This window comes from Poeciliopsis prolifica, unplaced genomic scaffold, assembly GCF_027474105.1.
Source record: "Poeciliopsis prolifica strain line A6 unplaced genomic scaffold, Auburn_PproV2 SCAFFOLD033, whole genome shotgun sequence".
Taxonomy (NCBI): Eukaryota; Metazoa; Chordata; class Actinopteri; order Cyprinodontiformes; family Poeciliidae; genus Poeciliopsis; species Poeciliopsis prolifica.
In genome coordinates this window covers 3,641,630-3,755,920 of record NW_026562408.1, presented here as the reverse complement: position 1 = coordinate 3,755,920, position 114,291 = coordinate 3,641,630, and the positions used below count along the sequence as shown (strand labels likewise).

The 114,291-nt window shown below is 38.5% G+C and overlaps 9 protein-coding genes and 1 non-coding gene across 20 annotated transcripts; 4 read left to right on the top strand and 6 right to left on the bottom strand.

Moving 5' to 3' along the window:
* Positions 1-7,293: 7,293 nt before the first annotated feature.
* cd248b (CD248 molecule, endosialin b) lies at positions 7,294-12,007 on the top strand. The gene is made up of 2 exons (XM_055051702.1): positions 7,294-8,113; positions 9,528-12,007. Exons 1-2 carry the CDS (start codon positions 7,693-7,695, stop codon positions 11,228-11,230), a joined length of 2,124 nt encoding a protein of 707 aa, XP_054907677.1. The 5' UTR covers positions 7,294-7,692; the 3' UTR covers positions 11,231-12,007.
* Positions 12,008-19,170: 7,163 nt separating this feature from the next.
* trnas-gcu (transfer RNA serine (anticodon GCU)) lies at positions 19,171-19,252 on the bottom strand. The gene has a single exon. It is a non-coding gene; the product is annotated as a tRNA-Ser (tRNA).
* A 253-nt stretch (positions 19,253-19,505) lies between these two features.
* Positions 19,506-28,748, top strand: dpp3 (dipeptidyl-peptidase 3). Its single transcript, XM_055051611.1, has 19 exons — positions 19,506-19,566; positions 21,101-21,261; positions 21,422-21,566; positions 21,658-21,747; positions 21,870-22,007; positions 22,333-22,407; positions 22,976-23,066; positions 23,231-23,361; positions 23,700-23,830; positions 23,949-24,007; positions 25,123-25,317; positions 25,406-25,518; positions 25,610-25,702; positions 25,802-25,864; positions 25,948-26,072; positions 26,720-26,840; positions 27,058-27,237; positions 27,348-27,555; positions 27,717-28,748. The coding sequence occupies exons 2-19, from the start codon at positions 21,137-21,139 to the stop codon at positions 27,857-27,859; spliced, it is 2,226 nt and encodes a 741-aa protein (XP_054907586.1). The 5' UTR covers positions 19,506-19,566; positions 21,101-21,136; the 3' UTR covers positions 27,860-28,748.
* A 4-nt stretch (positions 28,749-28,752) lies between these two features.
* LOC129373600 (ras and Rab interactor 1-like) lies at positions 28,753-32,828 on the bottom strand. Of its 4 annotated transcripts, none has more exons than XM_055051615.1 (7): positions 32,606-32,828; positions 32,265-32,325; positions 31,920-32,123; positions 31,157-31,271; positions 30,940-31,012; positions 30,710-30,801; positions 28,753-30,360 (listed from the first exon to the last, which is right to left on the bottom strand). In XM_055051615.1, the coding sequence occupies exons 3-7, from the start codon at positions 32,121-32,123 to the stop codon at positions 29,168-29,170; spliced, it is 1,677 nt and encodes a 558-aa protein (XP_054907590.1). In that variant the 5' UTR covers positions 32,265-32,325; positions 32,606-32,828; the 3' UTR covers positions 28,753-29,167. The 4 variants fall into 4 exon arrangements, with proteins under 4 accessions (XP_054907590.1, XP_054907591.1, XP_054907589.1 ...); XM_055051616.1 differs by having other exon boundaries at positions 32,611-32,828; XM_055051614.1 differs by lacking the exon at positions 32,265-32,325.
* Positions 32,829-33,889: 1,061 nt separating this feature from the next.
* On the top strand, positions 33,890-41,690 carry LOC129373402 (RNA-binding protein 4-like). Of its 4 annotated transcripts, XM_055051290.1 has the most exons (9): positions 33,937-34,002; positions 34,532-34,711; positions 35,295-35,485; positions 35,584-35,766; positions 35,871-35,980; positions 36,130-36,399; positions 36,504-36,739; positions 37,475-37,891; positions 40,863-41,690. In XM_055051290.1, the coding sequence occupies exons 2-9, from the start codon at positions 34,551-34,553 to the stop codon at positions 40,864-40,866; spliced, it is 1,572 nt and encodes a 523-aa protein (XP_054907265.1). In that variant the 5' UTR covers positions 33,937-34,002; positions 34,532-34,550; the 3' UTR covers positions 40,867-41,690. The 4 variants fall into 4 exon arrangements, with proteins under 4 accessions (XP_054907263.1, XP_054907265.1, XP_054907264.1 ...); XM_055051288.1 differs by lacking the exon at positions 33,937-34,002 and adding an exon at positions 33,890-33,924 and having other exon boundaries at positions 37,475-41,690; XM_055051289.1 differs by having other exon boundaries at positions 35,295-35,479; positions 37,475-41,690.
* A 1,914-nt stretch (positions 41,691-43,604) lies between these two features.
* LOC129373401 (phosphatidylinositol-binding clathrin assembly protein-like) lies at positions 43,605-74,201 on the bottom strand. Of its 4 annotated transcripts, none has more exons than XM_055051285.1 (20): positions 73,431-74,201; positions 63,917-64,059; positions 60,160-60,235; positions 59,687-59,789; positions 59,505-59,598; positions 59,242-59,353; positions 58,486-58,592; positions 57,094-57,135; positions 56,748-56,765; positions 54,329-54,414; positions 52,662-52,725; positions 52,054-52,187; positions 51,847-51,944; positions 50,930-51,043; positions 50,817-50,847; positions 49,929-50,070; positions 48,296-48,319; positions 47,940-47,996; positions 47,719-47,838; positions 43,605-46,634 (listed from the first exon to the last, which is right to left on the bottom strand). In XM_055051285.1, the coding sequence occupies exons 1-20, from the start codon at positions 73,558-73,560 to the stop codon at positions 46,620-46,622; spliced, it is 1,710 nt and encodes a 569-aa protein (XP_054907260.1). In that variant the 5' UTR covers positions 73,561-74,201; the 3' UTR covers positions 43,605-46,619. The 4 variants fall into 4 exon arrangements, with proteins under 4 accessions (XP_054907260.1, XP_054907257.1, XP_054907258.1 ...); XM_055051282.1 differs by having other exon boundaries at positions 52,662-52,764; positions 73,431-74,200; XM_055051283.1 differs by lacking the exon at positions 56,748-56,765 and having other exon boundaries at positions 52,662-52,764; positions 73,431-74,200.
* A 2,754-nt stretch (positions 74,202-76,955) lies between these two features.
* Positions 76,956-81,330, bottom strand: LOC129373406 (ras-related protein Rab-38-like). The gene is made up of 5 exons (XM_055051299.1): positions 81,171-81,330; positions 79,704-79,898; positions 79,180-79,310; positions 78,136-78,273; positions 76,956-77,406 (listed from the first exon to the last, which is right to left on the bottom strand). Exons 1-5 carry the CDS (start codon positions 81,328-81,330, stop codon positions 77,248-77,250), a joined length of 783 nt encoding a protein of 260 aa, XP_054907274.1. The 3' UTR covers positions 76,956-77,247.
* On the top strand, positions 81,290-85,385 carry LOC129373407 (ras-related protein Rab-39B-like). The gene is given in 5 exon segments (XM_055051300.1): positions 81,290-81,584; positions 83,075-83,190; positions 83,192-83,308; positions 83,979-84,249; positions 84,497-85,385. Coding segments are annotated over 4 exon segments (642 nt in total). The 5' UTR covers positions 81,290-81,584; positions 83,075-83,092; the 3' UTR covers positions 84,653-85,385.
* Positions 85,386-88,088: 2,703 nt separating this feature from the next.
* On the bottom strand, positions 88,089-103,839 carry slc7a3a (solute carrier family 7 member 3a). Of its 2 annotated transcripts, none has more exons than XM_055051297.1 (12): positions 103,750-103,839; positions 96,301-96,941; positions 95,596-95,757; positions 95,131-95,311; positions 94,935-95,050; positions 94,001-94,223; positions 93,785-93,924; positions 93,434-93,536; positions 92,339-92,568; positions 92,086-92,252; positions 91,892-92,000; positions 88,089-91,794 (listed from the first exon to the last, which is right to left on the bottom strand). In XM_055051297.1, exons 2-12 carry the CDS (start codon positions 96,665-96,667, stop codon positions 91,640-91,642), a joined length of 1,953 nt encoding a protein of 650 aa, XP_054907272.1. In that variant the 5' UTR covers positions 96,668-96,941; positions 103,750-103,839; the 3' UTR covers positions 88,089-91,639. The 2 variants fall into 2 exon arrangements, with proteins under 2 accessions (XP_054907272.1, XP_054907273.1); XM_055051298.1 differs by lacking the exon at positions 103,750-103,839 and adding an exon at positions 102,883-103,027.
* Positions 103,840-106,891: 3,052 nt separating this feature from the next.
* On the bottom strand, positions 106,892-113,780 carry snx12 (sorting nexin 12). The gene is made up of 5 exons (XM_055051619.1): positions 113,430-113,780; positions 111,761-111,856; positions 110,557-110,681; positions 110,123-110,213; positions 106,892-107,695 (listed from the first exon to the last, which is right to left on the bottom strand). Exons 1-5 carry the CDS (start codon positions 113,592-113,594, stop codon positions 107,642-107,644), a joined length of 531 nt encoding a protein of 176 aa, XP_054907594.1. The 5' UTR covers positions 113,595-113,780; the 3' UTR covers positions 106,892-107,641.
* Positions 113,781-114,291: the final 511 nt, after the last annotated feature.

Below are 114,291 nucleotides of genomic sequence, written 5' to 3'. Positions count from 1 at the left end.
GGTGCAAAACTTAAAATTCAAGAGAAACGACGGAGAAAGAAAGGCAGGAAACGGTTCAGAAAAAAGCCAGACAGAAACACATCGGATGCGTCTCTGTCTCTTTGTTTCTATGTGAACCTTTTGTGCCCTGATCCTTTCTTGTCACTGTTAATGCATTTACCATTGCAGACGCACACACACACACACACACACACACACACACACACACACACACACACACACACACACACACACACACACACACACACACACACAAAATAGTCTGAAAAGTTGTATGATGATAGAAGTGTCATGTGTCTGTGCAGACCTACAGTATGTGCGCACGGCTGAGTTTATGGAAAAGTTGAGCCGATCATCTGGTAAAGGAATAATCTGTCAGGAGTCAGCCTGTCCGTGCGTTCAGTCCTTCATCCTTCGGTCTGTTTGTTTGTGGTTTGTCCGTACATGTGGAGGCAGCTGAGAGCACTTTATCTTTAGAAAGAGCATTTATGCTTTTTTTTCTGTTTCTTTCAGTTTTAGATGGTCTTATGTTATGGTCGAGTAAGAAAATGAAAGACAATAATAGATTTTCCAAACTATCTCTAAATTTAAAAACCTAAGTTTTTCCATGGGAGCTGTGCTTGCATTGGCATTTCCCAGTGCTAACATGAGTCAGACAAAGCACATAGAGAGAGAGAGACATGATCATTTTCACTTAAAATCTTTCCTTTAATATGGATTTACTTCTGCATGATGACATACAGAAATGTCCTGATATTTTCAGCTGACTGATCCAGTAGTTTTTAATTAATCACTTCACACTCAGAGGGTCGTTGCAGTCATTTCAGATGCTTGTAGTAAAGATTTGTTGATAGTCTGGGTGTGGATTGGGAGCATTCGCGTCTGCAGCAAGAGATGAAGCATATGGACTTTGTAGAATAAAGGTTTGATCTCTTTAGCCTCAAAGAATCACGCAGTAAGCAGCGGCTCATATTTAACCATAATGGAGGCTGCTAATTGCTTCAGTGTGTTCGTGTGTGTTTGTCTGTGTGAGAGTAGGCAAATACTGATGGGTTCTGCTGAATTTAATACAGCACAGACACTTCCATATGCACAAACAGTGTGAGTCTGTGATCATCTAACCCAAGACTGCAACGTAATAACAGACCTTGACATTAGTGGGAAGTTAAGAGACATGCGGGACACAGTTCTCCTTTTCATTACCAAAGCAAAGACACTTTGTGAAGGTCGATTCCTGCAAATGGTGCCGTTTCGTTTTCTTTTTTTTTTTTTTTCAAACAAACCCTTGAACAATATGGCATGATTTTGCTCTGCTTTTTCACTTTGAAAGCATTCAATAAAATCCAGTGCAAACAATTACCTTCCCGATTCCAACTGGTAAATAATCATCCTGTGTGATTTAATCTCCATATAACTACAACCGTTCAGACAAAATAACACCATGAAGAACAAGGAACACAGCAGACTGGTCAGGCAGAAAGTTGTAACATAGTTTACAGTAAATATTCTTGAATGTACAATCAACTTGGTAGTGGTAGCATCATCCTTTACAACTGAACTAAAGTTTTTGTACAACTACAGCATCATGCTTTAGCTGTACAGAAGTTTAATTTTTTGATGAGAATGGAAAGAGCACGGCAGAGGTTAAAGTTAAATATAATGACTTCACCCTAAATATAATATGGATTTAATTCCTGCATATTTACTCAAAATATTTATTTTTCTAAAACTTAAATCCAACTGTACCACAGATCTCCACGTACCCAGGAAAATATCTTGGCATCTATTGGATGGGTTATGGATTGATGCACAATTTGTAGAGACAGTTATGATGTGCATTAAAACTACAAATCACTCTAACTTTTGCTATTGGCATGTTTTTTCTTTACAGGAACATTTTGCTCCCAGACATGAGTGTTTAATTTGGAGTAGGGATCAATATCCCATTTCATTTTCTATTTTTATAAATTCTGTAATATTGTAAAGTATGAAGAATCATCTGGTTTTCATTTATCTGTGTTACCAAATACAAACCTAAACAATGCAAAACATATGGGATGGCACAGTGCAACAGCTGGAGTTTATTTATATTGGATGAAATAGTGAGAGTCAGCATGCTTGGACAAATATTACGCCTGTTTTGCATTATTAGAGAGATTCTATGCTTGAATCCAACCGAACACACAAGCATAAAAATCACGTTTCCGCATTAAACTTATTCAGTTTGACAATATAGAATAAAAAGATTAAAAAAAAGAGGGCTGACTCATCAAAACAAGAGTTCCTCTGATTTCTATATTTTTCAAAAGTATATTTTCCAAACTCTCAATTCTTGAGGTATAAATACTTAACAGGTCTTTTAAAATGCACTTTCTATAAAATATCAAACCCTTTTGGAATTAAATAAAGCAGAAATGAAGGAACAACACTTCTCTGCTGCTTTCCAAACAGGTTTCAGGCTTGTCACCTGAGTAATGTCTATTCATAAAGCACCTATAGCTGCATTCATACACTCACAGATTCCAAAATAATATGCAAAACTCAGGCCTCATGGTGGACGAAGCATTGGACAATGTGGTGGAAGCAAATGACAGACAGCTGGGTTGAGAGAACGCCGACTGGACCAAATTATTTAGAAAATTCAGAAATTTGACTTAAAATATGACAAGACACTCTTATTTTTTGTATATTCTCTACCTGTGTAAACTAATTCCAGCTTTTTCAGTTAAAATGAATGTACACTAATTGATCTAAAATTGATGTCTTTAATAAATCGTTGAATATATTTCATGGCCACAATGACATTTGAAGTGAGATTGTGGGTTTTTGTTGTTGAATTTTATTCACTGTTTGTTTATGAGCGTAAACTTACAGCCAGACAGTCATTAATGAGTCCACAATAGCCACTTCAAAGCTAAATATCAGAAGCAGGACAAATGAGACCATAAAGCCACAACAATAAAAATATCAAATCTTATTATAATAAACAGAATATTAGAAAATAAAGAATTCACAGTGCCTTGCAAAAGTTTTCATGCCTCTTGAAGTTTTCCATATTTTGTCACATTACAACTGCAAATATAGAAATATTTCATTGGTATTTTTTTTGTGAAAGACCAACACAAATTGTGAAAGGAGAAAGAAAATTCCGCATGATTCAAAATTTTGCATGATTTTTTGCAAATTAAAAAAACCAAAAAGTGTGAAAGTACTCAATCCCCCTCTGAGTCAATACTTTATAAAATTACATTTTGCTGTGATTACAGCTGCAAGTTTTTTAGGGTTTGTCTCTTCCAGCTTTGCAAATCTAGTGACTGAAATTGTTGCCCATTCTTCTTTGCCAAACAGCTCGAGCTCAGTCAGGTCAGACGGAGAATGTTTGTAAATAGCAGTTTTCAGATCTTATCGCATAATCTCGTTTGGGTTTAGGTCTGGACTTGGACTGGGCCATTTTAACACATGAATATGTTTTGTTTTAAACCATTTCATTGTAGCTCTGGCTTTGTGTTCAGGGTCAACGTCCTGCTGGAAGGTCAACCTCCATCCCAGTCTCAAGCCTTTTGCAGACTCCAACAGGTTTTCTTCACACATTGTATTTGGCTCCATCCAACTCTGACCATCTTCCCTGACCCTGCTGAAGAGAAGCACCCCCAGAGCATGATGCTGCCACCACCATATTTGACAGTGGGGATGGTGTGTTCAGACTGATGGGCAGTGATAGTTTTACTGGCCCAGTGTCACCACGGGCCTCTTGGCTGCATCTCTGATCAGTGCTCTCCTTTTTCAACCTGTAAGTTGCCTTGCCTTAGTAGCCACAAGGCAAGGCAAGGCCATTTCTGGATAATGGATTGAGCAGTGCTCAGTGACATGTTGAAAGCTGGGAAATCTTTTTATAGCCTAAACTTGCTTTAAACTTCTCCATGGCTTTCTCCCAAACCTGTCTGGTGTATTTTTTGGACTTCATTACGTTTTTGCTCCCCAATATTCTCTTAGCAAACCTCGGAGGCATCGCAGGGCAGCTGGATTTGAACTGAGATTAGAGTAAACACACAATGTTCTACAGTTAGTCATCATTAGACAACTTCTGAAGGCAATTGGTTGATCTCAGACAAAAGGGGGATGAACACTTCTGCACACCACCGTTTTCAGTTTTTGTATTTGTAAAAACACATTTTGAATGATGTATAAGATTTTCAGAATAACATTCAATCCCACGATGATTGGATGCAGAAAGATAACTTTCTGGTCAAACATTTACTGTACTATTTACTCAACTTGGTGCTAAGTGTTCAGAGAAGAATACTCAATAAAGAATCGTTATGTCACTGTGAAATTAATGAAATATAAAGGAATAATAGCTTCTGGTGTGCAGCTCAGCTGTAGAGAAGCTAGAAGGTGTGAAATAATCAGAGCAAGTGGCAAAAGATAAACAGCCAAGGGCTGATTTAAAAGGCAGCAGATATAAAATAAAGAGGTCTGTATGATCCATTAGATATCTTTAGGTTGGCGGATAGAGACTTGGACGCACTGTGTCTAGATTAATAGGAACAAAGGGATTTGGGAGAATATGGCTATGGAAAGAAGAGGTTTTGTCTGGTCTATCAATTATGCTTCTGGTATGTTTCTGGGGGTGTTTCTGTCTGAGAAAGAGGAGGGGCAAAAAACAGGCTGACTTATGAATTCAGCAGGCAAAGAGTGAAGGTTTGGGGGTAAAACACTGATATTCTAGAGGAGGACAATTGCAGCCTGATTAAGAATACCAGAGTACATCTGTGGAGAAAGAGCTGGAAGGAGAAAAGGGACACATTGGATTAAAAAAGTTGAAAAAAGGTGGTGATGATAAGGTGTGATGATAGTCCAAGAGAAACAGAGACAAGTTAAAAGACGTGGGCAAGAAGACCAAAAGGCTCTTTAGGTTCTCCAGGATCCAGAGGTTTTATGTTCTCCCTCTAGCTACAGTCGTTGGTACATAACGGGAAAAGACTGCCGAATAATAACACTGAGTATTTTGTGTCTGCCAGAACCAACACACCACATCCAGCCAGCTCATCTGCACAGAGAGAACACAGGCATCCAAGTTCGGCTGTGGTTAATAACTGCTCCGGCTGCACTTACTGCATCATTTTTCCACCCCATCGTCTTTTGTTACAAGGCTGAGCGAGTGACTTTGTGCTGTCAGTTTGTAATTTGCATGACACATCTGTTGCTATCAGAACTACTGTGTCAAACCGACATTAAGTCACTCCAATTATTGTTGTGGCTGAGTCACATTTTCCAAAAAAGAGAAAATAAGGATCTTTTATGGAGTCTTTCTTTTTTTCATTAAGTTTGCATGCTAATTTTACAATCTCTTTAACCTTTTCACGTTTTGTAACATTGCAAGACCTCATTTATATGTTAGCGGGATTTTATGATAGACCAAAACAATGCAGTCACTGACTGAAAAATAATAAAGGATCATCTGACATTTTAAAATTAATGATAAAAATAAAAATCTGAAAATGTGGCATGTGTTATACTCATCGCCAGAAAGAAGTGGAGTGGTGCAGAGGATGGGAATGTTCTAAAACAATAGCCTAGACTTTGGAAATGCAAAGAGTATAGCACAACTGCCAAAATGTACTGGGCCACCTAAATCTGACAGGCTGGTCAGCAAGGCAGCACACTCTGAGCAGGTTAGTGAGAAAAAGCACACTTTTTCTGTTAATCGAGTCCTGAAGGAGCCTATTTTAATATGGCAGATTTTTTTAAGAGTGCTGTTTGTGTTTGTATTAACATGCAGTCACAGTTGCCTACTGGAAAGAAGTTGTAAATATTTTATTATCATTAGGACCACAAAGAGCTGATTCAAAGATGGATAAAGCTAAATACAAGACAAAGGAGGCAGCAAAAGACTTGAGTCTGGGTGGAGGTTCATCTTCCAACAGGCCAAAACTGTAATGGAATGACTAAAATCGAAGCTCTCCATCTAATCTCTATGTGTTTGAGCAGTTTTTCAAATAATTTGTATTATTTTTAGCCTCTGTACGTGCAAAGCTAATGGATAAATACCATTAACAAGGCTTTTAAAACTGCAACTGTGGCAAGTTGTGGTTCTACCAAGTACTGACTCATACTGGGTAAATAAAATGATTGGCACCCTTTTCAGAATTTTGTTTGTAAAAAAAAAAAAGAAAAACTAAATTTGCACGATATTTTGTTGATCAAGAACACTGAATCCTAATAAAAGACATATCTGTTGCTGGTTGGACCAAGTTTGCTTTTGCTGGGCACTGCTGACTTTAACATGCAGCTTTTAGTTTCTTTAAAGGCTCAGGTCACAGCTATTGGTTTCATTTAATATTTTCCAGCTTTACTCTTCACTCAAGCAGAAGAAAAAATAAAGAGATTTGAGTTTTCTTTGGAAAAATGCAAATCCACTGTTTGACTTCCCACAATGTTGTTGATGGTGTTGAATAGTGTGGCGTCAGCGGAGGTGCACCCCACAGGTCACTCCTGCTCCCTAGTCATGGAGAGGTCAAGCTGATGCACATCTGGCATTTCCTGTTTCCTCTTTTCCATTTGCCCCCAAGTTATACACACACACATGCACACACATGTGCAAGCACACTGAGGAGCGTACATTAACATCTGTGCGTCCGTGAAGTTAATTTTTACCAGCAAGAGAATGAAGTCACCCACACAGTGTGCACATTTCAACAGGTATTCCTGCTCCATAATGTTTCCATTGAGCAGTAAAAACTTCCAGCTGTCATGGACCAAAAGAGAGAGAGAGACAGAGAGTGAAAAAGAAAGAAGAGAAAAAGTTTATGAAGGGAATGTAAAGAAATTAAGGCAAAATCAGTGAAGAAAAACTAAGAGGGGAAGACATTAGGGATGACCAAAGTCTGGATAACAAGGAAGAAGAGCAACAGAATTTCATGATCTACCAAATCTGACCAACACTTTTTAACATGCTCTGATGTTTTGCAGCAAAAACTCTTGATGTTTGTGTTTATGTGTGTGCATTTAGGACAAAGCATCATCATATGGTTTTCATAGCTTCCCGAGGGCTTTCAATTCTCCAGCTACCCCATTCACCCCCAGCTTCCCAACACACACACACATACATCATCCTCTCCAGTGTTCTTTTAGATACTCACACATTTTACCAGCCCCCTCTTCCAAAAGCACACAATTGCCCTCAATAATTTTCCTCTACGTAGCCTTCCACCCCCACCTCAATCCTCCCCAAGTCTGTCTCTCTGTCTGATGCTCAGTCTGAAAGTCAGCCTTGCAGAGGCAGGAGCCGGGATCAGATGTAGCACAGGGTTTCTGCTCCGGATATTTACTGAGTTCATTTATGGAACAATTCATCCTTCCTTCTGGGACCTGGATAACTAGACTGTATTTAAAATTTTGCAGGATTTAATTGGAGTTTATGCAGGGCTTTGTTCATGTTTTTTTTTATTATTATTTAAATTGTCAGCAGTACTGACAGCTTGAATGAAAGTTTGTTTGGTTTACACTGGAGGGGTCTTTCTCCGGTTAAGATCATTTACAGATGCCTATTCTGATTTGAGAAAAAAATCTAGTATTTGGCTCAGTTTTAGAGGTTGATAAACATTTTTTTTTTCAGTTGTTAGGATATTTATGTTAAAGTGTTGCTAAAATATACATGTTAGGTTATATCCCACCATTGCATTATTGACAATGCTAAATATCAAAAGGAGTAGTGGAAGCTGCAGCAGCATGACTCTCCTGTATATCGTCTGGCTGCTGACAGTTTGTGTGGCTCCTGGGAGCCAGGGCCAGAGAATGAAGGAGCCTGATGGGGAGCAACAAGTAGCTGAAGCCCAGCTGGGCGAGAAGGACGCCATCTGCAACCAGGAGGGATGCTATGCCGTCTTCTTACAAAAGAAGAACTTCAGGGAAGCTAGGCAGGCCTGCATGAATCAAGGTGGGACCCTGGTGACAATGTACACTCGTGCAGCGGCGGGTGTGGTCCACAACATGCTGTCAGCAACGGCTGTCCATGGATCAAGAGCCAGGCTTCGTCTCTGGATCGGGCTGCACCGACCTCCACGCCAGTGTTCATCCACAAAACCACTGAGAGGATTCATCTGGGTCACAGGCAAAGTCTCACCTTTTTTTGACTTTTTCAAATCACGAATTTTGTTTCTTTTTTCATCAGTCATTCTGTTTGATGGAAAGCTACAGACAAGCACTGATTGGCACATAAAATATTCAAGTTTTTCGAGAAGTCTAACCTGCTGAATCCAAATTTAACCAATTCCAGTTTACTCTTTCTGGAGACAGTGAAGCATAAAGGAGGATACTGCATTGCAAGTTTTTTGCTAGAGGCAGTAGTTTTGATTCCAATAAGAACTAAGAACTATCCCAATTTATGCAAATAAGAATGCATCTCTAACCTTTTGTTGGTTTTAATCAAAAAGCTGACCAGAACCAGTTGTTTTAGTCTCTTGCAGTTTTACCTTGGTAATAGCCATGGGTGGCATCGTATTCTATGCTCCCCACAATACAGGCAGTGATAACATGTTTGGCATATCATTAAAAGGACTTTAAACACTTTGAAAACTTTTGCATTCCTTGCTACTGGTAAGCAGCCTTGTGGTAATGAACCAATTTGCCACACCCCATCCTGTCAGAAATTGACACTCAAGCCAGTTGGTTGAGCTATGGGCTCCTCATATGGTTAATCCATTACCTTCTTTTATTTCTCAGACAGACTGGGTGCAACTTGGAGATTTTTATTCATTTTGACCCCATTGTCTCTCACCCAGTCTGATTTAGTCATTATACACACTGACAGAAAACAGATGTGTCTCTCCCGGTAGAGAAGGGCATCCAGTTTATAAGAGTTGTGCAATCTGTTTACTTCTGTGATGTTATCATGAGTAAATAACTCTAACTTACTCATGTCAGCGCCTCGCCATGCACTTTTTTGATTTTATTTATGCAAAATAACACATGATGACTGAGAATGACTGACTCAAAAGAGAGTATTTATTTAAATCTATATTTTAAATACACCACTGGAAACAGATGCATACTTTAAATCCTGCTCAGATCATCAATTTCTCCCAATTTGTTACAAGAAACTGATTCTATCTCCATAAATGGAAATGACAAGGGGACAAAAAAGCCCTGTTCCCACATAAATAATTGCATTTTAAACTCCACATTAAACATATTTTTTATTTGGGTGACATCTAGTGGTAGAAAATATATGACTCTCACTTTTGCAGAATATGGCCCACATCAATAACTCCAATGGGCCCGCAGAGTGCAGTAATATTCTTTTAAAAATGTAATTGGATTAATTTGTTAGAAAATTTAAAGCCAGGCAAAGATTATGTTGGCAATTTTCTCAATGTTTTGCTGCTATGTCAACCCAAAATCTGTCATTGAGCTTGAAAAGAAAGAAAAGAGTGACAAAAAAACCCAACTTTAAATTACAACTCCAGCATGTTAGATCCAAAGTAAGACTGAAAACTAACTAGAGGTTTGTCCTTCTCTTCGAACAGGAAATCAGGAAGCTCAGTTCGTCAACTGGATCCGTAAAGAAATGCCCAACACTTGTCTAGCACCTCGCTGTGTAGCAATGACTGTGCATACGTCTGACGGTGCAGGAGAGAGCGGCGAGAATTTCCGTTGGGCTGAAGGTCCCTGTGTCATGAAACTGGATGGATTTATTTGCCAGTACACCTACAGCATGATGTGTTCACCCCTGAAGGATGAGGGTGGAGGTCCCGCTGTCTATGAAACCCCATTTCATTTTAAAAGTACCGACTTGACCCATGTGCCTTATGGGTCTGTAGCTGACATGCCATGTCCTACATACAGCTCAAATCCAGATGCACCTTCCAGGGAATCAGCACTGTGTATCGAAAGAGATGATGGCACAGTGGGTTGGTCTACAGATGCCCCTCTTTGCTCTTCTGGTGCACCCAGACAAACCCAGGACTGGTGTAGCGGTGAGCATGAATGTGAGCAGCACTGCCAGAACAGGGATGAGGATTACTACTGTTACTGTTCTGAGGGCTACATATTAGATGAAGATGGCTACAGCTGCAAGTTGGACCCTCTGAGCCAAACTGACCCTCCAGAGCTATCAGATTCTGCTTTTGCCACAGAAAAGACCCCAGTCAATCGGATCTGTGTGGAAATCGGTTGCGAATATGACTGCTCAATAACATCTCGGACCATTCGCTGCACCTGCCCCCCAGGCTACCAAATAGGTCCAGATGGACACAAGTGTTTGGATGTGGATGAATGCCAACAGCAGCCGTGTCCGCAACTCTGTGTCAACACTCCAGGCACATTTCACTGCACCTGTTACCCAGGGTACCAGCCAGACAATACAGATGAATGTGTGGACATAGATGAGTGCCTGGATGAAGGCACTTGTGATGGGACTTGTCAGAACACTGAGGGTTCCTTCAACTGTCTGTGTAACCCTGGCTTCATATCGAACAGTGAAGGAGTATGTATAGATTTGGATGAGTGCACAGAGTATTCACCTTGCGACCAGGAGTGCATTAACTTTGTTGGAGGGTACCAGTGTAACTGTAAACATGGATTTGAACTGAAGGAAGATGGACTTACCTGCCAACCTTCAACTTATGATGGAGAATATTCCACTCTGAACCCTGACCCCAGTATTTACGATGATCAGGATAGTCCCTGGTCCACTCTGGATCCCTTTGTAAAAGTCGATGTCAACTGGGGGACAGATTCCCCTCAGGGACTCACCCCTGACATGGCTCATCAGTCAGATAACCACCTAAACCAATGGGATCACTTGTCACCACGGCAATACCAGACGGCCCCATCCCCAACCCAAAAGATGAGAACAGGGAACAACATTGAAGATGATGCTCACACAGAAGGTGGCAACTCCAATGATCAGAAAGTAATTGAAACTCCAAAGAAATCCAATCGTGGGACTGAGGAGGCTGAGACCCCTAAGATAGACAGTGCAGGTGAAACCAACAGAACAGCAGCAGTTAAAGACGGATCTGATGATGTGAAACGCAAGCATGACAAGAGCTGGCTACTAGTGGCTCTTCTCGTCCCTCTTTGCGTGTTCCTGGTGGTGATGTTGGCTTTGGGAATTGTCTACTGTACTAGCTGTGCAGTAGACAAGAGCCTCAGCTTTGCAGACTGCTATCGCTGGGTGCTCCCTGCAACACCCCCAGAGAGGAGGGGAAGTAAAACCCATGCTTGAACTCTCACGAACAAAAGAGCAAAAACAACTTCTTTACATGTTTGTTGACATTATTCTGGTTTCTGTTGACAAATTTGCTCACTAAATGTACAATGTGGATTTCATACCAAGGACTGATTTCATACTTAATGCTGCACAGCCTTTGTAAATAGGTGACTATCATTTTCACAAATTCAATAAAAAAAACACACAAAAAAACTGATTCAACACAGTGTGGTCTTTAAAATTAAAATGATAATGTCCTCCACTTGGCATTACTTTCTTGTTAAATTTATTGACTGTAAAGGGTGGCGTCAAATTTAAAAATGGCCTAAAAATAGTGGACTTCTATCATAGTAAATCAAGTGGTTCTGCAATGAATATTTGAATCATTATTATTGTGGTGAACAAGTAGGGTTACTGCTGCTGTGAGGAGCTGATGAGCAGTAATTGGATTCACCTGTGAGGGAGGGAATAAAAGGGAACAGGAGTGGAGACAAGAGAGACTCATTGTGCGGTTTGGCTGGGTACCAGGTTGTAGGGTGTTGTTTGCAACGATTAGGGCTGTCAGTGGTAAGGATGGCTAAGCAGGGGAGCTGTTCCTGTGTCAGGAGGAGAGGCCTGGACTGGCCTTGGTTGTCAGCTCTCAGTTGTTGCCATTTTGAGTCCCTCTTAAAACATTTTAGATCCTCCAACATAAATTAAGCTTTACCTTTTTGATTAAAGTAAACAACTCTTATAATTCTCTTCCACAAAAGACATTACGTTTGCAATGGACAGTTATTGACAGGAGGTGTAATGGAACAAATAAAACTCTTTATTGAAAGTCAAATAAATGGTATTGACTGTAATATTCTTGCTTTTCACATCACTTCACCTACCATCTGTTGGAAGTTCACCCACTGCCTCCTTCCTTTAATTAACGTTATAAGTAAACATCTGATTCTGTGTAAATAACCAGCCAATACTAATGCAACTGCTTTAAGAATCATAATCAGTTTCACAATCTGCTTTATAATTTGAAACTATTTTCTAAGGTATTATTAGTCTGCTTTAGTCTTGCAGACTGAAGTCAAAGAGCTAGTAACCGAACAGGAATCCGAATATCTTGATCGAAACTGTGAATTTCGTGTGGTCCTTAAATGCAGCGTGATTTAAAAGAACCTTCATCACATCGATGCACTTTATGAAAAGCGGTTAATAAATCCGTGAGTATATATTTATGCATTTTTACTTTGAATTGAACGGTTTAGCGTTCAGTTGAGAAAACAAAAGTCAATTTGCAGGTTTAACAGAATCTTTTTGTTTTGCGTTGTGGGTCATTAAACTAGCTAGCTAGCAAACGGCTGCATGTAGCAGGCACGTGGCCCGGATGACACCTGCAGGGATAAACCACAACTTGGAGCAGAAAGATCCACAAAGAGGAAGATGCTGTGTGATGAGACCAGTTGTGGTCAAGCCTCACTTCCATGGTCAAAACCATGCAAGCACCAGAGGCACACCTGTTTAAATAAATAAAACACAAAAGAATAAATTCTACACCATTTAATTTTTCTGATGACCTCCAGACGCATTGATTAGTATTAATATTGTCACATTAAATTGCTACACAGATCATAATACCTTGATAAAAATATATATTTTTAGATTGGGTTTTCAATAATTAAAGTCATTTTATTGTTTTAAACTGTGAACAAGTGCTATAATTCGTAAAGTTGAAGGGTAACAAAACAAGAATAAAGTTAATAATTACTGTTACATAAATAAGGAAATTTTCCATCAAGTTCATCCATTTGTTGTCAATCCGATAACATTTGACCCAAATTCAAACACCATGTCAGGTGGACAAACCCACATAAACCACTACAATTGTTTACTGCAAAGATATAATGCGCTCATTCACTGCAGAATTATTACATACAACCCAAACTCAAGATCACACAGCAAACAGGATTGGCTCTCAGATATTTAGGATTAACAGCAACATGGAATGTGTGCATTTCAAGAAGGTGACCCAAAGGCGACTACACGCACAAAACAAATGGAAAATTCAACACCCTCACAAAGACTAAGCGAAGACAAACGATCCAAAGCTGGGTGGACTAACAAAAATAAAGAAAATCAAACTCTAAAGGACAGCAGGAAGCAGTAATTGAACTGTAAAAAAAATAATAATAATAAAAAATAATAAGATGCTTATGAAATCACTTTAATTACATCATTCTAAAACAAATTAAAAACACTTTACACTTGCATTGCATAAACCAACACACTAAATAAAAATTAACAATATAAAAAACATACAATTCAATCTAATTAAACAGACAAATGTATAAAGCCTACATGTGTCGAACAACCACACGCCCCACCAACGCTGTCACCAAAACGTCATGTAGCCTGAAAGATCATACAACATAAATTGTTTACTTTCAAAGTCAAGTCATCTGTAAAGTGCAATATCTGTTGAAAATAAAGGACATCATTCCAAGCACACACAGTGGTATTGTTGATGGTGACCAACAGTAAGTTGGTCTGGTCCTGTATGGGCCTGGAGTCCTCAAGCAGTTGTTTCATATGATGGTATGTTTGATCAATAGACTGTGGGATGGGTAAAACCTTCCCCTTCCTGTCTTTTGGCCAGTTTCTTGCTTGCTGATATTCTTTTAACAGCTTGAGGCAAATGCACTCAGACACTCTGGTGGAGTCTGGTCTCTGGGCAGCCTGGCCATTGGTCATGAAGAGTCTGTGTGACAAATCGGTCATTCAAATAGCAGAAAAACACAAGCTAATTAACACTGATTTGATTGGAGCAGTAATGAAATGCAGTAGAAAAGTCCTTCTCATTTTGAAGAGCTCAGCAAAGTCATATTAATCTGCCTAAGCTTAAAACTTTACAAGAAGAAAATATTGTATTTGCAACACATGACTTGTATTCCATAAGAGAGTATGCAAGCAAGTTATCCATTGTCTCAAATATTAGACAGGTTACCTTTCAGCTGCTTGCTGACCAGGTGCAGAGCCGCTTCGTTTCCGGGAAGCTCTCCATGGTCTTGATAATGTGGTCTTGTTTTTTTAAGGTGTATTTGTGGGGCTGCTGTCCATAGCATGCAGGTTAGAATACACCTGCAAGACATTTTCTACCTCTGTTGTTGACAAAGCAGTTATTGTTCTGTTGAGGCTCAAAAGGTACTCTGCCAAGCTATCAACTGCCTCCCATCCAGGAAAACCTCTGTAGTCACATCGGGTCTCCTTAAAGAAAAAAATAATTGATACATAAATACAGACATAACACAGTCATTTTTTTATGTTTTCTGAAACAATTTCCTGACACTGCTTGTTGATCAGACTGGATAATCCATATTTGTGCCAAATAAAAAGGCCAAAATGCCACAGAAGAAAAAGAGGAAAAAACTTAACCAATGGTTAAGTGCTGCAGAAGCCTTTTAAATCATTTAAGTAAGCTGTCTGCAACCAAGACACCAAAAACATGCAGAGGAGGTACACATGAGGACCAGGTTAGGGAACCACTGGTTTGAATGAAGTAGATTAAAGCAAAAAATCAAGTACTGTTCAGAGTTATTAATAAAAAAATTGTAGATGCTGAGAAAGATGGAAAAGGGCCAGTAAATCAAGCTAAGCCAAAGTCATATTTGGAAATATAATTTGATAATAACTACATCCCAAAATTGTCAATAGAACATCATCCAGCAACCAAAGAAAGTGCAGCATGCTGTAATGAAACAAAATAAATCATCTACCTGGGATGAACAGCTACTTGGTCCACTAAAGGAGTGGTCATCAGTAAGCTGACCTCTGACTGGAGCAGCATCATGAGTGGGAGAGGCAGGGCTTGAGTCGAAACTGGTTTCCTATAAACACACAGAAATGTACAAATGTTCATTCAAACAAATGTTTTGTTTATCTTTGGATTGCCAAAAAATCAACAACAACCTTTTTCTCTGCACTCATGATGGCAAGATATTTATAGCATAAAAGTTTGAAATGTATTTTTTTTGCTCTTGTTCATCTCATTTAAATGATCATCACCAAACTGGTCAATAACAATTATATGCAGTGGCTGATGATAATCTGGAAGTAATTGGCTCTGTTTATAAGACAAATTACTCACAAGTGTGATGTAATTAAAACATTACCTGAAATGACACGGGAGAAGACTCTTCCTGGAGAAAAAGGATGTTAGGGGATGGCATTTCCAACTGACTTTCGCACTGAAGCATGTCGTGGGTGCTCTCTGCGAGAATCTCAGTGACATCACTGATGGAGACATCAGGACTGTCGTCCTCCTGAACATTAACTTGCATCTCTGGCAGAATAACTCCCAGTTCACTGTCCTGGCGGGGACCTAAGAGGTCTCCTTAGTCTGACTGAGCAAGAAGATACTCCACAGCAATTCGCTCACCTTCAAGGATCAAAAATGACATTTGTATTTGAAAGTGACAAATTTGCTGTACAAAAATTTGCATTAATGTGGAATTTGTTAGGTAAATGTCCAATACCTGTGGGACAGCCTGGGGGAACAAACTCTGGCAAGAGGGGATGACCCAGCACTTTGTTGCTCATAGTGTTGAGGTTGGACATCAGACGAACATCGTAGAGTTTAGTGTGTGATCTGCGATTCATATCTAAAGTTTCTTGGGCTCTTTTCATGTTCCATCTGGATCCACCCTCAAGCATATACATTTGAGTGTGCATGGCATTGCTTCTCCATCCTTAAAAACAGAGTTGCAAAGATTGGCAGCATTTATGAAAATAACTTTTTTGCATTTATTTTTGGAAATGACGCTAATTAACACTTTTAGATGTACGGTTAAAATTCTGGCAGGTGTTACAAAAATTAATGACATTAAGTATAGCAATTCACAGTTTACCTGGTATGAAGGAGCACTGGTGTCGATGAAAGCTTTCAACTGAAGACGAGCCCCTGCAACATCTGAAGGTTTGAACTTCTTTGTCTCCCTTTTGTGCTGGGTGAAGCTTGGTTTACAGTTCTACACCAGGATGCATGGCAGGTGCTTCTGCTGCACTTCCCACACATGAGTCATGCTCTCAGGGTTGATTAGGCGGAGACCTGAGGTGTCAGTCAGTTCCCACATGGAGTTTAATAATTCCTGAATGAGTGTCCGTGTTTCTTCTACCCCTCTTGTCGTTCTTCTGCAATGTTTAGCAAGCTTACTGGAATTAATGCTGGCCAAAACTTGGGCGTCTGTGGGGGGATGACCAGCATATTTTTTCTTCAGCTCTGACCTCTATGCTTCCTTAAGGCAGCTGACATCATCTTGATTCCATTCAAAAATGTAGAGGACAACTTGGAGCAGAAAGTTTCATAAAGAGGGTGATGTTCTGTGGTGAGACCAGGTGTAAATCGTCTCATGAAATGAAAGATGTCCAGCCTCACTTCAGTTTTCCATGGCCGAAACCACTCAAGCACTGGAGGGACACCTGTTTAAGCAAGAATAAATATATAAATAAAACACAAATGAATAAATAATACAGCATTTACTTTACCTGATGACTCACAGCTGACTGTATTAATGTATCCACATAAAAAATAACTGCTACATAGACCACAATACCTTGTTCAAAATACATTTCTTTTACATTGGGTTTTCAATAATTAAAGTCATCATAAAATATTGTTAACTTTGAACTATATGCAAATGTTACAATGAATTGCAATAAAGTCTGAAAATTACAAACCTGAATCACTGCAGCAGTCTCTGTCAACATAGAGGATTAGTGGCTCTGGTTCACCAGCATTCCTGTAGCGCATTACAATGCCTTGGCACAGTTCTTCCAACCCTGCTCCTTCACCTGTGGTCAGCACACAGTTCAGGACCTGGCCGTACTCATTTGTAATGTTAGTCATCCAAGTTGCAGTTTCTGAAATTCCACTGGCCAGTTTCTTGGTGATCTGTTTGTTGTTTAAAAAAAAAAAAATAGGAAAAAAAGGCAATTATGTTCTGATTAGAATTTGTATTACAAATTTGTATTACAAATTCTAATCAGAATAGAAAAATATTTTAGAAGTGTTTTACTATACCTTTTTGGTTGAGTCGAGTTTTAATATCCTTCCATATGTTGACGTAATGACACCCTTCATCTCAGACAAGTGGCAGAGTATTTCATTCCCAGGCACAGTCTCGAACCACTGTGCAAGAGGAAGAGTGACATATTCGGGTGGATTCTGGTAGGCAACTTCTTGGCTCCTAGTTATGACGCTCTTCTTCTTGTGAAGCTCACAGTCAGATGGTCAATGGTTCAATGGTTTGTTTTGCCCAATGGTTTGTTTTGCCCATTGCTCACTGTGGAGCTCGTCTAAGGCCTGCTGAACATAGCTGGAGCTATTGCCAACAGTTTGTGGTTTCACTCTACCTGGATTGAACAGCTACTTGGTCCACTAAAGGAGTGGTCATCTGTAAGCTGTACGTCACAAGTAAAATAAGGATGTTCCTGTTCCCCCTGACGCCTGTGGGGGCGCTGCACATGTAGTTGATCTCTAAGAATATGGTATGTGCATGTACGAATTCTTCTATCCTTAGCCCATCAAGTTACCCACCTGGTACCAACATCTCATCAAGAATGCAGCCATTCTGTTTTACATAGCACACAATACGTCACTCACTGCATTACTTTACCACTAAAATCAATTTGTCACTTACATTACAAACCTGTCACAGACAAATTTGAACACTAACTTTTTGCAATTTCATATCGAATGCTCCAAGTTACAAATAAAATTACAGCAATGCAATAAATAATAAATGTTTATAGGAGTGGGTAGAAGTACAAAACTTATTAAAATCCACTTCTTCTCCAGCAACATTACAAAATGATCTCATCCTATTCATAAGTTGTAAGTGGGCATTTACATAAGTATTATATAAGTATATCATTAAACTTCACTAAAGAGCAAAGACTGGAAGCTACTGTATTCCAGGTAGCTTGGATACAACGGAACAGTGGAAATGGCAATGTATAAAAATGAAAGAATATTTACAAATAGCACTGAGAAAAGCTGCTAATTTTAGCTTCTGGAATGCAGCAAGGCTCCCACTAGGTTTCCTTTCTCTTTCTGCTCTTCCAGTCACTCTCAATTTCCCAATCTCTCCCTTTGTCTTCCTCGACCGTCCGAATCTGCATGTTTTTCTGAAGAATAGGCGCCTTCTCTTAGAATAAACTTAAGCAGGCCCAGCTGGCTTCACTCTGCCGCTTGATTAGCAGAGTAAGGCTAGCTGGGAAACTGCTAGCCTTTACTTGCAAAAATTTTGTTAAAAATGACTATTTTTCCTGCAAAATGAACAATTTATTATGGTGCTAGTGGAAACGTGACACCACAATTTGGACACAGACTTGGACTTCCTCAGAAAACGTTGAAACATAATTTATAATGGTCATGAAAGTTTTCTCATCGTGTAGTTTCAAACATTTGTGAAGTGGACCATACAAAGTCTTTATGTCTGACCGTATCAATCAAAATTAATGGGAAAATAAAAAAAATTCATAAACAAGTAAGATATGTTGAGGTTAAGAAATTTTCTTAAGATGTCGGTCAGTTTAATTTCACGAGGTAATTATACGTGACGGTTAGGTTTCCTGACTTCTGCAGCAAATTACCTTCTTTTTTTTACAAAACCCATTTCAAAGGAGAAGCAGCTCAATATTGGTGGGCGTGCCTAAATTCTATATGATAGTGTGATCTCCGTTTTTCACGAGAAGTGTTGATTGTTTAGCAACGTTCTCTATAAACATCGCTTTATTACGTAAACATTGCTTTTTAGTGCATGAGTTTCTTGATGGGAAGTTAATGATATTGGTGGGCGTATCTAATCTCACGTCATAAACTTGAGATTGACCAAAAAATGCTGGCGTGATTGGTTTCTCCATATCAGAGTGGAAGAAAATATGGATATAAATTTCGTGACATCACAAAATATGTATTTCGACGAGGATGGGATTCGAACCCACGCGTGCAGAGCACAATGGATTAGCAGTCCATCGCCTTAACCACTCGGCCACCTCGTCATGCAGACAGGTGTGATTTCTTTCATTAATAACCGTGTATGTCAAAAATCGTACATCTATGTGTGTTTTGTTGTGTGTACATGAGTGTCTAATGAGAAGCTACATGCTGATGATTTTCTGATCGGTTTTGTAGCACTACGTTAGGATTCTTACCATTTTAAACGTCCCTACTTTCTAATTGGTTAAGATGAAAATCAGCTACAAAATACGACCCTTTTATTGGTTGAGAGGCGGGACTAACGCTGAATGAGCACAGGAAGTGAACAGCGTGAGACTGCACTTTGACGTTCGAGGGAGACGTTAACAGTTTTGAGGTAATGAATTTTTCCATTTTATGTGGACCTTTTTAATTAAGTATTCATTAGAAGACAAACGAGTATGGGATTATTTTCATACATGATTAAAAGCCATGATGTAGGGTGCTCTAGTTGGAGTTGTATCAGTGTGTACTTTATAGACTCTGTAGGTTTTAGCCGCTAGGAGCTAATGTTCACATTGTTAACTCTCGCCTTTACTCAACCTGTACTTTAAAAAGACTTGCAAGATCTGCTGGTGGTTAAAAGAGTGGGTAAACGCTGTGATTATCGAAACTGAAAACAATTTTTCCAGACTGGTTCCTCTTAAACCTGTCTCATGTCTCAACAGCTGGCTCAACAACCCTTATGTGCTTGATGCAATGAGTCTGTTAGCCTTTGTGTGCTTCTCAATCCTTCTAAAGTGTCCTAAAAACGTCTAATGTAGGAAAAAAGCTGTAGAAACTTTTAATTCTGAATTACTACAAAATTAATTTTGCAGCAATTGAAGATCCTAGATGAGTATTGACTTAGATGAAATCTCACATCTTATTGCATAAATAACATCCTACACATTAAGGAAATCAGCCCCCAGTTTTATGAGTTAATTTATGGAAACAAAATATATTTTGCTCCTTTCTCAAGTAAAACTGTATGAAATTAAACACTGAAAATATCCATGTGGCAAGCGCTTTCACTTTTCATTTTCAGTCAGATTGGTTTCAGAGCTAAATATGAGTGCAGTGTAAGACACTTTATTATGATACATTTGTGAAAGGGGAAAAACACAAGTAAAATTAAACTTACTTAATGGTAGATACAGAATTGTTGTGATCCAACTAAATCTGACTATATTTTTAGATTTTGTCTTATCAAGCTAGGTTTCAAAATAAAAAGCATCAGCTGTAGTGTGTCAAAAGAAACCTTTTTAAAGTTATGTCAATGAAGTTTGCACGTTCGACTATTTTTTACCAAGACTATTAAATCAGTCTTTGTCTTATTCCCGATTCTTTTCTTTCATTTCAAGGCTACACTCCTTCTGTTGACCTTTCTTGTATAATTGCACAGTGATATGACTTGCTGATGGCTCGGCTTGTAAAATGTCTTGCTTGCACTTCGAGTTCATCTCGTTATCCCACTATATTTACAAGCTGTTTTTTTTATGGACTCAACATTCCAAAAGCAAAGATTTGTGCTTGCAGAACTTTGAGACAGGGAGAAAAATTGCAGATATATTTGTTAGAAGTAAGTGACAATAGTTTTTAAAGGAGACATAGCCGAGTCAGATTCACAGTTCATTCCCCTGTTGAGGTGTCATTTGGTTGGACTTACCTAACATATTCTTGAGTTGTGATTAGAGAGGATATTAAAAAAACGCATGCATAAGGATGCACATGCAAAGAAATGCATTGTGAGAGACAATGTAGGACCTAGATAATCTTTAAATCTTCTACAAAGTGTGGGTTATTTAATACAGACCATGTCAGTTTTTATGTCATTTATTTCCTCTGTTTATTGTCTTACTTCAGTCTTTGGTCCAATTTTTTTTTTGCAGTACCTTTTCAGCATTATTGACCTATTCAGAACAAAGATGGTGGACTCTCAGTACTACCTCCCCAATGACATTGGGATTTCAGCGCTTGACTGCCGCGAGGCCTTTCGTCTGCTGTCACCTCAGGAGAAGATGTACGCCCACTACCTGTCACGGGCCGCTTGGTAAGTTCCACACCTCCAGTCAGGAAAGATTTACAAAATATTAATCTGTCAAAGGGGACTGCTTCTGAAACGCAATGTTTGGGAATTGAAATTGACTGCAGTCAGGCGAACTGAAAGTTCTAACCTCGATGATTCAGTTTCTTTTTCTTTTTTGTCGTAGGTACGGTGGTCTGGTGGTGCTGCTGCAGACCTCTCCAGAGTCTGCAAATATCTTCGTCCTGCTGCAGAGGATTTTTAGGAAGCAGACTCCAGAGCAGTTGGAGCAGGTTGCTAAAGCAGCTGGTCTCAGCTCTGAGGATTACCAGGTACATAATGATGTATTTCATAGTTGTTTCCAGTGCAGCCAATACAAAACTTGTTCTTTTTATGAAGCAGTTTTCTGCTTTCCATCTGTAGGCCTTCTTGGTGTATGCTGCTGGTGTATATGCAAACATGGGCAACTACAAGTCTTTCGGAGACACCAAATTCATTCCAAATCTACCAAAGGTAAACAAGAGATAAAATGAGATGTTAGTTGTAAATGTTGTTAATCTGCTTCATATCACCTTAAAAGAAGCTTGTGACCTTAGTGCATACCTGAGCTGTGCACGTGTTGAACGTTTAACCAGGACAAGCTGGAGGCTCTGGTGAGGGCCAGCCAAGCGTTTCAGGAGAATCCCGCTGAGATGGAGGCTCTGTGGGGCAGCAGCTCAGGCCTCATTTACTCCCTGGAAAACAGACAGAAACAACTTGGGCTGGGTGATAAGGTGGGATTAGATATAATACATATTCATACCAATATCTGAGGTGATATTATTTTATATGATATAAGCTAAGCAGATTGCATAACTGTTAGTATGTTTTAAGCTGCACTCTATTGATTAACTGCCTTTGTTAGTATGTTTGAAATGTATTTAACTTACAATAAGTGACATATTTAAGTCACATATAAAATGTACTTTATTTTGTAAAGATTATTGTTGCTCTGCTTTCTGCAAAAGACAGCTGGGGAACTGTGATGTTCTATTAAAGGATGACCCTAAAGTATATAAATTTCTTTCCTTCGATTTTTTTTTGTTTGTTTGTTTTTAGGGAATTACCACTTATTTCTCAGGAAACTGCTGTCTGGAGGATGCCAAGCTGGCTCAAAGATTTCTGGACTCAAGAGTGAGTAAATCTGTTTCTAGATAATTCTTTTTTTCTGAAATTGTGTTCTAGAAACTGATTTTTTTTTTGTCTTGGACTTTTCACATCTACACCAGAGATTCACCTGTCAAATTGTGTAAAAATCTGATCTAAAGATACAAATTTGTATAGATTGTGAAAAATATAAATGTTTCTACTTTGTTAAATAAAAACTAAAATGTGTTATAATCAACAAGTAAAGTAAAATTACATGAAATCTGGGACAGAGGTAAATAAAGTGATGTTAAAAATATTTTTGTACATCTCATTCAGCCCTTTACAAGACAGATTGTTACATTTTTCTAATTTATTTACACACTGATAATGTAATGGTCACTGTATTGGAACATAGGGACAATTTTTTTCAACAAGATAAAATATCTCTTGCTCAAAAAAGATCAATTTTCAGTAGTAACTGAATCATGTACAGTCACTACAAGCTGCAGATATCTCTAATCTGTCTTTTCTTGTGATATCAGTCATGTAGATTAATTGATGTTGATAATATTCACTTCTTTATAATATTGTTTTTTTTCTTGCTTGTTTCCAGAAACTCTCTGCTTACAACACACGTCTGTTCAAGAGGGAAAATGGAGGAAAGCTCTGCTATGAGGTTCGCTTGGCTTCAGCTGTTCAAAAAGGTCAGAACTGGTGAAAAACAACCATTCTAATAAATATTACCATCAATAAGACTGTCGACCTGCGATGTGAAATTGTACTTAGTAATGCAAATTGGATGAAATATAGTGACTGACATAAGTGAAATGAAGAGGTTGAACATTAAATGCCCGTCATTATTTGACAGACTGTGCAGTGGATGAGGAGGCTGGGTCGTCCTGCGGTAGCTTCACCTTTGAGGACAAAGAGTTCATTGTTAGGAGGGGAGACTACAGTCCTCTCATGGAAAAAGTTTGCCATTATCTCCAAGAAGCCCAGGTGAAATGAGAAGAAACAGTTGGACACAATTTGACAGCTTTTCTTTTCTTTTTTTGAGTCTTTGGCAGCAACAAAAACAAAATTATTTTAGATGTCGAAATTAAGATTTGATAGATTTAGTTCTTAAATACAGTTCAAATTTTACTCAAACATATTGATGGTGAAGGGTTATAAAAGTCAAATCATAAGCGGCCTAAGCACTAATGTTGATTCAGGATTTGAAGAACTGATGTATTAGAGTCCAAGTCAGTGAATGTTTCCAATTTAAAGATGCAGAGAAGTTGTGTTTTTCCTTTCAACTTTTCTTCATTCAGCTTTTATGTATTAATGTTAAACAGGCGTATGCTGCTAATGAGAACCAGAAGAAGATGCTGGAAGAGTACCGGCGCAGTTTTGAATTTGGTTCTATCGAAGCCCACAAAGAAGGGTCACGGTTTTGGATCAAGGACAAAGGGCCGATTGTTGAGAGGTGAAAGTCCAGCTATTCAAAACATTGACCTTTGCTCTTGCTACGGTCAGTGCTACTTTATTGATCTCCTAAACTTTTATCCCTCTCCTTTGCTGCTTTTTTTCTTTCACTTTCTCAGTTACATCGGTTTCATAGAGAGCTACAGAGATCCTTTTGGCTCCAGAGGAGAGTTTGAAGGTAACAAAAGATGACAGAGATACTGCAGAATAAATATACAATCAAAAAGCAAATCATCTCAATGGTGAAACATCTTGATGGCTGTTTTCTGTTGCTTTAAACATCATTACTGATTCAGCTGTTCTATCTTACAGCAAGTAAAAGTGCCACACGCCATGAAGAGCTTATTCTGATTGGTGGGGTAATTTTACAGTAGCAGGAAGCCTGTTATCATCCTAAAAAAACAACCAATAAACATCCGACTGCAGAGGAAGTTCAGTCACCCTCTGAGTGCCTTAAATCCACTGATCATTGCAATCTCAGTTTGTGACTGTCTTGTTTTCAGAGTTTATTAAACTATTAATTAAGACTAGACAACATGGCTGAAAATTTTTCATAATATAAGCATTTCAAATTAATCGATTATTGATAATTTAAGTATCTTAAATACTGCAAAACTGGTAGCGTGACCATTCCTGTTTGATCCACAGTTTTTCACTCCACAACGTTGCTTTTTTATTTTTAAGCAGTGATAAAGCATGTGGCAAAACTTTAAACTGCTGCTACATGTTACTCAGCAAGCTGTTGCTCAGTAACCACGTTAATCAATAGGTTTTTGATAGGTAACCAAAAAGTGAGTGAGTAAATTCAAGCCTTTCCTCTGCCTAAATTTCCAAGAATGCTGTGCAGTTCTGGATCAGAGAGCAGTGAAATTATTGAATATCAGTCCTATCATCTATTGTTGTTGATCAGGTGTCCATTGATTTATTGTCTAGCCTATTAACCTAAAAAAGGTTTATGTTTTAAATATTTCCCCATGTCATCAGACAACTGTTTTGTCACTTTATATTCTCTAGCAGGTTATTGTCAAAACTGTGTAGGTTGTATTTGCCAATTACTGGCTGTCAATTGAGAATAAAACTATTAGAAATTAGAAAATGTTGAAACAATAAGTTAGTCAGACCTTAATAGGACCAACTTTTTAACTCCCATAAATCTTCCCTGGCCTCGGATTGATTTATTTGTTGGTCTCATGCTTTGTGGACCCAACAGAAATCGAAAAAGGCTCTAGATGTGTGTGAAATATTTATAGTTCAAACAAATGTGTGTTTTTCTAACTTTGACCTGGCTTGTAGGATTTGTGGCTGTTGTGAACAAGGCGATGAGCGAGCGTTTTGCCAAGCTGGTGAGCTCAGCAGAAGTCCTGCTTCCTGAGCTGCCATGGCCCCAGCAGTTTGAGAAGGACACCTTCCTTAAACCCGACTTCACTTCCCTTGATGTCCTCACGTTTGCCGGCAGTGGAATTCCAGCCGGGATTAACATCCCAAACTGTATGTGCACAGCCCAACTTAATCTGGGTTCTGTTTGCCATATTTTTTAAAAACATTAAACCTATCTGTTTGTTTTTTCTGCTTAAAGATGATGACATCAGGCAATCAGAAGGCTTTAAAAACGTGTCTCTTGGGAATGTGCTGGCGGTGGCCTACGCCACACAGAAGGAAAAACTCACATTCCTTGAAGAGAAGGACAAGGTAGCAGCCTCCTCATGCTCTCTCATACAGTGTCTCCTTATAGATGACCATATGTGTCTGATTGCATGCTATATGTTGTTTTCTACCGCAGGATTTGTTCATCAAATGGAAGGGTCCATCCTTTGAGGTGCAGGTTGGTCTCCATGAGCTCCTGGGTCATGGAAGTGGCAAGCTGTTTGTCCAGGTCAGTCAACTTGTTCGGTCTACCTTCAGATCATTCCTTACTCATTAATGAGAGAAATTTATGTGCAAGGGATGAAAATTTGTTGGCCTGTTTTCTAAGGATGACCGTGGCAAGTTCAACTTCGATCAGAGCAGCGTAGTTAACCCAGAGACAGGGGAAAAGGTGAGTTTTGAAAGCATGGTTGACATTCATTACTAACTCTGTGATCTGGGCTTTATAACTAAAGATACCCCACTACCTTGCAGGTGTCCAGTTGGTATCAGGGCAGCGAGACATGGGACAGTAAATTCTCCACGATTGCTTCTTCCTATGAAGAATGCAGAGCTGAATGTGTTGGCCTATATCTGTGCCTGAACAAGCAAGTGCTGAGGTATGCTTTGTGCTGTTATATAACAAATTCATTATAATATATCTTATATGTATTTATTGAAAATATTGAACTGTGAAATTTTTCAGTGTTTCGAGCCTCTGTTACACCACAGATCCAGCTGTAGTTGGGAACGTTTGCCGTCAGAACTTATTTCAATCTCCCCTTTAGTACATTCAGACTCTTTCAGAAAAAACAATAACTATCTCAAGCCAGCATAGCCCATTTAAATGAAATTGAGGAAGTTATTTAGAATTTTAAATTCCTCCACAAAAGTTTAATAAATTTATATTTTAAAAAAAAAGATTTTTCTAGAAGTTGTTGAATCATGGGCGGTGCTTAATTTTTCACATAGAGCCATTTCCAGTTTGGTAAACAATGTTGTGAAACCTGTTGAATGTTTTGTACAGCTTAGGTTTCATTTCAGTAGGTTTAGAACTTATTATAACTTGAACATATTATATTCTGATATGGTAAAAAAAAAAAAACTTAGGGTCTGAAAAGATCTATCATTATTTTCATGTTTTGCTTTAACCAAGAAATTACTGCAAAACATTTTTTTCTGTACCCTTAAGATCAGCTTTATTTTGGTTCATCTCCATCTATGGCTTAAAGAACCCAGTATGTTAATAATTACGTGTGTGTGCCAGTATTTTTGGCCATGAGGCTCAGGAGGCTGAGGATGTGGTGTACATCAACTGGCTGAGCATGGTCAGAGCTGGGCTGTTGGGTCTGGAGTTCTACACGCCTGAGACCAAGAGCTGGAGACAGGTAATCCATCTACCTGACGCATAGCTGGCCTTTCAGTCACAGAGATATCTGGTGTTTACATGAAAAGCCATTTTACACACTATTTACCACAGCTGTCTCATCATTAGTTTGCGGTGGCTGTGATGCTTTACACTTTGTTTATGTGAGGTTTGACTGTGTGCTTACATCATTGTCAGCAGAAGTCTTCAGTCGGTTACTTTGTGTCTGTATGCGTCAGGCTCACATGCAGGCCCGCTTCGTGATCCTGCGTGTGCTGCTGGAGGCGGGGGAAGGTCTGGTGGGGTTGGAGGAGGTGGAGGGGGAGGACGGCAAACCCGACGCACGGATCACTCTGGACCAGAGCAAAATCAGCACTGTGGGCAAGGACGCTATCCACAGGTTCCTCTGTAAACTGCAGGTACATCCAGTTCATGGGACATGCACAGCAGCTTTATTATGCACTGTTTATTAGCCATGTTTTATAAGTTTATAGGAAATTGACGAGCACTTGACGCCACTTATTTTCAGGTGTTTAAGTCAACTGCTGATGTGGAAGGAGGCAGAGCTCTCTACGAGGGTTACTCCACTGTCAGCGACACCGGCACGCACAACTTCCTGCGTCTGCGTGAGACCGTGCTGCTTCGCAAAGAAGCTCGCAAAATGTTTGTCCAGGCCAACACCAGAATCGGCGACAATAAGCTGGAGTTTGGTGACAGACACATGAATCAGATTGGAGGTAAATCAAATGACCAGAGGCTAAAAATTGATTATTTCAGCCAGTGTTAAAAAGACAAACATAAAATTTAAGTTGTGAATAAATGATGGTTGTAATGCTGCCAAATCCTGGTAATTATTATTTTCTGCTGTTCATCTTGCGTCGCTCTGTGCTGCTTCCAGGGGAGAACGTAGAGCTCGTGGAATATGAAAGCAGTGCTGCAGGTTTGATTGCTTCCTTCACCGAGCGCTTCCAAGATGACGCGGAGCAGCTGGAAGCCATCCTTTTGGATCTGAACAAAGCTGACGCCTGTTACTGGTGTTGATGAACCAGTGGCTCCACAGGTTTAAAAAATAACTATGGAAGTTTCTTTTTATGTCCTGAAAAGGTTGAAATGAGGTGGTGAAAAGAAAATTCTTAAAATCAATAAGCCATAAGATGTGCACAACAGCTGTAAGTTGCTGTTTTGTTCGCATCATGTTGGATTGTTGAAATGTGCTTGTTCAAATTCAGGCGAGTAAAAGTGAACAGATTTGTAAGGCAACAGATCTCTTTGTAAAAGCCACTTGGAACACATTTTGTAATAAGAAGTATTAGAAGCAATGGAACCTGGAAATGAAATGGATTCTTTCATAAAGTTTTTTTCTGCCATGACATTTGTCATTCTAAGCTGATTTTGACGGTTGATTTGTGGCTAAAAATAAAATAAATCTGTCTGACTTTTTAGTTTATTTTTACAAGTTGTAGAAAAGTTCAAAGTTAGGTAAACATAGTCTGAAAGTTTCACAATAATAAAAAAATGTTTATTCCAGTCATAATGTTAATTATGAGGAAGAAACAAATGACTAAACACAAAAATGTCCATTTGGGTTTTTCATGTCTTTTGTGTTCATATTTTAAAATGTTTGTGTACCACACAAAAACTCAAACAACATATTAAGTGAAAACTATAAAACTATATTACTTTGCTACGTATTTTACAACTTGCTAATATTGTTCAATGCATTGAGGAAAATGTTTCTTGTTTCTGACTGCTTATGCCTCTTGGGAAATGGGTTTGCTTATAGCACATGAACTACTTCATAAATGATCATTTATCATATTTTTACACTCCATTAACAAAATATGTTCAGCTGTTACTGTGGTGGAAGTTTTTCAGTACAATATCACATTACTTGTCAAAATTTAAGATAAATAAATACCCGGTGAAGCATGATGTCTTTTTTCATTCATAGTTTATTAATTCCCATTTGCTCCCATAATAAAATAAATTCTGTATTTTAACAATCATGTTAGTTTATATTAGTTATCTCCTATCATTTCTTTAATTTTACAAAACCCACAATGTATATTTAACTGAGTGATTTATTTACAACTTGGAAGAACAAGAATCTATATTTGCAGACTGAAAACTTGATTGGTATGGAGGGGGTTATTTTGCAAACATTTCAACTGTTGTCACTAATTTTAGCTGAGTTAAATTAAAAAATTACTTGCTCCCTAATTGAAAAGTAAGACCACATGAAACACGTTTTAAGAAACGTGTCACTCAAATATTAATTATTCCTATAAGGTATCTGCTCATTCCTGAAAAATGTTTAAAACAATAACTACTTTTAAATGCATCAACAGTCTAAAGTGCTTGCTCATCACTTTGTTTCTGGGGTAACTGAGGTGGAGTCTCTGTTGCTTCTTCAAGATTATTTCCAGAATTGAAGATTTCTGCTTCAGCGCTCTTTACATCCATGTTGTTCTCCTCGTTCTCCGTCTTTTCATTCGAATCCTTTGCCTCTCCATTATCGTCTTTATCCCTACCTGTGTATGTTGCTTCAGTCTCCTGCGCTGGTCTCTGTTCATCTGATCCTGAAGGAGCAGCCTCTTCACAGCAGACTTGTTCTGACAGCGAAGAGGAGTTCATTGAGGTTACAGGGGAGAGAGATGGAGAAGTGCTGGGCGAGTCGTATGGGGAGAGGGAGAGAGGCACTTTGGGGGATATAGATGGGGACTGATAAGGTGAGAAGGATGGGGAAGAGCTGGGAGAGTAGCGAGGAGAGCGGGAATGACACGCTTTGGGGAAAAGAGGGGGGGCTCTTGGAGAAACTGATGGCGACTGGTAAGGAGAAAGCGAGGGAGTGTGGGTACTGACCGCAGAACAAGGCTGCATGTAATCATCCAAAAGATGCTCCATTATGGCTGGTAGCTGAGCTAAAGCCATTTCCTGTTTGATGTCGGCTTCAGTGTGGCCCATCTCGCTCTCTGCTTGGCCCTCTTCCTGTATCTCTGGCCAGACATAAAGATCTACTGATGGAGGCTGCTCAACCTGAAGTGTTCCTCCTTTGGATTTGATTCCTCCTCCTTTTAAATCTTTACATCTCGCTTTGGTTTTAGGCATGAGGGGTGGAGGAGGTGGCGGAGCAAGAGGAGGGGAGAGCGAGCTTGACGTCTCTGTGGAAACTCGAATCTTTAAGCTGCGTTTGAACATGCGCCTTCTGGAGAAAGCATTCTGTGACTGCAAGAAAAGAGGGTTGATGAAGCAAAGGACACCCTGACCGGAGCCGCAGTTCAGTTCTCTGGGGCTCCGTGTTGTGATTGGACAAAACTCCTGGAACAGAGTTGGATTTGAATCAGATTTAGTGCCGTTTGAGTGGGGTTCAGCTGCACTGAGCCGGTTCCCTACATCCAGTTGGAGAACACAGTCTGGCTCAGCTGCACAGCTAGTCTGTAGAAGAACAGGTGGTCCCGATGTTGCAACATCTGGATTCTCCTCTTTTCTGAGCTTTGGAGGATCCCGTGGCCCACGGACATTCAGATGGGAACGCCAGAATTCTGGAAAAGAATTGGGATTTTAAAGTGCACATTTCAGTTAATATCATTTAATACGTATTTGAATACAGTAGCTCTCAAAAGTGTTCACACCGCACACCATTTGATATGTACTTCTTTTTTTCCTTTAATATATCTTAATGTTTAGCTATTAACTATGTACTAACTTTTAAACTTTTTTTATTGTAAGTTTTTTCCCATTGCAACAGTTTAGCACTTTAATAGGGGTGTGTACAATTTCAAAATCCACCGTCTGTGGATGAGTTATGTAATTAAATCCCTTCTTCAAAGCTTCAGACAGTTAAAGAGTAGGTTGCAAAATCTGCTGTGAGGAAACGGGTAATTCCCTCACCAATTCCCATGTGGGAGATGGACTCGAGCTCCTTGTGTGATGACGCCTTTGCGATGGCTTCAGGAAGCTCCAGAGGAAACGGCAGCACATCCCTGAAATGCAAATGCAACATCCGATCACACAAGATGCTCCGGCACCTAAATACTTAATGATTAAAGATGCAATATAGTTTGGAAGAAGAAATTGATTGACACAAAACTAGAAAGGAACTTTGAGTTTCCCTTTTTTACCTGCTGACACAATAAAAGGAAATTAGTCGAGGGAGATCTGGAAAGCTGATGGCTGAACTCTCCAGGGACAAAGCTGTTGATAAGAAAAGTACAAAAACGTGTGACAGTGGTTAAAAATAGTTTACATATAACTAGCATTTAACAATTTCTGAAATAGTTATTTTTGTGAGACAAGACTGACAAAAACATGGGGTTAGAGATGGAATGATGTTCTTACTGGACTGCTCTTCCCTAATGCCGAACTCCTGAACAAACGACGGCACACTGTCATCTGCCAAACGAACACAGAGCACGTTCTTTTGGGATGTGCGGGACTTTCTTACCAGGAACGTCTGTAAGATGAAACTTGTTACTGAATCTCAGAGTCAGGTTGGTGAAATTACATGAATTAAATGTGTATAGTACAGTCAGTGAAAAAGTATTTTTCCCTTACAGGTTTATTCCTATTCAAGACAAACTCATTGACATCTATCAGTCAGGAAGACGTTTCAAATTTTTATTCTAATCTAGGTCATTGATCATAATTCAGCAACAAGACACAAACTGGGCAAAAAGCCAGTGTCTGTGGTTCAAGACAAAAACCACCAGAAAATATTTTAATGATCTCCAGGACATCTGGAAAAATGGTCTTTGGAGTGGCAATACAAAAGTAAAATTAAATTCAGGAAAAAGGATTCTACTGGGAGTAAACATTGTGGTAGGTTGATGTTCTCGGTCTGCTTTCTGTTTTAGGACCTAGAAAGCTGGAGCTCTGAATTCTGCTCACAGTCAGAAAATCCTTGAGAATATTATCTGGCCATTAATTTACCTTGAACTCAAACACACTTGGGTCATGAACAGTTTAAACAAGCCATACATGATTAAAAAAAATTGAAGTGACAAAAAAGCAAAATTGTGAGTGATCCGTGAATTGCCAAATTCTTATTTACAGTGCTCTGTGTGCATAACAAGAAAGTGTGCAGCATAGATTTGTGTCAGACCCCAGGAGGTTCCCTCTGCAGAATGTGCAGCGCGTTTGCTGGGTTGATGGACAGCTGCAGCCAGACAGGAACGGTAAGCAGGAGACGGTCCAACACGCTGATGCTTCTCAGGGAGCCCCTTCCTCTTTGAACCCCTAGGAGTTTATGCTTTGAATGCTGGGTGGGCTCCGGGAAATCATACAGAGGCTCCTCCTGCTGTGCCATCTGAAAACACACACTCACACATCAGTAACTGCACTGTTATTAGCTGTACCAGTAATGATCAGGCGGTCCCATTATATTATCAGAGTTGATTATGCCTTAGTCAATAAGATGGGTGAGACTGCTTCACAATGAGACACACACCTGCAAAGAAAATCTGTCTGGATTTGAACTGCAAGTTCAGACTTGGTCAACTGGAGCAGCTCTGTGAGAGAGAGAGCTTAATAAAATAGCAATTCAAGTCAAAGCCTAAACAGACAGAAAACTCTGACATCACATCATATTTCATAGTAAAACTTCGTGTTTTACTATCAGCATCTTTATTTCTATTCTGTTGAAACTCTACCGACAGCATGAAGGCCAACATCATTCTGACTGCGCAGCATGCGTTCCTAAAACTTCCACTCTGAAGAGTGGAAACGCTATCTTTTCCTCAAGCTCTAATCTTGCCATTTAAATCTGAACAACTCAAATATTAAGATTACCAGACTTTTTTCTGCTCAGATCCTGTTTTCTATCCTCTCGGGTTCCAGTTTATCGTGGCGTGCTCCATGTTCTTCCGTCTCCAAGTTTACAACCAAGAAAAGTCACTGCTCCTTCCACTCCGGCCTGTCATGACGTGCGCCTGCAGATCCACAAGAGTATGTGGCTCCTCCTTCCACCTGGAAGGAGGATGTCACCTGGAAACAAATCTCCTCTTACGGTCGTGTAAAAAATGAATAAAATAAATAAATAAAATAACAGAAAATAAGCCCTCGCACTACTGGTGGGATAGGCTATGGGTCTCACAACAGTCATTGATTGTGATTGACTTCGCCTGGATTCATTTGGTAAAATAGCGCCTCCTGCTGGTAACTCGACCTGAACAAGCAGGTTAGCGAGGGGGGCGGAGAAAAGGGGTAGGATAAATGAACGACAATTCAATAAAAATAATACTGCTGATACTTTTTATTTTACTTTATTTATTCATAATTTTTTTGTAATCTATTTTCTTTCCATAAGTGTTTGGAATATCTGAGAAAGAATATGCAAAATAACGTGTAAATTAGCTTAATGTATTCTTGCTTTCTGTTTTTTATATTCTTTTTATGACTTAAAACATGCGAAACAAACATGATTTGCTGTTCACGTGATCAAAACTAGATTTTTGCAACTATTTTTAATTTAATTCCTAAATACCCTCCTGTTTTTTTGTATTATGTATTGAGTGATGTGGCTTAATGGGTATTATGTATTGAGTGATGTGGCTTAATGAGTATTATTAAAGAAGGCTGGAAAGAGCATAATATGTTGGTTTGTTTCTGTCAATGCAATGGTGTAAATAACTGATTTATATGCAAAAATATTTGCTTTTATTGTATCTTCTTAGTTTTGGGGTATTGTTACTTTCCTGCAATACAATGGCAAGTCAGTGTGACCAGATCTCATTGGCTGTTAAACGAATGTTTACTTGAAAATATGAAGAACAAAATTTATACCCGAAAGAGTAAAAAAGAACTGTTATTAACTATTGTTGATGTTTTAAAATATCTCTACTGTTTTAGCTGTGGAAAAACTCAAAATAAAATCATTTTAAAACCTAACGTAGTTTAATTTTAATGTAGGTTACAGCTGGGCACGTTGTTGTGACGTTTTGTTTGTAACCCTTGACAAGTTTTTCTTCCAATAAACAAATAATCTTATTATTAGTTATTAAAACTACCCAACATCTGCGTTTTATGAAAGTGCTACGTCTTTTCTTTTTTTCCTCGAATAGCGTAACCGGATGTGACGTCTGAATCACGTCAGCTTACGACCGCGTTGGGTAAGCTATCTGCTCCATTTAGGCTTAAATGTTTGTCTGGTCTTTGATTTAAATACAGAAAAAACGAATATTTGTTCGGTATGTTTGTCTGTATGTGTTTTAAGCAAAATGTATTTAGTTTAAGCATACCGTTGCAAATTTATTCATATAACAGCACTGTTAGCTTTAGCTTGTACGGCTAACGCTGCATCATTAACGCTAGCGTTAAACAAAATGGCCAAGAGTTTTAGCTAACTGATGGTTGCATTTTTTGCCATGAACACGTCGTTTTGATTTCATCAATTTTAATTTTGGTCTCCTTTTATCTAGTTTATTTGTTTAATGGTATCCTTAGTACTTTCCTAAATCAATTTCCACTGCTAAAGTTAACGGTGATATTAGCTTAGCTTATTACACGCCTGCCAGAAAGCTACATCTTTGTAAATATTCGGACTCTTTTGGTACCACAAGTCTCTTTGAAGCGTTAAAAACCCCCAGAATGATACAATTGTGCCATTACATTATATTTCTGGAGAGTCGTGGGAAGTTAGCAAATGGGTAGCTAACGTTCGGCGGGGAATATCGAACCTAACGTCTTGTTCCAATAAATGCTGTTGTTCTTTTCCAGATGTCTGGTTGATACAGAGATGAGCGGTGAGAACGTGAAGCTGTTTGTGGGGAACCTTCCTTTAGATGCTACTCAAGATGAACTAAATAAGCTTTTCGCTCCTTATGGAGAAATCGACACATGTTCTTTGCTCAGACAGTATGCGTTCGTGACCCTGAAAGGGGAGGGCGCAGCAGACAGGTATGTAACTGTCCGTGATATTTGTAGTCAGAAATGGATTGGTGTTTTTGACGTGTCGAGATTTCAATAGACTGTTAACGTGTGGAAAGGCCATGAAGTTTTTTCCACCTTGGTTTAAATGAAACTTTGAAAAAATATTTTAATTACAGGTCAAATAATTTTAGGTAGCAATCTGTTAATAATCTCAGTTTTAGTTCGTGAAAACTCTTTTCTGGTATTGATCTATATTTGATTCGTAAATGTATGATTTAATTCAGTTTTGTTGTGTTATGCTGTGTCTATCCTACAAACCCATTGACTCAGGGAAACAACAAACTGAGTAAAAATTAATTTGCCCCCAGTCAACCAACCCTCCATTTACCATTGACTCATTTAGCATGAAAATGTTTGTATAAAAAGAGGTTTGGCTTAAAAATAGAAATTTCCATAGTTTAACAAAACCAGTTATCTGTTATGAAGCAAATTCTAAAGATTGTAGAATAATGTTGAAGCTCAGTAACCAGTAGGTGTAAAGGCACTGAAGTTATATGTCTGATCTTTGCTGAGTTTGTCCAAACTTCTGATGTTGGTTTCATTCCTTCAGGGCCATACGGCATCTGGATGGCAAAGAGTACCGAGGCAGGCCACTAGTTGTTGAAGAGTCGCGTGCCCGCCCGCCTAATTCCATTAAAGTGTTTGTAGGAAACATCAGCGCGACATGTTCAGCAGATGACCTCCATGGGCTTTTCTCAACCTTTGGAAGAGTTTTAGACTGTGATAAAGTCAAAGGTAAAGGTATATAAACCAGAATGGCCAATAATACTCAAAAGAAATACAAAAATAGTCAAACATTTGTGTCTTGTAAGCTGATGGCCACGAAATTTGTTTTGCAGCAAGATTATGCTCAAATGTTGGGTATGCATTCGTGCATATGGAGAGGAAGGAGGAGGCCCTGGCAGCTATCGAAGCTCTCAACGGGACCATGTTCAAGGGCCGTCAGCTGGCTGTGGAGCTTTCCAAAGCGCAACCTTTGATCAATCAGATTCCAGGGGGCGGAGATTCATCTGCAGGCGGAGGTGTTGCAACTGAAGATGAAGAATCCAGCTTTCTTTCTGTATTTAATAAAAATAATAATAAAATACAACCTTTCACACTTGTGATCTTTGCTTCTCGCTTCCAGGTGGCAGAGAGGGTCTTCTTCCACGTCCTCCTCCGTCACTTGAACATCACCAGAGTCAAGCAGCTGTGCTAGCTGCTGCCGCCGCTGCAGCCGCTGGCCTGCCCATACAAGTAACTAAAATAATAAAATAGAATTTTTAGTAGCGAATGAAATCTAATAGTTAAATAACTGTACACTTTCCATTTTATTTCAATACCATTTAGTCAAGTCAGATTGGAGTTTCATGTCTTTTTAATAATGTCCATAATTTTTCTTTCAGGTTCAACAAAGTGTCCATAACTCATTTTACAACACAACAACCTTTGACCCCACCTACGCTGCTCTCAAAGGCCTTACCAGTTCTAAGGGGGCAGATGGGGTGATATACGGTGCTCTTGCCAGCCAGGTGTATGGATCTGTTGCTGACCAGGTCTACCAAGAACTGGCCCATCACAATCCTGTGGCTGAAGAGGCAGAGCAACCTGCTGTTCCAGATCCCACAACGCTCTTCGAAGCAGCAAGAGCCAAGTTCTTTCAGGAAGGACAGAAGGCTAGCAAACTTTTGTATTAAAGCATGTTTTGTTAATACAGATTCTTAAAAAAACCCCAAACAGTTAGCCTAATTAATATTTCTTCATTACATTTGAATTCTAGGTTCTGGCAGAGCAGCAGGCAGGAAGAAAAGCAGCAGCAGCAGCTGCTACATCAGAAAACGAACGAGATCGCAGTCCAATCAGAGGAAACCGGGCCCCTCTTCTTCCTGACCCGGTTCCTGGTTCCTTTGCTCAGATACGCCCCAAACGACGCACGCTTCTGCCAACACCACCTGGAGTCTCTGAAGATGCAGCACCTGCCACCACTACGTCTGAAGGGGCGGATCCTGTTGCTAGGTAACGCATTCATTTACAGTGGAGCCTAAAGAAAATCAAATTTCTATCATATTGGAAGTCATCATTTACTGTTCCCACATACACTAGATCTTACCAAATAGTTTTGATTTAGTTTCTTGTGCAAATATTTTAGTACACTTGAAATAAGACAAATCAAACTTACTAGTAACTTGTCAGCAAAAATAGTTTCTTTTAAGTCAATAATTTATTAATATTGATGAAAAATGACTAATTATGTGTTAAATAATCTGCCAGTGGAACAAGACATCTATTATTTAACAGGATTTTCCCTCCAGGGTTGCAAGAAGCGCTGGTGATTTCCTCCATCAGTCATCGAGAGAAACATTTGGTCAAACAATAAATGTTTTCACAGTATAAGGAAAAATGTAATCCGCTAGCAGATTATTTCACTTATAAGTAGTTCTTTTCCATCAATATTAAAGAGTTATTAACTGAAAACAAGCTCCTGTTTGTTGCTGAAGTTTGTTTTGTTGTATTTCAATTGTACTAAGATATTTGTACTAGGAACTAGACAAAAATACTTGGCAAGAATTTGAGTTTTTGAAGTGTAAACTCGGAAGAAATAATCTTAAATTATCTAGGTCAAGCCAGAAGTTTTTTCAAGGGTTCTGAAATTCATTAAATATTTTCAGTATTTCGTAAGAGATGAGCTTTTTGTTGTTCTTTCTTTCCCTGCTCTTTTGACTTAGTACTCAACTTAAACTTGCTCTCCAGGTCATACTCAGAATACTACCAGCAAATGCATCAGTACCAACAGTATCAGCAGTATCAGCAACAGTACCAGTACCTCCAATACGCTTACACCAATCCTCCGCCACCACCGCCTCCTCCACCGGGCAGCGCTCAGACACAAGCCCCTCCCACCACCACCCCTGCACCGCCAGGGACTTACACAGCACCGCCAACTTATGCTTCAACAGACGCCTATGGAGCCCCAGGAGCATATGCCGCTTCAGGAGGTTACGATGCGTCGTCGGGGACCTACGACACTTCATCTGGGAATTACAATGCTTCTTCAGGAAGCTACGACGCCTCAGCAGGATATGACACGTCTGGAGGCTACGGTGCATCGGGAGCATATGATTCATCTGGAGCTTACCCAGCAACGGCAAACTACTCCACATCCACACCGTATGAGCAGACACCCGCACACGGGCAACCCACGCCCCAGCGTCACGATTACCCTTACCACACGCCAGAACCCCCTTACCGATAGTCCCACCCCTCCCCAACACACTCCATACACACTGCCAATGTGTGTGCTTACGTATATGTATTTACATGAGGGACAGTTTAAAAGAAAACTTGAACAGGAAGCCAGGTTGTATTCGAATGTGCTTTGCATTTTAAGCATCGTTTCTTTCTTGGCTAAATGTTTTTCCCATGATCGACCAGTTAGCAAGAAGATCTTTAAACACGTGGAGATAATTTGGCAATATTGGTCAGCTTTCAAAGTTTCTTTTAGATGTTGTGGCAGAACTGGTTCCTAGTTGACTGTTGCCGGGGACAAGGTTAGGTTGGAGGACGAATTTAGCATTTTTACTTTGTTGCTGGATCAAGGCCCCTTTTATACTTTTCATAGTTTCTTTTCCACAGATTTGTTTTGCTTAAATGTTACTCTGTGGTTTCCTTAGGGGATCCAGAATGTTGCATTTTTCCTCAATTACTTTGCCCAACAATTTATTAAATTGCCAGGGGAAGCTAAAATTAAAAAAAAATTAGTTGGTCAACAACAATCAACAAAATGTCAAATATTCTCTGAATACCAGTCCAAAACTGTACAAAAAATGGTTTCTAACAGTCTCTAAAGATTTATTGTCAGGGTTTATTCCAGAAAACTGTTGTAGTGTTGTGAGATTGGTGGGTGACCTGAGCTCAAACCTTTGTTTTGCAATCCTTGGATTAACTGAGTTTTAAGGTGTTCTTTTTCTGTTTATTCAGATAAGAGAAATACTTCTGAGTAGTATTTCCAAATCAAAGTCAGTCAGGGGGTTTGTCCTGTGACTTAAAGGTCACAGGACAAAAGCTAACATTTTTTCACCCAAAGTTATTAAATACATTAAAACTTATAATCCCCATTTGCAGTCCATAAATCAACCAATGGCATCTACTTTAATGCCCTAGGTCAGCTGAATAAAAATAAAATGATTAGGGATTGTGCTTTAGTGTTTTTAATGAGTACATTTTTTGTATCTTCATAACTACTACCTCTGTCAGATCCCTGGAGCACAAATTTTCTCCTTTGTGTTGTACATCTTAGAATAAAAAATGTGAATCGGCAGGTCAGAACGTATATAATAAAATTGGTGTTGAATATGAAAAGCTTGATGTTTTTCTAGCTGCAAATAATAGGAATTAAATGGTTTGAGAGGTAAATCTGACTTTTTGTTTTTGTTATTTTACAGAGAGAAATCAAGGTGATAGAGCTCACCATGAAGCTTTATGAAGAAAAGGTTTTGGCTGATGACAATTAGCTTCTGAGTTTTGCTTAATGAGCATTCATTTAAAAAGTGCTGATATATTTTGGCTTAGCCCGCTGTTAGTTTGATGTTGCACAGAAGGACTTGTTTGGACTGAAGTGGTTGCGTATCAATCAGATCCCATCAGCTGTCCCAGTATCAAAAAGGGATTTGTGAAAATTAAAAATTGAGTGAAACTTTGAATAGGTTGGTTAATTTGAACTTGTTTTCCTAAGGTGTTTACTTATTTTCCTTATATAAGACTGATGTTTGGTAGTAATAAAAACAAGAGATTGAATTTCATTGCGAGTTAGATAACACTTTAGAAATGGGAAGCTGCTTATTTTTGCTCCTTGGCTGACCTTGTAACTTCACAGTTTTGATCATTTGAGTGTTTTGGGCAGAAAATGGTGCCATCTGCCAGACGATGCTTCACTTTGTCCCTCATTTTGTGTCCACCAAAAGAGGGCACTTGCACCCACTTTGACAATTTTTTTTTAATGTAAATTTCAAAATTCTGCTAAGGAAATGTGTTTATTACATGACTTCATTAAAAATAATCTACCAGAAGCCACTTAATTATTTTGGTTTCATCAAGGGTCATTTAAATAATGAATTGGTCAAACTGCAGACCAGAACCAAAAATAAATAGCTATGTGTTGTAACACACAGTTTTTAGATATTAACATGCAGTTTAATTCAAGCATATTTTGACTATCACAATGTACTTGAAAAGTGGGGAATGAATTGATCTTTTGATTGGTTAATTATTTTTCTTCACCAGACCATTTACTTGTACAATAGGGGTCTGGTATTTTAGCTATTAAAGCATCAAATCAGAATCTTTGGATTCCATTAATTCATTTTCATTCTTTGGTAAAAATAAATTAAATACATTTACATCATTGCATAATTTTAGACTGTTGTTTGATAAACTTTTTTGTTGTGTACATATTTGAATTTGCAAAAGCCAGGAGTAACATCATTGAGCAAACATAGTGATTTAAAATTTCTATTAGTAGCTGTTTTTTCCTTTTTTCTCTCCTGTTGTCAGGTTCCCCTCCATTATAGAAAACATCAGAGCTATAAGGGAAATGTAAACTTTGGTACGTATGTATTGTACTGGTTTGAAGTTGAGATTGCAAAAATAGTTTACTACAGTCATCTTTTGAGAGAGATGTAGGATTATTTCTTCCGTTATATCTTGTGGTTTTATTTGGATGTTGACCAGATGGAAATGGAAATGAGGTGATGGAGAAGTTGTTTGCTCCAGCGGCAGTGTGAAGGGCAGATAATGTTTTTTTTCTCGGCTGTTTTCACCAGAGCACACCTTTTTATTTGAAGTCAAAACAAGGATTTGTTTTATTCTGGAATCCCTATCACAGTTAAATAACAGCTTAACTCAAAATGGAATTTTTTTTTCTTTGACGCATCAAAAACAGACCAAACATGCTAATTTACTGTCGTTTCACAGCATCCATCTCGTTTTTCATGGGACACCTGAACTGACAGTTTTAGGTTCAAATGACACATAGCAACTCAACATTTCCACATTATTCCACCTTCTCCATGTGAACTGTTAGTTGCATGCATTGTTGTTGCTGCTGCTCCAGCCACCTTCTTCCTCTTGCTGATTATTGCAGCTAGAGTGGGAGGGAGCCAAACTGAGCCCTTGCCCTGGACGTACGCCGCACGCAGCTGTAGAGTGGGATGGGGGAAACAGCAGCGTTAGGCCTGAAACTGCTGTGGACGATGGGGGTGTCCCCCCACTAAAGGTAAACACTCAGACCACACACTCCTGCCCCGGCCCGAAACACGTGAACACACTCACAAGCACATATTTCTTGACTTAACAGCATCAGCTATGTCCATGCTCACTATTCCTTTTTTCCTGTTTTTGGGATTTTAATTTGTCAGGATACCTGGAAAAATTTCCCCTGTCTTTTTTTTTTTTTTTTCTTGATTTTTTTTTTTTTTTAATGGGAGAGAATCTTTTTTTTTTCTCCTCTGGTTTTCCGGCTTAGATTTCTTCAAGCATACTGAGCGATACATTCCTGTTTCTGACTTGAAAAGTCACATAATTCTTTGAGGACATTTATACCACCTTTATATTTAATCTGACCGTTTTGAGCTGCCATTTTGTTTTTACTGCTACCTGCCACTTAAAGAATACCAAAACCAGATTTGGGACATTTCAGTGGGATGGAATGTTTTAGGTTTTATAAATGTGACCCGGCGGCCACTTTGGGGTTAAGTGCCTTGATGAAGAGCCCTCCATTTCAGAGTTGAATAACCTGGCTCAGGATCGGTTGCTGGTTCGACGCTAGACTCCCCGTCTCCTAAAAACAGTTTTTTTGATGCCACTTTCAACTTGTAAGAATGACAATGAACACGAATTCTACCATGTTGTTTTAAATTACATTTTGTCCTTTTTGTTCTTTGAAATGTTTCATTATCAATAAATGAATTCCAACCAAGCTGTATTATTTTTTGTGTGTATATTTGTAAAGCTTGTGCTTTGACAGGAATAACTCGGAGATGAACATCAGGTGATGTTTTTATTCAATTTTCTTCCAAAAAAACATTTATTTATCTCTTTATAGATAAAAAAACAAACAATCCAAACCTGATGGTAATCTGATCACTTTAATACTAAAAAAAAAAATTGCTGGAAGAAATTTAAATGAGAACCTACTCCCTGCAAGGAAGAGTTTGTCATAGACACTGCTGAGTTCCAAGCACTCAACAACAATGAACAGCTAATGGACACAAGGGGGCTGAATGAGTATTGAATGCAGTATAAACAAATGGTATGCTGAGGTAATAAGATGAAAAAAGGTAAGATGAAAAACTATACAGAATGGGGCATTGACTCAGCAACATGAAAATGCAGCAGTTTCCAATAAAAGCAAGTCAGGCATCCAGCAGCCAGACAAACAGGAAAGTCTGAAGTTATTTCCCTTTCAAACAAACAATGTTCCTATGGGACTTTTTTTGAAATACTCTCAACTAGGTTTGTATAGTCATCTGTTGCATACTTATAAAATTACATTTTATAATTTTTCACAAAGCAAAATAATGGAATTGCTTAAAAAACATGTAACGGAGTATTTTTATTGAATTGGTATTTCATTATGCTCACCTTTAGTTGAGCTCATTTAACAGGAAATATTAATTATTTTGAGAGACCCAGCCAAAATCCTGACTTGTGCTGGTTGAACCGATCTGTAGAAGGACTCTACGATGAGTTTATCCAACATTACTAGAACTTAAACACGCAATGGCCACTTTATTAGGCACATTGTACAATGAAATGTGGCAAACAAGCAAGTTAATTGCAGGGCAGCAACTCAATGTATTTATGCATCTAGACATCTGAAGCGATTTGTTGAAGGGGTTAAAGTTGACTTTGAATTTGGCATAATAGTTGGTGTCAGGTTGGGTTCCTGAGTATTTCAGGAAGCGCTGATCCTGGAATTTCCATGCACAACCCTCTCTTTGGTTAAAAGCAAAAATATCCATCATGAGTTGTGGTTGGACACAAAAAAGCATTTGTGATGAATGGCTTGACCGGTTTAAGGTGTTAGAAAGGCAAAAATAATTAAAATAGCTGCCTGTTGGAACACCGGCAAACAAAATCTCTGAACCTCAATGTAAAGAGTCACAGTAGCAGAAGACCACTTCTGTCAGCTGAGAACAGAAAAGCTGATGCTACAATGAGGCCCATTTTCTCCAAAAACTTAAATTGATAGTTCTGAATGTTTATGGGGTGTACAACATTATACTAGTTAGTTGTACCTAATAAAGTGGCTGATGTGTGGTTTTCATTAGTTAGTATGGTATTTGATTTTGTTCATCTAGTTTTCCCCAAGATTACCTAACCCCTAGCAGATTTTAAAGTAATCTTAATTTTGCCAAAATGTCTCCTGACTGAAAATACTAATAATTTTGAGTGACCTAGTCAAAGTCCTGACTCCAAACTATCTGAAGAGTAAAAGAGGGTAAAGATGCACTTCAAGAAAAAACCCTGAATTGTCCAAAAAGTTGGCTATCAATCTTTTAAGATGTTATTTTCTATAACTAAAATAATGTTTTTGCTGAACGAAAGTGATGCCAAACTCAGTAGTTAATGCAATTTTCCTGATTTGCTTTGTCTTCATTGTTAAAGCAAACTGAAAGCTTCCAGTGAATGATTTCTGGAAACCACTGCATTGTGGAAGATGGCTGGGATTTTGGTTTTTTATGGTAGACAGGACGACACCCAAACACTTTGAAACACCACACAACGTGAACCAGACCAAACACGTGTTACAGTACTTTGAACCACAAACCTCCCAAGATACTGCTGGCTTGATATGAAAAAGGAGCGAGCATTCAAACACACGTATTGAAAATAGCAACGCTTTAATAAAGAGCCATTTTTACAAGACTGCAATGTCTAGCTAGTTAGGTGGTAACCGGCATTGACATCCATGGCGTTTTAGAGATGCAGTTGTGGTAACTGGGTTTGAAGTTTGATGGGTTACTTGCAAGTTGCATTGATCCATGCGAGGCAACCTTCAAACAGTTACAGACTCTACATCGTAAAACAGCTGATGATGAATGTCAAGAGGTAAGTTTAAAAAAAAGAAGTCTCAATGAGGAAGTTCATTTTCCAAACACACCGGTAAGAATGAGTTCACACTATGGTCATGCTTTTACCGGGCACACAAGCCAATAAAAAGACGACACATAATCATGCAAAAGAGACAGTTTTGTTTGTCTTTAGAAAATAAAAGAACCAAACCAAAAAAAAAAATCCTTGGAGTTCTGATATCATCCATCCTTAGTGACCTTGGATAAGAAGCTGCGCTTTGATGATGACTTTGGTGCAAAAAATGTTCCTGTTTCAAAGAGGACAGACCCCGTCCTGTCCTCTTTTTTTCAATGAAGACACTCTTGGTATTGACCAGTTGTGATAGTTTACCCCTGACCCCTCCCACCCACCCTCTTCCACCTTGAGATGGACACAAAGAGCACAAACATCGACCCAAGCCCATCCCTGGATGATGACACCTTCAAAAATACAACCATTCAAACACAGATACAGCAATAAATTGTCCAACATACAGTAAGTCATCCAATGGGGGCTTTGATCACGTTCACAGAGAGCACGGCTAAAAACACATGAACAGCATTACCTATATACAGTGGGGACACAGTAACAGTCACATCCCAGGGTGGCTTGAGTTGTGGAGCTGAATAACTCATTGAATAAAGTTTTCAGCTGAAGAAGAAGGACAAACCACTGGAACAAGAATGATGGTGGAGTGTAACAACAGCTGAACTTGTCAAATAGGTGAAACCTCACAACATATGCCTGCTTGGTGATGATTTCTAACACAAGTCTCTGCTGGTAATAGAGTCTTAGGTGCAGGGAGCCTGGTATGGGCTGATTTTTAACCTTCAATCACAGTACACTAACGTACGTTTGGTCTTCTCTGAAGATTTGGTTAGAAATAACCCGCCGTCTGAAGAGTTCAGTTTGACTGTACTCAGCAGGCGAACAATCCACCTACAGCTGATGTGTTGTACAGACTCAGACACTGTCACAAGAACACTCAATGCTAAGTTAGTACACACTACCATCTCGCTTAGAGACCCTCCATCTCTAACCGAGGAACATGACCCTGTTAATCTCTATGCGAAGGCATGTGCACACAAACACACAAAGTACATGTACATGGAACAGACACAATCAATAGAAAACGACTTCACCCCCAATCAATTATTGCCCCTTTTCACTGTACATCCCAGCAATGATTTTAAGGTTTTTGTGCAGCAGAGCATTGTTCCTTCTTCGAAGGTTTGTGCTATAAATATATGTATATATATATCATCAGACTGTGTCTGTCTTGACCTTGGATCTGCCAGAAAATCCACATTAGCATTTAATGCCTCATTAAGGCTCCTCGTCCCGGCTGTCTGGATTGATCTGTGCGCCATCACTGCAGGCGTTAGCAGGGTTGTGATCAGAAGACATTACCCTCGGCCGCTTTCGGATGGTTGGGTGTTCACTGGACTTCTCGCAATGACCTTAAGCTGTCCTGTTTGTATACGATAAGACTTCAAGAACCCAAGTCTTCTCGGTAAAGGTTACACAAAGACCGAAGTGCTTGCCCCAAATCCAGTTTTTCTGAGGTGAACAAGACTTAAAATTTAACTAATTTAGGAGAGAGAAAATTAAACAATTTTTGACTGATTAGACTGAAAATCCCCTTCTATGTTTCACTATTAGAGCAGTACAGGTATACAAGAGAAGGTTAAAAAACAAGCAGGAAAAATAAAAAATAATTCTATACAGAGAAAACATGGACAAACAAATTACAGTGTTGAAAAAAGCTTCTAAACAGACTGAAGATGTGAAAAAAGACAGTTAATGAGGTTTCACAATATCACACAGTTGCAGAAGGGGAAACAAAGAAGGAAACATTGTGTACAGTAAGTCCCCAAGTAGCAAAGTTAGTATGAGAGGTCTGTTTACATCCAAATGCAATAGCTGGGTCTGGCTCAGTGCTTTCATCGGTTAGTTCCAGTGCAGTAACACATTGGCACCCGGCAACATAGTCATGACATCAGGTACCAAAAGATAATTTACACACACACACAAAGTTCAAACTCTAAAGAGATATGTCCATAGACAACCACACAGGCATACCCCCCCAAAAAATCATTGTTTTACGCATTTAAGAACAAATGATCAAAGATGCCGCTCACTGAAATGTAGAAAAAAAAGCTAACACCCGCAAGCATTCAAATCACTTGTGACTTCAAATGATGGTGACAAGCAATCAGGAACCAATCTTAACAAGATGCTAGAATCATCTACACAGAAACACACCCTTGGCAAAAGTTCACATTGAGTAAAGTGCCAGCAAATGATCGAATCAGAGAAAGAGATGCTTGCCCTCCAAGTTTGACTCAGATGTTGGATAGGGAGAGATGTGGGTAAGTTTTCATACTGGTTATTAACAGGAGGGGTGGCTCAGGAGAAGGTGAAGAACCTCCGTATAGCTGTCAGTCTCTGCTATGTCAGCATAGGCTGTGATTGCCATTAGAAAAGGCCAAACAAAGATAAGCTGGGCTGAACTGATGAGGAGGCTCCGATGCTCCAGGGTTGTACTGGGTTAAGGACAGACAAATCAGTAGCCACATGGAGAATAGAGGGTGAAGTGACAATAAATTGACATCAGCATTTCATCTTCTATTAATCCTCCGCTCCGGTCCTCCAATCCCCTCGTCGTTCTTTCTTCCTCCTGCACTGGATTTGGTTCTGTATTTGTTTGCCATCAGCTCTTTCTTTTCCATCTTTCTCTTGCCTCTTCTCTTTCAGCTTTGCTGCTATGGTTACAACATCATCTCTACATGAAATGCATCTGCAGAAGGCAAAGAGGAGAAATGAGAGTAATTCAGTCCAACAAAACACCTCATCAGGCTTTCAGGCAACTATTGATATCGATGAACACATTCCTTGCTGCAGTGCCAGGAAAACGTGCGACATAACGCATTTCTAAACATTTAAAAATGTTACTTCTCACATTGTAGCAGTTTTGCAATTTAGTCATTAATCCCCATAAGCACTGCACCCGTTATTGCATCACTATAATGATGTATCACTGGTTTTTCAAACACTTGAATAAATATAAAATTTTGTCAGACAAGCAAGGAGTACATCAAATATATTCGTAATCTGATTCCTTTTATTTAACGTGTAAATTAATTTAATAAATGTTCATATTGTTATTTAGTGAACCCCTAGTGTTTACATGCATTAGGATGCTTCCTGATAGTGAAAAATTTTTTTTTGATTGATATTTGATAGATTTGTGACAGTATATTTCATGAGATTGAAATTTTATATATATATATATATATATATATATATATATATATATATATATATATATATATATATATATATATATATATATATATATATATATATATATATATATATATATATATATATATATATATATATATATGTGTGTGTGTGTGTGTGTGTGTGTGTGTGTGTGCGTGTGTGTGTGTGTGTGTGTGTGTGTAGCCTCAAACTGTAAAAACAGCATATTTTCTCCATCTTTGAAACCTTAACTTTGTAAAATCATGACAGAAAATGCCACACCTGCAAATAACATTATTGCAACATTATACTTGAACTCAATGCCCTTTGTAAAACTAAAAGATGTTTTGAAAATTGTTCTTTTTTAATGAGAGGCAGGGTTTAAATTTTTGTGTCTGTCAGAGGAAAATTCTAGATATGCTATGGATGATATTAAATTGCCTACAAAGATATATTTCAGGGACTCTTAAGTAGCTAAGCATGTGCAGAGCTTTATCTAGACAAGTCTTCTCCCTACATTGCTTTTTTCTCTGCAGTCTCAGCCTCTTTGTGTCTCAGTAGTTGGTAGATTATGTTGCATTTACATCATTGCATTGGTGTTTCTGTGTCTGTATTACCTGTGTACCCGGGATGGGTCCAAAGGGATTGGTGGGTCTCAGGACAGGCTGGTTGTACATGACAGGCTGTGGGGGCATCATGGGAACGCCCCCCATTTGATGACTCATCTGAGGAGGGAGCTGGTTAAAGCACAGGAGAAAACAAGTGGGTTGACAAGTGTTTTAGTATTATTTTTTTTTATAAACATGTTATTTCAGCAAGGTTCACATGTATACTTTACCATTCCATACACAGGCACTTGGGGTGTCGTCATAGGAAAAGCCACTGGTGCTGGAGCCTGCAGGGGAAAATTGAAAAAAATCAATGTTACTGTTAGTTCTATAACTCTACATTCATATAAAGAATAGAATATGCTTTCTGATGAATCTCTTTAGTCAGATTAAAAGCAGCTTTTGAAAATAGTCTTTAGCAGGTATTGACTTTTTTTATATATTAAAAAAATGCTTCATTAGTCTGTAATACTCTCATCTTAAATGTCATGTTTTCACAAGAAGAAATTCATCATAAATGTCAGGAATAAAGGAAAACAACAGTAAGATGGGGTTGATGTTGCATTGAAGTATTGATTAAACTTACATATCCTGTATAGATCATCCCATTCTGTGGAGAGTTAGAGAGAAAAAAAGAGAAAATGTTGAATTATGACTCAAAGCTAAACTTGTGTCCAAAAGTGCAGAAACCAGACCGTTGTCCATTACTCATGATAAAATCACTTCCACTTTGTATTCAGGTCTTACCTCAGACTTTCTGAACCATTTCCTTACAAAACGAGCAGTTTGAGTAAAGAGCCTATCCGTCCAAAAATTATGACGAGGAAACCAGATTGAATGCAAAAGACAGGGAGATAATAACCTGACGCACAAAGTGCAAAGATGGATAAGTGATGGTGTCCTTGATGGATCAAGGCTTTGTTAAGAAGTCATTTCTGCTATTTATATCATATTAAGAGAAAGTGGTTATTGTTACTGAAGTATGCAGATGGTTGGGACTGTTCAGTGTGTATCATTACATGAAATATAGGTAATGCAATCAAATGTATTTTTAAGACTTACTGTGTTTATTTAATGCTTATTTTCCGATTTAACAATCTTTAAAAAACAAAACTTAAGCAGAACTATTAGCCGTGTGGAAACTTTTTTACCCATTCAGATTAAAGTTTTATTATGGCAAATTCTACATGTTTTTGAAAAAATAAAATAAAATAGAGTGGATAATCTAAAGCATTTTTGATTGAGTAAATTTTCTGGCATCACAGTCTCAGTTTAAACTCCTCTGCAGCTGCTTTTTTCTGTTGGAGGACTGTGGAGGTGGCGGAGCAAAAGCCTTCTTTGCAAAGTAATATTTTGGGGATAAGGATCTTTGGTGACAGATTGATTTAAGAATTTCAGATGGATGCTTTATTGGTCTGATTTTACTGTTGCTGTATTTTGGAGCTGCCTCCTCCAATGCAGCGGTACAGATGTCTAAAGATAAAACTACCTTTAATTAAGTAGAAGCTATAACTTATGTTGCAGCGTTAAAACTGAGTTATATTAGGTGCAGCTAATTATTTTTTTTTTGTTAATTTTCGGTCCAAAGCAGTAACACTGATAAAGTAAGAGCACAGTTTTCTTTTGCAGTGGAAATGCAAAAAAACAAAAGACCCAGTGGGAATTTAAAGCTCTTGATAAAGAAGCCTAACAATTTGGGGAACCTTATTGAAAACCTGCAAAGCTATCATAATGCCAAAGTAGACACTCTGGATTTGGGCTCTCTAACCTTTACAAGCAAAAAACCTACTTTTGCCCTCAGTCCAATCAAAATTAGTTAGAACTGCTAACCTTTTAAAAAAGCTACTTATAATTTTCAATAAATATTTACAATAGGAAATGTGTGGTCATTTAAGAATATCACAATTTTGTATCTGTTTTTACAAATGGAGAATAACAAAACTTATGCTGCAGATGTTGCTATAAATTCTGTTTTATTGACATTTAAAGTTTTTTCAAAGCTTGGAATGTATAGATATGCTAATCTAGATATGTTCATACACCCTCCCTAAATTCATGCTGATAGATTTTGCAGAAATTTAGAGTTGGAAGAGAAAATTACCAATGAAACAAACACATTATTATTGCCTGACTAGTTGTGTGCCGCTGAGCATTTTTAGATAAAATGAGCAAAGTGAAATTTGAGAACAATGACCAAACATGAACGAAGCTCTGGTTACCATCTGAGGGACGGGCATGGGTGCAGGTGCCAGGGGATGGGTTGCGTGCGTCCAGTTGGTGTTGGTGCACATCGTCTTTGACTGCCAGCCACTCCCTCCTGTGGGTTTCTTCTCCACCAGCTGGCTCCACTGGAACTCTGGCCTGATGCAGAAACACACACAGAATAGCAATTCACATACAAAAAAAATGAATGTCAAAATGTCACAACATCATTGAAAAGTTAATCAATTGAAAAAGTCAAACTCAGATAACATGTAGATTCATTAGGTACGTAGTAATATGTTTCAAATATTTATTCAAGTTGATTTTGATGACTAGGGGTTACAGTTACATCCAGTAATAGACTTCTAATGCAGAGATGTTATATTATGTCCTCCATCAGCAATGAGCCAACAATGCAGAAGAGCTCAAGGATTTTATTCGAAACACTGGTCTTTCTTAACATTTCAGCTGAGCCACAGGCTGATTCTCTCCATGTTACACCGCACTGATGCAGTAATTCATGCAAAAGGAGAAAATAAGTGCTGGTACTTATACTGTGCACTGCATGGACTCAAAAATCTGTAGGCCCAAATTGTAGTATTAAAAAAAATATATTTTTTTTTCTGTAAAATTCAAACTTTTCTGAGTAACTAAATATTAGGTTAATAACTAAATATTATGTTTTCACTATTGCTTTTAATGATTAAGCAATGGTTATTCAGTAATAACCATTGCCAGAGGTCATCAAAATTAAAAGAAATAAACTTGAAATATGATTCTCTACAAATTAATTAAATTTAAATTTTACTTTGAGAAGTTAGTTACAGAAATAAACATTTATATAATGATTCTCTAATTGATTGAGATGCACTGAAAACTCTTTGGTTACGGGTTAGCTCACTCACTTTTTAGCCGGTGTGCCCCCAAACTGTAGGTCTAAGAGAAGAAACACAAATTACATCTCTGAAGTGGAGGAACTAGAGAAGAAAACATGGCAGCAATGACTCATTCCACTTACTTCCAACCAAGTTTGCTAATGAAGCGTCCAAATCATTGGGCAACATTTTACCAGAGTGCAATGGAGCGCCAGGACTGTGAATCTGAGTTGGTGGGGACGGCTTTAGGAGATCTCCTGACATCCAAAATAAAAGAAAAGGAGAGAAGAGAGCAAAACAGTACAAGACATGAGGCTATCTGGTTATTGTTTATCTTTAAGCAAATGGGAAACTAAAAGGCACATTTTTACAATGCCGCCTGTTCATTTGTGTGCAGGCTTGTAGCTCATAAAATTCCTACATGTAAACTACTAAAAAACAAAATCAAGACATATGTCTTAAAATAATCTGAAAGTTCAAAAACAAGAGCAGAGCAGGTGAAAACACAGCCAAACAAATGAGACATAACACAATGTCTGTCTAAAAGAAAAGTAAGGAAAGCAAAGCATTGAGCTTGAATTTGGTTAATAAAGTAAACATTGTTATATGATTCATCAAGTGAGGAGAAGGGTAGAAATGTCTGGGAGCAGCAGCGTGGAGACCTAACGAACCGGCATCCAATGAAGGGATTTAAAAGTGCTTTGATGGGACCAGTCTGACCACATTAGTGAGAAATTACCACTTATGACAAGACTGTAGTTTGGAACACTAAAATTCTGGCAATATATCAAATTCTTGCCAAGAGACATTTAACAGTGATTTATTGCACATTGCAAATCCAGAAGTCACATCATCATCCATAAATGCTACTCAAATCTGATTTTAAGAGAGGCAAGGCTAAAACGATTTTCATTTGTCCAAAAGTGTATTTTAAAATAGTTGATCTGCTATGTAGAACAACAGAAAGTGTTTCTTATTTTCAATACTTATAGGTCTTATGTTCTTTAAGAGCATTCTCTGCTAAATGTTTGTAAATGTTTGGCTGTTTGTGCGGTCCTACCTCCCCAGGCATTGTTGTTGTTGGGCACAGTGTGTGTGGTCTGGATGGGGGTGAAGCTGGGCTGCAGGGTGAACAGCTCACTGCTCAGGTTTGGCACACTAAAAACAAAGAAAAGGGAAGATTTACATCTCAGGCTTTTACTGTAATTTACAATGGAGGCTGGGCACTCTGAATTATGTTAAGAGAATAAGATGAAGTTGGACTCACTGGTTATTGATGGGTACACTGGGAGAGTTTGAGAAGAGATCCGTGGCCCCTCCGCTGCTGTTGGCACTGCCCACCGACTGGGTGCTGGGTGAAACAGTGGGCGTCTGAATGTCGATCACTTTGTGACCGTCGTCCTGCATGGACAGCAACAGAAAGTTATGCATGTTTTTTATTTAAAATATTAAAATTTATCACTTGGGGGAAAAAAAATATGACCTTATTTTTTCATTTAAAGAAAGAATGTGATGCAAAACTGCCTTATTTACTCTCTTTCTTTCTTTCTTTCTTTCTTTCTATTCACTGTGCACTTCTTTATGTCATGGGCTGGCGGCCAGACAGGCAGTTTATTTCATTGCACTGCAGAATTAATGCACAAGCCTATTCAACTCTAACAACACAGTGGAGCACAAAGAGACATGACGTATGGATTTCTTCACAGTTCACTCACATTTTAGGAGGATTTTTTTCCTAAGACACCAATAAAATCTAACTCTTTGTTTTTTTGCACACAATCTCATTGTGCTGTAACCATGCATAATTTTCTCTAATTTTAGCTGCAGAAAGGTGTCATCAAAATGTGCATTTAAGGTGGACTGTCAAGGTCTCACCTTGTGCTGCTGCAGCCGGTTGTCCTCTGTCTTGTCATCCATGCGGCTGAGAGAGATACCGGCGCTGGAGAGAGACGACACTGTGCTGGACAAGGTGCTGGATCTGGTAGTGAGATACATGATTTACCCCCTTATTTAAAAAGAAGTCATGCTTAATCTCTTCATGGTTCCTTGATCTTTTACCAAGACTCACATAAAACTAATTTTGTAACTTTCTGCTATCTGCTAAAGACCACAAAATTTTGCAGCCAAGTGCAATTATGTTAACAATAAATGCAATTAAAGTACAAATGAATGCGTCAGCCAGTTGATGAGGCCAATAAATTTGCACCAGTGTGAAAAGCGGCATCAGCAGTTATTTCACTGCATCAGCTGCTGATTATCTCAAATGGCTCAAAAACCATTGATGAGTGTAATATATTGCCATCAGACATTAGTGGTATCAGCCATTATCAATCACTAATACAGACAAATTTTTCCACAGGGTGTGCAATCCAGAGCTTTTCATACAGTATGGATTGGATTCAGTACGATTAGGTGGAAGTGCTGCTGAGGCATGTGGCTCAACACTTCATGTTTTGCAGAGAGAATTAAGTCTGATGATACATATTTGAAATGTAAATAATTAACATATTTCCTGCTGGCTAAATGAACAACAGTGATGATGTCTCATTGGTCAATGTCATTTTAATGGATTGCGTTAGACTTTCTTTAAAAAGCATTTTTTCAAACATGACTAAATCCTACATTGAAGGAGTGGAGCACAAACATAATAAAATGTAATGAAATGAAAATATTTCAAAATACATAAATATTACCACATAATAAAAACTAGATCTGTACAGAAAAGAAATGAAAAGAAGAGCTAATATTTTCATATCCCTACATTAATACATTAATACCATATAAATCAGTAACTGTAAATCTGGTTAATTAGAAAACTGAATTGTGGATGTTTTAAAGTTTAATTTAAGCTAACTGTGCTCAATTTCTGTCTGTCATTATTAGATTGTTTTGTGCTCTAAACAGTTAAGATAAAAAATATTCAGCTTCTTGACAGATTGTAAGAAGTATTTTAGTCAGGCCAATATATTCTTATGACTGGTAGTAATATTAGAATTTTGTAGTCTATGAATAGAACCTGATTGAATATTTGTAGCAGAATAATTGTAATATCTTTATTCTAAAAATTAAGGAAGTTATGAAATCTGGGCATCTCCAGTCTCATTGATCTCATTTCTACAGAATGTGGTGAATCTCAATAAATTTCCAACTTAACCTGAAGGCATTGATACTTTTTCTCATGTAGAGCCAGGTTGGTTGTGAAAGCTCATTTTCCAATAATAAAACCAGGAAATCTTTAATAAATTCCATCTTGAAACACCTAAATTTTCCTTTTATAAATGAATAAAACATTAAAGCTGATTATGTCTGGATATAAATTTCCAACTAGATCAGTTTGCTCTTGTTCAGTTGTTGATTTTGAAACAAGTACAGTCATTGTACTTGTTTGAAATCCTGTTGATTGCAGCATTTCTAGTTGCAGACCATCAGTACATGGAAATAGTGGTGGTAGTAGGTTTAGCAGAGCAGTAGTAGTGATTTAAAGTAAGACAAAGTGGCTGGTGTTGGAGACCTGACTTGTTTTACTCCCCATTTGATCATACCTGCTGGCAGTAGACAGGTCTTTGAGCTTCCTGCCCTCCAGGGAAGCAAGATGCTGCTCCAAAGCCTCCAGGAGAGAGCTGGGAGCCTAGGAAGGGCGAGGGAGGGAGGGATATGTGCAGTTAAAGAGAAAACATTAGAATCACAGCCAGCAAGACAAAGTGGGGTAAAAAGCTCTCTTTCACCACCCCATCCCTTCAATTGTATCTCTCATACACATAAAAAGCAGCAGCGAAATTAAACACCAACCTCAGATTCATGTACTACTCTACGACAGCATGTTTGTTCTGCTTTTGCATTTGTTTTCATCAGGTTTGGTTGACCGGCATGCACACATTAGCTGTTGGAACATGCAAGCAAGTCTGCAGCAGGACTGACAAAATCGGGACAGAGCAGAGCGTCGTCGCTGAACGACTTCAGAAACTCAACGGACTCGTCTCTGAACCATCTAATGAGCCCATGCAGAGGCCAGCGGTCCATATACGCCCTCGAAAGCACACACACACTTACACCCGCGTGGAAAATCACCACCCAAAAGAGTTAACTCATGGAATCCATTTCTAGGGTCAAAGCCCTGTCAATGCATGATTCATTTGTTTTGGACACTTTAGTCAATTCATCAAATAATCAGAAGAAAGCATATTTTTGGAAACCAAGAAAGTTAACTCCATCAAATGTAAAGCTTCGATGAAAAACCAGGTATGCACATTGAGCAGCTGGCCAGCAGTCTTAACTGGAAAGCAAATAAAATGATGAATGAGTTTATTTGGGCCACATGTGATACCATAGTTCTCACCCAGAGCTTTACATTTCAGCATCACAGAAACACAGCGCAGACACAATAGGCAAAGAAAAGTCTTCTCATATACTTATTTCAAAGGGGGAAAGAGAGTAAAATGCCATTTCTGCATATCCTTTTGTCAGAGAAATCTAGAATATGCTAAAAGTTTAAAAACAAAACAGACATAACTACAGCTCAGTAAAAGGCACGGTCCACTATGTTGTTGGATAAGGGCATATAAGGTCTTCATAAGCACTACAAGTTTCTTTTTTCTTTTTTAAATAAACTCTTCAGTTTTTTTAAACTTGATTTTGTCAAAATGTAAAAAACCAAATATACGCCCACTGAAAAGAAGAAGCTGTGTTGAAGTCCTTCAGGATGTTATGCAGTACTTATGATGGCATTATGTACACCTATCCAAGTCACATTTGCAAAAACCTAATTAATTAAAAACCATTCGCTGCTCTCCCCACAGCTAAGAAAAAGGGACAGAAATATTTTTGTGAACAAAATGTTCTGAGTTGTGCTCTTATTGGGCAAAGCTGGTGTTTACAGTTCAGTTACCATGTTTGCATAATAAGCCTTTAATAAATAGAGAGGCCTTGAATTTTACATTGAAAAGACTAATGAAAAAAAAATGACAAACTCTACAATGCCTTGCAAAGTATTCCTGCTGCTTGCACTTTTTTATGTTTCATGGTGTTGAAACTACAAACTCTAACCTCTTTTCTTTGGTATTTTATGTGACAGACAAATGCAGGATTCGTAGTTTGCGATGAGTTTTCTACAAATAAAAATCTGGAAAATGTAACTTTTCAAAGAGTATGTCTATGAGCATCAAATTTAAAGTCTTGCTACACATTCTTGCCTGAATGTGAATCTGTTGACTGGACAAAAAATGAACAGAATTAATTACACTGTAGCTCTGTCTGTATGTTTTGCCATCCTCCTCTAATTTCAATTCTTTTCGAACCTCAAACAGGATTTTACTGCATAGAACTTCATCAATTTTCCCAGAAACCCTGAACAACTTCCAGGTCCCTTCTGAAGAAATGCATGTTTTATGTTTTATGCTTTATGTTTTATGCTTTATGGTTAAGCTTGTTTGTTCAGGTCGATGTGCACACATTTCCTCCACATGGGTTGTGGAAACCTGCACAACTTCTTTCACTGCTGTAAGAGCTCAGAATATTGACTTTAAAATATACTATCTGCAATCAACTTCTCTCCAGCCTTCTGTCTGACCTGATTCTGATTTTTACTAAAAGTTACCTAACAAACCTCTGAGGCTTTCACAAAATGTTTGATTTTTTTAGTTAAACTGCAGCTGCACTAGATGTTTTTTGTAGTATCAGTGGAAGAGAGGCTACATAGAAATGTATGGCACAGTTTTCAGATGTTTCCTTTTCCTGTCACTTCACAATTCTGTGCTTTGTGTTGGTCTGTCACATAAAATCAAGATAAAATGGACAAAAGTTTGTTGTTATAACGTGACAAGATGTAAAACAGTTAAAGTATTAATGCTTCTGCAAGGCACTGTATGATCCTGTCATAACCATCTAAACTAAATCTTCACACAGTGTTAAAAAATGTCATTACACCGCTACTTAAATTCTTAAATTCTTTTACAAAAATCTTACCTCTGAGCAAAATTTGTTCTGAAATGATTCAGATAAGAAAAAAAAAAAAACATGAAATCTCTCAGGTAACAATTGCAGAAATAAAATATTGCTTCAAAGCTACTGCAGGTTTATGTTTATTGTCTCCTCTCTATTCTAGACTCAAACTGAAAGAGAGGCAAAGCAAAGGATTCAAGGAGAGTGAAGAAGAGAGGAAGAAGACGGGGCAGCTGCAGTGTGGGGAGGTCTGTAGGGTGAGTAGGGAACGGGAGCGTAAAGAATGAAGCATTATGAGACTCACTGGATGGATTTATAAACTAGTTGACTGGCTGGTTGATTGACTGATTGAGATGAGATGTAGACTGACCTGTGTGAGATCGGGGCTGTCGCCCTGATCTATCCCAACTCGCTGTGTCACAAAAAAGGGAAGGGGAGGGGAGGGAGGAGGGAGGCAAAATGAAAATAAACCAAATGTCGTACTGAAACAAGAAATAAACCAAAAACAAAACCCAACAGACCATAGAGTTGGAAAAAGAAAAGGGAAGAGGCACGTGAAGGAGGAAGAGGAGGAGGAGGGAGAAAGAAGAATCAAACCCAAGCATTCATTACTTCATGCAGTGGCTGGAAAAGAAACCAAACAAAAGACAACAGAGGAGGAGAGGAGGAGGGCACGTGCACACACATACAAACACCTATATATACATAAACTGTACATATACAGAGTACATGAGCACGCACACACACTGAAATCTGGAGACTGGCTGGAAATGAATGCGGAGCACATCGACTGACTGAACAGGCGGGGCGGAGAGAGAGGGAGGACAACAGGTCAAAACATCCAAAAAGGAAGACACTCAACTAATGTTGACTTTGAACAGAAGGAAAGGGGGAGGGACACGGATGACACACAAAACAGACAAACACATTTTGTTAGACAGATAAAATGAATGGGTCCTTAAAGTCAACGTTAGTTTGCTTTTTTTAATGTTCTTTCTTTCTTTCTCTCTCTCTTTTTTCTTTGGATCAAGCGGCTGCACCCCAAACCTTCTTCCAAATGGGAACGAAATCAAGCAGTGAGAAAGCCTTTGAAGATGACGCATGGCGAAGTGCTACGCAGTCTGCAGAGGATAAAACTATTTATATTCACTGTGAAGTCTGGCACAAGCTGCTCACTGGATAACAACCATCAAATACAAATAATATTTCCTTCTTTTTTTTTACTAGGAGGAGGAATAAGGGACAGAGATAGTGATAGAAAAGAGCTTGCTTGGGCATGCAGTGCAGGCATGTGAGCAGGCAGCACACAAGGGGTCCCTCAGTTGGAAAGCTGTACATGAGTGGCCCTCTGAGAGACTAAGACTCAACCATTAATGTCTGTCTTGGTGACACCCAATCCCCAGTTCAGGGCAAGGGAGACTGTGAGAAACAGGAGAATATCTAGATGCAGAAAGAGATTTGAGAATTGAGTAAGAGAGAATCCCCTCAGACGCTGATCTGCTGGTCCGTTCGGGTAAATATTGACCGCAGATCAGACTCTTGGGGTGACAGAAGTCTGGAACAAATCTCAACAGTTTTATGCTGTGTTTTGTGGACAATTAGATTTTTTGTTTTTTTGTCATGGGAGAAGACGTAAAAGAACAAAACAAAAAAAAAACAACACATTTATAGAAATCCAGATGAAAGGGGCTGCTGAGGTTTGCTCCAGACCTACGTTCCCATCGTCTCCAGGTGAGCACAGAGCAGGAGAAACAAACGATACCTCAGCCACTTTGAGAAACTCGGACAGTTTTGTCATCCTGTTCAGGAAGTTTTTGTAGATCTCCAATGCTTCTTTGCACTGATTCTTCTTCATGTCAAAGTATTTCTCTGTCAGACAAAAGAATAATACACAAGAAAAAAGAAGAACGCAGCCGTCATCTCCCGGTTATAGACACAGTACAGAACTTTTCATGTTTTATCGAGCACTTCATATTTTATTGGGTTTATGTGGCAGACAGTGGGTATTTAATTGTGACGTGAATTGAAAATGGTTCATGGTTTTCAACTTTTAGCACAAATAAAGATCTGAAAAGAAGTGTTGTGCTCTGAGTCTTTACTGACTCTACAAAGTAAGAGTCATTACTTCTACAATCAAACCCTCTTTTTTAAACATCTAGAAATCAAGTTTTGTTGCTCATCTAAAACATCAATGATAATAATTATTATAATTGAAAAAGGCACAATCTCCTTTTTTGAAATAAAGAAAGAAGCTCAAATGGGGTGTAAATTACAGGGTTGGCATCAGTTATAAATATGATTACTTTTAATGTCACAAACAAGTAATAGCTATTTTTGGGGGAAAAAAGTGGGAAGGAAGTTGGAATTGCTTACAATGTATGTGCACAATGTTGCATAATAACATTCTTAATCAAAAGTTTGAGTTGAATTTTAAATGAAAGTTGCAAATGAAGCAATTGGCTAAGAAGACTCTAGTCAACCTAAATGAATTGTGTGTTTCATTGTGTTGTTGACTTACCTAACATGTTGATGACTCCCTCATTGTAAGCAGCAAACAACCGTATGGAGTCCTTGAACAGCAGCATGAAAGCTGTGTTGATCACGCCATTGGTCAGTTCGTTGGAGTTTGGCTGCAGAACAGGAGGAAGGAAAATTAAAGTGTTCAGACTCAAAGAGGTTGAACACAAATCCAAATTACACTTCAGGCTTATGATTTTAATGTGACAAGATGTGAAAAAGATGAAGGGCTGGGGATGTTTTCACAAGCCACTGGTCACAGACCTGAAAATCTAGCAGTGCGTCCAGCTGGTTCTGAATGATGGGCAAAGTCTTGATCAGCTTCTCTGTGTTCATGGTGCGCATCACACCCTCAGCCCTGAAACACACACACAGAAACGGTGAACAAAAGAGGAACGCATACATGCGCTGCATGCACCATCAGTTTGTTTGTGCAGGAGGCCTACCCTCTTTTCATCTTGGTGAAGTCCACTGCGGCTAGTCTATAAGACATGGATTTTTCATTCAGGTATCGGCTGTAACGTCTGATGAAGGTTGACATGTTGTATCCTGGAGAGGAACCGTTAGAGACCGATTACATCTTATTGACGTCCCATAATACCTTCTTATTTTTATTTTTACATCATCTTCTACTTCACGTGTAAAACCAGCTCTTGCTTTTCACTGCTTTAGACTTATTCACTTTCTTTTTAGCTTCTGACTATGCACACACATTCAGCATTGTTTCAGCTTTCAGTAAAATTCAGCACCTTCCTGTATCAAACAAAGAGCTCCTTTTTCAGCCCCAGATCTTTTGAAATCGTCTCTGAATACTGGCGTATTGACGGTGAAACAGAGCCAGGGAGAGTCCGACAGAAAGCTGTTTTGTCAGACATACAGCACTGCTGAGTCTACAAACAGTCAAATGGCGTTAAATCACCTTGTAGTGCAGCCTTATCTAGAAAGTTGTTGAGGTTGAAGAGCGTGTTTCTGGAGGCAAGATACTGCATCAATCTCTGATGGAGGAAAAACAGACAAAACAAAGAGGACAAAGTTAGTGACTGGTGTCGTCCCGCTGCCTGGCAGTTCAGAGGTATGTCCACCGAGACGCACGTGGGGACGTGGTTGTCATGAAAGAAGCATCTCTGTGCAAGTCTTAGTTTAGTTGGGTTTAATTCAAACAACGTTAATATGTTTCTAATATATTACCGAAGGATAAATTCATACAACACATATCTTTCATATCGATTTTCAAAAAAGACAAAAAAACTTTAGCAATATTAAAAAAAAATAGACAAACAATTCTGGTGAGGAATAAGTCAGGGCATTCCCACAATTAAAATGTCACACATGTAGCACATATGAAGAGAATATTTGATGCAGAAAATCATCTGCAAGCCCTAGAATTGGCCATGAACTACCAATATGCCCAGTTCTGGCCAAACGAGAAAGTTTACCATGAAAGCAGGCTGCAAGATGCTACACAAAGTTATCAAAACCCCAAAAATGCATCCAGGAAGCCAACAGCAGGCACTGTACAGTTACATAAAGCTCATGTTTCCAGACCAAAACAACTCAGAGAGAGATAAAGACCAGCAGATCAGAAGTTATGTTCTTTGGAAAGATGAATCTACAATCGAACTATCTGAACACAAGAACAGTGGAGATGTTTAACATGAACCTAATAAATTACTGCAGGAATACAAGAAGCGCACAGGTAGAAGAGTCATGTTTTGGGATGTCTGGCTGCAGAAAGGCCAGGTCGGCTCGCTATCATGAAAGACATCATGAATTCAGCAGACAGCTTTGAAAATGTTTAAGTTAAACCGGAACTGGGCCCTGGAACAGAACAATGACCAAAAACATTCCAGTAAAACCACCAAGAACTGGTTGAAAACTAATAAATGAAAATCCATTGAGATGCTTTCAGGAGTTGGAGCAGAATCTGCAAACATCTAAAACATCAATAAAACATCTCATTAATAAGACAAACATTTTTATCAGGTATCCAGATTTCTCTCCCAACTGCACATGTTGCTCTGGTTGGATATTCTGGTGTGTCGTGTCAACTACTATATAAGCTTACCTTATTTGAAGCCAAAACATAACATCAATTTGTTAAAAAAATTGTGTTCACTGTGGGAGTGGCATATATGTAAAACTCATTATTAAAAAATCTCTCTGACCAGCGAGCTGCATGTTGCTTGATTTTGACTCTTGAAGAAGATCAGCTGACGTCCATCGGTACACAAAAGGTAATTCTATGTGTCACAGGAAAAATGACCCTCCAAGCCTTTTTAGCCTGAACAAAAACACAACTTACCGTGTATTAACATGCGCTAGGCTTGCTGTGTCAAATGACTAATATGCTAATATCATAAATTATGGAGACAATGAAGTCTCACTGCCTCCACTGGTTATCTTTGCAACTTCGTTTTATCTCAGCAACATTTAAATAATTCATAAAAGGCATGCAAATCATCCAGTGTGGGTTTAGTTTAAAAAACAGGAAATTAGAGGTTTAAAAATAGGCACTCTATGAAATCTGGTAAAGCTGGAAAGGAAAAACTAATCCAGTATTATTATATATAAATATAATAATGTATCAGTGGAGTATGTTGTTGTTTTAACTCTGCATTTGGGGAAATCTGCAGGGTGACCCAGGATTTTTTTTAAATGAACATCTTCTGTGTTGAAAAAATAAACACCCTGTGGGATTTCAAAGTGAAACAACAAGCCTGCAGTAATCAGGCCAGCTGCTGTGTTACAACACAAGCACTGCATAGTTAAGATAATAGCAACTAATTACACGTCACACAAAGGTGTAGAGATTTAAAATGTTGAATCAGCTAATGCACTATTTGGTCAGAGATGTGAGGGTTTTTTTTTATTTGTTTTCTATGCCTATGATGTTTTTGTCAGTGGGTTTGGTTTGAATTTCTGATAAAAAAAAATAATTTTGCATCAGAATTTTGCAGGGAAGTTACAGATTACCATGGCCATGTCTGTGCATGTACAAAAGAGGAGTGGTGCCTGTAATTTTTTTTTCAAATTTTTAAAAAATGTTCTCAATCTGAAGGTCACATTTTCACCAAAATGTTCTGCTTAAGATAATGCTGCTGCTTGCAGTAAAAGAGGAATTCATTCTCTGAAGTTTTCCACAAATTTTACCAGGAGTAACAATTTTTCTTTTTGCCATCTTTAAAATAAAGGTCCAGAAACAAAACCTTATTACATAAGCACTGCTTAAAACTGTCCAAATGAATTACAGTTTTAACTTATTAAATCCTGTTCAAGCAACTTTGATAGTGTGTCTTTAATATTAAAATTAAATTCAGTGGGCAAGAAATGTTTATTAGCTGCAAAAAATTTATTTTGGTTTATTTTATTTGAGTTTTTCAATATGGGTTGAAGACATGATCTTCCTGCTTTCTTTTCATCTGAGGTTTTGTGGCTAACAGCAATATTTTACTATCAAAACTGATTTATTTAACATTCTTTCTTTCTTACAGAAGATCCTCCAACTTACCAGCAGTTTTAGCCACTCACACCATTCATCTTCCACTCCTCAGTGTAATACAATTAATCTTACTTTCCTAAATTACATCTCTTTTCTACAAAGCAATTTTATTGTAAGAAAGAAGAAAAGCTGTCTGATTTTTAGTCTGTAATCTTTAGTGATTTCTGTTTCGGCAAAACCAGTCAAAGAAGCCACACTCAGACAGTTTAAGCAGCCCTTAAAATGTCTGTCAGGTCACTAAAAGCTTTGCATGCTTTTAGAGAGTCACCACCCTGCCGCATGCTTTCTGTCTCATCTGATCTCAGCCGCTCATCATTCAACGTGTTTGATGTTTTCCTCTTGTTCATCGTGTAGAACGAGCAGCAAAGCGGGGCGACTTATCATGCCGGCCAGCAAAATGTCAGCGGGATGCTTCATCGGTCCGCGTCGGACACGAGGAAGACGTCCCTCTAAGAGACAGAGAGAGAGCTGGAGAGATGCTGCAGGTACCTGCAGAGCAGCAAGTCAGGCTTTTTGAAGGAAGGTCAATAAGATACGATCTCATCCAAGAGCCTGAGCTAACACACACAATAAATTAATGCAATGTTGCCTGATGAAAGGATGTTTTCACTACTATGTAATTGCATCAACAAAATTTCACAACTTATGCAAACAGGTTATTGCTTTATGTTTTCTTTTTGTCTTCTGACATTTTTGTTTGCTTTGTAGGGGAATTGAACGGGATATGCGTCACATTTAAGGGGTAAAAAGTTTGGAAGCTATTTATCAAAGCCTAATGTTACACATTATAAAAGCTTTGCAAGCAAAGACACGTGTTCACCCTTTTGAGAGAGACTGAATTTTAAAGAAAAAATGACTTCTACAGAATTTCCCCCAGAAAACATGTTGTTTTTTATGTTCAAATAATTTTAGAAGTTACAAAAATTGAAAGGTGTATAATAATTTGGAAATGATAGCTTGTGAAATAGAGTTCATTTTAAACCTTATTTAAAAGGAACTTATAACCATTAGTATAATAAGCCTGGTGGCCCGCCAGGCTTATTATACACTGGGGGAAACCCTGTTTTATTATTTGCACTTACAAAAGAATAGATTTTTGTTTAATATCGGAAGCTATTTTTTAACTTTGAGAAGATAAGCTGCTGTTCTGGGCTCTCGATTGATATGTTTAGCTCACCTCGCTGCCGTACATCATGAGGTGGTGTGTGGCGATGAGCGCTTTGAAAACCACAATCCAGCTGTTGCTCGTCGTGCGCTCCAGCAGCGTGTCTGCCAGATGGGGGATGCTAACGTTCAGCTCATTGGTGCAGTGGATCAGGTCTGAGGGTCACAGAAATAAAAACAAGACAATCTACCGTAAAACAATCTGAGTATAAAAAAGAAATGGAGGTTGAGACTAAGAGTTGGCTGATTTAGACACTCTTCCATCAATATTAGACACTTTTTCTCACTAATTATACATCACTCAACAGACTTATTGGGAAAATTTGCAAAAATATTGGTAATTTTTCTAGTGCAAAATTTAAAAATCCAATCTTTAATTGTCTATTGACTAAATGGAAAGAATTCTTTGATAAAAGCATAAAATGAATGTTGTCCAATTCTAGATGAATATATGCAATTATGTTCATAATTCAGTTAATCTGTAATGATCAGTGTCTAAATGATGTTGAGTATTACTCCATGCCTTGTTCCTTTAGATATGTAAAAGTGCATATAGAGCCATTTCTTTTGTCAGTCCTTTTTGAAGAGGAGAAATGTATTTTTTGCTCTTCAAAAGGAGAAAAGAAATTAAGAGAGTACACCATTCAAATAAGGCAAAACCATGTTGATGTTTGGGTCACCAAATCTACATATATAGATCGTTATGCTAAGTCTGATAAATGCCTTCTCTGTCCTACCATCACAAACATAATCACAAGAAGTTTTGCTTACTCTACAGGTTATGTGTGCTTTGATCAGGCACAACTTCATATTGAGCTTTTCAGCAACAAACATCTGAGGTGTTTCTGCTACTAAACAAAAGATTCGTTCATAGAAAAGCTCATAAAGTGCAACATTAAGTTCTGCTTCAAAGTTCCTGGGAATATTGTTTGTGTCCATAGCCTCATAAAATCTTTGAAGCACAAGGACACTAGAGAACAGAGCGCATAAGAATGGGACTGGGATTCTGCAGGATCTCGAGATGTTGTCCAAAATGGTCAAAGATCCCTTTCTGCATCCTCCAACCTCGTGAACTCACTTTTTTTTCAGGGTAGGATTATCCTATAGTCATAAAATATGAATTAATTTGAATGGTGTTTTACCAGAAGTGCCAATAAATGTGGAGAATACTTTAAATTACTGTGAGTAAAAGCAGCAGCTATGAAAAAAACATAAATTTATATCTTTGGGGAGCCATGAATCAATGGAATAAGGAGAGCCACTGAGATTCAGATCGACTGCTGCATTCATTTTTTCCGACTCAATAACTGCACACAAATCTAATAACAAAGAAGAGTTTTAATAAGAGTAACTGTGGAGGCAGATGAATCAGAACAAAAAACACATTTTTCACAACCCCATTATGTAGCTGCACAGCTTTCCACCTATTCAACTGAAATGTTTATAGAGCAAGATCTAATTTGTTCCATTGCCAGACACATGTTTTAACAGATAGTGAGTAATGAATGAGAAATTTTCTCTGGGGGTCCTTGTTAGTTTGGCTGAGATAAAATTCATCTGTCTGGCGTATAAATTTTTCACTTTAAGGATATGTGAAGGACATATCAATGGGGAAGAGTGTCATGTTGTGCCAGTTTTCTACATTCAAAGGTTTAATAAACATCAGGAAATGTAGGAAGAAAACTGGCTGAAGAGTGCATTTGGAAAGTATTCACACCACTTGGACTATTTCAGGTTTTGTCACATGACAACAAAGAAAGTCAATGTGTTTTATGTAGTTTTTATAGTAGTAATTGTTGGAGAACATTAGAGAACAAACATCTTGAAGACAACAGAAAGGCCAGGAAGAAAGTGGTGGGGAAGTTCAGAGAAGGGTTAGGTTATAAAACTGTGTCAATTACTGAAAGTCTCACAGAGCAGAGTTGGTGTGAAAAAAAAATGGTTCATCTGGAAACAGTCGGAGAATCAGCCGAGAGGCCCATGGTAACTCTGGAGGAGAGGCACAAATCCACATTTCAAAAACGATCAAACCTGGCCTTTAAAGAAAGGTAACAAAAAGAAAGTCATAACCGAAAGAAACCGATCAGAAGTCCCATTTACAGGTTTGCATTAGAAAGAAAGAAAGGTTCTGGTCACATGAGACCAAAACTGCAATTTTTGGCCTTGATGCAAAATTCTTTGTGTAGCAGAAAACTAACACTGCACATCTCTCTCCATGTAGTAAGACTGAATTAAACTATTTTGCAAAGAATTGGCAGAGTTCAGTCTCTATGTAAAACTGGTGGAGACATACTCAAAAAGATTTCCATCTGTAAATATGATGATTATATAAACTATTAACTCAGGTAGGATGAATATAAATCATGCCTCATTCAGGTTTTTTATTTGTAAATAAAATGTTGAAAACCATGTTCCCCTTTCTTCTCATCTCACACTTACAGACTCCTTTGAGTTGGTTTGTCATGAAATTTCAGTAAAATCCTGCAAGGTAGCGCATGAAAAACTTCAAGTGGTGCAAATACCTTTGCCAGGCGCTGTACAGATCATTTAAATTTTACTAGTCAACATAAAACTGGGTCAGGCTGCAGGAACTGTGGCCCAGATTCCTTATGGATTCTAGCAAAAGAAGAATGTGTGGCATCTGTTAAAACCCAGAGATTTACCGACTCTTTATGAAATGGCACAGGAGCATTTTGTGGTCTTACACATACAGAGTGAGCTGCATGCCTATAAGTCAGCCAAGTCATGTTCTGATTTTCTAATATACAGCAATAAAAAGGCTCTGGATTTCATTGACTGAGCAGCTTATATTTCTGTGCATTTATACACTAAATGATGATAAAAGGATTGTAATTTGATGAGACTGTTGATTCTGTGTAAAGACATTTACCTTCACATTTTACATCTAGTCTTGGATCAAATCTGAAAAGCTTTGAAACTGAGAAAGATGAAAATAAGCAGACGGACAGGAATCAGTTTGACACTGACAGCTGTCTTAGAGTCTTTTCAATGCCAGGATGCAAAACGTTCTCTGAGGGAACACACAGATGATAACCCACCTCAGGAGATGAGACGCCTGTTTAGCTTTTTACCCCAGTTACTGGTGTGAAATCCTCCACACGAGTCACACACTCAATAATAAATAATAAAAAAAACATACATTTTGTTTTGCTGACAAATTTGTGTTTGACTGCTGTAAAAAAATGAAGTCAGTGTCTCTGTATGACACTCACTGTGCTGCATACATGGCATGACATTTGTCCGTGCAAAGGGCAAATATTAGTCAAAGGTCTGCACGCCTTCAGCGTCTGGAAGAATTTATAGAAAAAAATATGTCTTTAATACACAGCTCTGGTAAAAAGTAAGGGACCACTTAAAGAGAACAGTTTCTCTGATTTTATGTTTCATAGGTATATGATTCAATAAAATGAACATTGCTCTTTTATTCTATGAACTACTGGCAACATGTCAAGCAAGAATTCCAAGCAAATTTTTTTTTTATTTGCAAAAACTGAGAAATAGTCAAAATAATTAAAAAGATGCTGTGCTTTCAGACATTAAATAACGCAAAGACAAGTTCATATTCATTTTGAAACAGTACTAATGTTTTAATGTTCAGGAAGAGTTCAGAAATCAATATTTGGTGGAATAACCAATGTTGTTCAGTGCAGTGGTCTCTTTATTGATTCCAGAGCTGTATATTCATAGATTTAGATCAAATTCCCCAGTTTGATGCCTGCATATTTTTATTCACAGTGCTGTGAAAGCATCTTACAGATTTTTTGCTGTCTTTGTGTTTAGTTATGATTCTATGTTCACAATAATAAAGCTGGAAAGCTTCGCCACACCCACTCCTGATTACTGCTTGACTTGTAGAATCATAAAATTCCCGAAACAACCTGTTTGACAACAGGTTGTCAAACAGCAATGCATCTCAAAAAGCAATGCATCATACCCTGATCTAAAGAAACTCAACAGAAGAAAATAAATAAAATCAAGGCATCAGTCTGGAAGAGGTAATAGAATCATTTTAAGGATTTGGGAGTCAAACGGTGAGAGTCTTTACCCACCGTCTGGGAGGGTCTGTGGCTGCTTTGCTTCTTTATCACCTGAACAACTTTCAGAGATGAATAGATCATAAATCCTTCTCTCTACTATAAAACGCTGCAGGAAAATCTGACCATCCATTAGAGATGACCTTCAGTTCAAGCATATGATGTGATGCACCAAGACGCAACAGCAAGTCCCCCTCTTTTTAGTTCTGAACAATCTGAAATCAGTACAACTTGTAATTAGATAAAAGGAGAAAATATTTATTTCTGCTCAAAGCTAAGTTGGTTTGAAAATGTCCTACATCTTAAAAATTGTTTTCATATTTAGGTAGAAATGGTTTTGTGTGCATGGAAACATCTGGTCTCTGTTTTCGCTCATATCATATTTTTCATGCTAAAGCAGACAGCTGTTTTCTGCTCTGAAGCTCTGATGCACAACCTGACCAGTCTCACAGAGACAAAGTTGACAACGAGCCGCTGAAGCGAGTAGATAGATGCTGACACACCACTTATTTCCCCAGGGGGGTGATCCAGACTGAAATCAGAGTAAGGAGCGTGAAATCTCCAGGTATCCAGAAAGGCAATTTACTTTCAGGGTTTATTTAGCAACTTTTCTGCAGAAACGTTCAAACTGAAATGTTTATTTGAAAGCTTGTTATGATTCCATTCTGCCTATACTGATCAGTGATCCTTCTGGCAGATATTTTCATATATGATAATAAAAAAAATCAGAAGGGATTTAACCACTGATATGTGGCAGAATCTGCAAACAGCCAGAGGGAAGCAGTATTGATTCTATGGTGGCCAACTGGTACTACTGATAACCCACAACGCTCACTGGAAATCATATAAATCGAAAACTTGATTAAAAATGGCTTTGATGTTATCAGAGTCAGACAGTTATGTCTTTTCAAAATTCAGAACATGTTTAATGCTCTTTAACATAAAATAGAAGGCCTTGGTCTGTGAAAGATTTCTGCTCATAAAGAGACTTACTGTAAAAAGCCATAAAACTTTATTCAGTCTGCTTTAAGACCTTGGCTTTAGAAAGAATGAAGAAATATCGAGGGCATGAAATCTACTGAAAAGATGAGGTCATTAAAATGACACACAGATGTGGGAGTAAGTGGAGCCAATTTAGGCACCCTTGGCTGCCTGTGAGGCGAAGTGGCGTCATCCACGGCACTTTTGTTCTTCTTGGTGATTTTTTTAGCAATTGGGTTCAAAGAATGGAAAAAAAGAAAAGGGAGTGCTCACCTTTTCATATCCATGCAATGGATGTCCGAAACGTATTAAAACAGTAGCATAATCTCAACTGAAAATTGTTAAAAAAAATACAAATTATAGTTTGAGTATTTATATTTATTATGGAAAAATGTCCTACATTAAATCAGAATTCTCTCTTCCTCCAAGGTTGTTACCTCTGCTGTTAATGCTTTATAACCTGTTATTACACATCAGACATCATTTATTCTTCTTCTGAAACACTTTGCAGCCGTCTGGGGACTGGAGGAAGGTTGAGTCGTCTGCCTGGTAAACGCAGCAGTCCAGTTTTCAGGCTGTTTTGGATCATTATTCTGCTCAAATACCCAATTTCAAATTTCTAGTGGATTTTTATGAAAAACATCCTGATGTCATGCTCTCTAAAAAGGAGCATAGGATCTTTGGCCCACAGCATTATAGGTTCTCTGCCGTACCTGACAGTAAGCAAGGGCTACTTTCTATTACAGAAGAAAATCCAACATTAGGATTATTTTTAAAATTACAAATTGATTAACTATTAACACTCAACAATACATATAAAATAAATTTTTATATTTTTTAAAGTTTTGTCAAAAAGTTCTAAAAATATTTTAATTTATTTATACTTTGTTGTTTTAGTCACTCTTCAAAATGGCAAACACAAGAGAACATGCCACTCAAGCACATCTGTACCTGCAGCTGTGGCCATGAAAGAAAATCTCATTCTTTACTTTCACACTTTGTATGATCATGTGCCAAACTGTACTGTACAGATTTAGAAGGATCTATTAGACAAATGTTCAAATGTGACCCGGAATGTTTATTTTTATAAATCTTCTATCTTTCCAGCTCTAAGGTCTATTCCACACATTCGTTTTGTCTCACTTTCTGTTCTCATTCCTGCCAAGAGCTTTTCCGATCTGTTCCATTATGAAGGTTTTGTGTTTTAGCACCTTGTTTACCAGGTAGTTCAGAGAAAAAGGGAAAAAAAAAACAAGAAGTCAGTGATGGCTGCACAAAAAGAGCGTGAATATGGTTTAAGTGAAAATGAAGAGCTGACATTGCTCTCATATGACTCATCAGACTCTCCTCCAGAGAAGTTTTGTTGGGTCTTTATTCACTCAGTCACCAAGGTCCCCTGAGCCAGCCGCAGGTTCAGTACTACAGACGAATACGTTTCCCGATGCCTTGAACATTTCACGCTCTGCATGCTACACCATGCCTTATACAAGAGAGGCCCTCCAGTTCAAAGAGAAAGCATCTCACTGAACAAAACAGCTAAACAAGTAAGCCAGGGCAGATTAATGGAACAAGTAGACTTTCCTTTCATTACAATAAAGTCTCGCGTATGCTTTCTTTATGGGCCGTTCTAGGTGAAACTATTTTGCCCTTGAAAGGAGTTACATAAAATCCATTGTTGAAACTGTACAAGCTTTGCTTTAATTTTCTGAATACTCCCACTCATGACATGCACTGAAGTGGGCAGCCTTCTACAAATTAATATCGGCACAGCTTCAGAGTGCTTGAAGATTTGCCAGAAATAAATCTAATTACTTGAGGCACTTCGTCTGATATTTTTCAGAGTTTATATCAATGTTTTATTTGAAGTCATCTGTTGAATTAAATTCATGTAATCAAAGCACAAAGCAGAAATCTTCAGCTTCTACCCACAAAACAACCACCTTCCAAAAAACACAGTCCACTTAAAACCTTCATAATTAGTTTGTGCAAGGCAGTGATTAAATCAAACAATCAGTAATTACTTATTGTTGCGCCAGTGCTTTTGGATGATTTTCTAATGAGTTTTTGTTTTTCTTTGTTTGTTTTTGTATTTAAATAGGGGCAAAGTAATGCAGATGTCAGAAAGCCTGGTGGCAAACTCCCCTAAAGGGACCTGATATTCCCAGTGTCTCTGCTGTGGACATGACTGAGTAATGCACTGCCAGAGTTGCCGGCTGACTGGCTGGGCATGCAGCTGGATGACTGACTCGCAGGCTGTTTGGCTACTTGCCTCTTGGTGTCTCTCCGGCTGATTTATCCACATTTTCTTCCAGATTAGCCATCTCACTCTTTTTGTTCACTTTCTCTCTTTTTTGTAGTCTGTCCGACCCTCAACTGCATTGATTGGATGTGCTCTCTATCGATTATGTCAAGTGATTGTAAAAAAAAAAAAACTTGAAAAGGCCACCTAACCTAATTACAATCACTGGTAAAACGTACATGCAGGGAAAGCCCTGTGCAGGTATAGTCAATCAGGCAATCTATGCGCAGTGAGTGATATGGCTTTCTGCCCAGGGTGCCATGGCTTGCAGGGTACCAAAACAAACAAAAAAGCCAAAGAAAAAGAAGTACAATTTGTATGATTTATTCATTGCCAACTCAATCAAAACAGGCCCCCCTGCTGTGTAAAGAAGGCAGGACACAAAGAGTGGCTGATGATGCTCAAGTTTCTATCTGATTGCATCTTTTGTTTCAGTGCTAAATCAAAAGATTATTCTGGTTTTTTTAGGCGCTTTGGTTGTTTTTGATCCTCTCTGGTTCAACATCATATACAGACTGGTTAAACCTGAGAGACGTTTAGATTGACAGGGTTGTGAAAACCACTGTATGTGGAGTATTCAGGATTGATATACAGTAAAGTTCTTGGAAAATACTAAGATATCACGGTATTTACACAGAAACATTTAATAAGAAAAGAAAACGAGGTCTAACTACTTTTATTTATAAAAAAACAGAAAAGCTGCTAAAATTGTTTTTATTGTTTTATTTTATTATCTATCTATCTATCTATCTATCTATCTATCTATCTATCTATCTATCTATCTATCTATCTATCTATCTATCTATCTATCTATCTATCTATCTATCTATCTATCTATCTATCTATCTATCTATCTATCTGGTTCATTTACTATTTATTAACCATTTTTAAGTGGTAAGTATGTTAACTATGCTGTTGACACTAAAAACCGGTATTGGACACTGGTCACTTTTAACTTCACTCTCACCCTTTAAATAATGTACATCAAGTGTATAATATCAATTATGACACATTTAAAACTTATTGGATAACTGGTTAACTATTTATTAGTCATGTATAAACATAATCTTTTTAAGTTCTAAATGTTACTGATTAATAGTGTTTTATAGCTCAGTATTAATGGTTTATGATTAAAAGCCTCAAATTATTTATGAACAATTTCCAAGCCATTTATAAAAGCAGTCATATTGTCAAATTATAAGATTATCCCAATAAAGGGCTCGTAAAACCATGAACTGATATATATATATATATATATATATATATATATATATATATATATATATATATATATATATATATATATATATATATATATATATATATATATATATATATATATATATATAATATTCAGGTTTTGTGAAGCATTATTGAGCAGTTTTTAAAAAAACTACAGATTTTTAGCATTGATAAAATATTAGTCATTGACTGTCCTCTATTCCACAATATTAACAGTTTATAAAGTATTCACAGATTCATTAAAAACATATTTATTATATGTTACACATTTTATAAGTCTTACTATGCTTTAGCCAAGTTTCATAATAAAAATCTCATGTTTTTATTTTAAGATAATAAACAATATTTCTGTTTTCAAACGCCTTTCTTTTAAAAAACCTACAGACAGAAGTGAAGCTATTGTGCGTTCAGGACTGACAGCAGGACATTCATTAATGATGAAACGCCTGAGGACGCGACAGAGAACTTGAATGCGTGGTTGTGGAAATGAAGAGGAAGATGTTTGGTGATGCTGCACGATAATGCACATTATGTACTGAAGTGTCTCCAGGGGAATGTAGCCTAGTGCTGCATGCACGCTGCTGCTGCTGATAGTGGCGTTAATAATGGATAGGCCCACAATATAAAGCGGCTGGTTGCAATGTGATTAGCCCATTCCAGAGTGGCCTATTTCCCCAGAATGACATGCCCAGATAGTGCCCTGCTCCCTCGCCCCTTTATTTAAATCTTGCGCTGATGATGCTCAGGCTCATTGTTGCGTGCGCGCTTTTGCCCCCCGCACATCCCAGACGCAAATACTTATTTCTAATAAAAACAGGTTGCAAACATAACCCGGCCGGATGCTGTTTGTACAGACTGTCCTTTGTGAGAGAGCGAGAGAGAAAAGGTGCATGCAGGCTATTCTATGAGCTACAGCAGCTAGGAGCAGTGATGGCATGCTTTCAACCTACAGTCAAGGTGTTTCTTCTTGGGTCCGCTGACTTCATGCGTCGTGGCCTTGCAGACGGCTTTGCTGATGGCAGAGCCGGTCATGCTGTGCTGCGCGGCGGCGATCCGGTCCGTCAAAGACTGTCCCGACATGTTACAGTGGAGGAGGAGGAGGAGAGGAGGAAGAGGAGGTGGAGGAGGTGGTGGTGGTGGTGGTGGTGGTGATGGTCGTGTCCGGGTGGGGGGAGCTGGGGAGGACGATCAAAATGTCTTTAGTGGTAGGGAGGAGGGTAGTGCCCTCTGTGAGAGTCAGGAGGAAGAGGAGGAGGAGGAAGAGGAGGAGAGAAGCAGCAGAGTACACCGACGAGGATCCGGTGGGAGAATTCATGCGGCGGCCAAAAAAATCATGTAAAAAATGACAGAGGACATTCACATTCAGGCAAAACGACGAGTGTAGGTAGAAATCTGCATAAAGTGCAGCCAGTGCACAGTGAGCGATCCCTGAAATAGATGTTGCCCAAAGGCTGGGATGCCGGCGGCAGGGTGCGTCCGTGCCAACCGCGAATCCGAAATGTCCCTGATCTAAACACGGACGGTGATTAGAAGTACAATCTGCGCGGCATCCACCGTGAGTGACGAACCGACACGAAACAGCATTGTCCTTTCCTTCCCAGCAGTCTCCCTGTTCCTGACCCGGTTTCTCCTCCAGAATCAAAGCGATCCGAGCGCAAACACCTCTCTGATCCCCACAGCACCCCGCGCTGGCTGCACCAACCTCAGCCTCTTTCAGTCTGCGCACTGAGAAAAGGGGAGTATTTCTCTCTGAAAGGTTACCGATAGGCCAGTTCTTATCCCCCCCTCAATTATTATTATGTGTGTAAAATGGCAGCACGTGAATCTGGTGGAGGGAGGGGGGAAAGGGGGGGGCGATGGGGCAACTTCTCGGGTCTGGGCAGGGCGTCAGACCCAGTTGATGAGGCAATTATCTGCTGTGATCACCTTGCTGAGCACTGAAGCCTCAAAACAAATCAGTAATAGTAACAAATCACTTATCAGAACAAAACCCACCTTTATTGTGAAGAGACATGTCTGTTGCTTTAAGCTGTGATATATTTATGCCAACATATCCCCTGTTATCATTTAGTCAGTTGTTTTAACATCTTTTCCAATGTGTTTATTAACTTGATTTCATCCCTTTTTTCTCCCATAGAAAGTACTCCTGGCTTGGTAGTTGGTAGTTCTGTGTTTTGCTTTGTCTCTTTTCTGGATGGGTTAGAAGGAGCAGTTGTTCACATAAACTATTACAGTCCTTGTTTTTTTTTCTGTAGAAAGGAACCATGTCTCTGAGCTTCTGTATCGAGTTGAGTCCCTTTCTTCAACGATGCAATTAATCAAGGTATTGCTAAGTTTAACTAGGGGTAGTTCTGTGTTTACTATATTGTTTTCCTGGAGGAAACATTGACAGAAATATTGCTTCAAATAAATTTGTGTATTTTTTCTTCTTTCTCATAGAAAGTTCTCCTAGCTCAGTGCTTCTGTCTCCTTTCTGTCCACTCAACCTTTCTTTGTTGATAGCTCTAGTGAGCCACACTCCTTTGGTGGTTTATTCCTGTGAAAATTAAGCCTTCCCATTTTTGACACATGCATGATGACAGGAGAGGTGATGGCTGGAAAGTCAACACAGTGCAGTCACTGGACTTTGTTAGATAAATAACTTGCAAAGTTAAAGTAATGTCTAAAGATGTATAATAGAAAATCAAGTGGATTAACTCAACGCAAAACAAGTATGTCATCAAAAAGTAACATGAATTTGTAAATTGTGATATAAGTTTTTGTAGGTTTTGCTCAGCTCAGCTCTTTTGTATGTTATATTAAATCAAAGGACCAGAGCTGATGCTGGTATATGAGAGAAGTTAGATGTTCACATCCTGTCCTTCATGAACATCTGGTTGGGTAAAACATATGTGTGTTTTTAATAAAAGAGAAGCTCTGACTCTTCTTTTTATTTGGCATGAAATTGGTTTGGGTGAGTCTCAGACCCAGACTGAGTTGGAATCCCTTCAGCATAATTATATTTTCTCAGTTCAGCCTTTTTGTCGCTGAGGCTCATAGGCCCTTAATATCTTCTTACCACAGGGATGAGGCCCCGTTAAGACCATGCAATAAAACAATATTTTTCATCTTTTTTTATCATAAAATTTTAATTTAGCATACACGCCCTCCATTGTCTCTTTGGGTTTTCTTCATAGCATTCAGTATAAAAGTGAATTGTTTTTTTTCAGGTGTTTAGCTGCCTATTGATATTGGAGGTGTTTTTTATGTCTAGGATTGACAATAATTAAAAAATATATGGTTGCAGACAATCTTTAAGCTCTCAAACTTTATCCTGTTTTGTGAAATTTTATTGAAGCATCTTGTGATTTATGAAGAGCTCCTAAAAACACAAAAGGCACAAAAACGAGAATTGTTTTTCTTTGGCACGTCCACAAAGAATAGAGACACACATTTGTTATTTTACAAATTGATCCAGGAGCTCATTATTGGGTATGAAGTAAAAGCCAAAGCAACATGTAATAGAAAACACTGAATTTTAAATAACAGTCAGAGCACGCTGGCACAAAAGCAGACAGGTTCTCTTTGCTGATTTTAAAGAAAGAAAGAAAAGACTCAGATTTGGGAAGATATTGATTTTGTGGTTGTAAACAACAAGTTACCACAACAATGGTGCAACAATCTGACAGCAAGTCAGCTCTGGCATTGTTTGTTGTTATGTCTGCAACAAAAACTCACCTCCCCAAGGATATTTGTATTTTCTTTGGACTGGAGATGTCACTAATGAGACACGGAAACCACAATTACCTCTATTTTTATTTTGACCTTAGGGGATTGTTGTAATTTTTTCTCTGCTGAATAGAAGAACACAAGGACCATTCAAGCAGCTGATAACTGTTTCTAATGTTGCACACAGGATTGCAGCTTCTTAGAGAAAAAAGGCTGTCCTGCAGAAGGTCCTGCTCGGACAAGATATCTGTCTTTGTCGAGATCAACAGAGACTGCAGTATTGAGATAATTGGGACACAGTCAAATATCAAAAGCTCACACACAAAAAAAATCTGACTGAGAAATTCTAATTGTTTTTCTTTTCCGACGCAGATTAGACATTTTACCTCAACAGAACAAAGGTAGCTTTTAAAATACCTTCCTCTTTAGCCTTAGGTCTGCTGCAGGGTGTGGTGAACCTGCTGCAGCCGTTACACCTGGCTGCAGTCATCTAACCACGTGTGATCTGACGTTTCTGGGTTGAATCAAGCCACACCTGTCCTCCATCCACCACGGAAGTCTGGACTTTTTTCTCCAAAGAATGTTGCAGAAATGCTTTGCTGTAAAATGTTCAGTGAAGGTAATGATTTGAAATAATCACTTTTTTCATCTTTCTAGCTAGTTAAACACATATATGTTTTAAAAATGCATATTTGTGTATTAGGCTTCTTTTTATTTTAAATCTAAAACACAAAATAGAATGACTCTGCTTCATGACCAGGCTGACATTTATTGTGTTAATTGCAGAAACCAACGAAAATATTCAAACCATAAACTCACATTGCACACAAACTAAATATAAGGTCAATATTTCTGAGAGTGTTCACATTTTATGTGTTTATATTTTTCTAGTTGGTTAAATAACAAAAAATATAACCATAAAAAACAAAACTCTCTTTACTCTCTCTTTACTCCTCTATATTGGAGTGTGAGCACAGATTTAAATAATGTTCTTACTTACTACGTGTAGCTTATAAAAGGACATTTTCTTTCAGATCTTTTGTCACTGATGTAATGTGATTATTTTAAACAAGAAGAGCAGTTTAAAGGACTCCTTGCGGTGCTTGCGTATCCCGACAAAAGGATGGAGGTGGGCTCTCGCTCTGTCACTGAGATCTCCTCGTTGTTCATGATGTGCTCCACCAAACAACGCGCTGCCTCCTCGATGTTTGTGTTTTCCTGATAGTCAGAACACATAAGCATTTCTAAAGAAATGTTTTTACAACTTATTTTGCATCATGAATGAGCAGAATGCTGAAAAAAAAAAGTTGGATTATAGAGGTTCAGAGAAAGGTATCTGGTGAATTTGCAGTAAGGTTTCTGAATCAGAATAAAATGTGCAGATTTTGAAAACCTGGATGTGTTACATTTTCATCTTGTGCTACTGATAAGTCAAAAATGTTTTTTCCAGCTGTCCGAGAGCATACACAGCCCAAAATTATTTATTTGTCAGCGGCATTATTGTGTTTTAAAAGTGAACTGTCTTAACAATGACCATCAGCCTTCAGTTAGGTTTGCATGCTCACCTCTGGATCCTGCTGTGAACCTGCAGTGGATGTTTCTGTCCGGATCTCACTGAGCTGTCTGCAGAGCTTATGGATTCTTCAACTGAAATGTTTTCTCTGACTTCTACTCTGATGTGATGTAATTTTTTAGACACATTGAGTCAGAAAGGGAAAAAAACAGAAGTCTGGACGTCACGCTACACTTTTCTTCAGTTTCTCTCTTATAACTGAGAAAATAATTTGTGTTTCAAGCAAATCTTTTGATTTTACAGTCAGCTGTTGTTGCCTTTTACTATTTATCCTAATTATTTTTCCTTTGGTAATCTGCTTTCAAAGGTCTTCAGTAGCACTACTGCACTTCTGCAGTAAAAATCAGGAGTATGGGTCTGGATGCTGCTTTTACCTTTGCAGACGTCTCAAACCAGCCAACAAATCCGTTCTCCCTGCAGAAGAAGTCCAGTTTGGGCAGCTGACACGCCATTTGGTCTGACTTGTTGGCAAGCAGAACAGCAGGAACTGGTCTCCCATGGTTCAGCGTCACCTGAGGAGAGATAATAAGAACCTCACATTACAGCTGCAGAAGCCGCTATTTCGTATCCAATATTTTAACAATAACATGCAAAAACACTGTGATTGTTTATTTTAAAGTCAAGCCCAAAAATACTCATTCACCTGTATGAGTATCTTTTAAACGTCTGGATTTTTACAACCATCCAAAATAACTTTGTTTAAATTGGTTATTGTAAATCTATGCAGACAAAGATGACATGCAGAGTTTCACAAGGCTCCACCTTCAGGTCACTTTTAGACAAGGCTTGCCAGCGCCCTCTAGCTTAGATTATGAGATATTACAACATTTATTATCTTATGTTTATGTATTTTGTCATCTCTTGACCAAAGGCTATTACAAATCTACAACCTTTTAATTGAAAAATGCTTTCCGATCAGAGGATTTTACCAGCATTGCTACTGCACTGGTAAAGGTTTTAAATGCCATTCAGATTTAAAACAATGCATCTAAAACTTCTGTGCTGCTGTTACTGAATCGTAAGAGTGGCATAGTTGGCTATAACATACGAATTGGTTGACTGGAAAAGTGTGTGAATGTCTTGTTCAGGAGAAAAATAGTTCACATCTTAATCACCAGATCAGCTTTACTTTATATCAGTTGGCAATGATATATCTGATTCCTCAAGGCTCCATTTTCAATCCATTTTATTCAACATCTGGCACAGAAAGTTACTTCTATGCTGATGACACACAGCTACAGATTTCTGTGTCACTGATCACATTCTGCATGATCACATTCAATTACATTCACAGAGTTAGTGTTTCTATAGCATCTGAATTACCGGGGCAGGTCACTGTTTTTGTAAGGTTACAGATTGAGAAAGACACAGAGTGATCAGAAAAGGACACAAAATCCCTAAAACTGAGTTTGTCTCACCTTAGAGTCCAAGTCATCCTTCCACTTCAGCACAGCCTCAAATGTGGAGGCCCTGGTCACATCAAACACCACCAGTGCTCCCACTGCCTCCCTGTAGTAGACCCGGGTCATGTTCCCATAGCGCTCCTGTCCTGGGACAAAAGAACAGCAAACCAACTCAACTCCACAAATATCTGAGATTGTGTGTCCGTGTACGTGTGAGTGAGTCCATTTATTTTATGGTAGCTATCATCATGTGATTGATATTATTGATCATGAGAACACTTCAGTCACAGTCAGACACAAGATCTACATTCCACAAGGAAGCATCAAGTACAGGGAGGCTCTGTGGCATGCAGAGGGCAGACTGACTCACTGGGGAAGTATTTTTATTGTTCCAATTTCTGACACAGTCACAAACACAACAGCCATGTTAAAGTACTTTCAAGTTTGTAAGTTCTTGCTCTTAAATTATCATTAAAATATCAGCTCAAAAAAAATATTATTTTTTTTGTTGTTTTTTGGTGTGTAAAACTGAGGCAGACCTGCTATGTCCCACAGCTGCAGCCGGATCACAGTGTCACTGTCCCACTGCAGAACTTTCAGCGCGAAGTCAACCCCGATGGTGGCTCTGTAGTGCTGGGAGAAGATCTGATGAACGTACCGCTTGATGATGGAAGTTTTCCCGACACCAAGATCCCCGACAACCAGGACTTTGAAGAGAAGCTCCTGCTGCATGTCTGCAGCTCGGAGAAAACGACTAAAAGGGAAATCAATAAGTACACAATCAGATGTTGAAATACTTGATGTTGGTGACAACAAAGTCATGGAAAGTTTTTTTTTCTTCTTCTGTCAAATTACGAACAAAACATCACATCAGATCGATCTGCAGGAAAAACAGCGCTGACGGTCTGAGCTGATCATTTTAAGGCCAACCTATTATAACAGTTTGAACGCGTGTCTAACAGCCGACTGAGACAAGTTGATGGTGCATTTAAGAGCTGCTCGTAAATCTAGGCATCAATCACTTCTATACCCCCCCCCCCCTCACACACACACACACACACACACACACACACACAAAATATAACAATTATTAGGGGGAATAATTATACATATAATCATCATATAATTAGGGGGCGATATATATATATATATATATATATCACATATATATATATATATATATATATATATATATATATATATATATATATATATATATATATATATATATATATATATATATATATATATATATATATATATTATTTATGTAGGCTATGTAGGTTATGTAGGCTATATATGTGCATTTGCCAACCATGAATTTTGTGTCCCTGTTTGTGCATTATGACATTCTTTCCCTACAGTACCTGAATGCATCGTCTGCTTTATTGTCAAAATAGGAAGGTTACATCAGTCCACGCTGCAGGGACTTGAAGCGCTGCAGTCTGCGGCAGACAGCGCCGTCACAACATTATATTTTAAATCCGTGTCTAACGTCTGTCTTTGTGAAAGTAAATGGTTACTTCAAGTACTGCTTGGAAATATCACTTTCCTGAAAGTGTCGCGATGAACTTACCTGAGTACCGAAGTAAATGTAAACCGTTTTAAGTGGAGTTAGCCAGTAGTTGTGTAAATATCATTTCATCATGTCATGAAAACGGAAGCTATTTAATTGTAGAAATTGAGTGATTTTCTGGTGACATTCCACTTCATTCTCTGTTAAAACTCAATCCGTTACCAATAATACCAAAACAGTGAAACCCTGCAGATGCGACACCAACACTCTGTGCAAACCGTTCAAGTTGGAATAAACAGGAAATATTCACTCTTTAAAGTAGGAATGTGTGCTATTTTATTTTTGTGCAAAAACCTTAGAATGAATTATCCGGTTCTGTTTGTGCTAACATTGGGCTCCAATATGTAGAACAAAGTTGCAAACGTCGGTGGTTGTCTAAACATCATTCTTTGCACGCAGTGATGAAGTTAAATAAAACTGTGGACCTCACGCCATTCTGTTCCTCCAGTGCATGAATGCAGCATCTTGATAGTTTGTCGCTGCGCTGTTATCGGTGTAGTTACGGTACTGGTGCTGATGAGGGCGAGGAAGAGGTGTTTGTGCGTGATGCTGCCGCTGCTGTTGGTGGTGGTGCTGTGTCCTGCTGCCATTTCGGATGATCACACGGAAATATCAGCAGCTCCCATCACTAGCTTCACTAGCTGCACTGGCTGCTCTGCGCGCTCAGCAGCTCCATTCTGCACCTTTGAAACCGTCAACTGGACGGGTTCATGTGTTGCGTCTTTTGGAGGTTATTCCTGTAAGAAGCTGCATCATAGCTACCGAAAGCCTCAGGGGTCATTTTCAGAAGACACAGTCATCAACATGGAGCTTGTTTTTTACTGCTGCTGAGCTCAGAACCAAGGTAGGCCACCATCTCCTGGTATTTATGTCTCATCTTAAATATGTAGAATAAAAATACTCCTGGGATAATTTAGGGAAAGACTAATGGATAAAACAGCTTTGTTTACCTGTTAGGGATCTGGGCAACAACATGTTATGTTGTGCATGTATTTCTTCACTGAAAGCATACATGGCTTGCTCCAACGTCTCATTGAGTGTTATTGCTCCCTCCCAGCTACTCTATAATCCACATGGGGGTTGACTACACCACTGTTTATTGAGTTGGCCCTCCCCCTCCCTATTATCTCCTCAAATTAGATCACCCCACTGTGAATCACTTGCACAGGACTGAGATGATTTGAGCTTATTATAATATTGTTATGAACCAAGAATTATTATATAATCGTCACATTCGAGGGCTTAAACTGATTTATGTCATGCTTTTTAAACAGATGCACTGTTTAAAAGAAGAAATTGAAGAAGACCTTCCTGTTTTCAATAGAATTTAGACTTTGAATTTGATGGATGTGCTCTAGCACATAAATATGCTCTGATCTACACCATTCCTCTTTAACTCTGGCAGGAATGTCATTATCCTTTGGGAAGGTGAACATCCTCTCTGGTTTGCAGCAGGATTTCTTCCAGGATTGTATTACATTTAGCTCCTTCCATCTTTCTCTGTTCCTGCTGAAGAAGCATATCCTCAGAATGATATTGCCTCCAACATACCTGACTGTAGGGACGGTGCTTTAAACCACAAATAAAGTTTTGCATGTATGTCTGAAAGTGAAATTTTGGTTTTCTCTCAATATATGATGTATGACAAACTATAAACTGGACTTCTTAAGGCTTTCTTTTTTCCACTTTCCCATTAAGGTAACATTTGTGGAGTTCAACATTTGTGATATTCACCTGAGTTATGCAGCTCCTCCAGCGTCACCAGGGGTATCTCGGTTGTTTCACTGATTATCTCTCAGTACAAACCACTGTGTCTTGATGTTTTCAGTTGTGCCACGCTTTTTTCATGTTCAGATGTTTTATTCAACAGTATTCGGTGAGCTGTTTGGACTGCTGCTGTTTTATCATGTTGTTCTGCAATGTTTTCTAATAAACCTCTGAGGCTTTCAAAGAAAATAAATGTAAAAATGAACATTAATAAAACACAGTTGATTTACAGTAATGAGGTGACAGTGAAAGGCAGGTGGATGCATACAAAAGCACAACGGGGTTTTTAAGATTTTTATTTTTAAATTATTTCAACGGTCATGTTTCCATTTTTCTTCTGCTTCTAAAATAAAACATTAAAGTGTCGATAGTGGAACAAAAAGTTCTATAAGTGCAATGAATATGAGAAATGTGCAAAGGAGTGTGTATGGAAATGTACAAACTTAACCCATGAACTGATCAGGAAAAAATAAACAATTTAAAGTTAATCTCATTAGTGTGAGATTTAGCTTCTGTCTTCTGTTTAACGCTCAGTGAAAAACCTTCTGACATCTTTCTCTGCGACAGACTAAACTCACATGAGTCATGGAGACAATATGGCTTTACCAGTTCCGTCTGATCGTCATCGGAGACTCCACAGTGGGCAAGTCATGTCTGATCCGGAGGTTCACAGAGGGCCGCTTCGCCCAAGGTGTCAGACCCCACTGTGGGCGTAGACTTCTTCTCTCGCCTGGTGGAGATCGAGCCAGGAAAAAGGATCAAACTTCAGATCTGGGACACTGCAGGACAAGAGAGGTTCAGGTAGAGACAATATTGTACTTACCGCTTCAAGTTTCTATTTTTGTCGGCCTCATGACGTATAAACAAGATTGCACAAATTTTAATCCCTGCTAATTTGTCCCATTTGTTGGTTGATGTTTTTATTGCTCCTTGCAGGCCCAGTGTTCAGATCCTGTCTTGTTTGCTACATTCATTTTGCTCTTGTAAAGCTCCTTTATTATATTCCCTTAATTCCAAAATGTATTTTCTATGTAAGTTTGCAGAGCCTGATCTTTTTCTAATTCTGATCGGTTTATCTCTTTGTTTCATGTTTACTGTAATGTGAAACAAGTTAGAAAACACAAATTCGCTTTCTGAAGAAGAAAGACTGTTCTTACTGTTTCACATTTCTGACTCGGCCCACAACTTTCCACATCTTAATTCTCATCCGGTTCTTGATGGATTTGAAGATTCCAGTTCAGATTATTTCACCATATGCAGTAGAATTAATTTTATCCCCATATTTTCTATTTGCCAGAATTTGTTTGTGTTGCTCTATTTCAGATAATATCAATAAAATCCAACTCGATATTTGGTTGTAGTGTGATAAAATGTGGAAACAATTAAAAGCCTTTTGCAAGACATAACAAGTTCTGTATGTAACAACAAATTAATTGCAAACTGATTAATCCCATGTTTTTGTTCTGTCCAGGTCCATTACCAGAGCCTACTACCGTAACTCAGTGGGTGGCCTTTTGCTCTTTGACATCACAAACCGCCGCTCCTTCCAGAACGTCCATAACTGGCTGGAGGAGGCGCGAAGTCACGTCCAGCCGCATAGCATCGTCTTCCTGCTCGTTGGCCACAAGTGTGACCTGGAGGCCCAGCGTCAGGTGACCCTGCATGAGGCGGAGAAGCTGGCAGGGGCCTATGGGATGCGTTATGTGGAGACTTCGGCACGGGATGCTATTAATGTGGAGAAGGTCTGAACATACAGTGATGTTTAAAAGTATCTGCACCTTCAGAAATGTCTCCTATTTTGGCTTTATTATCATATGGAAATATTTCAGAGAATCAAGTTAATTGCAAATACAAAATGCAATTTTTAAACTGTAATTTAATTTATGAAGGAACTTGGTCCTATGTGAGATGTAATTCCCATTAACAAATTGTGTTGGAAGTTAAGCTAAATTTGATTTAATTCTCACTGAAGATTTCTTTTTTCTTCAGGCGTTTGTAGATTTGACGAGGGAAATCTTTGAGCTGGTCCGAAGTGGGGACATCCAGATCCAAGATGGCTGGGAAGGAGTAAAAAGTGGATTTGTTCCCAACATGGTCCATTCCTCCGAAGAAGTCACCAAAGGGAGCCGGCAGTGTTTCTGCTGATGGCTGCAGCACCTGAGCTGGAAGGTGGTATAAATAAAACCTCACCAGACCGAAGTTTTCTGCTGCTGCTGCTTTCAGGCCAGATTTTTGGGACTGTTACTCACTTTACTCCTACATGTACGGCACTGTTTAACCATCCGTTTTAAGCTACGCTCAGATTCCCAACAGGTGTAGAAGCACAAGAAGCATCCTGACCCCTCACCTTTCCGTCTGCATGCATCCGTGTGTCTGTAGCTTTTAGCAACACTGCAGCCACTTTTGGCCTTTTTCTCAAGTGATAACTCCTGTGGCTGGTTATGTCGAAGCCAGAGACTCATACTGCCAGTCTGGTGTCCATCTGTTCATGTATCCACAAGAAATTAGTCTGGATGGAAGACTGAGGCTCACCGCTAACCATTAGAAGAAAACGTTGTTGCTGTCCAATTGGACAGCTGTGCCATGGATATGACTTGCTGTGTACATGGAGACAACAGAAGCAATGAATCAAGCCAGTAGTTGGGATTTTTCTATTGGTTTGCCTCTAACTGCTGAAGGGAATAGTTGGTCAGAAGGAAAATCTTCTGTAGCTGCTCACTGACTGCCTTTAAGAACAGACCATAGGAAGGTTATTAACCGGACAATTTTCTTACTTGTGTTTCAGATTGGTCTAACGATAAGAGTGTATGCATTTGTGTGGTAGTTTCATGTTGTGCATCTGTTCAGTTTATAAAATATACCCTGCAAACCCCATGGATCCTTTCAATGTGCTGTGATTTTTTTTAAAACTTTGATTTTTTTTTTCTCTGTTGAGAAAAAATATTGAAAATGTTTTTTTGTTTGTTTTATTTTTAACCAAATTTAGCCTGAACAAAGACATTGAAAGTCAGACTTGGTTGATCCCATTTGATCAACCCCAAACACCTTTCAGTCCACAGACCTCAATCTGTCTGCTTCATGAAACATGTTTAATGCTTAGCCATCAATTAGGCCGTCAAGAAGCAAATTAATTAATTGAGTTTCAAACAAAAATAAGATTAACCTCTATTACAGGGACAAATGTTGGTCAGAGGTGAGTTCAAATTGTAAAATGTTGATGATATGTTACATTAATACATAAAGTTTGTGATTATAAAATTGAAAAAAACAAAAAAATCTGCTTTCCGTAGCAAGTAAAAGTGACCTACACTTTTACTTGCTAGTGTACAAAAAGGAAAAAAGGTTTTTCAATTTTCCTGCTTTTAGTAGGTAAAAGTGACCTACTAAATACTTTATTCTTTTTATAAAAATACTTTATATTTGGATCTCGATTCGAGGATTTGACCAAATATTTCTTGTAGTTATATAAAGTCACAACTGTGTGGAAACCAACAATTAGGGAATATTTGGAGAACCTTCAATGTAACAAAGGGTTTGGCATGTGGCCACTGATCAGACTGAGCCTTTTCCTCTCCTGTCAACCAGCTAATTGAAATGTCAGAAATAATCTAAGACTGGAAAGTGGAACACTTTGCAATGCTATCCTGTAAAAAGCACAAAGTTTTGCCTAAATATTCAGTAACAAGTGAAGGACAACTCAACACATGGGGGAGCCATTTCCCCATTGACTGCACATGCAAAAAGAATTAGAAAACCTTTTGAGGGAACAACTAACAAATTAGTTACATTTCAATATTATGTGCTCAATTCCTCCCAGGGCAACTACCCTTATCAACTGACTACTTAACACAATTAGGTAACGCTCCCTTTAGGTCCTCTTACATTACGTTGTAAATGTTTCCTATAATTGTCTGGGAGTCTTGAGCGAATTTTTCCTGAAGGTCATATGGTGTGCAGATTTTAGAAGATGTTTTGGGGACATTTGGAGAGCATTATCAATGTTTTTAAACTAACATTGATAACACCATTGTTTCAAATTAGCATTTTAAACACTGTTAAACGATCCGTTGAAAGCTGTGCTCAGATTCCCAACAGGTGTAGATGCACAAGAAGCATCCTTTTTTCATTTTTATTCCTTTTCCAATCTTTTAAACGATTCTCCTTTTACCATAGTTGCATATGTTGCACACAGCTTTCTCCTTTGGCCTTAATTTGTGCATTTAAAATAATTTTGACAATAAGGTGTTAAGAAGCCAATTAACATGTATTGTATCTAGAAGACGACAGTTAAAGAGTTATTGTCTTAACTAACATGAATAGTAAAAAGAAATGTTGCTTAAATACAAAGGATATTCATCAATTAAACCCAATTGTAAAAACAATATTATATTATTTTTATAATATTATAAAAACAATGTTATATTGTTATTGTATTTGAAGGATATAATTGAGTTAATTAGTATATCCTCTGGACTTTTTCACACTTTATTTTGATTTTTGTCATCCCATCTAGCACTCTTTATGCATATTTATAAAAGCAAATCTTTGTTCATAAATATTATTGAAATAAACATCCCCCCTTCAGGGTACAATCTCTTTGTACATTAAAGGCAACAATCTATGAATTGGTTATTCAATTGGTCTGTATCTAAATCTTCCTCATAAAATACCAATAAGTATGAACTATTGGGATAAAACATGTTAAATAAACAATGGATGAGTCCATTTACGCCATCTGAATGGAGGTAGAATCTCTTCTGAGTGACTTTGGATGTAATAAGTGGAAACCCACTGAATGTTTAGAAAGTCAATGTAAGACAGAAAGTTTGAGAATTCAATTAAAGCCAGACCAGTGAGTTATCATGTTTCACCAGCAGAGGGCAGCCTGATTAAATGGAGAAGTAATAAAACTATGATCACTTCCTCACAAAATACAAAGGTAGGCAAGAAAAATGACCAGATAACGTCAACTTTTAAACTAATAAATTCAGTCCAAGCCTCTGTAACATGACAGATGTCACAGGGCAACACAGAGACAAACCACCATGCACACTCACACTTAGGGAGAATTTGGAGAGACTAATTAACCTGACAGTCATGTTTTTGGACTGTGGGATGAAGCCGGAGTACCCGGAGAGAACCCATGCATACACAGAGAGAACATGCAAACTCCGTGCAGAAATAACCTGGGTGGGGAATCGAACCCAGGACCTTCTTGCTGCAAGGCAACAGTCCTACCAACTGTGACTATTTAATCTACTTTTTAACTTCTTAGTAATATCCTCTAAACCTCCGAATTTGCTCTAAAATGAACAATAATTGTTGAAATGTTATAACAGAGGAAATTACCCTGTTGTAAATAACTTTTACAGAAGGACAAAAATGTGATCGGGAAGTGAATTTGTTAGTTCTGCTTTTTTTCAGAACCTAATCTGCCTACCCAAAGGGTAGGGCTTCTGCAGCTAACAGAATGTGTGCTAACTGCGCAGTGAGGTGAGTAATCAGTGAATCATTGGAAAAAAAACTGGAGCGTCTGGCATTAAACTCGTTTGCTGAGAAAAAGAACAGGGAGAGGACGGGATCCAAGAGGATAAATCACTTTTATTAAAAAAAAAAAAGAAAAGAGAAAATTAAAACGCAGCTCATTTTACACAATGAAGCATATGTACAGAATACAAAACTCAATTGTTGCTCTCACTGATACAGCACTACGGGGGAATTATTGGATTCATTTTTCAAAAAGGCACCAGGGCGGGTTGTGACGAGTTGAGTGAGTCAACACACCGTCACAGAACATTTTGGGCACGAGTAAGCGTGGAGAACATAAAGTTCAGACCAAAAAGTTGAAGAGCAAATTTTACATTCGACTTCACAAATGGTTCTTATGCGCCATCTGCAAAAAAAAAAGACAATTAAATCTACCTTGTACTGATAAACGCTTTAAAGATATGTTTCAAAGTATAATCCAGCTTCCATGGGAGCATTTTGTATCTCACATAGTTTAATAATTTGGGCTTCAGCAGCATCAGTTCCTTCAAGTGTAATCTACAAAAACTGTCATCAGGTTTACATGTTTTTTCATGTCAAAGAAAGTATATTTGCATAATTTACAGCAATATACAAAGATATTTAAACAAATACTGTACACTCTACAGTAAAGCACTTTTACTATGACAACAAACACACACAAAAAAAAAACAACTTAAAAATAAGTTATCAATCAGACTGAAAAAGGCTTGGGGCAAAAACAGTTAGAATAATTTAAATACCAGCTCATTGGTAGTTTTTGGGAAGCGGAGTAAAAAAATATTCAGTTTGGTCGGAAAACATCAGAAATGAAACATATAACATGACAAAAGATCAACATTAAGTTGTACGTCTAAAAAGCAAGTTAAAATGAATACATACAGGCAGAAAAACAGTGAAGCTTTCCCAAACAATCAATAAACACATAAATATTAACATTTTCTAACAAAATTAGAAGTAAATAAGATTATAAAACTAAAATACAAGTGATGATAATTCATCTGAAAAAGGTTTAAAATTTGAAGTTATATAGCTGAAACTAATCAAGAGTCTTAGTGGAGAATAGATGTTTTTTTTACAAAGAAGTAAAAAACAAAGAGAGATTACATTTTAGTGGTAAAACTTGACATGAACCCTGGCTTATTTTGGACGTGCATCACAGTTCATTACATTTCTTCTGAAAATGCCGACCCTCAAAATCCCATCAACCTCGTCCGGTCTGTACAAATGTGTGAACAAGACAACAATACAAAAGGCAGATAAACTGGTATGTTAGCAAAATTGTAAGTTGGTAAATCCACTGAATAATTTTAAGATCCATACAGCAGGATGACGCGAACGTTCAACCACACAGATTTATGTGTTTTATGTACATTTTAGAGCCACTGAAGTTGAAATCAAAGGCCACAAAGTTGAATGGTGACGTGATAATACTGTGATAAAACAACTGTTAGATTATATCATATGTATGCATGGGCTGGCTGTAGATATAAAGGTTGTAAAAATTTGTGGTTTGAAAAGTGCAAAAAATTTTTTGTGATACTTCTACTTTCGATATGACCATGTGGGTGGTTGCCCAGGGCGGCGTTAGAAAAAGGGGGTGGCACCAGACGAAAAAACATTAAATGAGCAATTTTTCATTTCTTCTTTGTATGCACATAGATGTCTGGAGAGGTTTTCACATGCCCCAGGTTTTAGATGGTTATGTTTTAGAGCAGTTTGTGACTGTAGACGGCGACAGACTGAGGACTTTGGAAATAGGCCAGTCGCAATGAGCAATAAATCAATTAATTGTAAAATAAATTAAAACAAGCTCCATGTTTTATCATTTCTCTATCAAAAACTGGATGATAAAATTCTTCAGTCTGGAGTTTCGGTCTAAACTAGACGTCATAATTTTATTTGTAGTTTCTGTTGTTTTGTTCATCTATTTATTTTGTATCTATAAATGTCTTCCAGTTCCAAATTCTGGATGTTTCTTAGAATTTAAGGCGTATTCATCTTCCATTATCATAACTATACTTGAAAATAGACTCAAAACAACAATATTGTCATTTATCGCAATAGCTTCTGGGACAACTTATCATCCAGCAAAATTTGTAATTGTGACAGGTTGGAAATACTTTCTTATCGCAATAAATACTAAAAGAAATATTGTGATGATAAATCGTAAAATGAAATGTACTGTTATATTTAGTGTATGTTTGTTCTATTGCGTTACTTCTTTTTTTTATACCAACATAAGAATGTAATAATGCTATAGAAAATATTATTTTAAGTAATATTCATGAATTTATGTTTTACATTCTTGATTTAAATTTTGGAGTTGATAGCAACAAACCATGGTATTTTTGCTCAGCTCATGCCTAGTTACTCCAGATAAATATTGAGTCTACAGCAGTTTTCAGAGAGATTTAGGATGAAGTGGATATAGTGTTCCTAGTTAGGTCTTCAGCTGCACAATATTGAACATAAACATCACTGACCAGATGCTACTGACCTACCAGTAAAAACTGACACTGTAAACCTCACAGCCTCTCACACACGACGTGTAAACACACAGGTAGCGTCCTCCACTGCACCACATTCATGAGAGGGATTACTGTCCTCTGCCACTTTGTTGCTAGACTCACTGAATGGTTTTATGATGGTGAACTTAATGGCTCAAATGGTCATTGACTGGGATTTACACTGGGACTCACATTAGTCCACTTCAGGACATTAATAACACACAAAAAGTAAAAAACAAAAAGTAACATTTTTCCAGTTTGCAGCTTCATGTAACGGAATAAAACACGATCTGACCCCTTTGTTGGTCAGATTCATTGAAAGCATGCGATTCAGGCAGGTAAATGCTTGCTGTGGGCTAAGGCTAAATAAAACCGGGTTAAAAGTCAGACGAGCTGGAGATCAGCTTCGTCACAGAGTCTAGTTGTCAAGTAGTTGATCAGCCTCCAAGTCAGAGGTAAGATGTGTGTTGTGTGTTTCTTGCCTTTGCCCTCCCTTTGAACCCGGAGCAGCGTTCTGAGTAGGCATGGGCCGGTTGCCGGTTTCAACGTATACCGTGATATGGTTTGAAAACCACGCAAATTTAGCGCCATACTGTGCTTGCAGTGTAAGCATTTATTTTTGTAATGTCTGGTCAGCAAAAAGGTGGAGCTCAAATCCCACTGGTCCTCTGCTGCTGCATAGTTACTAGCTCTGCATGTTTACGCAGCTTCCAAAGACAAATAACTTTGACTATGAACACAGAGATTACGATGATAGACTAATTTGAAATTGCAGTTAAATTCTCATCTGTCTGAATTGTTTTTTTTTAGAAAAAGCAGAGCTTCCTGCAGCAACAGGTCATGTCACAGGGTGAAGATCAGCCCACAATTGAGCAAATATTTAAGAAGCAAATCGCGTATGCATTTACGTCACAGCATGATAAAGAAAATGCAAAATAACACAGTTTCAAGCTGTCGCCATAATACCGTGATTCCGCGAAACCAAAGGTCATAATTTCATACCGGCCCATGCCTAGTTCCGACCCGCCTGCACTGTAAATGATGAGGAATGGGTGCAGGTGCCCGGAAACGAGCCTCGGGTCTGCATCAGTCCGTATCAGGGGCTGCTGCTGGCCTCCACGTCGCTCTCATCAGGACTGCCCTTGTAAATCGGGCTTTTGTTCTGCAGCGCCGGCTCGTATTTTCCTGAGGGCGACTTGTTGTTAGCTTCACTGCTGTTTTTAATACCGTAAAAGAAGTAGATGGCAAAGCCTGGAGGAAAAAGGGCAGATAAAAGAAATGACATGAGCACGCTGCCCCAGTTAGATGGAACAGAAGGGAACAAGGGTTTGGAAACGTTTAAACGCACCGATAACCATCCAGACTGAGAAGCGGCACCATGTACCAATGTCCAGCTGCATCATGAGGTAGATGTTGACAAAAACGCTGAACAGAGGCAACCATGGAAGCAGTGGGACCTTGAGAAAACAAAGATTACATTTAGGAACTGCTCAGTGAAACACTACAAGTGCCAAAACACACAAAAAAAATCAGTCATCTGACCTTGAAGGTCAGAGCCTCTTTGCTCTGTGGCTGCCTCCATATGATGATAATGCAGACGACGCAGAGCAGAGCCAAGATGATGCAGGGCACTATCACAGCTGGATGTGCAACAAGCAGCTGGTCCAAACCGTTTGCCAGGATGATGCACAGAATGGTGATGAGAACAGCTGTGAAAACAGGAGAAAGAAAACAAACTCAGATCCTGCTGGACATGACTCTAACAAGTAGACTGAGCACTTGGTAGCAGACTTACAAATAACAGCTGTGGTAACGTAGACTATCATCCCAGAGGTCTTAGTTGGGATTTTCCCACTTGGGCAGAAGAGCAGCTTGGCAGTGAATGTCTCATGGAGGGGTCTGTCTTCCATCTCCATGCCATACTCGTCCCCGCTGTCCCCGCCGCTCACAGCCACCTTCTCGCCTTCCACCAGCTCCACCAGCTTCTCCGTCTGACTGGACGAATTCAGATTGCCTGGCTGATACCTGTTGAGTGAGGGCAGAGAGGCTGTTTTAAACTGAAACATCAAGGAAAACGTCTTCTGTACTGTTGAAAATATCACCAAGTTATCATGACAGGCTTACACATAATAAATTGCCCCAGAAGTTACTGCAATACACAATAATGTTGTTTTGAGACCATTTTCAAATAATACATTTATAATGCAGTCATGATAATGACTGCATTATAAATGCAGTCAAGAAGAATGACTGCATTATAAATGCAGTCAAATAATGACCAATTTCTATCAGAAAACTCTTCCCTTTGCTTGATTTGTGTTTTATTGGGTTTTTAGTCCACGACTCACTGTTATCTGTTATATTAGTGTCTATTATTAAAGATAAAGCTGTCAGGATAAATAAGAAAAATTATCGGCCTGTGTGCTATCCAAGGTCCTGCGCCTTTAGACCGAGTAAGATAGAACATTTTCTCCTTACTTCAGATAACCAGTTTAATTTTAAATCAAACTATGGCACAGATATGTGTATATTCACTTTGAAAGAATTTAGATTTGTATATTGGGAATAATTCTACAATTTTTATGTGTTTAATTAATTTTTCAAAGCTCTATGATGAGATGGACACTGAGATGGACTAGTGCAAGTCTGTTATTTGTTGGTGCCTCTACTTTTCACGCTGCATTACGTACACAATGTGTGTAGATTACAGTACATGTTTCTTTATGTCGTCATCTTGATGCTAACGGATATCGCACAAAGTTTAGTCTTTTTGTAAAACTGTGACATATCTATGATTACCATCGTCCTCAGACTATTTATTTGAATTAAAATTTTAATATATGAACCTATTTGGGTCTTTAATAAAGTTGATGATGATAAAAGTGCTTACCTGAGAATTAAGACACAAATAGCCACTAATGAGTATGCCAGCAGCGTTCCTATGGACATGAGGTCAACCAGGGCCGCCAGATCGAACAGGAATGCCATCAGCGCTGCGAGGAGAAAACAAGAATTAAGAAAAACTCATTCTGTGGACGCAAACGCTTACAGCCACTTCAACCCCATCGGAACTGCTGCATTTTTTTCCTGTCGCATTCAGGAAGCTTTATCGATCCTGAACTGACATCCTGACAGACACGCTGAGACAAGACAGAGAAGAGCTGGAAATCTAATTAAAAACTGTGCTGACTCACTGCGATGGGAGAACAACACAGCTGAATCCTACCAACAGATATGTTACCTGCAACGATTCCAGAAACAATGGTAGCCAGGATGGGGGTCTTTGTGCGAGTGTTCATCCTGGACAGAACCCGGAACAGCAGCCCGTCCTCGGCCATAGCGTAAATAACCCGAGGCATGGGGAACATGGAACCCAGTAAACTGAGAGGAGAGCAAAAGCGAGACTTCAAATAGCTGCTTACAGCAAGTTACGGGTGTTAGGGTTTCCCTTCCTCACCTGGTGGACAGCGCACAGAGAGAACCCACGGCCACGATGTATCTGGCTGGCGCCCAGCCGACGTAGCTGAAGGCCTCGGGTAGAGGGCTGTCAGTGTTCAGCTGGTAATACGGCATCATCATGGTCAGGGCAGCTGACACGCCAAAGTAGGCGAAAAAACAGATGAGCAGCGAGGCCACGATGCCAATGGGGATGGACCGCATGGGGTTCTTAGCTTCTTCGCCTGGAGGAAGAAAACGACGGAAAAAGGATGAGCTGCAAGTTAAATGTCACTGAGAACCGAATAAATAAATTAAAACCAGCTTGCACTGAGTTGCAAAAGTACACCTTAAGCACATTTCATCACAACCACAAACCAGAACATACTGATACAGCGTTTTATGTAACTGACAAACACAAAGTAGTGCATAATAATTAGCTAATATATCTGCAAAACTCTAAAGAGTGTGTGTACATCTGTACCCCTCTAACCATCTTAACTGATTTAGCCGACATGTAAAACAGTATGCATTGTGCAACGCTAATAGTATGCATCGTAAATCTGAAAAGTATGGCATGAATTACAGCTGCAAATGTTTGGAGATATTTCTTTACCAGCTGTGCACATCCAAAGAAAATCTTCACACATTCTGCTTTGCAAGAATGTGTGAAGCTGAAACTTAGTCAGATTTGACTTTTTCCTTCTACTAAACTTTCCAACAATATCTTTGGATGCAGCACTCTGAAATGTCGTCTTTAATATTTATACAAACAGCTGAGCTTCACTTTTTAAACCGAATCAAAGTATTCGTGTAAGTATCAGCTGTAATATATTAATATGATCACATTTCCTACTGAATATGAACGGCAGACATTTTCTATCAGGCTAGAGTCAGTGGCCATATAGGCAGTCATGTTACTCTATTTGCACTTTGGAAATATAAAACATCCTTACTTGTTGTGGCAATACAGTCAAAGCCCACAAAGGCGTAGAAGCAGGTGGCAGCGCCAGACAAAATCCCAGAGAGGCCAAACGGGGCAAAACCACCGTCACCAAACTTCTCTGTCAGACTGGGGAAAAACAGAAAAAGCAACATTTAGAACTCCAGAACAAAACAGAACTTATGTTGGCAATAGAGACCAATACTCACTCCTTTTGGGTGACATTAGTGTCATTCTTGAAGTTAAGGTAGTCGTCTTTCTCGAGGTTCCAGTTGTTAACGTCTCCCTTGACGAAGCCGGATATGATGACGAAGCCCAGGACCACCAGATTGACTCCCGTGAAGATTTTGTTCACCAGCGCCGACTCGCTCACGCCGAAGGCCAAGAGACCTGAGGGGAGCAGACGCCGCAGGAAGCGAGGGGAAGAAATTCATATTCAGGATCAGTAACTGCATGTCCTGTTGCGTGGGCAGATATGTTCCGACAAACCATCACTCTGCAGCAGCAATCCTCTGATTAGCTCTTCCTAACACTGCTGCTGGCATGTGACATTAGCTGAAAGATTGGTGTGACAACTGTTCTGGTCGACTAATAAGATCTCTTTAGCTGCATAAACAGGAGTTTGTTTTTCCCTTCCCCTTCTACTAAAACTTTTAAGCTCTCAGCAAACTCACCGGTTAGCAGCAGGACCAGGATTAGGGCGAACAGATCTGGATACTCCGCTAGCACATTTCCAGGCACTTTCATTTCCATGGATGCTTTAAAGAAGCCGGATATTTTTCGTTCGACCAGGTTGTCAAAGGTCGAGCTCCAAGCCCTGGCCACACTGGCCGTACCTAAAAGAAAACAGAAGAGAAATCAAAAATCTGTTCATCACTGGAAACTTCATTCATTTCACTCGTCTGTAATCAAGCCCGTCATGATAAATTTTTCTGGACGATAAATTGTTCCAGAAATTATTACGGTAAACAATAATATTGTTGTTTCAAGACAATTTTCAAGTGATACAATGCTAATGGAATAATAATGCAAGAACAAATTCTTAAAGATTAATAAACTTTAAGCTCTAATGAATATTTAACAATGGAAACATTGTTATATGTTATAATGGAAACATTCAAATATCCAAAATGAATGAACAAAACAACAGAAACAACAAACAAATAAAATTGTCCTAAAAAAAGGTTAGTTGAGATCAAAGCACCAGACTTTTTTAGAAAAAGAGAAAATCAAACAATAATAAAAGAAAATCCTTCGTCTCGTTTTAATTCATAATTGATCTATTGCGACAGACCTCTTTATAAGCAATCTATTCTATGCTATTCAAATTTACTGCAATGAGCTTGTTTAACACTTTATCTTCCTAAACTGGAACTCACCAATGACATAAGAGAGGATGAGGTTCCATCCCGTTATGAAGGCCCATATTTCTCCCACCGTCACGTAGCTGTAGAGGTATGCGGAGCCCGTTTTGGGGACACGGGCGCCAAACTCGGCATAGCACAGGCCAGCCATCATGGAGGACAGGGCGGCGATGAGGAAACATAAGACAATGGCCGGTCCCGCCTTCTCTCTAGCGACCTCACCTGCGAGGACGTAGACGCCAGCGCCCAGCGTGGAGCCCACCCCCAAGGCGATGAGGTCCAGGGTGGATAAGCAGCGGGCAAACTGCGTCTCTTCATTGGAGAAGTCCAGTGCCCGGCGGCGCAGCAGGATTTTGCCAAAGTTGGACAGCATGCTGGCCATGATGGCTGTGATTATGCGTGGGTGCAGGAAAAGGCTATGCTTTTTAAATAATGCTAGCGTAGGTGGATGAGTGTGTGTGAGATGGGCACCGCTTATACAGAACACCTGTTCTCCGGTTTGGATCAGGACAGCAGGAAAGCTTGGGACAAACGAGGTAAACAACAAGTACTTGAATACTACTGGTCCTCTGATGTGTGTGTTTACTTAGGCAGGAGTTACTGGAGTACACAAAGCAGGAAGTGGCAGGTGTGTTGTCGAAGCAGCAGATTAGGACCTATGAGGAAACACAACAAGGAAAAATCTTTAACAGGGTTCTCATTCAGTACCTGCCAAAGCTTACACTTCTTACAGCTCAGATATCGTAATTAAACAGAGCTTACAGCATTGTTCCCGTTTCTACGAAAGAAAAATTAGGGCAGACTTAAATCATAAAAACAATAACAGGATGTGTGAACTCTGGAAAAGATGTTCCTTATAGGACATAAAATCTCCATGCATCTTTTGTCTAATAATTCAGGTATTTATTAAATAAAACTGTTCTTTAATGCTTTATTGCACTATCAGATAAACTCAGTATTTTGCAGAAATATTCACATCTCTAAAAAAGCTTCTAGAAACAAGGCAGAGGACGGCACAAAAACAAATAAGGAAAAACAACTTTGATCACACTAGTTCTACTGTGAAAAACTGTGGCGGCAGCATCATTCTGTTGGGAAAAAAACAAAACAAAGATTGTCAGAGTAGTTTACACCAAAAATATTACATAATGTGCAGACGTTACCTGTCAGTCGAAGACGACTGAGTTATGATGTGCAGAAGAATGAGGAAAAAATGAGAATGTATCAGGTAGAGACAGCCTCCAAAAAACATTGCAACTGAATATGTAACTAAATTGTTTTGAATGAATATATTTTATGAATGGAAATACATGTTTTATTTAATACTGAAGTTGAAATTCAGTATTTTCTTCAAATTAGTTATGAATATCCCTCTTATTGGCCAGCAGTCCTTCAGTAAGAAGGTAAAAAAGTATTCTACCTCCTGACATGAGAACCAGGTTACACAACTTCCAGGAATTCAAACCAGTTTAGTATACGATCATGAGATCTCGGTGGGGCACACGGTGACCTCGTGAAGACAAAAGGAGATCGAGTACTATCCTGCCAGGCCTAATTCTTCATTTCTTTTTTTTTTTTTGCTTTAACAAATAAACCTGCCATGTGACACATCTTAGTACAAACACAGGAACACCTTGCTCAAACCCTCACCACTTCCTTGCAGCGAGAAAGTGCAGACTACTGCTGGTTCAGTGTTGTTCTAAAAGCTTGGGAAAGGCTGTGAGGAGATGATGGGGTTGAATCAAACTAACATCAACAAGAGAGAGGTGGGGAGGACAGCATGAGCCAGTAATGTGATAAGGTGAACCTGCTGCTCTGGGAAAACACCGATGGAGTTCAAAACACTCAGAAACTGAACCTGATCTACAGAAAGGTTTAAATTAACCCAAAACCAGCTTTTGATGACGTAAACACCTGCTGCGTCACATCGGCAAATAATAAATGTTAATAATTAGAAGAGTTTCTGCAAACAAGACTTCAGCGCATCACAGTCCAAGGACATTTAGAGGAGTCAATTCAAGTGAAGAAACTTGCTGTTTTTTCTCAGAGCTTATCCAGCTATCAGATGGACGAGAATAAATACACAAATGAATTTAGGACTGACGTAAACCCCAAAGGTTAACAACCTGAGGAAGTGAAAACGGATTACTAAAGTACAAAGAGGCCTCTTTATACTAAGAAATGCTCAACTGACACTTACGGTATCACAAAGAAACTGGTTCCACAACATTTCGACTCCGAGTTTGCATAACATCTGTTTAACTTTCCGAGCAGTCAGTCCGCCGATCTGGGTTTGGCTAAAACAACATTGCCTGTGCAAACCTGCTCAGATTAACAGATAAAAGTTAACTTAAAAACTTGTGGAAATTCAGAACAGAAATTTGCACATTATAAACTGAGCGTGTGAATGACAGGAAGCTCAGTGCATTGTGTTAATCTGCTATCTGAGATCACACAAAAGCAAAGCATGCATGAGCCGAGATAATAATGTGATGAATGTGCAAAAATCATCCTCAAATTTACAGCAATGCTCTTGCAGACACATGGAACTCCTGCTTGTGATATCAAGGACAGTGAAAGTTTATCTGTTCTGCAAGTGCAACATTATTCAGACATTACGAAGAAGCTAAATAATCAAGAAAACTGTAACTTATAACAGCTTCATGTGACAGTGTCGTTATCAAAACAACAGACCTTTGTTCTGTTAATCGGGTGCGTTTGAGATTAGAGTGGCAATCTGAAGAACTAAAAGCTGATATTTCAATTATTTAAAAGATAACCACACATTCTAACTGGTTTAAAGGTTTATCACAAGATAGACAGTACACATGTTAGTTTATTGTTCTTTAACAAACTGGCCATTGTACTTTGCACAATATTTCACATTTCACTTCTTTTACCTGTCACAAATGAAAACTTGAATGCAAAACACTACGCCGCATGATGGGAAAAAGTCCAAGGGGTCTGAATTCTGTGAAAGTCCTGTTCTTCAGGGACTTTGAGAAAGTATAAAAAGCAATGCTGTGTCTTGTCTGAGGCCGTTTAAGCTGTGACACCTGATTCCTTGACATTTCAGGCCAGTCGGTCACTTCACTGCTCAGCCGGTGAAGAGAAGTGAAACTCTACCCCGGACCGTCTCAGTGTCACAGCGTCTACAAAAGACAAAAGACGAACTTTTTGCCTTAAGAAGGATCTGTTGTCTGACCAGTTTTGTTTAAACAAAACAAAAGTCTTGTTTGTTTTTTGTTTGTTTTTTTGTCTTGCAAAGCAAAAATCTTGGTTTAAACGTTTTAAAACACAAGAATCTAATTCTGGCTCCTTTCAGTGAACAGGACATAAACTCACAGTGCTTCAGTACAGACAATATCCTATTAATACCACAAAAGCAACACGACCAATTAATCAAAGCATGTCTCGTTCTACCGGATCAAAAGAATGCCTCGGTTCGTACAGCTTAGGATTGGAAGAAATAAAAGACAAACACGGTGAAACAATGAAATCTAAATAACAGTGCACCCGGGGCGCCGCCACAATAAACACTCGCCCCTCTGAAGACGATGGGAAACGGGTGCTGGGTGGAAATGCTCTAACCTCCTGCTTGGTGTGACATTCCAGCAGCATTTTTCCACTTGCACACCAGGAACTGAGATCTGAGGGGCGTCAGCGTTGTGCTAATAAACACCTATTAACAAAGTGCCATGGCTGGCTGAATGTGACCCTCACAGGGGTTCACCCAGCACCTCACAGAGTTGTTTGAGTGCAACCAGGAGAGCACTTTTTCTTTTTAGAATGCCAAATATCTGGAGGGTTTACGATGGCCTCATTAAAACGAGCCATCGCTGCGGCTTCGCTCATGTCAGCGCGCCGCTAATCTTTTCCTTGTGGTTTCCATGAGGGCTACAAACTCCACACACTCTTAAAAAGACCATCCAAGACACGACTTAACATATAACTAAATATTCAGTGAGATAAAGAACCCTGCTGTTCACAACAGCAGGGTTCTTGTCATAGTTTGTCCCTTAAAGGTTCTTCGTGCCGGCAGGACTGGTAACCCACCATTTCGGTCCAACTGCGCTCCGGTTATAACAGGCTTCAGGGATAATGGTTCTGTTGCTTGAGCTTCACTGCAGCTGCTGCCACGTACTGCACGGTAAGAGGATTATTTTGGAAGGTAACAAACATGCTAACCTCATTATAAGTTGTTTCTGGGTCATGTTCTAACTTGAACAACACATGGGTTTGTTTTGACTGCAGTCACTAGTGTTGATGCTGTGGAGGTTACAGAACGGCGCCGGAAGGAAGAGGCATCACAAATCTGTTCCATCCATTCAACCCACTAGACACCCTGGTCTCTAGTGGGGTCGGGCTGGGTGCTGATGCCCATCTCCAGATAATGTTCAAAGTGACTGAGTAATTATTGTTCAATTTACTACAACACCATCCATAGAGTATGACTCAGGCCAAAAATACTTTAGTGAAGCCTTTGTCTAAGCAGCACAAACCAGCCTGATTAGCCACATTTCTTTGACTCAGTTTTTTAACAAGCTTGCTTTGTTCTAAGACATTAAAGCAAAAAAAGAAAAAAAAACTCTGGGTGTGGCATTAATCTAAATCCCTTGAAATAGTGGGAATATAAAATGGATCAATATCAGTTGGATCATGTTATATAGATTTAGATTGTAATTTTTTTTTAAAAAAGAAAGAAAGAAAAACTGTGAAACTTCACTCAAACTCATGGGAATCTGTGTTATCTGTAGGACCAAATGGAACAAGACAAAGATTGCACTGCAAGAGTAAGAACCTGACCACATAAATACTATTATAAGCTCTTTATTATTCCAAAAATGATGCTGCAGTATTCTTCAGCAATCCTCCAACATTGTCTGAATTTATGTGTAGCCCCATTGAGTGAAAAATATATGTTGTATTAATGAAAATCTGCACAAAAGCCCCCAACAAAGCCCGTTCTGGGACCTTTGTTCACGTATCTGTGGAAAAGACCAACCGCTGAGACTGAACTGACCGACCTCTCAATTCACCTGGCAGGACACAGCAACCCGTGCCAAGAGCTGCTCTCCCCAGTCAAACAGAATGTGACGGACAACCTGCTCGCTTTCCCATGACCAACTCCAGCTCTGACTTGCTTTAACAGGACCTGGGAGCGGCAGCATTAAGCTCACGTAGAGCGAAAGAGAATAAAGCAGCTTGGCCGTGTGGTACCTAGTAGCCAGATCTTGAATCTCAAGGTGTGGCCGCTGAGCTGCGGCACAGCATGAGAAGATCGCTCGAGACGATTTGACAAAACAGAGAAACGCTTTGAATATATTTAACTTTAAGGGTCTTAAACTCAAGAGCCGCAACTCACCAGAAAAAAAAAAAATGGTACTAATTATTGTACCAGGAGGAACGCAGATCAAAGCCTTTAAAATGTTATAAAACCAAATAAAACTTATATCACAAGGTCTCTTCAGGTCAAAGTCTTCTTAATGAGAAGTGTCAACTTGTGCTATTTAGAGTAACTAACGACTCTCACCTTCTACCTGTTGCTTTTAACAAATGCATATGACTGTTTACAAACATTTATATTTTCTGATATGGGTGATATGGCTCTGCCCAGAGCAGCATAGTCTATGGGTGGGGATGACAAACAACTAAAAAAAAAACATAAAGTAGTTTTCTTTCAGCTGTATAACCTACTTTTCCACATTAAATGTGTTACTTTTGTCCATTTGACTATTCTAGTCAAATGGACAAAAGTAATAACCAAAAGTAATAACCAAGGATGATGATTTGATTATCAAATCATCATCAAATCATGATTTCATCAAATCATAAAATCATCTTGGATGATTTCACATGAAACAGATTATTTAAAAAATTATGAAGTCTCCATTTCGCTAAAATTAATTTAGAGTTAATTCTTATGGAAACACAAACATTAACACTGACAGTGGAGTTTGAATTGTTGTTATAATTATAATTAGATTATGTTAAATTATTTTTTTACTTTTGTGTTCACAATGAAATTCAGTTATTATACCTGCATAATCCACAGTATCATAGTAGATGAAGGTGAGGCAAACATCTATTGTTTATTTGCCTCACCTTGGGTAAACTAATAAAGCAAATATTTAGAAGTAAATCTCGTCACAAATATTTAATGAAACCATTGTAATGTGACTGAGGGCGTTTAAAAAATAGCGAACATAGACATCAAACGTATTAAATAGTAAAAGGACCATTAATATCTTTACTAGAAACTGTTAAACTTTAAATAGGTCAATAAAAAAAACGTGACATTTCACCGTAGCCGCAGAACTGGAGTTGCAGCATGGCTAGCAGTTTTACGGTACATCGACACCTTTACAACTCCACCTCACACCACCTGACCTTGAAGCTCAGTGGGTTTAGTAAACCGCTGAGCTTCAAGGCGTTTTACTGCAGGTTGCTTCCAGCCGGCTGATGCAACGCAGACATGGGAACACCCTGCAGCCTGGCGGCGGCTGCCGGGGACGGATGCTCGCCTCGATGACACTTTGTGGTTTATGCGCAAGAGAAACCCTCAAATAAAACAGCAGTTAAAATGTCTTCACTTACAAGCATCGCCAAACATCTTGAGTGATGTACAGCTGTTAGCATGTGAAGCATCTGCTTCGCTACGTGGCTTCCAAGCGCCCATCGCCTTGTGTTGATATTGTTGCATTCAAGGTATAAGCGACACTCAGTGACTGTCGGCTTTAAGGATCATAAATACAACGCGGCAAAGCGCCAAGCAGTGGTTTAACAGCTTCCTTTCCTAGTATATTGGTGAGAAAATCTGGACATTAAAAGCAACCATTTAATCAACCAACAACACTTTTTTGAGTTCACCTCAGGGCATTTCGACGCACATGTTGGATTTTTCGGTGCTTGGCGGCGGTCTTTGAAAGCAGCATTCCAGGCATCAACACGCCTTGATAAAAAGCGGAAAATCAGCCTCACGATGTTTGAACCGCGTAAAGCGAAGCAATGAATGAAAATATTGTGTGATGAAACTACGGGTGTCAGGTGTATTCTTTAAAAAGAGAGGACTGTTTAAACAGTTTTTCCACAATGGTAACCCCCGGATTAAGTTTCCCTTTTCTGCTCTGTTCTCATTGGTTTTTCCATTACACGCGAGGACTGAGCATCAGCTGATTCCCCGGTCAAATGACAAATTAAGCCGATTTGCTTCATGTTAACTACAGCTAATTAACTCATTATGACTATATCGTTTGGCGAATTGCAAGTCTTTTTCAAACGCGCACACATAAACCGGGTAATGAAGGTGAAGAACGTTTTGTTCTTTAGCGCCAATACAACACGAGGATTGCATCAGTCTTACTACGAGATAAATAAACATTACTAAAGAATGAAAAAAAGCGTCATTGAACACCGCTTGGATCTTTAAATGTCTACATATTTAAAAAATAGTTATGTTTGTACCTTTTGCTGTCTTCTGGAGTGCAATAGTGGGCAGACAGAGACGGAAGAGAAGCAGCGAAGTCTGTAGTTTCTGATGAAATATCCCGCCTGGTTGAGCGTTTTCATCAGTCGTAAAAAAGAGGGCGGGGCATATAAACAAACTGACGCAATACGAAGGCGGAGCTTTTTCACCATGAATGGATCATAACACAGCAGGAAATGTACAGCAGGAAATACTACAACCTTCAATGCAGAGAAGAGCTCCGTGAAGATCGCAAAGTTTGTATTTTAAAGGATCTCAAAGCAGGAAAGCAATGGACTTGCTTAACGTGTGATTTGCTGAGCAAGCAGAAACCAGAGCATTGCACTGGACTTTATTCGCCCATCATTATGGAAAACATGCGTCATCCTCTCGCTTTGTTTCAAAGATTCAGGATAAAAACGCAATGCATTACTAAACATTTATCTCATGTTTACATGTAGATTTGACTTGACTGTGGTTGTGATGTCAGATCGATGCTATTCTTAACATTTGGTATCTCATTTGGTGTGACTGACAGTCACACTGAATCCCACCCTAATATGGTCATATCATATCATATTCAATGCAGTTCATTTAAAAATACATTAATCGCAAAGGGAAAATGCATTTTGTTGTCACTCGTAGTTTTCTTCAAGGAGTTATACCTGCTGATGTTGGGCAGGAAGGATATCCTGCAGCAGCTCGTACTGCAGTGAATCTGAAGAAACCTCTGACTGATTTTGTTTTTGTATAACAGTCTCATGAAGAAGATGCTTAAGGCCGCCTCTAATGATCTTGATTTTATTAAGAATCCTTCTTTGTATAATCATTAGATGTTCCAGAGTTGTCCCAAAACAGACTAAGCTATGTTGTGACAAAGTTCTGTAAACCTTGAAGACTTTTTGGTTTTATTCAGCTCCATCTAATGAATCTTCCTGAGGAAAACAAAACTTGTCATAATTATCTGGGTCAGTTGTCTTCAGAAAACCAAACTGTTTTTTGTTGTTGTTTTTAGGGTTTTACAGCAAATAAGCATGTGAACAGAGTTCAAACTGGGTTAGGATGTCCAACAAGACCTGGCAACCAGTGGGCAACTGGATAAGGGTTGCCTTGTCTCTGATGTGGTAATGTGATCTGACTTGAAACTCCTCCTGCAAACTCGATCTTTATTTTCATAGACTTTAATAGTCTTATACACAATTCTAAAATAAATTAACTTGGACCATTGTCTCTTAACAGGAGGCCATCTTGCCAAATCTTCCACCCAGCTACACTAATCCTTTTAAGTTGCAGTAGTGTGCTTTTAGGTTTTACTAACCCCTGAAAATGTTGCTTTTAAAAAAAATTTCAAATCATACTTGGGATATACCCAGAGGTTGTGTTTAATCATTGGAAATATAAATTGCTCAAGCTCTCATTTTCTCTGTCTCCAACCATCTGTTCCTGTCCAGTGGTACTATAGTAACTACTCTTCTCACCCTTTGTGCATGCTCAGTCACGCTGCTTTGGGTTGCTCTTTCAATATACTTCCACTTTATCAAGCAAACTCGACCGGGTGTCTCAGCAAACGCAGCCAGCCTCATGGTTGCACACCAGGCTCCGGAGTTAGAATGCCTAACACAACACAGCCTAATCTCTGCTTTGGCCCCCTGTACTCATTCTGTCTGCCCACCGTCATCACTCAGGACAAGGCCGATACATCAAAGCTGGTTGGTTTTATAGGTCACGTACTCACACATGGAGAAAAGTTTGGATGGCCTATGGACCCCAGGGAAAACAGCTTATTCTTTCTTTTGTTTGTTTTAACCACAAGGTGTATTCAATCATACATCAAATTACTAAAAAAAAAAACTTTACATACCAAGGTTTGCAATTCTCTGTCATTTATTTCATTTTCTATTCTTTTTGTAAACCCCAGTTGTGTCTAATTAAAGTCAGAGCTCCTGTGGTTCAAGATCTGCATCACAAGACCACTATTCCTGGACAAGTTTAATCCACCGGTGGCCAGAATTTCCTCCACTGATAATCCTTCCCTGCATCTCCCAAAGCCCAAGGCGACAGCAGGAGAAAGATCAGACATGTTTAAAAGAAAGAATAAAATGCAGAACTCCGAACAGACATTAGAAACTAATTTCAGGCCACAAGTATACAAAAAAAAAGTGTAATCATTTCTCTGTACGATGAAAGTGGAACAATTTAAACTTTATAACGTAAACATCAATCTCATTTGTAAGGATCTGTTAAAAGCACAAATGAATTCATATTTATGCAGTTGCAGAATCTCACAATATGTAAACACATCCAGGCTTTATTTTAAAAACATACATTGGTGGCAAAAAAAATACTGTTAAATGATGTATTTAAAATGCTTCATAAGCCACTAACCTCGTTAAAGTGTAATCAACATGAAGTCTTTTAAGCACACTGTGTAGAATAGAACTGAAACTGGGTCATGATTGGGCTTTTTCCAGTCATTAACTAGATTGAGAAAAAAAAACATGCCAAGTCAACACAGAAATTGTTCAGGGGACAAAAGACAAATCATCCTCAATCCAGGCCCACCCCAGTCTCTGGACCTTAAACCTAAGGGACAGAACTGGTAAATATTAGAAAAACTGTGGCTGCAGTTGCACCAGGAACAGAAATTTTCCCACGCTGACCACAGGTCCCCAAACTTGGGATTTCATTTTTATACTTTTTACAGTGCTATTGCAATAAGCCAAGGATGCAAATACATGTGGCCAGAAAATTATTGAGTTTATGAGGAATAAATAACTGCCAATACAACTGCAATAAGAAGTTGTATTTCCCAAGTCCAAACTTGTAAACCAAAGTTTGAACAATTTCTTGGTTTAAACTAAAGTGAAAACCTTTCATATCTTAACTATTAAAGTTGTTCAACTTAAAGCTTAAACAGTAATGCAACTGTGAAACCCTCAACATTAATGCGACATTAAGATAATTTCAAACTGTAACAAAGTTTAAAACATTGCCACAAGGCTCTTATTCCCCATTTTAAACCAATTAGTTCCCCTGCAGGTCAGTCACCCAGCCTGAACTCTCTAGTTCATGCACTAATGACAAAACAAAAGGCTAGTTAAAATTTCCCTTCCTCCTAAACAAAAAGAAAGCGACAGGACACAGCAGGCAGCAGGAAATTTATTGGTGGACAGAATTAACAAGGTTCCTCCTCACCACCCAAAGTGGAACTGCAATGACAGTATGTAGTAAGAATAATAGACTTCACAATAATATTGATGAAGAATCAAACAGCAGAAAGTAAGACCAAATGAAGCCTTATATCATATCCCCCCGAAAACAGATCCGCAAAAAATATTGTTCATGTAATGAACCGCTTGTCACAGTGCTTAGATTATGGCCGTTTACCTAACTTAACTTTATTTCTAGCTGATCTGACCACATACAGCCAATATGTAGGCATGCTGATTCAGTAACTAACAATCAGGATTAACACTTGAACCTGTTTTAATAGCATTCAAATAAAGAAAAAAAGTGTAATCAGAGGGAAAATAAGCTGACCGGAATGACACGTTGCTGTCTTTTTCACGAATGCTACATGTTGCGTAACTTTGGGAGGCTATCGTGAAAAGAATGCTAGAACACCAATAAAAGCGAATGACAGTTTTGTATCAGATCAACTGGAAAGCAATCAGAAAACATAATCAATGTTAAAAAAATTAAACAAAAAGATTAACGTGTATATAGCACTTTTTCTTCTTAACCAATTTATTCAAAGTAATGTACATATGGTATGTGGAATGACCAAATGAAAACACCTGAACTTATTCATACATTGATTTTAAGTTTTTGTCCAGGAGTAGTGTTCCTCTCGCATATCCGGAGACTTCTCACATTCCCATCAGCTTTGTATTAACGTGATGTAGAAATAAATGTACATAGGGCAGGCGCAGGTGTCTTTGTTGTCTTTCCAATAAGAGAGAAAAAGAGAGAAACAAGTTGCAGAAAATGAAAATATTAAAAACAGACTAGTGCACTGACTTAAGGGATAGAGCACACAACAGATCACAACAGCTTGTCATTTCTCCTCCTGCATTGTTGCTCATTTTATCAGTGCTGAACACTCCTGGTTAGTGGTGACAGGTTTCCTTAGTTTTACAGCATGCATAAAAGCAACAGTTCTCTGCAGTAGCTACACAACACAGATTATTCAAGAGTCCTGAAATAACACTGGACATGCTGACTCATTGGACTTACTTAGACACACAAGCACTACTCAAGACAAACTCAGCAATTTTTATAAGTTTTAACAAATTTCATGTTGCTTTTTTCTTCTTGCGTTGAAATGTAACATTCAACAGACATTGTAACAGAAGATTTCATAGGAGCTTCACAATACAAAACAGCTTGTACCACATTTTTATGATATCCATACCCCAACACCTCTGATGAAATTAGTATATGCTTTGCAGCGGACTTCACCATTAGGGCATCATGCAGTGCAAATGTGCCATTTCAGCAGGAAAGACTGATTCAACCAACAAGCATGATTTTTTTTTTCATAAAATGCATGGAGATTGCATAAATTTCATTCATTGGACACAAACTACAAATGAATTGCTATGTTTATTCTCCTTTAACATGTTCACATTTTGTCACACAACAACCACAATCCTCAATATATGTGATTGGGATATTGATATGTCAAAGTTGTTAACAAGTGTGAAGAGGAAGAAAAATGTCATAGTTAAAAACTTTGACAAATAATCTTAAAAAAAGTTTTGTGCACTTTGTATTCAGCCCCAAAACACTAGAATGGTTAGGCCACAGCATACTTGTGTTTTGGGATGGTGTAGTCAAAGTTCAGGCCTAATTCCAATTGAACTCCTGTTCAAGTCTTGAAGATAAATAATCATGGATTCTCACCGTCCAGCTGAGCTTGGATAATTTTGCAAAGAGCAGGTCAGTTTCTAGACCTGCAAAGACTCAGGGCTGTCATTTCTCTGAACTAGGGATTCTACAAAGTGTGAGGTTAAATATAAGCACACATCACACTTTTCAGATTTTAATTTGCAAAATCAATTTGAGAAACAAGTTCTCTCTGCCTCCCACTTCACAATTCTGAGTTGAATTGTGTCAGTTCATCACAATTCCCACTAGAAGACATTACAAAAAGCTAAAATGTGAAATGTTCGAGAGATATAAACAGATTGGATTTGGATGCAGGTTGGAGCTTGAAGATAAAATAAGCATATCATAATTTTGGCACAACTAGTTACCAAGTCTTTCAGATGCAGATTTTTATACTATACATCCAGGTCTGAAAGTGTTTCAAGTTTGAATTAACACACTGGGCAACTTAATGGTGATTACATGATGCAAAGCAAATTTCTCAGCCAGATGAATAATTACAAAAAAAGCGTGCAAGTGTGCCATGCAGGCAGTGATTAGTGCAATTGATTATAAAAATACATCATAATTAGTTTGAGGAATGATTTAAAAGAGCTACTGTGGCAGGTGTACAGGCCTCCTTTCCTAACAAACAATAGTTCACATGACTTTAAAACAGTAGATGTGCTTTTGCACTGCTTGACTCAGTAACCTCTGCAAACCAAAACATAATTGATAAAATTTGAATTTAAACAAAACTGAATTGCAGAACCTTATTTTTAGTTTTAGGTAACCAGTGAGGCATAATTAAAAGACTGAGTCACAGCAGCCTGATTTCTGATTTATATGTAGCATTCATATTTTTTACTTAAGAATCTGTGAACTATCGCCTTTGGTCTATAGAGTCCCCATGCAAACACCTTTAAATATCAGAAAGTTCTTAGAGATAAAAATAAAGTAAACTTACTTCATTCATACCTAAAAAGAAAAAATAAATAAAAACAAGAGAACAAAACAAGATCAGAAATATCAGTTACAGTCTGTATGCATCTCTAAAATAAACATTAGCTCAAGCAAACAGTCATTATTCTAGTTTATTCACATAATATTCCCATCTTGAATATGTGACATATATTAGAGAAGTTCCTGATGAACTGTAACATTAATCTAATTAATGCAATTAATAGCCGTATATTCACAATGCAATCAAAACTACTAGGAGCGTCTTCCTTATTGTACAGTTTTAAAACAAACGAACAAGAGCGAAAAGAGTCACCAAGTTGTCTGAGACATAGTCGACACGTCCTTAAGAGTAGCAGAAGAACGTATTCTCAACTCCAACATAAAGTGTTCACAATCAAATACAGAGTGAGAGAAGAAGAAGAAAGTGGGGAGAGAGAAAGAGAAGTTGCTTGTGAAGATAAAGGCAAGAGGCAGTCCGTTCTACACCCCCTACAGTTTTCACCTCCCCACCATCTTCCCACATTAAACCTAGTGTCGTACTTTTCCAGGAATGTAGTTACGGTCAATGGTTTCCTCCTGAAGAAACATGTGAAGACAGCGCTCGTTCTGGGCCAAGGGGTGACCTGCAATTCTGCACAAACACACAAAGGGAGAAATTAAACCACCTGCTTTTAGTCGTTTACATGAAAAACTAGCAGAATGCAGTTTTTGATCAGTAAAAAGAACATGTTAATACAGAGACTGGGTTACACCATGTAGAGCTAGTGAGATAGCTATTGTCAATCTGTTAAAATAAACATTTTTGATTTATTTCCTACCACATGTAATCCAAAAGCTTTGCAATAAAGTCCCAAAAAGTCCTCTTATAATATTTTTTGTCACCTCACAAATTACAATGTCCTTTTTTTTTTTAGCAGTAATGCACTTTAACAGAATAATATTTTCATAACTTGGAGGATGCTGAGCTTCTTGACCTGTTGATGAACTGCTCCAGCCCGACTCGCCGCTCCTCGATGAAGGCCTCCTCAAAAAGGCCCTCATCTCCACGGAATGGCAACTGTCTCTTCAGGGCTTTGCCCGGCAAAGGCGGTACTACAATCTGAATATGAAAACAAGAAAAAAACAAACATAAATTGTGTTAAAAGGAAAAATTGTCAAATTGATCAAGTTGCTTTGCTCCTTAAGCAAGAAATTGAAACGTTTCTGACAAGAAAAAGACCAAAGGCACTTGCAAAAAGCCTAAACCATGTAGATTAAATAAAATCTGATTTGAATAACATAAAATTATTATATATCTTCTTATTAAAAGAGGGGATTGTGGTGGAGCATTTTGTCTTGTAAAATGTTCAACATCAGATTTAAAATGTCCTAATAGTCAGACAATTTTACACCACAGGACTCATTGCCAACAAAAATCAGAAAGCATGAGGCAGCATTTATGTCAAATGGATGCAATAATTATTGAACAGTAAAGTAAGGAGATAAAAGCTAAATTAAATGTTTCTCACAGCAGAAAGAGTTCATGTGTGTGAGCAGATTTCTGCTCACAGAGTTGAAAGCACAGATGAAGGTAGAAAAATTGGACCGATGGTAACAGACATCAAAATTAACATCCCAATATAAACCAGTATTATCGCCCTGGTAAGATTTTTCAAATAACCCTGTTATTTTACCCAAAGCTACAAGATAATTTCACCCTCCACTCTTGTATCTCCTTTAAAAAAAACCCACAATACCTAGATTTTTTTCTTTTACGTTTTGTCATGTTTCATCAATAAATTCTGCCACAACCCCTTTGAGGACATTCATAATCTTGACATAAAATGAGTTTGATACCCCTGCCCTACAATAAACTATAATTAGATTATAAAAAGAAGTACTTTTTAGTCCTTCTTTTTTCAGGAAATTATTTGAATTTCTTTCTTAGACAGGAACCCAGTTCCTCCATTATAATTATTATTAAGACATTTTATCAAATTGGGTAAAAATGTCTTCCAGGCAGGCATGAACTTTGTGCTTCTTTAGAAGAAAATATCCTGTTTCGCACAGCTTCTATTTGTACACCAAAAATCAAGTCAGAAAAGAATCAAATCTTCAAAACTAAAACAAAAAAAAGATTGTAAAATGTCCAGCGCGCCTGAAAATGCCTATTTAATGACTAAATAACGGCATACTCACCTTACTGTCTCTTTCCAACTCATTCTTTAACCACTCAAAGTCACTGTATCTTCTCCTCACACACGAGTCCTTCAATTTGAAAATAGGAAGGTTTGTCTGGGTAGAGAACAGAAAAAATAGTGACACCACCTTCATTAACATAATTTCTGATATAATTTTAGCAGTGTTTCATGTATTCATTTTATTTACTGTAGCAAATAAACCGTCCTTTAACACTGGTCACAAAAACCAATGTGACCAGTGTTAATATTTTTATTATACTTAATCTTAGCAAAAAGTTCACAGATTAAAAAAAAAAAAGATTGAAATTTATAAAGAGATCTTTATCCTAAATCAGCTTTTAATTTGCTCCTACTGGTTGTTGTTTTGAAATTTCAAATTATAATTTAAACACATCTGAAATTTAATTACAATCAATGTCTTTTCCCTGTTCTTTTAGTGACACACCTAGTTAAGTATGATCTATTAGTTACATTTTTTTTCTTATTTTTTGATGATGAATGTTAGCTCAATATCTGTATGTTTCAAAACACAACATTCTCTTTTAATGTTTTTATGGTGATTTGTTACCCAAACAGATGTAACTGGTGATGTTCACTACTGTAAAAAACTTTTTGGCTGATTAAAGAAACTTTCATTTCAATTACCTGGAACTAGTTCTTACCACTAAACCCGCATATTTAGTGGTAAACCAGTAGATTTAGTGGTAAATCTGCAGGTTTAGTGAGACCGTTTTTGTTTTTTAAATTGTACCATTTATGATTTTGAGCAATGCATTTACAGACATTTCAGAGTAAACATGATTGCATAAATAAACCAGAATTTCAGTTTTTAAAATATATATTTTTAAAGTTACACACATAATTGTTTTCATGATTTCTCATTAGTTCTACAACTCTCAAACGTGATGCTAACACCTAACTGTACATAGGCAACAAACTTAGTGCCTAAAAACAAGTTGCAGGACACCAACTTAAACAAATCCTGTGTCGGTACAATGGTCAACCTCAGCTTCCTCAAAATTACGCTGAGTTCGTGGTTTTCTTTTTTCTTCACACTTTTACAACCCTAACTGCCAAAGGAAGTATGGTGAAGCTGCAGTTTTTTTAAACAGCAACAGGCAAACGCATCTCGATACTTTATGCAATTACAGGATTATCCGAAATACATCATCGTTTGTTTGCAAACATTATAGGGTTATATGCATTTCTGCTTGTAAAAGGCAGGAAATGCTTAATTAGCACATTTGTTGACACTGCCACAATTCATTCTGGTTAGCCATTAGCTTTCCAGTGTTTACTTTATACTTCATAAATTCCGGATTAAGTAGCTACATTTTACCAAATGTAATTAAATAACTGAAAGTCGTTGCTGTAGTATAAGATACGCTAACATCAGCCGTACTCAAGAAGGGCGACATTGAGGTTCAGGCTAACAACATCTACAGCTCTGGGACGAAAACTATCAGCTCGACCAGGCCGCGGTTGATCCCCGGCATCTGAGTTTTAACGGCGCGCCGCCTCAAGAAACCCCAGGCGGCCATCCTCAGCTTGACACCTCCTTCTTCTTCCATGCTAACAGGCTAAGCAACAATTCTGTGATAACCTGTTAGCTTAGCACAGGAAGCTATTTAACTCTTAAGTGTTTAGACCGGTGCTTCGACACTTACCCTCATCCGAACTTCGTAAGTTGTGTAACGGTTCCGCCCGACTCCCACGATCTGTGGATCATAAACGTCTATTTCCAGAAAATTGCTCGGGGGGCCGTAAGCATCCGTCAGGTCCTGGGGTTTGGAATTCAACCGGCGAGTGTCTGCTACAACAGGATCTGTCATTTTCCCTCCTGTGCTTTTAGGATGCAAACTATTTTGTCTGTGTGTTGGGTAAAAAAAAACAACTAACCACACAGTTCAATCTGAAATCTCATCTGATAGCACAACAAGCAATCTGAGAAGCAGCTCTCCTCTTGCGGGGGCCAGCCGCCCTGCCCTTCTTGAATCTGGAAAATGCGTTGATTCGGTTCCGTACTGAGCTGAAACCCTGCTCCCCCTAACGGACACCGAGGTGACTGGACAGGACACACTGAAGTAATGCAGCGTCTCACAAAAATACTTATGCCACAATCCGGTAGTGAGGAGTGTTTTTATTGTAGTTTATGTATTGTTTTTAACTGTGGAAGTAAAGTCTGCCAGTAAAGTTTAAATTGGATTGAGTTTTCAGCTTTTGTGAGTGAACATTTTGTAGAACCATCCTTAGCCGCACTTACAACTGCAAATTGGAGTCTCAAAATCTGGACACTTTAATGTTTACTTTTATGAACTTGTGCAAAAGAAACCAGCCATTTGCAGCTCTCTGAACAGTTTTATGTGGCCCCAATCACAATTTTAAGATGCACACAGAAAACATTATTATATGACTGTTGGCTCCTAAGAGTTGCTTTACAAATTTTGTGGGGCACCAATTGCAGATCAGGGGCACTTACTTTTCTGAATTAGATTTTTACTGATGAATATCTTTTCAAATGGAAAATGT

Excerpts from the sequence above, each read along its gene's own strand:
- LOC129373600 (XM_055051615.1), bottom strand. The coding sequence starts at position 32,123 with ATGGCACAGCAGGAGGAGCCTCTGTATGATTTCCCGGAGCCCACCCAG. Across the intron at positions 31,013-31,156 it reads CATTAGGGAAGAGCAGTCCA|CTTTGTCCCTGGAGAGTTCA; the intron begins GTAAGAACATCA and ends TCTTATCAACAG. Across the intron at positions 30,802-30,939 it reads TCCTTTTATTGTGTCAGCAG|GGATGTGCTGCCGTTTCCTC; the intron begins GTAAAAAAGGGA and ends TTTGCATTTCAG.
- LOC129373402 (XM_055051288.1), top strand. The coding sequence starts at position 34,551 with ATGAGCGGTGAGAACGTGAAGCTGTTTGTGGGGAACCTTCCTTTAGAT. Across the intron at positions 34,712-35,294 it reads GGGGAGGGCGCAGCAGACAG|GGCCATACGGCATCTGGATG; the intron begins GTATGTAACTGT and ends TCATTCCTTCAG. Across the intron at positions 35,981-36,129 it reads CCGCTGGCCTGCCCATACAA|GTTCAACAAAGTGTCCATAA; the intron begins GTAACTAAAATA and ends TTTTTCTTTCAG.
- LOC129373406 (XM_055051299.1), bottom strand. The coding sequence starts at position 81,330 with ATGGCAGCAGGACACAGCACCACCACCAACAGCAGCGGCAGCATCACG. Across the intron at positions 79,899-81,170 it reads CACTGGAGGAACAGAATGGC|ACATGCAGCAGGAGCTTCTC; the intron begins GTGAGGTCCACA and ends TCCGAGCTGCAG. Across the intron at positions 78,274-79,179 it reads AGGATGACTTGGACTCTAAG|GTGACGCTGAACCATGGGAG; the intron begins GTGAGACAAACT and ends ATCTCTCCTCAG.
- snx12 (XM_055051619.1), bottom strand. The coding sequence starts at position 113,594 with ATGACAGATCCTGTTGTAGCAGACACTCGCCGGTTGAATTCCAAACCC. Across the intron at positions 111,857-113,429 it reads CTTACGAAGTTCGGATGAGG|ACAAACCTTCCTATTTTCAA; the intron begins GTAAGTGTCGAA and ends TTCTCTACCCAG. Across the intron at positions 110,214-110,556 it reads CTGGAGCAGTTCATCAACAG|AATTGCAGGTCACCCCTTGG; the intron begins GTCAAGAAGCTC and ends GTGTTTGTGCAG.
- slc7a3a (XM_055051297.1), bottom strand. The coding sequence starts at position 96,667 with ATGGCCAGCATGCTGTCCAACTTTGGCAAAATCCTGCTGCGCCGCCGG. Across the intron at positions 95,312-95,595 it reads CCTGGTCCTGCTGCTAACCG|GTCTCTTGGCCTTCGGCGTG; the intron begins GTGAGTTTGCTG and ends TGCTCCCCTCAG. Across the intron at positions 92,253-92,338 it reads CGTTACCACAGCTGTTATTT|CTGTTCTCATCACCATTCTG; the intron begins GTAAGTCTGCTA and ends CTGTTTTCACAG.
- dpp3 (XM_055051611.1), top strand. The coding sequence starts at position 21,137 with ATGGTGGACTCTCAGTACTACCTCCCCAATGACATTGGGATTTCAGCG. Across the intron at positions 22,008-22,332 it reads AACTTGGGCTGGGTGATAAG|GGAATTACCACTTATTTCTC; the intron begins GTGGGATTAGAT and ends GTTTGTTTTTAG. Across the intron at positions 26,073-26,719 it reads CTGAACAAGCAAGTGCTGAG|TATTTTTGGCCATGAGGCTC; the intron begins GTATGCTTTGTG and ends TGTGTGTGCCAG.
- LOC129373401 (XM_055051282.1), bottom strand. The coding sequence starts at position 73,560 with ATGTCGGGACAGTCTTTGACGGACCGGATCGCCGCCGCGCAGCACAGC. Across the intron at positions 60,236-63,916 it reads TCATGATGTACGGCAGCGAG|AGATTGATGCAGTATCTTGC; the intron begins GTGAGCTAAACA and ends TTCCTCCATCAG. Across the intron at positions 52,188-52,661 it reads ACCGGCTGCAGCAGCACAAG|GACGACGGTCACAAAGTGAT; the intron begins GTGAGACCTTGA and ends CTGTCCATGCAG.
- cd248b (XM_055051702.1), top strand. The coding sequence starts at position 7,693 with ATGCTAAATATCAAAAGGAGTAGTGGAAGCTGCAGCAGCATGACTCTC. Across the intron at positions 8,114-9,527 it reads AGGATTCATCTGGGTCACAG|GAAATCAGGAAGCTCAGTTC; the intron begins GCAAAGTCTCAC and ends CTCTTCGAACAG.